This window comes from Diplotaxodon limnothrissa, linkage group LG19, assembly GCF_057381915.1.
Source record: "Diplotaxodon limnothrissa isolate DT_005_m linkage group LG19, D_limnothrissa_male_GT1.1, whole genome shotgun sequence".
NCBI classification, from domain to species: domain Eukaryota; kingdom Metazoa; phylum Chordata; class Actinopteri; order Cichliformes; family Cichlidae; genus Diplotaxodon; species Diplotaxodon limnothrissa.
In genome coordinates this window covers 22275438-22405346 of record NC_140614.1, presented here as the reverse complement: position 1 = coordinate 22405346, position 129909 = coordinate 22275438, and the positions used below count along the sequence as shown (strand labels likewise).

The following is a 129909-nucleotide window of genomic DNA, read 5'->3' as shown; positions in this document are numbered from 1 at the left end:
GCACGGCGGACTTGGTTCCGCGCTGGGTGGGAATCTCATGGGTTGTGGGGCGTCGTCTGAAGCAGGTTGTAGACTAGTCAGGGTACGTGTGTGTGTGTGTTAGAGAGAGAGTCAGAGTGGTATGTGAAGGGGAGTGCAGAGGGGGAAAGGATACGCCTCCCAGCCCCGCGAAGATAAAGGGGCCCTGGCTGCGCACGCTGACTAAGATAAGGGTCCTTCTCTCCAAAAACGAGGCCCTGCTGGCTCTGCTCCAGCCTCACCATATGACGTGCAAGGAACCGGGCTGTCTGCTTCAGCGGTGCTTCAAAAGTACGTGCAGCCTGAGGCTGGGACCACATCCAGGATTTCTACTAGAGGAGAACGCGCCATTCTTTCCAGTTTTACTGTTTCTCCGTCCACTCCATCTAGTGGTGAAAAGGCTCAGTGTCAAGACTCCTTGAATTTTTTTTGCACGAGGAATCGCAGGCTGAAGGGTGAATGCTTTCACTGCCTCAAGGAGCGGGTTTGAAATAGGATTTCGTCGCCATCTATCTGCTGTTTCTTTATCAAATCAGGAACACTCGGAGGAATCAGTGTAAACTTAAGCTGTGTGCTCAGTTTCGCTCATTTACATTTTATTTATCCAATTATTTGACATCTGCATCCTTAAATCATCCAAAACATGTTGCACCTGCACACAGTATACAGTAGGTGGTGCTAGACTTCCAGACATGTTCTCTTGTCCTTTCAAGCTTGCTTTCTCATAGGTTTATGGTCTGCAAATTCATTTGAGGTGGTTAGGCCATAAATGTTTGTGTGAAAATAGTAAACGAGATATGGGTGTCTACATTATTCTGTATTTTCTTCTGTTTTAGGATATATCTCTTTTCAGGGAGTTTGATCAATTCTTTTATACAGGCGAGAAGAACAGACACAAAATCACCTGTGCCTCTGTTAGCTTATTGATACCGCATTGAGACTTTAACAATGTATTATATTAATAATACGCTGTTATAATGTATTATAATAATACATTGTTAATTTTGGCTACAGACAGTTTGCTACTGCCCACCACATTTCATCAAATAACCAAAAGTGTAGAGTGTTTAAGAAAAAACAAGGGCTGAAAAATCTGCTTGTCAAAAGACATCTGTTTGTCTAAATGGGAACTGGGTTACATTTAATTGGAAAGCACAAAGGTGAAAGGTTAGAGTACACAGTGGGCTATTTTAACTTAATGCAGCTGATGTGGGGGACAGAGCAAAAGTTCCTGCCTACTCTTAAATGTCTGTACAGCAAAGGAAAAAACAAAACAAAAATAAAGATGCTTCCTTAAAAACATGATGTAATATTTTTAATACTAAGTATAAATGTGGCTGGTTATTTTAGGCAAATCCACCACTGTGATCAAATTGGTGGTGCTGCGATGTCAGGCTGATGCATTTCTGAGTTCACTCCTTAGAATTTTTCAAGGAGCAAAAACTGTAGAAGAGCGACTCGGAAGGAGATCAGATTGTCTAGCTTTTGTCTAGGGACTCAGATTAATGTCTAGAAATAGGAAAGTGGCTAAGCAGTTTTTTTCTTCTCTTTTTTTGAGCCTGTGAGAGGGAATAAAAAGGAAGCACTAAAACCGGTTTCGGAGAAACAAACACCTCCGTTTCTCTGTCTCTTGCTCATTTCATGCACTTCACGTCTCCCGTCTTTCACACCCTCTAGCAGTTTTACATGATAAACACTGCTGACAGATAAGGGTCAGGCCTGTTTCGGTACTGACATCTCTAAAAAAAAAATCTCTCCCTGACAAACAGAAACAACAAAGGGAGGGAGCCGGCTCAATCGCAGTTTGATAGCGTTTTGGGAGTTTCACTCACAAAATATCTCAGTTTGATCGTGATACAAAACCATACTGGCAAATGTGTGTTTTTGTGTTCTCATGGGCCTGCACCCTGAGAGCTTTCTCATGTATTTACATGTGTGCGTGTGACTTGTGTCGTTGTGCATGCAGCATGACTTGGAGCCCTCACAGCCCTCGAGGCCAGCTCAGCACTTGGCTTCTTATCTCTCTTTCAGAACCTTGGTCATGAATAAACATAACTGGAAAAAGAAATGATCCAACATGAAAATAACTGAGTGGAATTTGGAAAAGCCAGGTTCAATCCACAGCAGGGGAGGAGTGCTGAAAAAGTGAATGGATAAGCGAATGAGTGCTGAGAGAGGGAGACACTGAAGTGTTTCCTCCATCCTGGAATACCCTCGGTGTACTGGCTCCAGAAAAGTAGCAAAATCTTTCACTTCTTCCTCCTCTCTTCTCTTTTTTGCTTCGCCTGCTCTGGACTCCATCTCTGTCTTTCACTGTATGCTTTAAAATACCAATCGTGCCTCTGTGGGCTACTCTAGATTGTTTTGTATTCTCCTATGCTGTTGTGCCAGTGTGTGTGGGTGTGTGTAGGAGCCGAAGAATTTTTGTCTTTTTTGTTGTTGCTCTGGGTTATAATGAGCTGTTTCACTGAAATACACAAAACGATAATGTTTCTTTTGAACCCCACCCCCTGTTCACACACACACACACACACACACACACACACACACACACACACACACACACACACACACACACACACACACACCTTTCATTTTTACCTCACCTCTGTCTTATTTCCTCTTTTTCTTATCTTCCATTTTTGCCATTCCTTTTCACGTCCTTTCTTCTCTCTTGTCTCACTTTCTTTCTTTGTACTCCTCTCCAGAATACTGCTGTTAGATCAGACATGAATAATAGAAGACCAGCTTTTTGGTGTCCAAATCAGTAAATCTGTTTTTAATATCATCCTTAACACTTTGGCTGTGTCTTTGAATATGCCCACACAATGCACCCTGTTGCCATAAATGTAGGGAATAATGAGGGTCATGCAGTGGAAATGTGTGAGTGTAAAGCAATGTGTTGGCCCCATTATAAGGTGGCGTCATTAGCTACACAGCTACTGTCACTGTCCCATCACGGCATCTGCCCACACACACACACACACACACACACACACACACACACACTGCTTTCATTTTCTGCTCTTTCTCAATCTCTGTCTGTCTCTCTGTTTTAGTCTTATACACACCAACCCTATTACCTCCTTTTCTCCCTTTGGTGCAGATCAGGCTGGCATCAGATGCGACAATGTGTTAATCGGTGGCTGTTACACGGGTCAACGAGTTTTGTGACAAAGCCAGTGATCCATTCTTAGGCTCAACTGGGAGCCGCGGTGGAGTGACAGCTCTTTTATTTTCACTCATGAGGTCATTTGAAACTTTTAAAAGAACCTTTTCTCCCCAGTAATCTTTTAGCCATTTCTTTTTTTCTGCTTCCCCTCTCTTACCCACCCGCCTCTTTACATCAGTTCAATTTCCATGTCTGCCTTTTCTTTTCCCATTTCTCGCTTTTGCCTTAAACTTTTCTATTCTGTCTTTCATTTGTATTCTTTTAAGTGCTCCATCTTTACTGCTATCAGTTTATTCTTTTAATATTCCATTTGTTCCTTATGTTTAACGTGTTCAGTCATTCCCACATTCCTTCTCTTGTTTTTGATGTTTTTTCCATCTTCATTCCCTACACATACTTCTCATTTTCTTCCCTTCTGTTCATCTTTCTTTTGCTTTTGTTCATTCTGTTTCCTTTTCACGTCACCCTCACTTCTTCCCTTTTAATCATTCTCTTTAATTTATAATTTCATCCTTCTGTGCATCCCAATTTTGATTAGCTGTTCATCCCTGTATAGGTTTCTTCTTTGTGTTGTGCCCATTTATCTATCATTTATTCCTTCTTTTGAATCCCTCTTTCCATCCTCTTCCCTTACTTGTTCTTGTACTCCCTCTCGTGTCATTGTTTTTGTTGTTCCCCTTTTCTTTCTTTTCTGAGGTCTGTAGCTCATCAATTTCCATTATTTTGTAAAAACTGTAATTCAGATCTTTCACCTCTGATCACAGCCCACAAGTCCTGTCATTGCAAATAGATGGAGGATGGGAGCCAGGTTGGAAAATACCAGGAAACACGCATTTAAATCAAGTCACATACATTAACATGCAGTCATTGTCTCCGCTCCCCTGCTTGTAGCTGATATAAAATAGGATGGATCACAGCCTTGAGTACAGATGAGTGCAGTGCCACAGCGCTCTAATTTACTCATTAAATTGATGCTCCCAGACCGACTGATTTAGACGGGATTAACGATGGAACTTCTTCTTCTTCTTCTTTTTTCAAATTTAAGCCACATCAATGTGCATGCGTGCATGCTGCAGATTTGGTGAAGCATATTATCATGGCATAGCAACTGTGGTGCATTGTGCAGTGAGCAAGCCTTAGCTAAATGTTTGTGTTTTTTGTGTATTATGCATTATTTCCCCCAGCATCTTAACCGTAGGGATGTCAGACCTAAAACTGGGTCAGACAGTTGTAAGAGTGCATGATCCTCTGCCAAGAGCTTCCATAGAAACTCTGACACATCTAAGAGATTTTCCTGGCTGGAAAAATATTTATGAATATGAGAAGACATAGAAGAGTAGAGGTGATACAGAAGGGACATTTGAGACAGTATATCTAGTCATTATAGATGTGTAAAGGGATGCAAACACAAAGCGCAGATGGGCAATGACATGCATATCCTCACAGTCTGATTTCTTGCCCACATTTGAGAAGAAGTGAAAGAGTGGTGAAGGAGAACAGGCATGCAGTGATGTGCACAAGGTTTCCAATGCACGAAAGGATCACACTAACATTTTAAGACATATACAAAGGTTCCCCTGCATACATGTAAATACCCATAGTCCCTGACCCAATTAGTCTGGTCTGATAACTGGGTCAGTGTGTTACTACCACTGGGTATTGAAGTCATGTACTGTAAAGTCTTACTCATGCATGTAAGGCCACAGCAACATCAGTGCTCAATGCTCATGTACTCCATCCCCCCAATTTTCTCTGTATACATGCAGAAAAAACCACAGTGTATTTGTATATGTATATGTATGTTTATATCGTTAGCTTCATAGCATAATTGCCTAAGTCATTTGACTAAGTCAATGACTTAGGCACTTATGCTATGTGAATCCGTGAACCGTATACCTGCAGTGCACACACACAGATACTAGGTGAATGGCCAAAAGAAAGAGACAAATAAATCACTAGAATTTCAGTCACCAAAAATGGAGTGTTTAACAATGCTCAAAAACACCCAATTCCAGTGAAGTGAATTAGCAAAAGTTTAACTAACAGCTAGCAGCTAAGTTTCCTGCATAAAGACATCTGGTAAAATGAATGCCATGTACAGGTCTTCTGTTTCTGTTCGATTGTTGAAACTTTAATTAAGTTGAAACTTCATCCCCAAAAGATGCTATATTATATGTAGTGTACAAGTGCTTATGTGTATGTTCTGTATGTACCCATGTGGGCTACAGGAAAACACTGTTTCCATCTCCATCATTATCTCCACAAGTCTCCTAGGAGACTTGTGGAGATGAGGCATGAGCAGACAGCCAAGCACACACATCAACAATGATTAGAGAAGCAGAGAGAGGCAGAGCGAACGACTTGCATACATTCTCTGCTTAGCAGAGTGTTTCTTTAAACTGTCACATGAAAGCCTTGCAACTTTGCAGAGTCAACTTTCAAGGAATTTTTAGAATACTGCTTTATTTTCACATTTTTCTGCATATATATTTTTTTAATTCTAGGTGGATGAATTTCACGAGTTTTTAGCTATGCTTGTGCTGCATCTCAGGCCAGTCTGCTCCTTTGATCCAGAGTGAAATTTCTCAACAGCTGTTACCAATCATCCAAGGACTCCAGGGCAGTGAAGGACCAGGAGTAGGTCATCAATGGTCATTTTGAGGGAAAAAGCTACTAGACTGACATTTCATACAAACACTCACGTCTCCCTCAGAAGGACTTGTAGTAACGTATATGATGATTATCAGGCTTTTCATCAAATGTCAAGATGAAATTTTAATTTCAGTTCCCACTGAATAATCCCCAAATACCTGATAAAATAATGGAATTCCAGTATACCATTTCCTTACACATTGTGCACTAATGTGTGCGTGTGTGATATCTAGACGGTGGTCCACTGGAAATTATTTGGTATGGTGACCAAGTCCAGTCAGTCTGTGAGGACCTGTGGTTACTGGGATTCTCTTATTTGTTCCTTGACAGCTGTCTATGTTTCACTTTATCAAGTCTACATGTAAATCTGTTTTGGGTTTATGGTAGCCTAGCCTTTTCCAGCCGCTGACTGGGGTTGTTGTCTGTGGTTCTGGAATGATACTATTGACATTTCTGGTTACTGCTAAGATGTTATTTTTGGACTTACACACTGCAAAAATGTATGTGCGTGTGTGTGTGTGTGTGTGTGTTTATGAGATAGAATGTGTAAGGACCCATGTGTAAGGAGCAGTAAGGACCCCAAAAAATCTCTCCCTGAGCCTATCACAGAGTTGTTATTCCTGTGCCTTGGAACACCTTGAAAACAGAGGACCCTCTGAGAAAACCCACGCAACTCAGGATCCTTTTTCATATCTGTATTAAATGCTATATAAATCTCAAGATCACAAATCCTGGGAGCAGATTAATGACCTGCTTTTAGCAAAAGTAAATGTCAACACCCTAAAATCATAGTCATTGTAAAGACTGCACCTGCTTCATGTTTGCATGGCCATTGTGAACCTTTTAGCACATAGCTTTAACCACTATGATCTCCAGCAGAGTCTCACAGAGCTGCTAGCATGATTGTTGACCTTTAGTTAAAAAAGAAAAGGAAAATAAAAAATGATCCTTTCTAAGAATATATAAATAATCAGTGAGGTTGAAACCCAAGCAGCAGCAGCTTCCTTGTGAGGTGAAGCCAGTCTTAAAAAATGTCAGCCTCCAGCTGGACTGTAACAGCATAGTGGATATACTGCTAAGACATTTATCACCTTCCATACCCTGTGGGTTAAACAGTAAGACAAGTAGCAAATATCCTCAATTATATATCCATATGAAGTTTAATGATCCTGCAAGCAAAACCTTGGGAAATTCCTCTGGTTGTTTATGCTACTCGCATAACTGTTATGGCAGGTTATTAGTCACACAAAACCTGAAATATTACAGATTTTGCTTTCTTGTTCTGGATTCCAAGGTAGAAACAAGCTTTGGAAGTAAAGCTGCTCAGTGAATCCAACCAAGTAGAAATGTCAGTCTTAGCCCCCAGCTGTGGTGGTAGACAGCTGACTGGCACATTAAGGCCCGTTATAGTTGGAGCTCCAAAAGAGCTCGCTACAAGGTCTGTGTCTGGTGGGTCGACAAATAAAAGGATTTAAACGTCCCTAGTGAGACTAAATTTAATTTTCTGAGGATCCCAGGCTGAAAATTTTAACAAGCATCACACCATGGGAATATAAAAGCATCACTTTCATTTCTTTTTCATAATTGATGAAGCCTTTCAAGTACATTAAACACAGGTTCTTCGAGTATTTCAGCAACGGGCCAAGTTATTTCATGTGGATGTGAATCAGAAGGCAATATTTTGTATGTGACAACCTTGCTATGCTACACAGGAATCAATACTTTATTTCTCAGAAAAATAACCCTCTTTATTGATTGGACTCAAAGTAAAATGATCTTTACGATCCTTTTGAACCGTACTCCCTCACTCAAGCCACTGAGAGCTGAGGAATTTCATAGCAGAACTGTGGGAGCTTCAAAGCCTTAAATCCATTTTCTCCGTGTGTAAAGGTTCATAAGGAGCTGGGCGAGATGGCAGCAGGTAGAATGAGAGTGACAAAGAGAGCACGATAAAATTAAAGCCACGGACAAAAGGCTTTTGTGCGTTTCTGCAGTGGTAAACCAGTGCTGAAAAGGATGTCACCAGTATCTCCTGGACAGCCACTTTCACACCCACACACACACACACAAAAGTATAAGCATACACAAGCACAGGGACACAAAAATAGACACATGCATACAGACAGCTCAGTCTGCATTTTCTGTTGCCTCCTGCAGTCACACATACTTACTTACACACGCACACACACACTTGTTGTCTCGTGCTTTCTGGGCCACTGAGGAGAGAGAGAGGGGAGAAGAGCTGCTGGCTTGCTGAGTGTGAGTCATGGACAGGCTGACTGTCCTCAGGCCTCGATACACCATCTGCACCCCCCACTACCTCTACACCCTCATCACACAGCTCAATGCTCCACAGCACCGGACACACACAAATATGAATACATGCAGAGACAGACAGACATGGATTCAAATGAAAGAAACAAATGCCCACATCTGACACATATCTGGAAGGACTCACAACCTTGCTAAATCTGGGCCATGCACTACTAAAACACCAAAACTCTCATTTATATATTAATAATCATCCAATCTGATGCATGTGGATCTAGAAATAAAAAGAAAATCATCTCAGCTTTATACTGGAAAAATATCAAATATTTTAAAAATGACATTTTTATGTAAAAGTATACATTTGGACAATTCTTTCCATACTAACACACACAGGAAAAAAAGACCACTGAGCACTGAATCCCTGCAGGTTAACTGGGATCTACCATGATTCTTTGCAGAATTCATTATGGAAACCTGACACTAGCCCACAGGAAAGGCGCAAATGTGGCTCTGCTGCATCCATCTGGCCATGCGTATTTGTGTTAGTGTGTGAGCGCGAGCGCATGAATGAGCACGTTCTCGAGGAATCAATGAAAAAGATCTTTTTCATTAGAGTAACAGTAAGCTGCTTCGGCATTGACCCCCTCTGTATTTTCAGCCGCACCATAATACATCCCCCCGACTCTGCTTTCAAGTACCACAAGCTAAAAACTGTATTTAAGAAGTCTTATTTTTTATTCAATGAGGTTATTAATGTTACACATCACAACAGATAGAAAACATTAGTCCAAAAAAGAGGACTGTGGAATAATAAGTATTAATAATATTAAGTAATGGCAAATATTTTTACAGTCAAAATGGCATGATCACCGGCATGTCTGTCTGTCAAAATGTAACATCGCAGACTCGAAGCACAAAAGGTCAGGTTATAAAAAAAGGACACACTCGTACACACATGCAGCACAAACTGACGAGCAACTTTATCTAACAGCTCCTCGCCTGAGGAGCGCCACTACAAAATACAACTTGTTCCATTTAGCATAGCTTCTTCCTACTTTACAAAGTATCAGTCCATGTATCCTTCAGGTGTTGTGATGCATGGGTGCAAACCAACTTCATCTGTGTGTCTGAGTCTGTATTTGATTAAGGTATGATCAAATAATGGCATCATATAAAGCACTTGTCATTGGACAGAATATCTGCTGACAAAAAATGAACTGGATAACAACTTTATACAACAAAGTATAATTACAAAGAAAGGGCAGGAGTGCACTGAAGGAACACCAAACTAGTTGTGTTCACTTTTCCTGCTCACAGATCTTGCTCCGAAGTGTATAATTAGGGCTGAAATGATTATTTTTTAAAGAAATGTTTAACTGACTGATAACACCACCGCCTCTTCTGACTAATCAAGAAAAACGTCACTCACGGTTTTCCAGAGCCCTAAGTGGCGTATTGAGAGTGCCTTTTTTGAGAAACCAATTAAAAACCCACCACATATTCCTAATCCTCATGTTTATGCAAGTGAAATCCTCAAACAACATTTTTTTTCTTTAACTGACTGGAGTTAATCAGTTATCAATATGGTTTGAATATCATTTCTGTAAACTAATTATTGAAGGCCTAAACTCACTGAACTGTATTTGACCAGAGACAGTATAAAAATGAAAACTAAAAAATCTTAGGTTGCCCATCAGTTGATGAATGACTGATGTTTATGGGCTCAGTCACTCATTTTGGGACATAATGAATTAAAAATTAAGGCTGTTTTGTAGATTTTGCTTGTTCTGTGTTTTAAAATAGACAATTATCTCTGCTATGAAACCGCACGCTCATTTCTTAATGAGGGTCAATTTAAAGTCTTTAGCCAATGATTCAGTTCAATTCAATTTAATTCCATTTTTTTTGTATATATTGCCAAACTATAACAATATTCACTTCAATGAGCATGCATTTTCACAGTATGATCTGCTTTTCCTTATCACATCCATTTTTAAATTTTTTTGCAACCACAATGGCGATGGTGAGTCTTCAGAAACCAGTGGGTGACATTACTGTAGATGCATCCATCTTTACAACTGTCTATGATTTGGAGTCATTTTCCAGTGCAGTGGGCAAATCTCACTTCAAGGCCCTCTTGCTCAGTTGTACTGGGCCTTTCCAACGTATTACATGGTTATCTTCAGCAAATGCATGTTGGCCATAGTTTATCTGAAGATTATAGCTCTACAGTAGAAAATTACATTTGCTGATGAAAAGTCTAGAGGAAGTGAATTTTTGAGTTAAGATTGTTTTACCAACATTTATTTCAAAGAAATCCTAGCTTATCATAGTGCTGGTTGGCTGTTTTTTTAAACTGGGAAGTTTTTAAATATAAAATAGAATAATTTAGCCTCATATTGTAAAAAGGTATAGTTGATAATCTCTTAAAACTGCAACGAAAAAAATGGTATAGATAATGGATAGGTGAAGTCTGACCTTGCAGGTATTAGTAATTTATGAATAGAATGATTTGGGTCTTTCTGTTTGGCTTTTCCTGATAAATTAGAAGCAAAGTGAAAGCCAAAATGCTAGTGAAAAGACTTTCAAGACCTGAAAACTTAAAATCTACTCATAAGGATGTTTTTTTACTGAGCTATAAAGCCAGCTCGCCCATCCAACTGGTACCTACTGAAGCCACTTTGTTCCAAGGTTACGGTGGGCAACACTACTGGCTGGGCAGCTTTCCATTAACATTCCCTTTACTATTACGATTTGCAAGAGGGCCAAATACAAAGAGTGTACTAGCATGGTTTGATAAACACGTTAATCTCCTTAGCGCGGCTTCAAGCTCCGTTCCGTGGAAGGTTTCGTGCACAGAAAAGACAGACCGTCTGTCTGGCTTGCTGTGCTGTGTCCAGCCACATTCTTCATGTTAGGAATAATTCTCTTTCCACTTGACTGCCTCTCATGTTTGCTACAGTAATCCATTCAGTGACGTCTGTATAGGGGTGCCCAACTGTGCACGATCCTCCCCACATCCAATCATCCTTTCTCCTCCTTCTTGCTTACCTTCCAGAAGCAATGTTTCCTAAATCTGCTTCTTCTGGTAAATGCAAGCGCATCTGCCTGATCTCAAATGTAAGAATTTGTTATGTGGTTTGTTTATTTGGAGGTATAAGAATTTGTGGTTTTGTCAGTTGTTGCTATTGGCAAGTACTCTTAAACCTGTGTTTGAACTTGACTTTACGGCATCCTTATAGCTTTTGAATGCTTTGAAGGATGATTTTTATAGCTAGTAACAAGAGCAAATTCTCTGTGTGTAATGGCTGGCAACCTCAAACAGTTATTCAACTTCAAGAAAAGCTAGTATTGCTTGTAGTTGTTTTGTTTTCTGAGTCTCATCCCCATCTCAAGGGAAACTTGATTTAGCAAATCCCAATCCATTCATTCAGCTCTTTCAGCTGCAGCCTCTTCGACTCCTTTGAAACACAGAGGATGTGCGTGCTGAAACCAGAGGTAACCTGGGGTTTTTAATTTCTCTCCCTGCTCTATTTAACATCCGTTTCTTTTCTTGTCTGTTCTTTTCTCAGTGAGGGCTGCTGAGCTAACACTGTGGGTAGTTTGTGTATGCAGGAAGTGGAAAAAAAAAGATTCCCCCTGCTGAGTTTGTATTCTGCCAGACTTTCACCTAGTCCTCAATTCCATATCCAGGATCTCTAAACCACTTTATCATTTCTCAAAAGTCATAAAACTCTGTTCACCTATCGCTGCCTACTTTTCTTCAGTGTCTCTTTGAGAAGAGTCCTCCCTTCTCTAGTACAATCTGTGATTTTACAATGGTGTCTCTTGTCTTCACGCTTCACTATAACATCCTCTCGTTCTGCATGGCCTTGTAGTAGTGCTCCTGCTCAGCATGGCTTCGGGCGGACACAGACGGCCGACGGGGCAGGGTGGAAGTGCGGGACAATAACTGGTTGTGGCCATCTATCAGTAAGTCAGGGTGGGGAGGTGGAGGAAGCATGCTGGAGCAAGACTGGTGAGGAGGTAGAGGCATGGAAGAGGGATGCGGTGGTGGAGGCAAGGGCGAAGAGGATGGGTGTGGGTGTGGAGGCATTTGGGAAGAAGAGGGGTGAGGAGGGGGAGGCATTTGAGAGGAAGATGGGAGGGGTGGTGGAGACATCTGAGAGGATGGGTGAGGAGGTGGAGGCATATGAGAGGAGGTGGGGTGAATGGGAGGTGGAGGCATTGGGGAGGAGCTTGGTGGTGGAGGGGGAGGCAAGGGAGAGGAAGATGGTTGAGGAAGCGGTGGTGGGATAGGGGATGACGACAGCTGAGGTGGGGGCGGAAGAGGGGATGAGGAGGTGGGAAAAGGTGGGGGAGGCAGATCAGCTCCTCCTTCGGCACTGCAGCTGACCGAGGAGGAGCACAGGGAGTCTGATTTCACTGGGAGTGTCCTGTAGTCCCGGTAATGACTGACATTGTCTTGTCGCTGCAGCGCAGCACGGTGTTTGTCACCCGTCGGGTCAGCGGCCATCATGTTGCCACTGATGGTGTTTCTCCATTCCCACGGCTTGCCATTAGTGGCCGACACACGCACCACCGGATGGTGAGGGGCATGAGCGTCGATTGTGACGATGCTCCCGCTGCCAGCGATGCTCCCTGGGTTGCTCCCAGTGCAGCTGTCTCGATCAGATGGTATCCGGTAGTATGGTGACTCTGAGCAGTTGGAGCCAGGACCAGAGGAGGAGCCGCCTTCTGATGTCTTAGTGGAAGGAGTAGTAGGTCCTTGACCCTGCTGCTTTGACATGGCTACGACCTGCAAGAAAGAGACAAAAATCTCATGATAATCCATATATAAGAGCAGCTGCAAATAAATTACTCAACAACTATCCAGGAAGAGGGACATTTTTTGGCGTGGACATGGCAGAGCATGATAATAACCTATTATATACCTCTAAAATATTTTCAGAAGATTTAACTCTAGTTATAATTAGCATTTGAAGTCTTATGAGACTGATTTATGTTGGAAACTAATCAGTGAAATTGCTCCCACCAGTGTTGTTTTGATTATACCAGCAAAAATAAATCATAGATGTGTAGTTTACACAGCATATGGCAGCTGTTAAATCTCCGTTCCTGTCTAAACTGAATTGGCTACATGCCACGTGACAATAAAGTATGAAAAATTATGGCTAAAGATAATATCGTTGTGATCGTTTTTAGGCTTTCATTTTCTAATTTCTACCTCACCTGTGTGACTCTTTGCTGGCTGGGAGGCTGGTTGGGCTGCGTGTTGGGCACACGGGGAGTCGACACGGCAATGGGCCCTGTTCCAGGCTCTTTTAGTCCTCCTCCCTCTGTGAGTGACAACCACTTTGCCCGTGTCTTGGCACTCTTAGGGGAAACAGGAGGTGGCCGAGAGGCCTCCTCAGGGATGTGAACAAGTGGGGGTGCCACCACCATCCTGGCTCCAGTCGGTGTGGTGGTATTGGCTTGCACTGTGGGATAAAGAGAAGACGGCATTTGTTGGTCGCCCCCTTCCCCTGCAGCTGTGCCTCCTTCACCTCCTCCATCTCCTCCCTCTTCCTCATCTCGTGAGCTCTGGCTACGGAGCTCCATCGAGCGCTGCTTCCACTCTGACACCAGCTGCCGAGACCTTTGTGGGTCGAAGGGCACGTGGAACGTCATGTGACGCTGGGTGGTGACTGGCTCCTCTGAGGGTGAGATGGGGCTGTTGCCGTTTGCAACTCGAGGCAAGGTGTTGCTGAAGGTTACCATGGTTTCCTTGCCCATGGGACGACTGGTCGCCAGAAGCTCCACATCAGCGCTTGCTCGTTTGAGGGAGGCCAGGGATGCCTTCTCCCTCCTCACCTTACTCCGTGCTCCAGATCCCAACCCCAGCTCCTCCCTGCTTTCAGACACCCTGGGAGTCTTCCTGTACAAGGAGTCATGGCTCCTCTGACTCAACACCCTCAGGCCATCCTTCTGCTGTGCTGAAGCTAGTCTTTGTAAAGACGGAGCATCTTCTTCCGAGGCTTTGAAGTTTCCCACTGCGTACACAGCCTAACAAGGGACAGAGGGACAAAGGAGAAATAAATGAGGAAATAGAACCACTCAGGGTGTTAAATAAAGACTAGAGCATGAAATTGTGTTTTCTTTAATCATTAGGAGGGAAAATTTAGATTTTCATATTAGTGGAGAGAGTTTGCGTGAATAGACATCTCTCTTTTCTGCTATTCTCCTGAGGTCAGCGTGAATCCCTCTCTAACCCCTCTCTTCATCCTTTAATGACAAGGAGAAAAACTCCCCCTCTTGAAAAGTGAAAGACGAGAGAGACAGAGAAGGCGAGGAGGAGGGGAGTGTGGAAAATGGCAACGACAAGTTTTCTTAAAACGAAGTGTGAAATTGTTCCAGAAAATTCTTATCGGATTATTCATTCCCTCTCCCTTCCCTCCGTAATAGAAAAGGCTATATATAGGCTGCCAGTAAAAAAAAAAAATGCTCGGAGAGAAATATATGGAAGCCACACAGGGAGGAGAGGTGATGAAAGAAAGAAGCGTTTGTTAGCACATGCTGTGATACTGTTAGAATAATACAATGGGACAGTTCAGTCGCAGCAAAACAACTAAACCACGTTAATAAGAAAATCTATTTATGTGCATTTTGTCATTCCCACCCTGCTGCATATTGATGGTTAACTACTCCTCACAGACAAACAAATCCCTGAATGGATCCAAACACATGCTGATGCTTAATTCACAAACATAGGCCTAAAATAGAAGATTTGTAGACATCTTCATTAATTCAGATTTCTTTTTAGAAAGTTCTATTATTAGATATAAAGCAATTGGGGAAAAAAGCAGGAGCAAACATTTTTGTGCACTTTGTTGAACTAACCAAGTAGACTCCAATGCCGGCTCCTATCACGTATCCCACGTACACGTCTATAGGGTGACTGCGGTGTTGAGTTATCTGCGTCAGGCCAGCGAGGCCTGCTGCCATGCAGAAAGCAAAGACGAGCATCGGCTTCAGCAGCTTAGTAGTGCTGTTGATGCTGGCGTTGAAATACATCTGCAGAGAGAAACAAACACACACAGCATATCAGCAAAGAGCAGACGTTTGAGACATATGAAGCCCGGGATTAAGATTAAAAGGCATTACGATAATTTTACCTCAGGTGCACATAGACAATTACTTTACAGTGTGTAGTGCAAATGTAGATTGCATTACCCGGTTAATAATAAAACAATATGCTAGTTAGAAGAGATATCAACACCAAACTCATATCTGTTTATTAGATATTAAGCCAAAGTCTGGAGCTTAGCCTAACATAAATGGAGAAACAGCTCTCCAGGCTGCATTCTTAAAGACGAATAATTTGCCCATTACCTCCAAGAGTTAACTCCAGGACTGAAAAATGAAGCCAACCAGGATGTGCCAGTTAAAGCTGGATGCAACAGCCAGTTAAATAGCCACAAGCTGTCTGTTTGGCACCACTTAAGCTGAACTGAGCATGTGTGCATTGTTGCTACCTTTTGAATTCAATTACCTGACAATTAATACGGCTGGCTATGCTGTAAATTGTATTAACAGGCTAATTAAATACTAGGTGCTCCTTGGACCATTCTGTTCAAATACGGTCACTTTTGCAAATACAGTCTATAATCAACACTTAAAAAGTTTTTCAGTCTTATCTGTACAGTTAAGATACTGAAATGTTAAAAAAGTATTTTTAAAGATACAGGCTTTTCCTCCTTTAATCCCCCTTTGTACTAAGAAAAGCTAAAGTAAAGCGGATATAGATTCATATTTAATAACAATTATTCCAAAGACATCCATTATACAATAGCACTTGTTTCCTGTGCAGCTCGAAGCATTCTCTTTAATATAACTCATATTGTCTTGAAAAAGGGAAATGAACTTATTTTGATCTTATTTGTATATTTCTTTTTTAGCTCATGTGGTAAAGTAGTTTCGAATTCAAATGTCTTGGCAGTAAAGCAAAGTCGATGAGTGAGAAAGTCAGGCTGTGAAAGGGGGAAAATATATTTACAGTTACTGGCCGTTCGCATTCTCTGCATGCACACCATATTTCGATTATATAAAACGGAGGACAGCTGAGTGACAGAATGCAGGCTTTGCAAAAAATTTCCTTTCTAACAAGCTTGTCTATCTAGTGCTGTGCATAAAAATCCTGCTTTTCTTGATGCAAGAGGGAAAATCTGTCAGCCTGGAGAGATGCGAGTTATTTTCGATGCAGATTTTCTCGGCACTTCTTGAACCAACTATCTGCCTTTTGTGGAGAAATTTTCTTAGGTATTTTCTTTATTTGATTTCATTTAAATTTAGCAGAAAAGTTTTTTTATACTGAACACAATAAATACATGAATGTCTAAATTTGCTGGACAGGTATGACCAGAACTGAAAAAAAATGACCTGGCATCAGCGCGAAGATCCGACAACATGTTGTAGTGCTAACAAACCCAACAGCTGCTTTTCTCCAGCTCCCCTGCCTTATCTTGTCAGAAATCTGTCCAGTGAGCTTTAATGAGCTCATACAGGGCTCACTGAGGCAGCAGTGATATGGCCAGTAGCTTGCAATAGCCATTGGTGGAGGAGTGTGTGTGTGGGAGGGTGTTACCTCGTGGAAAAATGACAGTGCTACTTTGCCGTACAGTTCACATACTGCTGCAGTCAGTGCTAGATTGCAGAACGGCAAAAAAATCCACTAGAACGTAACAATGAACCCCCAAACCTGACCTCAAGCTGACAGTTACAGTTATTTTTTATTTGAGTCAGATGTGAGCCCAGCCTGAGGATAATATGCAATCTGAAAATCTATGAACTATGTATCAAATGGCAGTTAATTCCAGTTGAAAGTTGCTGATATGGTTGTAGATCATACAAGTTGTATGATGCCAGCAGCAATGTTTGTTATGAATTAGTGGAAGTTCTGGATAGTTATCATGAAACAAATTTAATTGTTGTTCTAGGACAAAGATACAAAATGTTAATGTATCATTCAGGCTTTAGAAAAAGTATCAAACTAAACATGGTTACCTTGCATATAGTTTTTCTCCTGTTTTAAAGTTCTAATGAATCAGCTATTCATAAAAAAAAGCATCAAATGAACCACACGCATATTCACAAGCAAACAAACATCATGCAGATACACAACACTTAAGCAAACACATGCGGCAATTAAGGCGAAGGGAGTGCTTACAGAGATATATACGGCAGCGAAGCCAGAGAGCGTTGCATGCTGGGATGGGAATGTTTTCCTAAAGGGAGAAAAAGGGAGAGTTAGAAGTGGAAGAGTAAAGACAAAAAAAGAATTCGATTCCTGTTTTCATAAAGGACTTTGTGTATTCTGAGAGCGTTTATTGCCTCTTGAATAAACCTGAATAAAACTGTCGCGGCTGCTCTTGTTATGCCCGGATTGCATTTGACATTAAAATCTGTGTGTCTGCCCGACTGAGAGTTGTCAGACTGAGTGTGTGTCCTTGGATGTGAACATTAATAAACACAAAGAGAATACCACTGGGCATTAGTGGGAACATTAAAGGGAGAGTGATTGAATTGAGGTCAGAAATGTTATTTAATTTAATTTTTTTTAAAATGAAAGAAATCTTGTGTTTGCTCTTAACTTCTGCTGTTGTGTTAGCGTTTCCCATTTTTTTCAGGCTAAATTCAAGGATTATTCTTTAAAGGCCATGTTTTCTTTTAGACCTGGAGTCTGAATACACTTTGGCTGGCCTAAAGGTCTATTTTATGAATAGATTTCAGTCATATTGCCCTCCAGGCACAGAGCCCTGGACACCATTCAAACATGCAGGTCAACACTGGACACTCCATAGAACTCCAGCACAGGCCTGTCAAATTTCCTTCTGTTTCTGTCTGTGAATATTGCGATCACTTCTCAAAGTAAGAGAAAAAAATGTAGACACACTGCCCATTTTGGATACATCAATCCACATGCAAGAGTCTCTGTGGTATTTCCAGCACAAAGAAACCACCCAGCCAAGTTTCTGCCAGAGCAATTTACTGATCTATAGATTCCTCTCTGAACAACCCTTTCACTTTCACGGCCAACAGGATGAAACTGCTCACTGTCAAAGCAAATGTCGGTTGTAATGTTAGCAAGCTATATAACAGCGATCCACTGGTAGTTAGTTTCAGTTGGAGTCGGCGTTACAGGGCAGTAGTGGCAAGCCAGTAATACTGTTAGATTATTAAAAATGTTATGACTAATCTAATCAGGCCTTATTTCTGTGTCAGTGTAAATGACTGAGCATTGGTAATCTGTGCTGGTGAGATTTTTCCACTGTTCTTGTGAGCAGGTTTAGTATTTTCACACACAAATAATTGAGAAGCAGTGGAAAAAAAACACACATCTTGCCCTCCGGGTGGGCATGCCTATAATGACGTGATGTTAGGTGAAAAGGATGAATTTGAGGATCAAGGCTGGAACTATATTTAGGTTAAGATGATGTTAGTTTTGGCAAAAACTGCAAGCGTTTTATAGAACATGTCTTGCTAATCCTTTAGACACTGAGGTGAGTAGCAAGTAGAATGCATTGTGTCAATAAGAGTCACGGCAAGTAAAGCAGTGCTAACATATGCACTTGTACTACAAGGATTATCCCTGTATCAACTCTATTTAGCTATAATCTTTCCTGTGTGTGTGTGTGCTTAGTGCCTCTCATACCCATAGATCGGAGCTTATTTGTCTAGCCTATGTCTGCTTGTTAGAAAATGCACTGCAAAAGAGCATTTACAAAACCCAAACTTAGTCAGAGCACCTGCGAGGAAGATTCTGCAGCTGAGTGGCAGGTCTTCTTATACAAATAAACATTTGGCTTTACTATCAAGTATGCCATTAAAAAGAAAATCCTTATTATTTTAAGCAACCATTTCTATCTATTTTTATCTTTTTATCCCCTCAATAAGTTGTCATTAGTCCTTGTCTGCTATACTCCTGCAAGACAGTGATGTTTCACCCTATTCAGTAAAATCTGCAACATTATTGTCATAATACATTGGGTTACATTTTCTGATTAAGGATGTATAGTTATGAGTAGAGATGGACCGATCCGATATTACGTATCGGTATCGGTCCGATACTGACCTAAATTACTGGATCGGATATCGGAGAAAAATAAAAAATGTAATCCGATCCATTAAATATCACGAAAGCACCTCACAAAACTTGCAACACGCCGTAACTCACCTCAGAACGTTAGCACGTCGGAGCAGTATGCATCACGTGATAGAGCGGCTGTGGCATGCGGGACCTGTCGGTGGTCTGGATAGCATTTGGAGCTTCGCTAGCAACCTGGCATTTCATCTCCGACAAAGTTATCCCCGAGAGAAGTAAAGCAAGTGTGTAAGTCCATCTCTGAATGTTTGTAAAGCATTCCCACGTTAAGCTTAACGAGCGACTGCCTCTCGCTCTCCGGCTGCTACTTCAATCATGAAACTGCTTAAATGATCAGCTGATCGGCTTTTCTGTAGCGAGTCTGTCTTTCTTGTTTGTTTTTGGCCCACTTTGCACCAGAAAGAGGAAACCAGCGGCTGAACAACAGCAGCACGTTTAAGCTTGATAAGCTGTTGTTAGAATTTATTTAATATTACTTTCTACACCAGGATCGTTTTCTACGTAGCTGACGCTGGTAACTGTGCAGGGGCGGATCTAGCAAAGTTTAGCCAGGGGGGCCGATAGGGCATTAACTGGGAAAAGGGGGCACAAAGACATACTTTTCTTTCTTATTCTCATTTAAAATGTCTAGCTTTTAATAAATAATTATCTGACACCCAAAGTTTTAATTTGATGTAAAACGAATAGAAGTCAATTACTGTATATAGTGACTATTAAGTCTAATATATATACCCTAGTAAGCTATAGTACTTTTTCCTTTGGGAAGGTACCATCTGTGCAGTCTGCAATTTTGTTGAAGAAAGATGTTGAATCTATTTAATATTTCTGTGCATTTTTTTTCACACTGCATCAAATTAAGGTTGATTACGTCGATTAAGCATCATGAGGTGGCGCGTGAGGGGTGGTTCCCTATTTTTTATTTATTTATTTTTGTTGTTGCTGGGAGTTGGAACCCTATTAGTTAGGTTGCTTAATATTTACGCTAAGTACTCTTTAAAATACCAGAATAGGGAGAATGGTGTAGGTCTAAGTTTATTAGATTGATCAGTATTGCTGAACTATGAAATATTTTTTTTGTATACAGGTATAACAGAATAGCTTTAGTGTAGTTGTTGTTTTAAACTTGAGTATGAACTTGCAGACTTGCAAAATGCAGCAAGATATTTTAAAAAACAGTTTTGTTGATTAAAAAACACTATATCGGATTCATATCGGTATCGGCAGATATCCAAATTTATGATATCGGTATCGGTATCGGACATAAAAAAGTGGTATCGTGCCATGTTGACAATAAACTAGGTAGCACAACGTTGTCTTATTCTTATTACAAGGCAACAGACCATGGAGCCAGAGCGCTGACAAGACAGGTAAGACTCTGTACAAGTGCACTGATGATTTACTTTAACGACTTCATTAAATCTGTTTGTCTTATTAGCGTTTATGTTGTTTTTATATGTGCAATGATGCAAATTTTGATTTTAAGCAGATGGAGACATTCGGTGTTTATTCTCCTTTAGTTATAAATGAATGCCTTACCGAGCTGACATAATAGCATACTGGTCTTTGCCCATGCAGATGTCCTGTGTGATGTAGGCATTGTTGTCACATGACACTCCCGGGGCCGTGTAATTAGGCTGGCAGACAGTAAGGAAGAAAGGGGCGTGGTAGCCAGTAGCTAACTGGATGACATCTGTCACCAGGGCTGTTGCCAGGAGACCGAATACATGAACACCTGAGGGAGAGAGGTAAAGGGAAGAGATAGTAAGGCAACCTTAGTAAATGAACTAAAAGCCTCTGGTGGTTTCCGGACATTGAGATGTTCATTTATGAATGTGTACAGTTGCGCAAACTACGCTTAATTTGCTCCGACCTTAAGTGACACCAAAAGCCTTCAGTTTGTCACATTTTGAAGCTTTCCCGCAGACAGAGAAATTTGGCAAGGTGAATTAATTACTGTTTTCACTTCAAAGCTCAAAGTCAGCCTCAAGATATTTCCTGTAGAGTATGATATCATGCCTTTTTCATTTTAAGCCACCCTTCATTTAATGCATGTAATTAGCTTATTTCTCTACTCTAAAACAGGGATAAAGTTGCAGGCTGAGAAGGATGAATAATTTGTCAGAGCCAAAACTGATATTCATCTTAAGAACAACAGAATTTTGCTCTAACTTTGTGGTTTGCATAAAGGACAGAATTTAACCTACGCATCTTCCATTGGCCTCAGTTTGATAAACTGTTCATTGTATTAATATGACTATTTTATTTTATTTTGCTTGTTTGGGTAGTGACAATACAAAAAAACTAGAAAAACAGAGTTCTCACGTGTCCTCAGAGATGCCCATCAATAATTTGTCCTGAACTATTACACCATGTAACTAAGTGTGCTCTGAATAACAGTGTGGCCTTAACTCCTGCAAGCAGCCCAAACGCTCTGAAGGACTGGCAGTTATACACACCGACGAATCGCACGGTCCTGCGTAGGAAGGAGTTGAAGCTGCAGCCTCCAGCATTTATGCTGCCTTCTGACTTTGGACAAGTCTTCAGTTTGGACTGCATGCAGTACATCAAGCCTTCCCCCATCATAATCTGCAGACAGAGGGAGAGAAAAAAAAAGGAGAATAAAAGATATGGAGTCTTTCTTCGTTACACTTCAAACGACTACGAGAGTAAATGAAAAAGAAAAAGATTTGAAAAGTTTGAATCTATCATTGTCAGATACAAGATATTGTGATCGATGAGAAACAATGCATTGTAGAGCGAATGGAGCAAAGGTGCTATTGAACAGTGATCACTTTCAGTCGGAATGATAGATGAGTTTTGGAGAGGTCTGCTGAAGGATTAGGAATGTGTGCGTCTGGGTGCGAGTGTGCATATTGATTGGAGGGCCTGTGGCGTGTTCGATGATGTGCATGGGAATGTCAGGTATATATTTAGTGTCTACATTTATCTTGCTTTGTGAGTGTTTGACAAGCTGTACATTTGTGTGATCTATGCATTTGTCTATATGCACAAGTGTATCTGCGGGATGTTTATGTGGAGCACTCACAAACCCTCAAAGCTTCAGACATATAATAGGTCACTGAATCTGTGACAGGATTATGTTCTGGTAGAGCTAATCAACACTTTCATATAAGGAGTTCATTAAATGTTAATTAAATGCTCAGTGGAAAACCTAAATATAATTATTACTCAAACTTTTAGGTTCATTTAACATGTTGTTTTAGTTCAGCCTGTGTAAATCATGCTCTAATAAGTTTTCAATCAATTTTCAAATTAAAACAATCCCAAAATACCAATAGAAACTGGATGTCTGGAAACAGGGCAGCAGAGTATTACTATAACAAGTCAAATTATATTACATAATATCTAAATATGGATAAACTTGTGGCAGAAAAATATTTTTAATTACAAAAAGGTTTTACAGAACTGCTCGTTAACACAAACATCTAATCAAACCACCACATGGCAAATAAAAGCATTGAGCAATGCATTTACATGTGTACACGTGGTCTAGACCAGCGGTCCCCAACCCCCGGGCCTCGGACCAGTACCGGTCCGTGAGTCGTTTGGTACTGGGCCGTGAAAGTTGAGGCTCAGGTGTGAAATGTATAGTTTTCAGGGTTTTTATTGGTTTTCAGCGTTATTTTGTTATCGTTTTTATCGTTTACTCGGTTTTCCTTGGTCTTTTCACGTGTGTTATGAATAAATTTTCTTTTTTTCGGTACCGGTACTAGTTTTATTTCGTTGTATTCATCCGCGACACCTTAAAGGCCGGTCCGTGAAAATATTGTCGGGCATAAACCGGTCCGTGGCGCAAAAAAGGTTGGGGAACGCTGGTCTAGACAACCTGCTTGACTTCAAACTGAGAACTCAGAATGAGGAAGAAAGGTTATTAAAATGTCTCGTGGCGTGGTTTCTGATGCCAGATGAGTATTTGATCAACTGAAGGGATTTTCCTGCACAAACATCTTTAGGGTTTACAGATAATGATCCAAAAAAGAGAAAATTTCCAGTGAAGGGAAGTTCTTTGAACAATAATCCCTTGTTGATGTCAGAAGACAGAGGAGAATGGACAGACTGTTTTGAGCTAATTGGAAGACAACAGTAGCTCAAATAATGTGAATATGTCAAACCTTGAAGGAGACGAGCTACAGCAACAGAAGACCAGTTACCACTCGCATCAACTAAAAACAAAAAACTGAGGCTACTATTCACCCAGGCTCGCTAAAATCGGACATTGCCTGGTCTGATGAGTCTCAGTTTCTGCTGTGTTACACATTTGGTTGTAATTTGATGTAAATAATGTGAAAGCATGGATCTTTCCTTTCTCAGCAGTTCAGACAGTGTATCCATTATTTTTAATTAAAACAGGACCATGTATAACATTAAGATAAATGTTGCCATTTGCACCTGAAAAGCTAATTAATATCTGCAGTCTCTTGGCAGAAGATCACAAAAATGTCACATAAAAAGAAAACATAAAACACACAAAACATTCACACACCCATAACCACCAAGCAAGAAGCAAAATCAATCAAAATGCCTCCACAGTCACCAGATACACACACAGTCTCCAGTAGAGCACTTTTGTGATGCGGTGGAGTTTATCATAGATGTGCAGCTGCTACGTGATACTATCATTTCAGCATGGACCAATTTCTCTGAAGAATGTTTCCAGCATCTTATTGAATCTATGTTATTAAGAACTACGGTCAGTTCTAAAGGCAGAAGGGGCTCAACCCGGTACTAGAGAGGTGTACCTAACGAAGTGTCTGGTGGGTGTAAGCAGGAAGTACTGCACAGATTGTAGATAGTCATTGCACTGAATGCCATAGACATATATGCTTAATAGAAGTCAATTTTAACCTATTTATTAGGTATGACTAATATAGAATAATTTATTAAAGTATAGCACGTAACATTGTGGTGTGATGGATGGATGGATGGATGGATGGATGGATGGATGGATATTTTTATACACAATCCAATGGAGTAACTCTGGGACTCGGTAACACAGGAAACTAGCACCCCAAATGATCCTCACATGTGTGTCATATAGACTTACAGAAGCTGCAGGTCCAGCAAAGGCCAAACTCAGCAGCATCAACAGAGGGATGAGCTCATCGCCTGTCTCCACATAGGGCATGGAGAGGTCGCGGTCATGGCAACGGAAGCCCACCATCGCCGGGGACAAAACATCTGTCAGCTCCAGGAAGTAAAGGGACACCAAGGAGGATAGGACGATGGGGAGCTGGATATGCATGCACGCACACAAACACACACACAAATGCGACCAAGGACATAGCAAAGAGTGACTCGCAGATAATATTTGCTTGGAAAAAAGTGATTCATCCAATGTTTCATCTTCAGTACAAACAAATACACACTTTCAAACACATACAAAAGGGCAAGTTATACCCGTCTTGCTTGCTTTACAACAGATGTCAGATGCCTCCAAATGCAATCAACACAAGGCACTCACTACTGGTATCATTGTACAGAAAAAGGAATGATTCAGTAGGGACTAATTCAATAAATGCAGTGAGAAATGTCAAACAAGCATCTGTATTTTAAAAAGGTGAATCATTCATGCATCTGATCTAGCGACACATACCTCTACAAAATAAAAGCATGGCAACAGTGTCATGCTGTCTTTTGGTGGTTTCTTCTTGGCTTTGTTTTTGGGAGATGTCATCTTGGGATGGGACCAGTCACAGCCTGTTGGGATAACAGATTGCAAAGAGATGTCAGAGTGGAGTTTCAGAGCAGGTTCATGGATTTCCACCATCAATCATCAATCTAAAGCTTCAAAAAGATGTTTCAAAAGTCTGCCAGGCCCTGACTTATGAATGAAACAGCAGGTCAAAAAGTTGTCAAAGGCTGGTTGGTGCTGCAAAGTTTTCTGTATGAACTAGAAAGCATTAGAGTGTTAGAGTAATAATAAAACTAATAAAAAACACAGACATTAAAGATATTCTAAGCAATTATGGTATAACGTTGCTTTAGCAATTCAGTAGTACTACAGAAACATTTAATAATTCAGTCTAATTTTTTGCACACTTAATATCCAAAGTTGTTATTTTGACTTTGTCTGAATACACGTTGTAAATGGGCTGGTTCTTACATAGTGCTTTTAAAATCAAAACAACAGTCGCCTCAAGGCACTTTATATTGTAAGGTAAAGATCTTACAGTAATAGAGAGAAAACCCCAACAATCTGACCACTCCATATGAGCAAGCACTTGTTGACAGTGGGAAGGAAAAACTCCCTTCCCAGTGTCAGGAAGAAACCTCAGACAGAACCAGGCTCAGGGAGGGGTGGCCATCTGGCTCGACCAGTTGCAGGAGGAAGGCAAGACAAAACAGACACTGTGCAAGAGAGCCAGAGCTTAATAATACCTAATGATTAAATGCAAGGTGGTGTATGTTCACATACACACAAGCACTTTTTTTCTATGCTGAAGTACTTTCTGTCTAACACTTGCACACCAATGGATACATCAGGAATAACTTGGGGTTCAGCATCTTGCCTAAAGGTACTTTGGCAGACAGGAGCAGCCAGGGTTTGAACCACTGATCTTCTGATTAGCATGACTGCTATCCCTCCTTAGCTGCAGCCACCCAAAAATGCAGGGAGACAACAAAACACACAAGACTGTCATATTTTGAAAAGTGTTTTTTATGTCACTAGGAAAATAAACAAATGGGGGAAAAGAATTAGAAAGAATTAGAATGAACTGATTAAAAGCCTCTCCTAAAAGAAGCCCAGTTACCATTTACTCAGGTGCTTAGTATTTAGAATAATTCTACATACCTGTTACATTTCAAATTAATCTTCCCCACAAAATTATAGACGTGCATATATAGAGATATCTCCTTCCATCAGTAACCTGCAGGCAGTCAAAAGGCGTCAGAGACAAGCCAACGCCAAAGGCAGGAATGGAAAACTAAACAGAGTTAAATATTCACAGCTCTCTCTACAGAACCCCATTCCCCTCCGATAAGAGCCTGTCCCCTCTTTCTCTGTCCTCTACCCAATTCTCCATTTCCCTCCCTCTCAATCTTCCCTCTCTCCTGGCTCTGCTTGTCCCATTTTGCTTATCTCTCCTTTTCAATCGGTTTCATTTCCCTACCACATTACTAACACTTTCCTCTTGACCTCTTTTCTTTGTGAGTAGTTCTTTTTATACCAACATTCCTGTTCCTATATGTTACTTTGCCTTTGTTTTATCCATATTTATCTTCATTACAATCCATGCACTGACTAATATGATGAATGTGGAGATTTGGCCTGTGGCCACTTGCTCAGTGGCCCCATATGCAAATCTACTGCACCTTGTGTCAAAGGCCTGCTGACCCAACTGAATGGATTTATGCTTTCCCAAATGAGTTTCAGTGGAGCGCTTTGGTCTTTAATGAAGGTATGAACATTTTGTACTTGTAATATCCTTCTTCGTCACAGAAATAGTCCACTTTAAAAGAGAAGGCCCAAAGGTTTTTGTGAAGCTTGAATCCAAAAATACCATCCACATCACCCTTCAACAAACTCACGTTTTCTGAAAGCTGTCATGGCCTCTGTAAGTCTTTCTACCTCTGTCACCTTCTACATCTCAGTACTTCTGCTGAGCTCTTGTTTGTTTCTGTCTTGCTGGTCTCTCTTGTATCATTTCTCAGCATATCCCCATCTCTGCCTTTTCACCCTTCATTTCACGTTTCACCACCTGTCCCTCTTTCTGCACACCTCTCTCGTTCCCATTTTTAATCTCCTCCCTCTTTTATTTTTTTCTGTTTCTCTCGAAACAGAGGAGGGGGGGGGGGGCTGACCCTGAGGCAATGTAAGGCGCAAAGAATCAAAGACTTCCACAGTCTAATTTCCATGACCGCTAGAAATGTATTGGAAACGAGAGAAGAGGACAAGATAAGCACAGATCAAAGAAAAAAAATATTTCAAAAAAAGCCAAATGTGTGTGTGTGTCTCTGTGTGTGAGTGTGTGTATCTGTATGTCTGGTGGTGAGGGTAGGAAGGGGGTGAAGATCATAGAAGGGGGGATATTGGGATGGATGGATTTCAGTGTCGCTAAAAGCAGCTTAGGAAGACGCTGGGGTCTGGGTCTCACTCGCCCAGCAGCTTGGTCTCAGTGACCTACTCCAGTCAGCACTTAAACCGCACCCCAACTCACATTACACACACAAACATGCACTGAATGAGCTTCTTGACTGAAGAAATGGGGGTCGTTTATCTATTACACCAGCATTCGTCCTCTGAGGCGCATCTTTTATGTGTGTGTGCGTGTGTGTGTGTGTGTGTGTGCTGCACTGTTTGTAGTTTGAGCTGCTATGCTTGTGCTTGCAAAGTGTCTGAGTGTGTTTATAGTTTAAGCGATTTGTGTACATCTTGTCTGTGTGTATGCCTGTGAATGAAGTGGGTTGTATAGCCCATGGCATGCAGAAACAGTCTGTCAGGCACTGAGGAAAATATATGACTCAGGGAGCATCAGCACAGGGGTGGGGTTAAAGATAGTGAGCTAATGTATGGATGGGTGACTAATTAAAGGATAAACCTACAGTACTGACAAGGTCTTGGGTGACTATAAAATCCTCCAGGGCAGCTACTATGGTATATTTGTAAAAGCTCTTGGAGAACTGAGCTTAATTCTTCTAAAAAAAAGACATCCTGTCGTTGTTTGTTTGATAGAAAAGAGTGCTGGCTGACAATTTGAATTAGCTGAGAATGAACTTATTGTTTTGTCTTTGTGTCTTTTGTCTAGATTGGCCATTACAGTCTCCCAGAGCCCAGGTTGGCATCTTCACATCTCATTTTGATGAACATTTAGCCAACTGGCTATGCAATGAGATTTGCTAAAAACATATCTAAAACAATTAACTGGTTAGTGATCAGATCAAATTTATTTTCTATCTACTGACTGATAAATAATCACTCACGCACTGTAATATAACCTACTTCTATACTACAAAATAGAACAGTATAGAGCAGTCATCCTGTAGCATTCATGAGATGAGGGATTTTTTGGTGGGGATTAAATTGAATCAAATGGGAACAAAAACAAAAAATCAAAGCCAGCAATTTATTTCTCAAAAGGGAATTTTTTTTCACATACTTCACAGCATCAGCCACAACATGAGACCACCTGCCTATTACTGTACACACCACCTTTGTGCTGCCAGAAAATGTCAGACCCATCAGGGCATGTACTCTTGACCGCTGAGAGTTTCTTGTGATGTCTGGTATCAGAACATTGGCGGTGGATTTCTGTGGGTTGCGGGAATTGGAATGTGATCTGGGGAGTTTGCAGGCTGGGTTGGTGCTTTGGGCTCTTAGTACTGTTCCTTGGGCTGTTTTTGAGCAGCTTTTGCAGTTGCCGAAGGGTACTGCTCTGCTAAGGGAGGCTGCTGCCATTGGGGAGTGCCTTTGCAGGTAAGGGGGTTTGAGGTTAATTGAAGGGGCTGGCACATGCCAAAGAAAGACAAATCAGAAGCAGGATCCAGTTCTAAGCAAAGCAAAATGATTTTAAACCACTTCATCATCAGTGGTCTTAGAGTAATGGCTGATCCGTGTATGTCTGCTGTCCCTAAGTCCCTATAGTTACTACACTATTATTCAGAGTAGAAGAGTACAGGACAGTACAGAATAATAAAGTGAAATAGATTTGTGGTGTCTCCCTACTCGTTATTCATGCATAGTTTTCAAAAAAATGAACTTGGAAATTAATTAATGAGATGAATATGAAGTGGAGAACCACAGCTCACCAGTTTTCTATTCACTGTATTCATGGATTCAGCAATAAAGTTGCTGTGTTGGCTAATGTAAAGCCATGTGCACTGCAGGGCCCTTAAACAGACATATGCAAAGCGCTATTTGCGCTTTGCATATGGTCAGTTTAAGGGTCAGTTTAACTCACCTGCTTTTACAGCGAAAGAAACAGCCGTCCTTTAAATGTAGCTTTATCTTAATAATATAAATTGAGATGGGTGTAAACGGTGATACTGATTTCATTTTTCATGGATAGGAATCATGTGTTTTTTGATTAAAAAAAAAAGGGGAAAAAAAGCTTTCATTTGTTTTAGATCATCTATTGAAGGCTCTAGTAACCAGAATCTGATTAAACACTATATTAAAATGACCACTGGGCAGTTACTCCTCCACAAGCAGAAATCAGCAGATTGCGTATGATATCATCAACGATGGAAACGTGAAAACCATGTGCTAATTTTTCTTCTGTCGCCTCTCAGCTCCTGCCAACAGGAGAAGCATATAGGTTCCTGAGCTTTCTTTGGGTTGCGTACGGGAGAAGAGAACCTCTATACTACCGGACAGCACTCACCTCTGTCCCGGGGGCTCCGCGAATTCACCGAATCCCGTCGCCCCCTTCCCCCTCGGCGTGGTCGTGCGTGCTGCTCCAGTTTTGCGGTGCACCGTCCCTTTAATCCATCTCCAGAGTCACCCCGAAATCCAAAACCTTCACTAATATTTAGAGAGAGCTCCGCCGTGAGGCTATTCTGGGATCATAGGAGGTTGGAGGAATGATGGAAGTAAGTGAGGAGACCTACAGAGAAGGAGCAGGGATGGCGAAAGAGAAGAGAGAGAGAGAGAGAGGAGGGTTGCTGATGGTGGAAAGTCCAATTTGCCGCACTTGCTGGTAACGCGTTCCTTTCCTTTAAATTTCCTGGCTTTGAATAAAGTGAGAGATTCACGTGCGTCCACCCGGTTCCTCCCCTTTATTTGCCCATACAGGTTCCCCCTTTCCTACAAAATACAAAACAGTAACAAGTAAGAAATTCCCCCCAAAAATTAAAAAAATTAAATCTGATTTTAAATGCACAGCATCCGTCACACGGTTTTCGGGTTACGCAGTCAGCCTCACAGAGCGCACATACACACACAAAGGCGTGGGGGGAGAGCAGGGGTGTGGAGGAGGGGAGGTGGGGGTACAGGGGGAGGAGAATCATGGTGTGTGCGCTTACCATGGGGGGAGGAGACAGTCTGGTCCACACACTTGCTTCTATCTCCGCTGAATTCCTGTTACGGGGCTACCGCCGTGAGGCGACCGAGACAAAGGGGTATATTTTGGTATGTGTACGTGTGCAGTGTGTGAGAGGAGCACACGAAACTTGCGCATGTGTGCGTAAAAGTGAGGGGGCGGTTTGGGAGATAACCTCTAATCTATTAGAACGAGAACGTTTCACAAACAAATATGATTAAGGCTCAGCATCAGCTACGCCCCGCGCTTCTGTAAATGCCATCAGAGTCATTTGTTGGCCCTGAGATTTTTCGGTCATCGCCCAAGGATTGTGGCTCAGTTGTGTCCGCCTTTGTTTACTCTAAAGGGTGTGGCAGGCGGATGACCACCGTGGTGCATTTAAATTCCCCTGAAGGAACCGGTGCGGTGAGGACCGTGAACACGCGCTCACGCACTTTGTGATAGCTCTACCGACACCTCTGGTTTACTGTCTCATCATGAATGACATTGCGGCAATTAACATCAAAGACTCGGCTGTGCGTACACACGTGCGTGCATGTGTTGTGTCGGTGGCACACGTGCTTGCACGGTTATCAGTTCTCAGTGGAAGTGAAAACTGAACTTAACCATCCACACCCACAGCACCCACACACCTTTCCTAATTTAAAGAAAAAAAAAAAACCATTTTATTCCACGTCTGGCAGGTCAATAATTAAGTGTGATACATTCAGGGACACTGGCATCCCATATGTTAATATCGTGGCAGACTAATTTGAGTAGGTGCAGTTCAGGAAGTCTCCTGCTGACCAGCCTCCAGTGGCTTTACACTCATTCAGATATTTGCACCCCCTCCACTCACCCCTTCTCTCTCAATCTCTGTCATTTGGCTGTGTGACACTGCTTGGTGCTAGATGAATGGGGGCGCCCCATTTAGTGTTTATCCTGTCTCCAGTTGCCAGGGAGTTTCTCTGGTTCTCATGGGGTACTCCCCCGTCTCCGCCTCCATCCCCTGCGCCCCTCCTGTTCCCCCCTGCCCTGCCTGAAGCCCCCACCTAAACAGCATCGCACACAAACCATGCAACCAACCCACCAATAATACCCAAGGGCTGGTCACAGCTGGCAGGAGCTAATAAACTCATCACTCACACTCTCTGGCTCCTATTTACCCACTACACAAAGCACTAAAAGAAGGGGGGTGGAGGTGCTTGAACGCTCTTTTCTGCTTCCCACAGACACTTACACTTTTCTCAAGGTGGTGAATTTTGATAATTATGAACACAGTTATAGAAGTTGTGAAAGCCACACATCACCACAATTGCATTTTCTCTAGTGGAGTTAGTGCGCTATCAGCACTCTTTACCATTTACCCCAGTTGGATGGTAATTGATTGCTGGAGGGGATGTACAATGGGGATTCTTAAGTTTGATTAAAATTTTCCTCGACTGGTGTTCACACATGTGACCCAATTATTTCGTCTGAGCGAAAGGGCAACCATCTCTGTTCAGATACAAACATGTATGTGCACATTCAGACCCAGACTTGCAGCGCATGTTTACATGGCTAATGCATGCACAGAGCTTCTTGCAGTGCGCACATAGCATACACATGTTACAGTAAATGCAGACTTTCATGTTGATCAAGTGCACATGAAAGATATTAATTCTATCATTGCATGCCAGCACATTTACCCATCCATCCATGCAAACCCCAACTTTACAACTCGATTCTGATTGCTTTTTTTAAACAACCTATTCAGCTTACCCTGCGTGCTTTGAAGACACCTGACACAGAGGCCATGCTTATTTTATTATAAGGGAGAATCCAACCATGTGAGTGCAGAAAATGAAAGATTGATCTTCACTTTATCCAGCGTGGTTGACGTAGTGGAACTAAATCAGCGCCTGCCCCCATCCATCTATCTATCATCTCCTTCAACCAACACACAAGTTGTTATTGCTCTTCTGTGTTACACAGTTGTGGTATCAATATCAGCTTTGGCTTCACTAAGTGTCAGGTTTCATATAAGCACTCAATTTTCAGTCTCAAATAGCAAATGGGATTTTAAAAGAATATTAATATAGCTCTGATTGTGTTCCCTTGTAATTTGAAAGACAATCAATAGAGAAATCTGAAACAGTGATTTGTTTTGGCATGTTATGTAGGCCGGCACTTCATGGGGTGGTTGATGTTTGGCTGACTAGCAAATGAACATGGGAATGCAGAGATAATCACATAATATAGGATGCACTCTCACTGAAGGTGGCTTTTCTTTTCCCAAAAGTAAATAAGTGCATGTCTCTGTCACACTGTCAACATAATGTCCTCAGTGGTAAGTCATTCTGTGCAGGTAATGCCACTCCACAGTCTATGCTCTTGTGCTTAGGGACAGCTTCAAGTGCCACTGTGTGGCTAAGAGCTGTCATTACATGACAAGTTAAACAAAGCCATTATACCCTGAGGTGAAGTAGTGCTTAAACCTTTACTTGAGTAGCCTCAGGAACCCTGGCATTTGTTTGACAAGTCTATTAGGTTGTGATACCATTGATTCTGTGCTCCTTTTGTGTTTCCAGACTGCACTTTACTTTGATAGGGCTCGTGGCAGATAAGAGGAGGATTTCACTGTGTTATTGGCTCCAGCATGTTAAAATGTGATAAGGATATTGATTGAGGGCTTACAAAGTGTTCACATTTTATCAACATTTCGACAAGCCAAAAATCATAATCACCCACAATTCTCACACAAATCAAATGCTTAAGTGCTCCATGGTAATAATTTGCTATAGCAGAGGCACAGTGGTTAGGATTTGTTCAGTTAGTTTGATAGAACAGATATATTCTGCAGCTTGACTTTGACTCTGCAGTTCTATGCTGTCAGTGTTCGTTCTTCTTAATGCATTTGTTGTTGTGACTAAAATGGCCTTCTGCTACTAACATTTTAACAGTTCTGTCAAGAGACCAGATACACCTCAAAACGTCATTGTTTAATGGAGGACTGGGAACACTGTGGCACATTAAAAGGAAAGAGTGCAGGTTTATTGCTTTGTTTACCACAGTGGCAGACAGCCCAGACTATCAGTACAGAAAGAAAGATGGATCTCCTGACCATTAAACTAAAGGGTATAAAAAGTCCTCTGAGATAAAAATTTTGGTCAGTAAAAACTGTCCAAAAAGTAACAATATATATAGGATTCTACTTATTTTTTGTCCATAAATGATGCCAAACAGACCAACAATCCTTTAAGAACCTGCTAATCATTTACTGGGTCATGCTTACTCACACTGGATAGTTGTTCTAAAATAAAACGAATTGGTAGGAAACACATGTTGAGTCTGATGTGCTGCTATGCTCTTACACCTTTAGAGAAAATGCTGTTTCCTGATTACAAAGTTTTTTTTTATTAACATTTTTGGTTCTGAACTTTTTAATCGCTTTGACACTTGTGACAGGACGAAGCAGCTTTATCTGTAAAAAGCATTAAATAATAAAAACAGTTAAATACGGCTGACTAAGTTCAAATCCATTAAAGCAACTTGCTTACAGTGTTTACTGCTGTTTCCTGTCCTTAAATAATAAGAAAAGCTCGACATTTTTTGCTATCCTTTGTTTCCATTCAAAATATGAAATAATGCCAGAAAAATAAGTATATAAATGTTTATTTCAAAACATGAGGATGACCATTTATGGTAAAATTCAATAATATGCCCTATATAATTTTTATGACGGGTAACTTTAAAAGTATTTCTTTAAATATCCAGTACAACAAGTTCTTTCTCAATAAAGATTTAAAATGTTTTTTTTCCCTCATAGACACCATGGGATGTGAACACAACCACTTCACACCACACCAGATTTTGAAAAATTTAAATGTACATCAGTACCATCATCAGCCATGTTAACTTTCACTGCTATCAATTTTTTCTTAAACTTGCTGTCACATCCCCAGTGCTTGCTTAAAGAACTGAGAGACACACAAGACTGACTATCCCAATACAGTTAGGTGTCGTTACATTGTATAGTGCTGGAGCGAGTTCGTAAAACCTTATTTCCCAGATCCTCTGCTCTCCATGAGAACTGCATGGCAATATTCAGTTTCTGTCTGCCATTGTTTCTTCAGAAGTTAATTGCTTAAATTCATCTGTTTGTCATTTTGCTGGAATAAAACCTGAATCCACACACTCGCCAGTGTCCATAGCCGCAGGAAGCAGGGATTCAGTGCCATCCAGTGGTGGACTGAGTAACTGAAAGCAAGTCCCACATGCAGCCAGTTTCTGAAGAACCTCAGATCTTCGTAGCTCCCAATGGCTGATTTAAAGCATGGAACTTAATTTACGTTATAGAAAAAAAGTGGAGAAGAAAATGTGTAAAAGCATACATCTATTTCAAAGATATGTTAAAAAGATGAAATCTCACCTATCAGATCTGCAGGTACTGAGTAAATTGCAATCCACACTCAGTGTTTTTTACATGATTGTTTTAGTAATGAAAAATAGTGGATACATTTATTCCAAACCCATACCCCAGACACACTATTCAGAAAATTAAAGGGGTTTTTGATTTAGTATTGCACTTTTATAAAGGTGGTGTAGTCACGTGAGGCAGCTTATAAAAAAAGATGCTAAAAACTCAGCAGAGGCTGAGATGAACAGCTCTAGCATTGGCCAAACTAGAAAAACACAACACTAGAACCCGCATTGTCCTGACTGCATCTTTTTAATAGACCTTCCGTGGCCTTAAGAGCTAATATTTGTGGTACAAGCTTTGCTGAAGCTGAAATCCCTTATGTCTTTTAATCACTGGGTCAGGGGAAAGTCACCTTTTTATAACTAAACTTTTCAGGATAGTTGGGTTTAATGGCTTTAAACTATTTCACTCTGCAGACTTTCAAATTATTGCAAATTCAAAAACAGTTTGTTTTTTTAAAGTTACTAGCAGAGGAGAATTACCATCTCACAAAGTGACGTATTGTAACAGGAGAGAAGCATATAAAAATATCCAAAAAGAGTATTTGACTCGTTGGGTATATCTACTGCAGAACAACATAAGCAAAGATGCAAAGCATCAATGCACGTAAGGCTTGCTTCAGTTTCATGGGATCTGGATTGTTGCCCCAAAAGAGAATTGTTTTGGGATTGTGCAACACTTTTATTTTCATCATTCATAATTTTAGGAAATTATTATATTGGTTAATTGAAATATGCTAATTTGTTTCTTTTTCTTATCCTATGTATTGGATGTGTATGTGGATTCATTCAATTTAGTTAACGTTAATTGTGATTTTTCTGTGCTTTTGCAATTATCCATATGTGCTTGTAGGCCTTTTCAGCCAGCACAACACACCACATTTTTGATTTATTATAGTTCCTACAGCGATTCCTCATGTGACCTACTGTTTTCCACAGTAAGCACCGTGGTTTCTGGATTCCCATTTCAGTTTGTCGGATCTGGTATGTCGGGATATTAATGGGGTTATGTTCTGCTTTTTATTTAAATATTACATTGCTTAATTAATATTTCATGGATGACATCAGCTCTTCACTTGCAGAAAAATATTTTTAGTTGCATTTTTAAGTAAGTGTGGAAATAATTCTCAGCATGAAAATTATTAGGTTGCAGTAAGTAACATTGTGAGTAAACACGTACTGTTATAGTTCAGCAAACGCCACATAAATGTAACCCATACCAATAAAGCCATCTTCCCGCGGCTATGCAAGCAATACCTCACTAACCCTGTTGCAGTCCTACAGGTCAGGAGTTAATCAAGTCTCACTGCTTACAGTCGACTGGTTAGCATTTGTCCTCTCCAAAGTGTTCAGTGCACGTGATAGGTTAGCCTTCTGTCTGTCCAGGCTAGAAGTATTCCGTGTTTGGATAGTTGTATTTCCAGCACCTTGTTGGTTGGCTCGACTTCGCTCCAAACTAGTGGACGTGCGCGACTGGACAGTCCTTTCTCCTGTCAAAGTATTAACAGGGCGCACTTGGTTGGCTCTGCCTCTGTCCAAACTGTTAACTGTGTTTAACTGGCTGCTTCTCCCATGCTCCACAGTCCCAGGCCCACCTGACTGGTTAGCCCGCCCAGTCTGCTGATTATTCAGGGTTTGCAGCTGGCTGGTCCTGTCTCTCTCAGGGAGCCTGGGCTGAGTGGAGCTACTTCTGTCTGTATTAATAGTTTGTATCCTCTGTCTGTCCCTGTCCCTATCAAGACTAGTATCCCTGCGTACCAGTCCACTCCTCTCTCTCTCCAGACTGCTCTGGATCTCAGCTCTCCTAGCCAGAGCCTCTCTCAGCTGGGTGCGGAATATCTCGATCTTTGCTTGCAACTCCTGGAGCTCCCCTTCCCATAAGCTCGTCTGAGCACCTCTGGTTCCCATGGGAGACAGCACCAAACCTGTGGAAGCCAGAGTCGAGACAGGGCCCCCGTTGACATGGAGGCTAATCTGTGGAGGAGAAGTAAAACTCCCCAGGTTGCCAAGCCCCAACCCTCCGAGGCCAAGTCCAGGACGGCCAACCATCCCAGGCCTGCCGCGCACTGAGGCGGTGTGTGTGCGCAGGCGGTAGCTGTGAAGCGTTTCAAGGTCAAAGTGCACACGTTTCTCCTTGGGTTCATTGGATGGTGAGGAGTTGCCCGTGTCCCCAGCTGACGTGGGAGGGGATGGTGGAGGAGGCTGATGCTGTTTCCTGTGTAGGGTGCAGTTCTCCGAGATACAAGAGGGGCTGGTGAAAGAGAGAAAGATCACAGCAAAGGGAATACACAGAATCAGATATGCTGTACTGCAATGCAAGGACTTTTATATATAATGTAGGATAATTATACCCAGTAAACCAAATGTAGAGTGTAGTGATATTAACTGACTAAACACTACATCTTTTGTCTCAATTATAATTTATCTGTTAGGGCTTCTTTTTTAAATTAAATAAAAGATTTAAACCCATTACAGGACTTTCACAAAAAAATATCTCCTTCACAATTAATTTTGTTATCAAGTCATAGAAATGTAATAATCTGCCACAGTAGCACGAAGGGTCTAACCTGCTTCTAATATGATTATTTAAGAAAAAAAATAGTTTGACGTTTGGGCAAAATATGCTTATTCATTTTCTAGCAGAGGGTTAGATGATGAGATTGATAAGACTCTAGACTGTACATATGAAATTGTCAGCAGCTGCCAAGCTCAGATTAAACAAGATATAACGGCTTTAATTACTGAGCTTTGCTGAGAGGTGCTGGTAAGTAGATTTTAGTGATGGGTCGTTCGCGAACGAAATGGCTCTTAGAGCCGGCTCTTTGACGTGAACGACGCGAGCCGGCTCCTTATCGCGAGCCGTCACGTGGTTTTTCTTTTCTTTTCTTTCTCTCAGCCTCTCTCTCGCACTTTTTTTCCGCTTCACTCTGCACGCGAGCCTTGTGCTTTACGCTGGGCAGAGGGGGGAGGGGCGGTAGTTACACTCAGTAGCACAGGAACAGAGCCAGAGAGAGAGAAAGAGAGGCAGGGACAACAACATTAGAAAGGTATAGTAATCATCCACAACTATTTTCGGTTGCAGATGATAAAGGATTGAGAAAGTTTATTCATGCAGGTCCATATGACAGAGAATATGCATCTTCTTTTAGTTTTCATATTATAATTTATATTTAATTGTGTTGTGGTTTGCAGTGTTTTGTGTTCTTTTCACTTTAAATTTGTGAAAGGAAAAAGCTGAAAATTTAAATAGTTAAAACTTGAAATGTGAATAGTTGATTTTTGTATTATATGATTTATTTATTACATTTTATGTGGAGTGAATAAATAAAAGTATATTTACGGTGGCCCCTAGAGACAAAGCACATACAAACTTCAAATCACGTACGAACTCTGAAGCATGTACAAACTCCAAAACACATAAAAACACGTACAAACTCCAAAACACGTAAAAACTCCAAAACACGTAAAAACACGTACAAACTCCGAAACACGTAAAAACTCAGAAGCATATAAAAACTCAAAACACGTACAAAAGACAACAGAAGTGCTCCAGGATGCTGGGCGCAGTGTTGAGCCTTTGTTATCTTGTGGCTACACAAGCCAGCAAGTACCAACGACCGGATTTGGTGTGTGGTAATAACAGGTAAATGAACTTTTTTTTTAAATTATTTGAATATATATATGAGTGCCTGTGTATAAATACACAAACAATACACACATGCTTTCAATTGTGTAATTTAAGTGATCTAGTAGCTCTGCTTTGGAAGTTCAGTTCATGCTAGAAATGTGTTTTGGAGTTTGTACGTGTTTTGTCTCTAGGGGCCACTGCATATATTTATATATAAACATATATAAATAAAACCACTTGTTTTTACGTTAGTAATTCCTTTTGTGCATAATTTTACATTATTGTTAATAATAAATTAATTAAAGCAACAAAACAACCTGAAGAGCCGGTTCGGAGCCGAAAGAGCCGGCTCTTTTTAGTGAGCCGAACCGAAAGAGCCGGATCTCTAAACAGAGCCGGAAATCCCATCACTAGTAGATTTTATTGTCCATTTCCAGTCTTTATGGCTTTATTTTTAGCTTGCTGCTTCATATTATTGTTATTAACCAACTTAAAGCAAGAAAACAAATAAACATTTGCCTCCCAAAAACAAAAAGTCACGCTCTCTTTTTTTATTTTTATGAAGTAAAATAATCAGTTTTTGCGCTTCCAACAACAAAGTGACATCTGTTAAACACACAAACAGAAGAAAATAGACAACATAGTGGTGCATTAATCACTTAGTGAATTCATTACTTTTGATCAAGGCCGGCCATTTCCTTTCCAACATCCTCATATGTGGTGTGCAGGGCTCTGTGAATTTTCTGCAAGCAGAGAAGATGATTAGTAACATGGAATCTGTTAAGACACCATCAGATTTGAAATAAATCAGGAGAGATGAATTTGCAAGGGTTATTATTCTATCCAGCTGCAGAGAACATCTGTGACAGCCGTTCCTGCTATAGTGCACTTTTGAATAATTTACTCTAATAATTGCAATTCAGTGAGAGACGGTTCCTTTCTGCTTAAAGTTAACGCGTCAGTTGCTTGAGGCCTTTTTCATTTAAGTATCAAAATGCTTAGGTTAGCATGATCAAAAAAACAACTTTAAAGTGTGACTATGCTTTAATATTTCCTGCGGGAAATGAGGCTTATTCTAAAGATAAGAATAATATTGAGGGTCTGACACAGATGCCAACGCCTCATAGCGGAGCTTCTTTTGTGATGAATGCTAGAGGCTGCCCACGAGTGGTTGCCCTTTTAGAGAGATGTAGCAAACGAATATGAGCAATATGAGCAGTCTTGATATTTACACTGCTAGTTCCATTATTCACTCAAAAAATGTTGCCACTGGCACCTCATTTGGTAATGGCCAGAGCCTCATAAAAAAAACAAAATATGACCTTTAAATATTCAATTTGTTGTTTCTTTGGTGGATGTTGTCATAAACACACATTTGCTGTCAGAAACTTCCTGCAATTCACATTTATACACTGACTTTGTGAAGAAAATATAACATATTTGAATTTTATGTAAAATAACGAATATTTAAAATTATTTTGCAGATGAAATCTGTATAAATAGCTTCATATAACGATCTGTCTCTTCATCTGTCTGAGAAAAGGCTAAACAAACAAAGGCACGAATGCATAATGTGTCTTTATAAATCAATTAATAAAACACTGCCAGTGGTAAGATTTATTAACTTTTTACTTACAAATTGACTATTCAAGAACCTAATTTGTATTAATTAATGTAATTAACTTAATGGAAAGACATGTTTAATTGAATATATCTGCTATCACAGACAATTCAGCTTTAGGAACATTTAGTCTAATTGTTGACTTTTTAATTTGTAACCAGTAGAGGGCGTTGGTTATCTGCAAGAAAAGTGTGAGCTCCAGGGGGTAAGGATGTCTCACCAACAGCAATATACATATGAGCACACATGCATATAGCCTTTGACTGTGCTCCTATGCGTGTCTTTGGTGTGCACGAGAGATCATGTGAGTTTTAAATGTCTGAGCATAACTCTTTGTGCTCAAGTGCATGGCATGTCTTGCTAGCATGAAAGATGGTGTGGCCTTATGTTTACTCACCTGGCTGGTGTGCAGCCAGTACTGAAGTGTGTGGCTACGCCGGAGGCGAGGGATGACCAGGTGATAGAAAGTGTGTTCACCTGCCAAGGTCAGCAAGGCTCCACCTACCCCCATGCATAACAACACGAACAGGCCTGAGAAATGCTGGATTCCCATCTGTAGAGTCTGAGGGGGCGGTGACAGAAAGAGAGCATGAAAGAGAGAGAGTGAGGGAGAAGTTGGGGGAGTGACACAGATTACTGAAGACTTAAGCCGACAGAGAGGAAAATACAGAGATTGATGATTTATATTTACATAATTACCATTTAGGCCACTTTTTGTAAACGAGCACTTGATATTCTGCTGTTGTGTATCTAGTTTGGCCGTGTAAGCCCATAAGAATATTAGTCAAGAGAAGAGGTCAACAGCGTAAAAGACATTTTTGGAAAGAAAAGGGTGCAGAGCAGCGCGGCAGCAGAGAAAACGGGGGAGGCATAAAAGAGAGTAATAGGAAGAAACAGCAGTTAGTACAGAGATGGTAAAAAGAGACGATGGTTAATTGAAGAGCAGCTTTTCCCTATTTGATTTGCCTAAACCCACCCTGACATAATGTCTATCTCGTATGAGGCATTCATCGGCCTGGAGGAAGTGGAAGAGGCAGGGACAAGAGCAATGCTCTCTAATCATGTTTCCTCCACCCGACTCATTTCTGCACTGTCTCCGATGGCAATTAGCCCCATGCTGACACCACAAATTCATCAGTGACAACACTGACCTCCTTTTGCTCCTAATCCAGAGGGCAGGTTCACACCAACGCCTACATTGTTAGAAAGTAGCCAGCTCTCTGCGCTTCAAATGGGATGAACAGTAATAGCTTTCCGATGCAGGGTGAAGTTAAGGTTTTCGTTTCACTGGAGAAACCTATGACTGCATAATTGCATTTGTTGCTATATTATGGTTTAACTTTGAAGTGGGATTTAAAAGAGATGGCCAAAGGGAGTTGAATAGCTTCTCGATTCGCAAACAAGAGATGTAGATACGGACATTTTGCTCTGTCTAGAGATTTCCAGTCCTTTAAAAGGAGTGCAAGTAAAAGGGAGGGCAAGAACTCAGAGTACTGTAGCACCCACACGATACAAATAAGAATCGACACTCAGACAGTGCGTGCCTGTAACTCTGGTTAAGGTCAGTAAATAGGCCCGAGTTTATGTGATTGTATGTCTTTGTTTGTGTGTGTGTGTGTGTGTGTGTGTGAAATTGTCTGTCAGTGTATGTGTGCCTAGCTGGCAGGCAATCCAGTCTGTGTCCCAAAGGGAGACTCATTTATAGAAGTACAGCAGCAGAAGGCTTTGCTTAACACACAACACACGTACACAATTCATGAACACACACTCCCACGGATGACTTACCTCAGTGACTGCAAAGACTCTCTTTCCGCAGGGTACAACCTTATACCATTTGTCGTGTAGCATGTCCATGAAACCGTCAGACTTGTAGCGACTGACGAACTCTGACACATTACGGGTTAGAGGAGAACCCTGGGGAAGGCCAATACCATAGCCTGAAAGAGGACACAGACACAGATGTAAATACGTGTGCTAAAGGTAACCAACCTGAGAGCTACAGTCATGCCTCAGGAAGATAGTGTCTAACTCGGTGTTTTTTTTTTTGCAGTAAAACCAAAGTCAGACAGTTGCACTTTGCCAAAGGGCAAATGGCCTCTGGAAAAAGAAGATTTACGGTTTACAGTCTTCAGATTGAATCATAAATAAACTATGTTTTCTGGCAAAGTATTTCCACCTATAGAGTGCAAATACAGTGTCCCAAGATTCACCTGGACAACAGCTCTGTATAAAAGTGGAAACCCCCCCCAGCTAAAGCTGTTGGAGGTTGTATTACAGAACACACAGTGGATCAACTTTAAGTATTGCGTTGTTTGAAGCTTCTTTCGATATTACCCAAGAAGTTTATAACTACAAACTCTAATCAGATCTAAAGCATAGAAAAGATTAGATGTTATTCCCAGAGGTATAGCAATAGGTGATCAAGACACACAACCAAGTGGTCTTTCATGACCCGTGTGACCTTCAGGAAAATGTAGCAGTCGTTCTTCATTAGTCTTTCCTTTTTAAAGTTCCCATTCAATTAATTTTCCCTACTAGTGCTTGTTTTAGATGCAGAAAGAGCTGCCAACCATCAGGGTTTCAAATAATTATTCTTAAATGTTCTAATTTAATATCATCCCCGCTGAGACACGATTTAGTCTTTTCTACTCTTTTATGTTTGTTTGGTTTCAGACTTCAGGGTCAGAGTGTAACAAGCTGGCAGCTCTGTCTGATATCAGTCTGCTTCTGTGTCTTGAGTTTGGGGAAGAAAATTGCTTAAATGCGCATAGATGATTAATGATTTTATCTCAGTAACTTAGATGTGTTTCAGAAAGATTTCCGCATATGTTCAAAACTTCCTGTGATTTCGAAACATGTCAAACGCATCAGTGATGAGCTTATGGAGCGAGAATCGAGGCTGATTTAAGATAAAATTATTTTCTTCTTATTCTGAGAGTAGTTAGTAAACTGGGAACAACCTTTCTAAACTCTCAGCAGTGCCTTAGAACTTGGTTTTCAGACATTTTGAGAAAGAAAAAACATCCTCGTGTTGGAACTCTTCCTCCTTTTCCCATCTGGCGGAGCTGTATTAACTCATAATTCATAATCATATTTTGGTGGATTTAACAAATACCCAGCCTTATTAGAGGCTTCTTCAATGAGTAATGTTGTGGTGTTTCTTTCTTTTCATGTTTTTATCAGGAGGATGAATGCACGTGTTCTGTCCCCTTCTTTGCTGCTGAAATAAATATACCTGTGTGACATGGTATGAGATTTTTCTATGTAACAAAGTGGTTCTGGTGACAAACCCTAACAACATGAGAGTGGAAAGGAAAGAAATTTAAGATTATATCTCCACAGTCTACTTTACTTGCTTACACAGTCTTCATCAGTCTTGTAAGTCGAAAGCTACGTTGCTGGAGAGAAAATGTGCTTCTCGCCAACATAACTCAGAATGGAGTTTGCAGCTGTTTGGAAAGTCAGTTTTAGAAACATGTATGATTCTTGAATTTTTAATTCTATTTATGATAATGAAAATAGTTAGGTCTGCCTCTTGAGACCTTATAAGGCATTCTAGACAAATTGTATATGTCACATCTGATACTCATTTCCATTCCAAATGCTCCAACTCCACCCCATTCTCTGTGAGTCAGGCCATTTTAAGGCTGATATCAAATAGTCTGATCCCAGCTTAAGGAATGGAGTGGGATCAAATCTGACTCCACCCTTTAGAGTTCCTTCAGTGGCAAGTATGCAAATATACATATTTTACCTGACTGCTTCTTATGTTGGTTAGATTCCCTTTGGTTACAGTCACATGGCAGTGCTCAGACCGTGGTGATGAATTATTGTCTTGTAAATTACTTTTATGTAAATGAAATTCTCTTTATGAGGTCTTGGTCCAACACAACATCTTGGACTTCTGGTTCTGCTGTGAGGAGTAAATGTAGTAGATGTGAAAATGTCAAAATTAACTTCTTGTGTTATTATTCTTCACTTATGCATCAAACTCCCTTCTCTTGCCCCTCTAAATGAATGTTAATGGTGTCTTTTTTCCATTTCATTTCTGCTTTAGCCTTTTCTCCCTTAAATTTCACTACATTGTGCTCCACTGTAGAAATAAGATTTATAACACTATAGCATATTACTTTAGAGGTTTTTATAGGTTTTACGCCATTTGCATATCCTGTTTGAAATATATTTTAAAGTGAGCACAATCTTTCTAAATCTGGAACTAGACTTACAGATTCTGTAAAAAATAAAACACCTTCCTCTCACCAAGCCTCACCAGAGCTACTAGCTGCAAAACACTTTTCAAAGCCTGATGCTGATCATCCACTCTGGGCTCACTTCACATTCACACCCTCCAGTTACAGATACAAGACCTTATTTTGTTGAAAGGCCAAACAAAGGTTGGTTCCACTCCATGTGCACAGGAAATTGATACCATACTGATATTATAGCCCTTTTATGAATCCCGTTCTTCTGGTGACACTAAAAAAGAAAGAAAGCTACCTTAGCTGCTCCCTTATTCACGAGGGGTCGCCACAGCGGGTAGCTCTGATGATAGTGTTCCTTTCTAATTATGTAAGTGTAGCTTTCTGTCGGAGGTAGTTATCGCATCACTTTCTTGACAGTATTAATAAGTACTTTTCACTTTCACATCATGGATGGTGAAGAAAAAACATCTTGAAGTGAAAAAAATACAGAATAAATAAAAGTATGTCTTTTTTTTATCTGATTAAATATACAAAATGTCAAAATCAGGTATAGTTTTAGACTGTTTTTTCATACACTTCTGTGGAAGACTCTTAAGTCATCCTTCATGTCTTTATATTTTGCTAACAAGGAGCCAGAATATATATTTTTAAACTGGTGTAGAACATATTTCTTCAGGTTTTCTTTGACTCATTTTCACTCCAACCCTTGTATCTGGACATTTTCAGATGAATTTTGTTTGATTGTTAAGCCACTTAACACTGACTTACAAATCATTCAAGCATAAAAGGAAATTGGACAAATGGAGGACAAAAAAGGGGGTAACTACAACACATGAATACTATCTGAAAGTCATTTCCTCAAGAAATAGGAAAAATTCCAGTAAAGAACTGACTGATGCATCAGTTGATCCATGTACTGTCTGTAAAAGCCTCTCCAGAAATGGTCTCAGTGGAAGGGAGGCTGTGAAGAAGACATTCTTAAGAAATGGAAACAGGGAAAAAAGAAATTTGAAATCTCTGGTTTAGATCATTGTCAATATGATTGCAGGAGGTCAGGAAAGAGGTAAAACATGGAGCAGCTTCCGTTATGATTTGGGGTAAAATTTCAGCCAGTGGCAAGGCTGTGGGAAGTAGGGGTGCTGGGGATGCATCATGCCAAATGCAAAAAATAGATACATAAAGGTTTTGACTGCTGTGTCTTAAGATACCTTATAGTTGGAAGATACTATGAGGTTTCTAGTACACTTCACCCCCAGCTGTGCTCATGCACACACACGCATGAGTGTGCATAACACCCTCAATTCCAAGGACTTTTCCACAGCTCTGGCCAGTGGAGATCTTGTCAAAACTGATGGAATTATGAACAAAAAAAAGTTCAGTCAGATTTTGATCCATCATGCACTAGTATCTGAAAAGAACTTGACTGGCAACGGCTTAATTTTTTCAGCATGTCAATGATCTCACTGTCATTGCAGTAAAAGCATACCTGGCTAGAAAAACACATAATGGAACACTATCAGTCATAGACTGGCCTCCTTAGAGCCCAGCCCTCAACAGTATTAAAGCAGCGTGGGATCATCTTGACAGAGAATAAAAAAAAAAAGGCAGCTGACATCCAAAGAAGAGCGTGAATGTCCTTCAAGAAGCCTGGGGAACTATTCCTGAGGACTACCTAAAGATATGACAAGCTGGCCTGAGAGAGTTCACGCTGTGTTGAAGAAGAAAGGTGGTCATACCAAATACTGACATCCAAGCTCATAAGAATTGCGCCAACTCTGTTTCTGCCTTATATACTGATATACTATGTTTCCACGTATTTTTGCACACTTCATCACCATTTCTTTTTCCCTAGCAAAATCATAAGAATTGAGGGGTAGTCTGAGACCTTTGTATAGTACAAATCTTTTGCCCATTACATGCTATATACTGATGCAGTCATTGTTATGTTCCAGAATGCTGCCAAAACAAAGTTGAAATGTTCTGTAGAATATGAAAACAATAGATGCAATCATTTGCAAATAATTTGCACCTTATCTTTAGTTAATTTAGTTTCAAATATTGTTTCAAATATTGAAACAAAAGAAATTCATTTTGTTCATTTTATTTAATAAAAAAAAAAGAAGCTAATTTTAAATTTGACAGTACCAACATTCATGTACGCTGATGCTGGTGGAGTCCAAAGGTGATCCTCAGCCACACCATGTTTTCATGTCTATGAATTGTAAATTGTTTGGGGTGAATGACTCACCGAATGGTTGGTCTGCACCATAGTCTGCCTCTGCCATTTGAATCCATCTGCTCAGTGGTCATTCATCACCCAGTGATTTCCACTTCAGAATGGTGCCTGTTTTAAATGCAGTGCTGCCTCAGAGTTCGAAGATCACGGCCATTCATTACTAGTTTCAGCCTTATCCCTTTCAGCCTTATTTCTGGATTCTCTGAATTTTTAAATACTACCACAGATGCCAAAATCCTATTTTGTCAAGTATTTTCCCATGCACCGTTTCAATAGTCATGTCCTAGATAGAATAGAAAGTAATATCCTCTGTTTTTCTTTTTATGCCAAATCATCTTAATTATCTAATTAAAGTTACTGTGTGTAAAAATGTCACCACTAGATGTCAATAGATTGCAGATTGGTGTTAACTGAGTTCTGTTTTCTTACCTTGCCCAATTTGAGTGCATTATCCCAGCTATGGTGGCTCCTATTAGGACAAACTTAGACTGTGCACAGACTGTACGGCATAAGAGCTGGGCTGAGACTAGCCAGTGTATTTGTACTGCTGTCTGGACCGAATCTGGATCAACCCTAGATTTGTTCCTTGACTGTGCAGGCTGTCTATCCTCTGTTTACGTCAGCTGCCAATGCCGGATGAGAAGCATCCACCTTTATTTACTCTGTTGGAAACTGTAAAACCTTGTGACAGGAGTCCAGTACGAGTCCAATATGAGTCAGAGACGCTCATTCTGACCGATGACAAGGATACTGAGGTGAACTGAGGATATGCTGAACTTTTCTGTCAGTAAGACTGCTGTTCTTGCTGCTCGTAGCTACTGTTAGTGGACTTTTTGGACACTCAAACCTAATATTAGCTGGCATAATGCTAGCTTAAAACCAGCTGTTGTTGTATAGCCAGCTCTTGTCATCTGTCCAGAAATGGTTGCATGTCTAATCTGCTCTTCTTTGACAAACCAAGGGGTGTACAGTACAGTTCAACTAGAGTTAAATGTCACAGATGTGAAACTGATAGCTTAAAAGGTCTATCTAATTATGCAGCCAGTAATGCAAATCATTATTGTAGTGCATTAAATATTAATCTGTTTTTTATTTATAGAAATTGTTTCTTCTTCATCATCATCAATTGTTTGGTAATGCCTTAGAAGTTTCCCCTTTTGCTTAAAACACCAGCAGCAGCAGTTGGAATAATGAGAGCAGACAAAGCAATAAAATACAGAGTAGTTACGGCAATAAAATTATATAACTCTAATATTTTTAATTAAGTCACACATTTAAGTACAATCTTCCACCAGTGTTTATTGCTTTAATTTCTATAGCAGCACATTCAAGTGTTGTTTAATAGCTGGAGAGGATTGCCTCTCTGCCCTTCACAACTTACTCAAAAGGGATCTGTTTTGCATTACGACCACTATTTCTACAGGTGAAAAGTGAAAGAAATGTGTTCCTCAGCTTTGACTCAAAAGAGAAGACCCTCTTTAAAATTTATTGCTATACCAAACCTCCAGGGATTGTTTGTTTCATTTCATCTGTACTGCAGTCACAGACACAGTCATACCAACAGGGGTTTTGTGTGTGTCTCTCTGTGTGTGTGTGGCTGGCTCAGACTTGGCAGCTGTTTGTCAGTGTGTTTATGTGTGTGTATGTGTGTTATGGGGCTGTCAAGGTGTATGAGCCCGATGGGGGTTGTGGACAGAAACAGAGAATAGCGAAGGTTCACGTAGCTGTCACACTCTGCTTCCTACATGACAAAGACTGCCAAAGCCTCCATCCCTTTGCTCTTTCCTTCCTTTACCGACCCTTCCTTTCTCATTCTTCTTCCTTTCGTCTTCTCTTCCCCCCTCATCCTTTCTCTTTCCCCATCCAATGTCTTTTCTCTCCCACCATTGCCGCTGGTCTCTTCCTCTGTTAGTCCACTCTTTATCTCTGTCATCCCTTCGCTTTCGTTCAATTTCTGCTTCAGTTCATTCTTCTCTTTATCTCTCGGCTCCTCTCCCGAGTCCACTGCTTTGTCTCTGTATGTCTCGCTCATGCTTATTTTTTTCTTTCAAGCAGACAGAGAGAATTTTTCTGTCATCAGCATATCTCCATCCACAATTCTTTAGAGCACTCAGTCAAATACTGAAATGCAAGTGGGCAGTCACTTGTCATTTGTTTTGATTCTTTCCCCCAGACGTTCGCATTTTCACTGTCACTCAAATCCCCCCACACACTCAAAGACACACCGGTGCCCGTCGAGTTTTACTTAAAAGCACTGGGTTTGTAAAAAGCTCAGCTTATTTCAAAAACACAGATGATCTGTTCAAACTTTACAGTTACATTTTTTGTAAAAAGTGCATTTAATATTGGGTTCATGTTCCCCTAAGCACACCAGCTTATTAGTGAGTATGGGTTGTATTAAGTCACTTTCATGGCTCATTGCCTACATTCATTGCTGTTATTGAGGTTTGACTATTTGCAGGTGTTTTACTCTTACATTGGTTACTGTTTGAAAAGTAAAGCACATATTTTTTTGTGCACAGGTGGGTTTTCTTGCTACTTTGTAGGTGTAGTTTTTCCAATTGTGTGAAAGCTACTAAGAAGGAAATTTAAAGTACAGTTGGAGGAATATTATAAATAAGGATGGGTATCGTTTAGGTTTTATCCGATACCGGTGCCAAATCGGTACTTTTGAAACGGTGCCGGTGCTCAAACGGTGCTCAAACCGGTGCTTAAAGAATGGAGAACACAAAATTGGTCCAAAACCCTCTCATATTCAGCTGGTTTTGTAAAAAGATAACAATGTTAGCCTTTTCTGCAGCTATGGGGCATATATGGTATCACTCTTAGCTGGAAGCAGTGCTTAAACAATGGAAAAAATACAAACTTTGTCCAAAAACCTCTCATGTTTAGCTGTTTCCCTCTTTTTCTTTGGTCATTTTAGCCTTTTTGGCCAGGGTGAAGGGAGTATCTGCTATCAAACAAGAAGACAGCCGCATGTAGCTATGATGGTGTTTGCTAGTTCACCTTACATGCATTAATGTAATAACGTGGTTAGCCTACTCAACATAAATTACACACGAACAACATTAAGCTACTCACGCAGAGAAGAACGGCTGCTGCTGCCATCAAATACGGCGTATTTCTCGGCTTTTAAAAAAAAAAACGCTATGCGTCGCCAGGTGTTTCATCGGATTCTTGGTGTTACTTCCTTTGACAGTATCAGCTTGTAAGGAAGAGGACTCCCTTACTGCATTTATTTATATTGTATTGTCTGTATAGCACTTTAGAGCACACCTTTCACTTTATTAAAAGCACCTTATCAAGCACTTTATGTAGCATTGCACTTTAAGCATGGATTTGCACACAAGAAGTTTAAATATTTATTGACTATTTATTGGGAATTTTAAAATCAGTTGGTAGCCTTGTTTCAGATCCTGCACAGCTGCTCCTCATCAAGGAATGTGGTGGTTGTCTGTCAGGAGAGAAGAATGGTGATTGAGATTGTGATTAAGGTTTACCAATAAGGAAAACTAAGGCAAATGTGTGTGTGAAATCTAGGGATAAAAGTGGTGCAAATAAGTGTTTGTAAGTTAATGATTACTCACCTTTCTTGCCTGTGTCCTCTTCAAGGTGTTTGGGCAAATGTTTCCCCGGGGGTCCAGACACCATTTAAAGGTTCCGGGAGAGTCCATTGGTAAAGAGAGTGTGGTGAATCTTTTTGTGCTTGGGTTTCTGGGTTTTTATAATATTGGGTTTGGTGTAACATTAAAGTGTGAAATATTTATTAATATGTAAATGTGAAGATGTATATGTATTTATTTATTCTTATTGATATATTGTATACTGTGGTGGAAGGTTGGGATTTAAGAATTTACCTGAGAGTGGAATAATGGTTAAGTCTGTGACAGCTGAACATATTTAAGGCTGCCAGTTGTCATTAGAGGTGGATTTTTTGTGCTGTGAAGAAGCTCGACAAGTTAATTGTTGTAAGGAGAGCCATATAGCAAATAAATACTTTGTTCCACTACACTTGCCTTGGTCTGTCTCACTGTGTTTCCAGCCGCGAAGGGCTGCCCTGTTACACAGCTTAAAGCACTTGTTGCAGGCTGCTGATTTTGCATATTTTGCTGTGAAGTACAGCCAGACTTTTGACCGCTTCGCCTTGGGCATTTTTAATCTGTAGCTCTGCATAAAAGAATGTACGTACCTGGCCCCGCCTACTGTCCTCGGAAACGTAAAATGATTGGCTAGAAGTGTATCACAGCTCAGGAAAAAAAAGCACCGAAATAAAGCACCGAAATAAAGCACCGAAATGTGCGCTGCTTTTCGGTCTGGTTACTACCGTTTATGTCAGAACCGGTGCCATCATGGCACCGGACACCGGTACCCATCCCTAATTATAAAATATATATCAAGGTGAAGTAATAGATGATCCAAATGAGTAAAATAGAGAAAAACTGTGACCAAGGTGCTAAAGTTGAAGCTTCCAAACAATAGCCAATGTCATGGTGCCTACAGCCATCATTTATATAAAGTCTAAGAACGCAACCTAAAATTTCACTGAAGAAAAACAAATGGATTTGCTGTAAATTTGACTTGTGTTACATTAAACATCAAAGAGCATGCTCCCTATTTCATGTTTTTTTTAATGTACTTTTACTTCAGTCTTTTGGAGATACAGTAATTTAATAAAAAAGTTTTAAATACGCCCTACTCTCCAAGCAAAACGTGAAATGTGCACTCTCTAAATAAACGTATAACCTTGTGTAACCCTGCATGAGTTAGGCAGTTACAAACTCAGGTGCTTCTGTGAGAGTGGTTGCATCAATTTAGTTTCAGCAGCATCTCCTAGGCAACATAAATAGCATGTGTTATCCCACCAACCTCTTAAAATATGAGAAAAATCCTGTTTGGTGCATGGATATGTGACCTTCAAGTGACACTTTCACTTTCAGCTTTAATCTGTAATTTTGTTTCTTCAAATTGGTAAGAGATGTGCAGGTAAAAGCAGCAGGGGCAATTTTTAAAAGAAACAACCAGCACATTTCGAACTTCAGCTATTTCTGTATTTAACTCGATTTTAAATAGCTAACTGAGAAAACAGGTTTTCAGACACTTTAAATATTGCTGGTTTTCAAAGTCTGAGGTCATGTTTCTCTGCTGGAAAATGGGTTCTGGTGAGAGAAGCAGAAAGGGGAGTTCAACTATCCTGGGATCTTATGAGTGATGGGAAGGTGGAATGTGAGGTGGACCAGCGGATTAATCCAGCATCTTTGTGGTTGTTTTGGGACTGTTGTAGTAAAGAGAAGGCTGAGCTAAGAGGTGAAGCTTTCAATTTACCAGTCCATCTAGATTTCAGACCTCACTGATGGTCATGAGATCTGGGTAATGAGTTTCCTCTGAAGGGTGTATGAGTTCAAAGATAGGCTGGGGAGCTTGAAGTAGAACTGCTGCTCCTCTGTGTTAAAAGGAGCCAGTTGAAGCCGTTTAGGCATCTGGTTAGGATGTCTCCTGGGTGCCTCCCTCTGCAGTGTTTCTGCACATATCCAAGTGGGATGAGATCCCAGGGTAGACCCACAACCCACAGGATAGATTATATATCTCATCTGGATTGGGAGGAATGCTCCAGGAGGAAATGGAAAGTGTTGCTGGGGAGAAGGACATTAGGAATATCCTGCTTAGCCTGCTCCAACCACAACTCAACTTTTGATAAGTAGAAGATGATGAATGGATGTTTGCTGAAGCTTCTGCTTATTTATACCTGTTGATCTCATGGTGTGTGCGAGTTTTTATTTCACTGAATTCCAACGTAAAAAATATTTTTTGTTATTGACTGGGGCTAGGAGGCATGAATTTCTAGCTTTTGAAAGAGGGCAAAACTGGATTCAATCAAATATTAATCTTTTCAGGTTGGATAAAAGATTCTTAAGGTTTGTGTCTATGTGTGAACAAGATCCACAGTTATAGGGTTGGATCAAATATATATTCATGATTATTTTTCTTGATTAATCTCTTCTTCAATAACACCCCCCCCCCCCCCCCCCCCAAAAAAAAAACAAACAAAAAAAAAACCCTGTTAAGCTAGTCCTCTAAATATTTCAGAAGATGACATCTTTAATCTAAAAACTGCTGTCACATAAAATAAGACATCAAGCTGAATTATTATTAATTAATCACAACAGTTGCCCATTTCTACTAATCACGTAATCAAGTCAGTAATGCTTAATTTTGTTTCAGACTCTGCCACATTTCTGCACGCACGCGCACACGTCACACACAACTACACACACAAAAACGTGTCTGTACGTCACTCTCGTCAGACGTGAGCTGCCCGACCAACAATACTTTCACCCCGCCAACAGGATCCTTTGCCATCCTCGTTTTGATCTTCAGACGTGCTTTGTTCTGCTTGACTGAGCTTGTGCAGACCACTTATGCACGCAGGGACACATGCTCCGCATGCACACCAACCCCATACACACACATGCGTGCGGGCAGCTAGTGGCTGCGTGTTCAGTGGCAATATTATTAATGGGGTGTGTCTAGGCTGTCGTAAACATCTCCCAACAGCACTCAGCGAAAACAGACGCACGGCGACACCCCCGCATCTCCCTCCACTTAAGCAGCCTGAAGATTTCAGCAGAGCACCTTGCCTGGAGCGACTCCACAGTCCCAGTTCCAGCATCTCTCTGTATCTCCTGACCACAAACTGCTCTATAAATCCCGCTTGCATCCACATACAGACAAAATAACACTTCCTCTCTTTCTTTGCTCCATTCTTCCACTCTGTGTCCTTTCTTCCCCTCCCTTATTCCATCTGCTTGGGGTGAAGGTTTGTCTTGATTAGGAGACTCTGTTGGCTGCCTCTTTTATCACTAGCTGTGCAGAAAGGAGCAAACTGGCAGTGGGCAAATGAAAGCCCTCTATCTCCTTCTTATGCTCAACTCCCACCTCACTCACTGGCCCCCGATTTCTTTACTTTTGTTGTTCTTACTTACTTTTTAAAATCTTTTATTCCGTCTCGTGTTTTTTTTCTGTTCTCCCTCTTATTTGTTTTACTTGTCTCATGTTTCCTGTCTGTGTAATTTCCTGTTCTTTCTTTATTTAGCCCCATCCTACTCTCCCTCACTCCTGCAAAATAGCTACTCGAACAAGTGTAGATTCTTTGCATGACTTATTTGTGTAGACGGTGAATCAAGTAGTCATCAAACTGACACGCTCTACATATCAATGAGACCTGCTTTCCCTTCTTCACATTCATGAGTAATGGCTCAGCGCTGTCCCTGGGCTCATTTTGTACAATGCAATGAAGAAAGCACTAGATAATCTCCAGTGAACAAGGACTGTAGAGGAAGTAGGGAACGTGGGAGTGGGGTCTTTCTGAGGTGACACTTTGATTGACAGAGAAATAGTATCAAAGATAGTGTCTGGTCCCAGGTGGCACCCGTACTAGCTTCTATTTATCGTCTGTGTTTCTGTTTGTGCCTGTATCAGTGATATGAGGAGAAAAGAAGTCTGATATGAATCAAATACACAAATGCATGCACCAGCACACAAACGCACACCTACAGTAATATGCGTGGACATAAATAAACATATGTGGTTATGCGTGAGCTCCCAGCGCCAATTCTATCCTAGTAAAGAAAAACCTCCTGGTGACTAAGCTACAATGGGTTAGAGGTTAAATGTTTGATATATCCAATAAATGTGTTGCGCTAGCAGAAATTTCACTTCAAAGTCACCTTCAGAATGTGTATATGTGCAGACGGCATGTGACTAGAATACTGTAAAACTTGCTATAATAGCTAGAATGCTTTATTTATCTCGGCGAACGGCAGAACCTGAGATTTATTGGCGCTGGGACATAATTTCTTTCGGCAGGTCGTCAGCAGCGTTTATTTCTAAAAGTGTTATAATTTACTCCTGTGTGTGCGTATGTGTGTGTGTGTGTGCACATCACTGCAACTCCTACTACTGCTACAGTACTGCAACTTCTTATGTTGCAACTTTTTCCAGTATATGGGGCCATAATAATCACGTAAAGTAATCAGTTACTTGGCCAAAAAACATGAGTTATTGTTGATATAAATGATCAATGGCTACAGCACACAGTGTAATTTGTCTTGTATTAAAGCCTCCAGAAAAGAGTGATATAAGCCCTTTAGACTTTTTTGCAAATAGGGGCAATGCTGTTTACCTTGTAAACAGATATATTATATATTTCTTTGCATACATAAATCTTATTTACAATATTTAAAAGCTTCTATTATTGTTATATTTCTTCTTTTCCAACAGTACCTCAGTGACACGTGCAGAAGGAAAATGCCGGAAAGAAGGAAAAAAATTCAAATTTAGCTGCACATGTTTTCCGTGCACGTCTCTGAAAATATTATGGTTTTTGGGGCAGAAAAATAAAGTGTACCAAGAAAAGAATCACGCACACACATCAGTGCCAGACTCTCAGATATAAGCATGCGTAAGCCCACATATTCATGGAGCAGTGTGCAAGAACTTGAATCTGATATCCCCCTGTGGGGGTCATTAGCTATTTTCTGATTGGCAGTGGATTTTTTTTACATGTTTTTTAAATGTTCTTGGAATGTCTGAGCATCAAAGTCCAAAGTGTTCTGACTGGGCAGTCTTGTTAATAATAGATGGTTGAATACTTTTACCCTGGAGCGTTATAAGTTCACACAGTGAATCACTGTGTTATTCTGTCAGTCATGTTGTTTCCTTAGCTACTACATGACTGACTACAGCATTTGAAATGAATCTGTATATATCTATATCTATATGGGTCTCCCATTGCCTTAAATTCACTTTGACCTGCCTTGAACAGTCAACTTGACCAGTGATAGCATAGCAAGGAGGAATGAGCCTTTAAAAATGCATGCATTAGCTAGGACTCTATCCTCACAGCACTGACTCTGGAGAGCAGGATCATGTGGCCCACACCTCATGTGTGGCCTTCCACACATATCCTGTGGATATATACTATAAGCAGTCAAAGAGCTAGACTAGCAAAGGTCAGTAGAAATTTTTAATATATCCCCCAACCCTGAGTTAAAGTCCTGACCTGAATTATTGTTTCAGTGGACCTCTAAGTGTGTGACTACATGAATAAATGTTACTGTTTTATAGAGTTTTGGGGTGTGCATGTGTATGCATGAGTGCTTTTCAACGCCTTTCAAGTTGTTTTTTAAAAAACTGGCTTCAAACAACAACCACGGGCCCTCACAAGTGATAAAAACAAGTGTGTGTGTGTGTGTGCTAGTGTCTGTACCTTCAATAGCAAATGGCTTTCCCACAGTAAGCAGTTTGCAGTCTGCATCGATAGAGACCTCATAGTCCAACAGGGCTTTATCCATGATGAATGCATCCAGGGCAGGAGGATCTGTCCTTCACCACCAACAACACACACACGCACACACACACATCACAAGAAGTGAGAGAGTAACATTAATTGAAGACGATTAATCTTCGGTTTTACAAATCAGATTCTGTTTCCACACAATTCCTAAATCTCCAGACCTGCTCAGGAACCTTGGATTTAGGGCTGTTATGCCACTGTGTCATTTATACAGGGGATAAGATTAACTGCATTCTAATACACTATGTAAACACATACATCATTACCTAAACCAACATCCTCTGTCGCGGACTGATAAGGCATTATACACACTGCTGAAGACTTTCCTACTCTGGCAATATCGATCCAATTGACCCTGATTGACCCTTAATTATAGATTGTTCCTCTGTGTGCAGCCTGTGCTGCTGACCATGGTTGGCAGAGGATTAGTTCCAGGAAATAAGGCTCAACAGACAGGGTCTGAATGATAGACCTACACACAGATATGTACAGTGGGGCAAAAAAGTATTTAGTCAGCCACCGATTGTGCAAGTTCCCCCACTTAAAATGATGACAGAGGTCAGTAATTTGCACCAGAGGTACACTTCAACTGTGAGAGACAGAATGTGAAAAAAAAATCCATGAATTCACATGGTAGGATTTGTAAAGAATTTATTCGTAAATTAGGGTGGAAAATAAGTATTTGGTCACCTCAAACATGGAAAATCTCTGGCTCTCACAGACCTGTAACGTCTTCTGTAAGAAGCTTTTCTGTCCCCCACTCGTTACCTGTATGAATGGCACCTGTTTGAACTCATCATCTGTATAAAAGACACCTGTCCACAGCCTCAAACAGTCAGACTCCAAACTCCGCCATGGCCAAGACCAAAGAGCTTTCGAAGGACACCAGGAAAAGTATTGTAGACCTGCACCAGACTGGGAAGAGTGAATCTACAATAGGCAAGCAGCTTGGTGTGAAAAAATCAACTGTGGGAGCAATCATCAGAAAATGGAAGACATACAAGACCACTGATAATCTCCCTCGATCTGGGGCTCCACGCAAGATCTCATCCCGTGGGGTCAAAATGATCATGAGAACGGTGAGCAAAGATCCCAGAACCACACGGGGGGACCTGGTGAATGACCTGCAGAGAGCTGGGACCAAAGTAACAAAGGTCACCATCAGTAACACACTACAACGGCAGGGAATCAAATCCCGCAGTGCCAGACGTGTTCCGCTGCTGAAGCCAGTGCATGTCCAGGCCCGTCTGAAGTTTGCCAGAGAGCACATGGATGATACAGCAGAGGATTGGGAGAATGTCATGTGGTCAGATGAAACCAAAGTAGAACTTTTTGGTATAAACTCAACTCGTCGTGTTTGGAGGAAGAAGAATACTGAGTTGCATCCCAAGAACACCATACCTACTGTGAAGCATGGGGGTGGAAACATCATGCTATGGGGCTGTTTTTCTGCCAAGGGGACAGGACGACTGATCCGTGTTAAGGACAGAATGAATGGGGCCATGTATCGTGAGATTTTGAGCCAAAACCTCCTTCCATCAGTGAGAACTTTGAAGATGAAACGAGGCTGGGTCTTCCAACATGACAATGATCCAAAACACACCGCCCGGGCAACAAAGGAGTGGCTCCGTAAGAAGCATTTGAAAGTCCTGGAGTGGCCTAGCCAGTCTCCAGACCTCAACCCCATAGAAAATCTGTGGCGGGAGTTGAAAGTCCGTGTTGCTCGGCGACAGCCCCAAAACATCACTGCTCCCGAGAAGATCTGCATGGAGGAATGGGCCAAAATACCAGCTACTGTGTGTGCAAACCTGGTAAAGACCTATAGTAAACGTTTGACCTCTGTTATTGCCAACAAAGGTTATGTTACAAAGTATTGAGTTGTATTTTTGTTATTGACCAAATACTTATTTTCCACCCTGATTTACGAATAAATTCTTTACAAATCCTACCATGTGGATTCATGGATTTTTTCTTCACATTCTGTCTCTCACAGTTGAAGTGTACCTCTGGTGCAAATTACTGACCTCTGTCATCATTTTAGGTGGGGGAACTTGCACAATCGGTGGCTGACTAAATACTTTTTTGCCCCACTGTATATACGTTCGATGCAGAGACTTTCAAAGTGATAATAATGAACAAATAAACTCAGATTTGAAAGGCATAAAGAAGATGTGTACAAATATAGTCAGTCCAATGGAAAAATAGACAAGACTGATCAAATTACCTGAAACTTGTTGTTATTCAGGACATTTACCACTAAACACAGGCTGACTTTACAAAGTCTTTGCAGTGCTGGGAAGAAGGAAAGTCTGTTTTTCTCTGTCTAGACCTGTCAAATACTATGCACAGGGAGAAAAGTGAGGATAGAGAGTTCTTTTGGGACTAAAGAGAGTTGGAAGCTACCCGATGCACGGCCTTGGAATAAGAGTTGTGTGTGTGTGTGTATTTGAGCATGCCTATAAATATAGGCATGAGAGTGAGCAGGTACAACTGTAAGCTCTAAGCTTGTGTATGTGCACACGTGTGCACAATTTCCTCTGAGCTTATATGTTTGTGTGCACCTGCATGTGTATCGTGCCTCTCCAGGAGAAGGCTTGGGATTTTTCTTCTTTAAGATTTGACTGCAGTATTGGGGTCAGTAGTTCTGCCAACACAGTATTTTACAGCCTTACTCCAGTTCTCTGCACTGCTGTGACTTCGACTTCTGCTTTGCCTCACACGCAAACAAATGCCGCCTTCATCTTTTCTGTTCTCATCCTCTTTCTCTGAACAAGCGCTTTCTATCTTCCCACTTGAATCACAAAGTCAGCACATGCACCATCTCAGTAGCTCTGCTGGTGCTCTCTGGAGTAGGCATTGTGTCTGAGAAGTGTGTGCGTCGTTGTGGTTGTGCTTGGTACAGTACATGGGCAGGATAAAATTATTATTATTATTATTTTTTTACTATTTTTGTACCCTGTGAATCCAGTCTAGTGTTTTTGATGTGAAGTTTAAGGGGTCTAACGTGGTAAAACGATCTGATTTTACATAAAATAAAATGATAAAGTAAAATGTAAAAACCTGCCTCAAAACAGAATCTTGTGCCCAAACATTTAATCTTTCTGTCATAAGCCCTTTTCTTTATTCAACAGCAAAACTATGAGCGATGAGATGCCACAAAAACTAAATGCGAATACTAAAAGTATTGCCACTCTCATCCTCGATTGCTGGTAATCTGATGGAGAAGCTAAATCCAGAAGACCGCTGAAGGCAAAACAGTTTAGGCTGCCAGAAACCAAAGTGGGTTCATCCTCAACTGCTTAAGGAAAGCCAGCTGGTACGGAAATAACAGATTTGCTAGATGTGGAGGAGTGAAGGACATGTAAAATAAATAAAAAAGTAAATATACAAAAGCAACATAATTTGTGAATAACTAATATAATGAATGACGAGTGTGAACATAGTCTAATTAACTGGTTATTCAGAATGATTATTTCTTGGATTCCTCTGTATGACCTTTTTTCAGCCTTCAGATCATCTTTATAACTTCTGTAATGAGGTTCATTTATTTCATCCACATCCTTTGCATGAACCTTATGAACAGAACTACTTTCTGTCACACTGACTTTTTTTTTACGGTTTTCCATTCATTTTTATTTTCCCCATCACTTAAATTTGTTTTTTAAGTGCAATTTGTTGTAGCTCTTTCTTTTCATTTTCAATGATTTATGTAAAGCATTTTCAATTTCCTTTGTAAATTAAATGCGATACAAAAATAAACTTGTCTTCTGTGCTTGCTTTCATCTGCTTTCTGTCCCCATTCGACATCAGAGTGAATAATTTTTTCTCAGCACTCCCTACATCAGCCTGCCCCTGACCCTTATTCATCCCTCATTAAAAAAAAGTCGAATTATTTCTTTCTTTATAAACTACAAGGACTAATGAAATATAATTTATGTGTTTTTACCTCGGTTACACCTTATGCTGAATTGTGTCTAGATAAGGAAAAGCTCATGATTATGCATGGTTTAAATACATGCGGCTAGAGCACTGAGCACTTCTTCATATTTCTGTCGCATGCACTTGCAAAACAGTGTGTTCTCTTAATAAGAAAACGCTGATAAATGGGTTGCACACAACAGCACTGCAGGTGTAAAGAAAGCAGAAATCATCCCCAAAGCAAAACTTACATTAAGCTTGTAGCTTGTTCTTCATAATAATTCAAAATAAATATTTAAGAGAGAGAACGAGTAACATGCAAATTGTTGGTGCAATTAGTAGAACTGTTTTGCACAATGTGCATAGAAAATAAGTCCACTGAATATAGAAAGCCACAAATACGAGATGTGAACGTGACTAGATTTTTTTTTTTAGGTTAGCAGGAAAGGAAAAGGGTAAAAATGGTTATTTTCAATATTTCAGACAGTGTCCATGGATTTGATTGTTTCTTACTTTAACATGTGTACACCTTCTGGAGTGGTGGGTTGGTTGAAGCGTCTCATGTAGTCGTGCATCTCCGGGAAACTTTTCTTCATGTAATCCTCAGCACTGCTCTCCCTCACTGTACCAAAACGGAAGCCCAGGGACGGATGGTGCAGCTGTGGAGATGGAATAGGAAGGCATGAGTATAAGAGAGGGTGGATATGTAATTTAAGTGATGAATTCAGGTGATATCATCCTATTTAGGAGTTTAGATAAGGTGCTCCCTTATTCCTAAGGCGTTGCTACAGGAGATGGATCTCCGCATTTGATTTGATATCAATTTTTATACCGGATGTCCGTGCTGATGCAACTCTGCAACCCTCACATTTATCCAGGCTTGAGACCAGAAATAGCGTTGGACATCCTGAGCCTGGGTTTTTGTCTCCTTTAGGTCTTGAACCCAGGATCTTTCAGATGCTAAAATAAGTAAAAAATGTACTTGAGCTGATTTTCTTGACTACAGTTTTGATTTAAGTATTTATTTACTTTGATTCCTCTCTTGAATAAGCCCCTTGCTCCACCAGGCGCCACATTTTGCTCTGATTTCAGGGCTGAACAACAAGTTTCCTTGAAGGATGGGAAACAGTGTATATACCAGGCTTTAAGGTATGTTTTCTCATATTGGTGAGTATGTGAGAAGTGCTACCCAGTCAGCAGTGACATCTATATTAAAGCCCAGCAATTTTAAAGGAGGCAGTGCACACAATGGATCAACTGCCATGGGTGTGTTTCTTGCACAAAACACAACAAACAACACACCACTGCATCCATTTAAATAATGGGTTTACTGCATTTTGCTGGGGCGGAACACAGCCCTATTGTCGGCAGTGGGTCTCCAGTGGGAGTGGAAGAAAGTATTTTTCCCTTATTAAAATTAAGTCTTGGTTGGATAGTTTGTTATATAGATATTGTGCATATTCAAGGCCTGAATACAATAAATTCTGCATAACTTTAATTGTCTGTTTTAATTTACCCTTGCCATTAGCGGTATAGTTTGGGCGGGAAGCTTTTAAAGTTATTGTTTGATTTATGTACCGTTTTAACTGTGGGCTGGGAACCTGCCTCAGTGAATTTCCTTTGATAGGCTTTCTTCGATGCATATTGATGTTTGGAAACAACAACAATTTTGGTTCTCCAAAACTCCCAGCTCCCATTTTGATCATCTTTAGCCCAAGAGAGGGCAGCTATCACGATGGGGCACATATTAAATTCACAGTACTCCTGAACTCCCTACAGAGTTTAGGGAAATGGAAAGCAATAAGCCTTCACAAATATTTCACTGTCTTCTCATTAGTTCATCCTTGTGTAAGATTATTATGCGTGTGAATATATGTGTAGCACGCTAACATTTCTGGAGTGGCATGTTTGTGACCTCGAAAGTGGTCTAACCTTGTCATCGTGAATTCCGGAAACCTGCTCGAACGTCTTCTCCCCCACCATTACTGCAGCAAGGTTGGCCGTATAGCTGGACAGCACCAGTAAACAGAAGATAGCCCAAAGGTTCATCAAGAAGCGTCCTGTCCAGCATTTAGGGGTCTGTAGAGTGGAGACGTATGACAGGTGAAACTTGAGTTTGGCTTACCTTTGACAGAAACTAGGTTTGAAAACATATATGTGAGAAAGGACAAAAGCAAAAAAAAGAAAAAGTGTTTAAAAAGGTCCTTTCAAATGTGTCCCAGCTTCAGATATGTACCCTCTTCATCCAGTTCTGCTCCCCAAGGAAAGGCAAACAGAGCAAAAGAACATCTAATGCAAAACACAAAATCTAACAAAATGTGACTGTTAGTGTGACACGTCAAAAATATCTCTCCGTGAAATTGGCTGCTTCGGGGAATGAATCCACCTGAACACTGTGATCATTTATTTATTCCACCAATTAAAATCCACTTAAAAGAAGAAAAGAGATGAATTTCCAGTGTTGTAAGGGCTCGGGATTAATTAGATATTAATTATACAAACAAGGTTGTAACCCATTATAAAGGTTTTTGAAGTGTTTCAGAACTCTTTGCACAATTAATTGGGGAATTCAAAAGGGAGAAACAGAGAATGGCGTGCACAATACAAGCATAAATTGTTGTCGTTCTATTTGTTGTGAGCTTTTTGTTCTATAAGCCTGTCACACTAATAATAGCGGCAGAGTTACAAGTGGAAATTTTGACTGAGGAGCATCTTAAATAATTTTTTTAAACATTATCATTACCCTTATGCCCTCGAATTGCAGTGTAGCAGTGACAATCTTAAAACATGGATTCAGAGAGTCACAGTTTCATGTTTAACAAACCTAAGGAACCACTGCCATTAACCTGCAGTATGGAGCCAACGGTCAGGACAAAGTTTTATCAGTCCTTAGCCACACGTAATTAGCTGCTTAATAACTTGGTCAAAACTCATGTTGTCTAGATACTCTCAATTCACTTCACAGCTCAGGATGAAAGTCTCAACAGCATGGTGGTACGCTCCTTTCTTTCTTCTTGTTGTTTCCACTGCTGCACATGTGCATGGAGCAGCACAGAATAAATGCATTGCTCAGTAAATTATGGTACTCAAACTAACACTACTAGTAGCTACTGTTAGTGCAGTAAGAGGTTCACAACTAGTTTTAACTCATCTACTGTATATGCTTCTTTTGTGTTCTTTGCTAAGTTTAGCTCTGACTGAGCTAAAGTAAACAGAGCTGTCACAAGAGCTTCAGGGATTATATTTTTTTTAAGTTCTGTTATTCTTTTCTTCCCCTGACACAACAGAGCTGGATTTTCATTCTTTGCACTTTTCATGGTAGTCAAACAACATGACACCAGAGAGATACTGCACATGTACAGGTGCAAATTGATTGTCATAGTCCACAAATGTGCGTGACTGGTCTCTTTGATAAAGAGTGACTGTTGTGATCGAGACAATTACAAAGTACCATCCTGAAATAAATCTCATTTGTCAAGCATATGATGGAGCGAGACATTTGAAACGCCAGTATGCATTGTTTATTCACTGTCATGTGCACAAGTTTAACGTAGCCCTGCCTCAGGGAACAAACAGTTTTAAGAAATTAAAATCTCTTTTTGCCTGTCGTTACAGCTTTCACAACTTTTTCAGCTATTCAGATAAAAAGACAGTGCTATTCACTGAGGCGGACAATAATACCCGAGAAGATGGTGGAACATAAGAAACCTGGCTGTGCAAGCCGTACATGAGGTTTGAGATAATAAAGAATATTGCTTTTAACACCATGTGTTATCATTAGGCCTGGATGGGATCTTGCCTTGAAATAAAAGTGGAATGACTTTGATTTCATTTTCATGCCTGAGGTTTTTTAAACCAGGTCATTCGTGTGTATGCCCACTTTTACAAGCTGCCGGATGAGCTGCTGGAGACGTTCATAAGAAATGAACTGACCGCTGCTTTAACTGAAGTGTGCAAGCTGCTGAGGCTGATGCTCACCATTCCTATTACAAGCACATCTGCAGAGAGGTCTTCTCCCTGCCTGAAAAGGATTAAAGTCTACCTAGAAACACCTGTGGACAGGAGAGACTTGGCAACTTGGCAACAAGTTCAATGAAACCTTTTGATTTCATTGACAGAGTTGCTGAGAAAAGTGAAAGATAGGAGAATGCCCTTCATCAAAAAGTAGAGGTGAGGAACTACACATACTTACATGGCCTGTCAGATCTCTGTTCCAATATTGTGAGTTTGCTTGCTAGCAATCCACTTTGGTTGTGAATGGTGAGCTTTTTAAAATGCAACTGCATTTGTAAACTGAACACCTTTTAAGATTTTCTGTTGCCCCCATGAGGCTAAGCTAGCAGCCTTTTGCAGCCATTGCTGACAGATTGGGAATGTAACACAGGGTGTAAAAAAATAACTAAGAAATAACATATATTGTGTGAACTTGGACAAAAGCATTCTTCTAACTGCTAAAAATGCAGCTTTCACTGACATTTTAGCAGTACTGGCTAGAAAGCTAATTACGCTAACATTGGCCCCGTGGGATGGCTGACTTCTGTGATGTTTCAAGCTGACTGGTTTTAAAACATGAATCATTTAAAGGAGCTGTAACTGAAAGTGAACTTGATGGATACAAAAATGATACTATGGACAACTTGTGATTTTATTATTAGCCTAAATAATAAGGCTAAAGCTGTATTTCCTTGGCAAAACTTTACAATCCTGCAAGTTAATAATGCACAGATAAAATAAACCCCTGTTCAATTTAAAGGTCTAGTATCACTTAAAAGCGACTGCTAATTCATTCTAAAAGCAACAGTTCATCATCTAACACACTTGTTTCCAATCTCAAATGGCTTTTAAGGTTAGATATGTTGACAAGAACATTGCTATCTCGGTTATTTTTACCTGGGGTTGCCTGAGTGTAAATTCAAAGGAAATGAAGAGCAAAACAGAGGACCTAATGTTACTCTAAACCCTGATAACAATGGCAGCTTCATATAGTACAATACAGTGATATCCTTGTTGTGAAACACAACCACACAGATTAATGGTTCTTGTGCTTGGCCTGCGGAAGTGATGCTCAGTTATTGCTATCTGTAGTAGTCAGGTATGTTGAGGATAACAGCTTATGTTAGAAGAGGAAAACCTAAATATATTCCTTAAGCATTTGTATTGCAGAAAGACAAAAAATCAGAAAAAATTTTTCAGTTGGTTTCCTTGTCTTGACATTCGCCTGATCATTAAAGTCAAGTTGTAAAACTCAACCCAGCAGTAAAGGTTTAGCAATCAATTTATTTCCCCCTTTCTTTCCCATAGCCTGAGTAAACCTGACGACTTGGCTGTGACCCAGCACACAGAGGTTCAGAGAGTTGCTCAAGGACATTTTAACAGGTCACAGGGCTGCTAATGAACACAACCTGTTAACTGACACATCGCCAATGCGATGATCAAACCTGTGACCTTTCAATAATGGGAAGGTCTTACTAATCACTCGACCGTTCTTCCACTTAAGTTGTTTTCTCAGTTTGCTTTAAGGGTAAAATGTGGTTTTGTATTTATTTAAATATTATGAGCGGCAATCTCACTATAAGGACAGGAATAATTTAAGGAAAAGATGTTACTGCACGGAAACTTGAAAAGCAAGCAAGTTATCTTAATGATTGATTCTGGAACAATGTGAGGCTATATAAAACAAAGACTGCAGAAGACAGAGTCGTTATTCACTGGCAAATACATTGAGATTGTGTTTGTGCACCAGTGTGACTGTGGGTGTCACACGATCTGTTAAATCTGACAAGGTTTTGAAAAATGCTGTTACTCCAAAGGTACATTTAATATTTGTAATTTACATTTTCATACCAAACAAATGTCATGAAAATAAGTTGTCTTTTTTTTTTTAAATCTCTGAAGTAACAGACATTGTTTTTCAAGTTGCTTTCAAGTTATTAGATAAATTTGCCTCAGTCTGAGGATTTGACTTCCATTTATCTTTCGCAATTCTGTTTCTCCCTGATATTAACCTATGTCGCCATGTTTCAACTTTGCCTGCTCGCATGCCCCCCCTCCTTTACATCATCCCCTTTCTGCCCACCTCCACGTCACTGTCAATCTGTTGCTTTTCTCATCCCTGCTTACCCACTTACCCTTTCAACCCCATCTCACCATCCCTCTGTCAGCCTTCCTAATACCGTCTTTTTGAAACCTATTTCCTGATTCGCCTTCTCACCTTCCTATCCCCCTCACTGGCCCTCTTCTCCGTGCCTTCTTGTTTTTAACTTTGGGTCTGACTGCGTTGGGGAGCTAACCTCAACTTGCTCCCATTTTCACCACCTTCATCGAACCCCATCATCCTCACCATAACTCCTTCACTCTCTGTCACTCACTTACCCTTTCACCTTTCTGTCCCTGTATGCGCATTATCCTCCCTGTACCTTTCTACTTCATCACTGCCTACCTTCTTAACCTATCCACTATCAATCTTTTCTTCTCCCTAGCCATCTCCATCATTTTTCTCTCTAGCACCCTCTTTCAACTTTCCTTTGCCATTGACAATAAGCATCCCATAAAGCATCCCCTCCCCCTCTTCTTTGCAATGACTTTTCCTCGCCCTGCCCCACATGATGCCAATTAATCACAGAGAGAAGAGCTTTGTTACCTTGGTGGCGACAGTGCGTCCAAACAGTATGGCGTAGCAGAGATTAAGAGCAGAGGAGTAGGAGAATACACGTAGTCTGTTCCGGCCATGGGGTGTCATGCCAAAGGGGCTGTTCCACTCATACAAGGTGAGGAAGAGCGCTGTGAGATGCAGCGTGACAAAAATACCCACCCACATGGACCAGTGGAGGGGCCACATGAAGGCTCCAATGGGAGCTGCAGTGTCCTGGCTACGGACCTGTTGGATCAAATGCAAACACAAGAAGCTGACTTGAGACCGTTGATTGCCATGCATTGTTTGTATAAACTTCTGTTAATGACTCCTCGGCAAATTAGCTTAAAAAAATGCACACATTGTTTTTATTCCGTGCTATTTATTATTCAGCCAGGAGAAGAAATCACTTTTTAAAATGATGAATATCTCATTTTCAAATGGAGCCGTATTGTCAGATCATATCATGCGTTGCAGATTGTCAGCTATAGAGGGAAATGCTAACCAATCAAAGAATAGCTACAGCATGTTTGAGGACTCTGTCTCTCAAATGCCTCTTAGACTCATTACACACTCTTAAACTGCATTCAATTTTGAAGTTCAGTAATTAACATACACTCTCAACTAATGATCTCCCGCTCCTTACTACAATACCAAGGTGAGGGGGCTTAGGGTGAACAATAAGTAGCTGCAGGCCAAATGATTAAATCATACCGGCAGAGGCATAAAAAGTCAAAGTAACACTGAGGACTGCAGTGCTTTAACTTAAAACAGAGCACATTTTTAGGACATGCCATGAATTCTACAGTCGTAAAAAATCAAGTTTAAACCTCCAACAATTAATGATGACTTCAAGCAGTTGTACCAGAATGCCCAGGCTGGTGGAGTAGAAGGGTGAGGTGAAATCTATAACTCTGCTCCTGGCAGAGTTAATAGAGAAAGAGGTGACGGCCATATCGGCGGTTCCGCTCAGCAGATCTCCTACCAGTCCCGTCCAGCGTCCTGTCCCACTGAGTGCCCCATACTTTCCATCTCCCACAATATATAAGTCGAATGTGAAGCCCATATCTTCTGCCAGCTTTTCCAACAAGTCAATGCAGTACCCATAGCAGCACTTTCTCAGGTCCTCTGGTAGTTCTGAGAGGAAAGAAATGATGATGGTGTGATATCCATCCGGACATTCATATGCATGATTTGGATGTGGTTGCACATATGGGAATTGCCTACAAACAACCATAGCTGAAGGAAAATGTTGATAGATTCTTACATTACACTTCAGCTTTGGCATTTTTTATGACCTGGCATGGACTACATTTATTCACATTAAGTACTTGGATAAAAAAAAAATTAACAACCCTCAAACTCATTAAAGAAAAGTAGAGCTGGCAAGATGTAATGGAGCTGCTCAATATGAATTTTTAAGTTCTTGCCATGTTTGCCATTTTAACTGCTCTGGCAAACATTTTCCTTGCAATATCGCTTAATCAACATCAGCAGCGTCCCCGTTGCTCTTGCTTGGCTTCTGGACCTCTTTTACAAATGAACCATCATGAATTTTATTTTCAATATTTTGTAAGTTATGTTATGTAAAGGTGTAAATACCCCTCTGCATTGAAACGATTAATCCTATCAATGGCAACCGAATAAATTCACAGTACACGTCAACATTTAGTACCTGCATCATCGTGAAAAAAATTTACATTTTCCTATAGCTTCCATATGCAATCGGCTGATTAAAGTTAAAGAAAGTCAGGTTGACTGTTATTACTATGCTGTGGACTGGATGTATAGCTGCAGATAATCTCATGTGTGAAAGAAAGATCGTAGTAGTACATCTTTGACAAGATACTCTTGATCTCTTATTGATTGAATTCCTATATGCTCTTCATTCATGAAAGATGTAGCTGGTGAGTGTAGCCCTTGACCCTGACCCTGTTATATTTTCAACTAAACTGACCTGGTGCAATCCCTTATTGATTCTACCTCAAATTTCCATATGTGCTCTAGAGACATGGCCAGCCAAATACAGCAACACTGAAACTGAAAGGAAAAGATCTGAGGGTTTATGTAAGCAAAGCTTGGAGAGGCCATAAATTAGAAGTCATAGATGCTCACAGTACAAGTTAAAATGTTTCTGACAAGTATTACACTTCTACAGTATAATGGTTCTATAATGACAGTATTCTATGGACAAATGGCAAAATAACACTCACCTGTGCCATCCCAGTCTACTGTTGTAGTATTTGAGTTGTGAAGCTGGTTAAAAAGGCCATGTATTATACTAGACTGGTTAGTTTTGGGGTCCAGACAAAGCTGTCCAGCTGGACACAATCCATCCTCGTCCACCTCCCGTGTGAAGACAAATGGGTGTTCCACCAGGGTCACAACCCTGAGGCGGTGCCCTTCAACCGAAAGTCCCGGCCTCCAGCGACCTCCAAAGTTGCCGTCACCCTGGCCATCCCCTCCCCTCACCCCGGCTCCAAGACCTTGTCCCTGGCTGGTCATGAACCCTCCCACCAGTCCCAGAATGCCACCCTCCAACTCCAGTCGACCTCGGGTCCACTGGCCTACAGTAACCCAAGCAGGCTGCCCCAGAGCACCTCTCTTCAGACTCCATACATGAAACAGTTGGGAGGACAGAATCCGAGAAACACCAGCATCGACCTGGATCAGGCCTGTGGCCCCGGTGAAGGAAGTGTTGGAGAGAAACCTCGAGGGACAGAGGACAAAGAACAAATAATAAGTGGAAGCCAACAAAATATAGAAAATAAACTTGACATCCACCTTAAAAAAGTACAGCCTGCAATATTATACAGATGACACTAAACATAGTCTATGAAAAAAGGCTTATGAAAAAAGGAAAATGGGGCTAATGCAAGAAAAAAGTTACAGTGTGGTTGCAGAGCTTAAGCAAGTCTGGTCTCTAATGGGTAATTGCATCTTCCAGAGAGTCATAATTAAAAGTTAATGCAGTGCAGTGAGGGTCTTCTCCTCCTATCTGCCAGTCCATACAGACAGTCATTGCTATTCGGCTCACTCGTCTCCACACATTAGGAGGAGCAATCCCCATTCGCACATAAATCTCTCCTGGCCTCTTGAACCACGCAGGGATTTTTTTGCACATGTCTTAGCAGTCGATCACGTGGACATCATCAAGCCATACGAGCTCTGTTTGATCATAAGGGATTGTCATGAGGTCATTGTAAATCATAGGGGTGGTTGTTTAAATGTTAAAGTATGCAGGGACCACTTCAGTATGGGTGTTGAACCGTGCCGGGACTGTTGATGATGTCTGGGTCAAGGCTAGAAATGGCAAGTTTTCCTTCCATATAATAGAAACGGGTGGTTGAGCCGGAGTCCTTTCTTAGAACAGAAAACAGGTTTATCCTCTTGCGCTTAGTTCCCTCCCCCATCTTTTCTTCTTTTCTCACTCTCATCACTAGGTTATATGCATGCATTAGCTTAGATTGTGGCAGCTGAGAATATTCTTCATTAAATATGGAATATCCAAAGGATAATGAAAAGGCTAAATTTATCTTGTGGGTCATTAACCTGTCCTCCAAGTTTAGCCTTTACTAAAGCCTGTCTGCCCCACACAGCGACTGATATAAAAATGTGAATATATGTAAGGTTTTATGTATTCCGCTTTAGTTCCTTGCCCTATATCCTCTCATTGTGATTTACTATAACATCAACATAATTGTAAAGAACTTGATTAAAAATGCTTCTGATTGGAAGCCATCCCCGTTCCCTTTCACATTAACTTATGTTTCCTCATCGGCAGCTCCCTTCTGTCTCTGTGGCCATAAAGCGAAAGTGCTAGCCTTGCCTTGAGCTGAAATCACTCATGGTAATAGCACGGCTGAATCATCATATCCAATAGACAGCAGATTCATCAAGCCAACCAACTCCAGACTCTTAGTCTAAGCTGGCCAAAGAAAGAAAAAAAAATAGCCACACTGTAAGCTTTACATCTTTTATCCAAGGAGAAAAGTGCAAGGTCTCAAAGGGTCCTCTCCCACTGTTTGTGACACGTTTGGATTCATGCCCAGAGATAAGAGGTGAGATAGGAGTGTGACATAATATAGGGATAAGAGCAGTGGTGTAAAAAAATGTACTGCACACTTTAAAGCTGCACCACCTTTTAGTTATGGGTCCTGCGGATTGTTTTTGTAGCATCAGGCCAGAGGCTGTATTTAAAGGATGACTCTGGATTTCACAGCAGGTTGATAAGTCACCCAGCTATGTCAGAGAGGGATGGCTTCCTTCCCTAACACCTGGCCCAGGTTTACGCACTCAGAGTAAATGTCAGTGGTGTGGTCGGTAAATGATGACTCTATAAGACTGTCCCAAGCATGCGTCTCAATCTCTTGTCAGTCCACCTCCTTCAGTTTGGAGGAAAGTTTACTCCCTTCGTCTTTTTCTGCCTGTCTGTCGGGAATGATACAAGGCCTGCTTGTTTCATTGGTTTTAATCTCTTCGGGGGAGATGGAATCAGCGTGGCAGCTTGTGTCGAGTGAGATGGCACTGACTGGCAGATTTCACTCTGATAACAACAACCCGCTATCTTTTTTCCTCCTTTTTCTCCTCCCTCACATCCTATTCCACACAAGTGTGTCCTTCTTTTCCTTTGTTTTTACTTCTATTTTTCTTTAGCTGTATCCTACTTCCTCTCTTTTATCTATCTGTTTGTCTTTGACCACATTCTCCCTTCTCTCTAATGTACTTTTGGGAATAAGCACCTAGGGATTCTGTGATTCTGGACATTCTGAAGAGCAACATCAAAAGTGGCTAGTTTCTCATATTTTTATCTTCATTGCTTTGAAAGAGTAATTTTGTAACTTTTATTTTTGTAACCTCTCATCCTCTCATACCTTCTTTACTTGCTAATATCTCAAGACATCCTCCCTCCCTCCCTGCTTTCCTCACTCTGTCCCCAGGGCATTGAGCTGTTAATTGCCTTTTCCATGTGGAAGTCTCTCACTTCCTCCAGCTTTGTTAAGGCTCTCCGGAGAACTGCCGTGTCTGGCTGTTGGAGGCGAGGGATAAGAATCAGGGAGTACACTGGAGAACAAGTGCATGAGTTTGAATAGTGCAATAGAACAACCCCTTTTATCAGTCTTTCACTGGCCATGAACAAAGGTCACTGAGACTATTTTGTGGAGAACTCTATTGTAAATAGTTTAATCTGATAGGCTAGACCATGTGCCAATTGGTTGCCCACGAAAAGATTGCATTTTTCCCTAGAGTCCTGATGAAGTTTGAGTCATTTAAAAATGTCTTATTTTCTTTTCTTCTTTAAATAAAAAAACAAAGCAAAACTTATATCTTCATAGAAATAGGCTTAAGTTGAACTGATAAAATATATACCTTGGATGCAGTCTTAGTTTAGCATGCACAATACTTCATTAATTGTCTCTAAAATATAGTGTAATAAAGAGTTGCTTGAAACGATATTCATTTGGCACATGGGGAAAAACTAAAGTGTTACGCAAAGTAAAATTTTGACTTGATACAAATTTAAGATTAACAACCATGGTGTTAAAATTCATACAGTCGTAAAAGAGGAGAAAAACAATACAACATAATTCAGCCAATAAACCAATAACATATAAAACACAACTTATAGAAAATCAAAGATTTACTAAATAGCCGTTACTAGTCATGATGTGATTGTTTGGTGTGATATTAAGATGAAAATAATGTTGTAGTCCCCTGGGAGGCCTGTCTGTCCCTTACAGCATTCTGCTGTGTGTTTTTATATGCTGGTATCCTTTTACTACATTGGCAGTGTGTTTGGGATTATAGCCATCCCGAAAGATGAAGCGGTTACCAATCAGATTCTTTCCAGATGGTATTACATAGATGACTGCACTTTTTTGCATTCATCAATTTCATTTCATCAACGCCACCCACCCAAAAAAAACCTGTACCACTGGCTAAAACACTGGCCCAAATCATGACAGAGTGTTATACAGATGGCCGTAGACACTCTTCTTACGTATATGTTGATGATTATTTGAACCAAAGTTTCACATTTATATTCATCACTCCTTAAAGAACTGTTTCAGTCCAGTTCTTGTATAATTTGTCATACCTCAGCCTTTTCTTCCCGTTTTCATTCCTTACAAATTGCTGCTTGAAAGCCAGTCAGACAATTTCTAATGAGGTTTCTGATAAACAGTAGATGGATCATGTGAAGGACTAGATGCATCTCTTTGGTCCCGTGCCAGGTCTTTGCTGTATGTCTTCCTATTTTAAGGATATTTTTAGTCCTGCCACTTCTTCTTTTATCCTCCATTTGTCCATTTTATTCTAATTTTTTTAAGGGCCCACTATGCAGGGATATGCCAAGTTTCCAGCTAATAGCTCTTTGGAAATCACCTTGATGGTGAAAATGTAATTTTACACCTGTCAATCCGTACTATTTTTGCCAGTTTTTTGTAACTTCAACTGAATGAATAATTGATAGGCCAGCGATAAGTGATTCAAGAGTGAAAATGAGTGAAAAACCTTGAAGACATTCAGCAGCCATTCAGAACTTTTGCACTTAACAAAAACTGATGAGTTAAAGTCTGGCTCCTTGGAAACAAAATATCAAGAAATGAGAGGCGGCTAAGGAATTTTGCATAATACTTTACAACATATTAAAAATATAGATATGATAATATCATAAACGGTCCATCAAAAGCCGGTTAGGGTTATAAACTCTCTTTCCAGTTTACCTCTTCAGTCTCTTCTATTTCAGTAACAGCCTTGCACTAAGTAGGACTACACTACAGCCTCAGCTTATCAGCGCATTTCATGCCTGACTAAAGTAAAGTGACTACCACTGTTGCATGTTTTCTGTCTCTGCAGCTTCTCTGTCACACATCGCCTGAGTCATTTAAAGCTAGTCTGTTAAACTGCACTAACATCTGCATGGTTGCTGGCTTGATCGAGTCGCTACAGTTTGGTGCTCTTAAATTCAAACTTTGTATACATACTGGCCCCTGCTTTCATCAGCGGCATTTGTTTGTAGTGATTTAGGCAAGTAATTTATCAAAATGTTTGCCCTATTATCATTATTGTGAGTTGTTTTGGCCACAATAACCATGAAGTGAAAAATCTATCGTGGCGGCGCTACTCTGAACCTAATTAACTTGTTTCAAACTCTAATAATGGATGTTCAATAACACAACTTCCACAAAAGCCTGTGGCCCTCCATGCCCCATGGTTCTGAGATCCCAGTGCTCAACTAAACTGCTTTGCGGACAGAGTGCTGTGAGAATCCAGCTTGTGATTATGTGGCTGTTGTCTGTGATCACTCTCAGCTGGCAGGCACCACGTGGGCTCAATATTTGCTGTGGACCCAGCTCCTACCACAAATCCTTCCCTCACCAGTATCACATGACTTGGATGCATGCTGTTTTATCCATTGTACCCTTTGAAGTATATCCATGTCAACTGTTAGAGAAAAATATTTAACTTTGCAGTGAGTTTATTGCAGCAGGCTTCAGTGCATCATGCACTATCAGCCACATATTGCTCAAGAGGATTTCTAGAGTATGCGAGTGTGATAGGTTTTTGCACTCCATGTCCAAATGCGAGGATTTACGTTTTTCTGCTTCAAATGAAAATGTTTAAGGTTTAATGTGTATTTCAATCAGTTTTTTTCCCCCATGTGTCAGTGGTTATCATCGTAGACCACACCTTGTCAGACCCGTGAAAGCTGTCAGAAGCCTTTTTTTGAAAGCTGCAGGAGTTGGAGCAACAGCAAACAGAAACACACAAAACCCCTCTGGTGTCAGTCTGCCAATCTGTATGCCATAAAGACCTCCTCCCCACCTCCAGTATGACAGTGCTATTCAGAAATTACCACCCCCATGGTGCAAAGGACAGACAAGGGCAGCAACCAGAGCATACAGTACCACAAGTGGAGCCAGTAACTCCTCACAAAAATGTCAAAATGTCACTCAGAAAGCTAACGACCTAGCATGTATTTAGTGATGTGACCAGCGAATTTTAAATGCAGTTTTTCACTGTCTTCTATGAATCATTCGGTTATTTAAATAGTAAAACTATGTGCAAAAATTCAGAAACTCAGGAGTCATTTAAGATGAACCTGTAGCTGCAGGGAAGTATAGAGTGTAGACTGTAGAGAGTATAAAGCTAGTCTTATGCCATTTGAAACAATACATTTTATTTTTAGAGGAGGTATTACTATCATCTCTAAACTAAACCATAAAACTCTGGAGTTGATCTCAGTGCATCAACATTGACAGAGAGTGGGGTTTAATGATGATCAAGTAACACTAGGCACTAATTCTAGACTTTGCTAAACAACCAAATTGAGATTAAAGTAAAAGTGAAAGCTTATAGCCAGCATCAGCATCATCAAATCAACCCATACCCCCGACTGTTATCTGTAAGGGTGCCTATAGCAACAAACTACACTGCATAGGACTAATAAGAATTACCAGTTCCTGCACTGTCAGTCTGTATACCAAAAAAATATATACTTGCTGTCTCTGTCGTGTGTACTCACTAGTCAGATCAAAGCTGCCAAATAGAGTAATTTGTTACAAAAAACCCTATATAGCTAAATATTATTAGAGGTGAACAAAGACATTATTTTAGCCATTTTTATGTGAAGTAACCCTTTAATTAGTTGGTGTATCCTGTACATTCTTACCTGGCTAGATATTGTCCAGAAGAGGGCTGTTCATGTCGGTTTGGTTTGTCATAGCAATTTACCATGTTCTGAGTGAGTGCCAAATCTGGCCTCACCATGGTTGCTGCAGTGACCGCCCGGCCAATCAGCTGCAAAGCATCCCGTATATAGAAGCTTATTGGCTTGCGGCCGACCTCCCCATAGGCTAACAGTCCAAGAGGACCTCCTAAAGTGTGCAGCGAATCTGGAGACAAGGGATATCCCATGATCCACTGCAGTGCTGGTAGTGATGGTGCGAGACGCTGAGCAGCCCGAAGGACGGAGGATAGACACTCGGGGTCGGATCCCAGGAGGAGAACAGACGAAACAGGTGAGGGGGAGCGCAGGAAACGGGTGGAGATGAGCTTCAAAGCCTCTTCTTCCATCTGCTCCTCCCTTCTCTCCTCACTGCTCCCCCCTCTTCTATCTCTGCTCCCTGTGATGCGAGTCAGGTTGATTATGTCCCACAAATGCCAGGTTGAACCACTGTACTTCTGAAGGTGGGTCAGTAAGCCATCACCGCCTTCGTCCCAGCCTGGGCAGATTACAGCTGCTCCTCCCCAGCTGTCCCCCCGACTTCCTCTATCCCTATCCCCACCATCTCCCCCCTGCAAAACTGCAAGGAGCAAACTTCCCAGGGTTGATGGAGGCACACGGGCTGACATCTGCAGGTGAAATCGGTTCTGTGACAGAGGATAGGAGTAAATAAGAAGAGTTGAAAGAACCAAAAGAACAAAGTAGATCAGTGAAAGAGTTAGGAGAAAAAATACAAAAATATAAAAACAGAACAAATAACAAAAAGAGAAAGAAGATAAGAGAGCAAGATCAGACCAGAGATTAATAGATATCACCAAAACTAAACACCTCTGGGCTGAATAACATAAAATCACATTAAACGTAGCTTTTGTATGCACCAGAGCTCTGCAAAACAATTCCTGATGCGGCAGTAATTTACAGCAACACAGATCAGAAACAATCAGTCACATTTGTTCATTATCTCTCACTCTGAATGAGAAGAGTCGCACTGATACAAACAAGGAGTCAATGATTCGCATCTAATCTGCAACATCACAGTTGGCTTGGCAAGACAACAGTAGCATCCACAGTTCATCCAGAAGCCCACATTTCCAAACCCCACTGAAAACACTAGCTTGTTTCATACTGTTGAATGCAGCTCACAGATGGACCTTCCCCTTCCTTCCTTTGGGGTTTCTATCCATTTTTCATCCTATCAGTGCTCCAGGCAAGGTTGAGGGGGGAGACTGCTTTTATATAAAGAGCTCAAAGTTTAGCTTAACATGACCTGAAGTTTGCTTTGAATGGCTCCACCCAAATGAATAGAAGAACATCCTCTGGCACAAATGCATACACATTTTCAGGATCTTTGTAACATATATCCAGAAAGACGTCTGTGCACTATAAAATAAAACACACACAGAAGTTACCTAATTGAATCTGTATACTATTAATCTACGAGCTTATGTCCAGAAACACTTGTGGAAAGCACACACATGCCTGTATATCTGAAGATAAGCTATCTGAACACAGATGTAACCCACACTGAGACACATTTATTCAAGTGGAAATATCCCACCCAGGAGTACAGAGTAAACAGCGCAACCCTCTGCTGAAAGTCCTTGAGTCTCTTAAGAGAGTCAGAGAAAAAATATTTGAAGTCTGGAGAGACATGGATGAATTAATGCCGTATGTTTGTCTTCCCGGAAAGGCCCAGGTGTGTGCAAGGGGACAACTGAAGATAGGTCTTCTCGTTTGAACTCCGCAGGGGAGCTAGAAATGTGGGGGTATCTGGTAAGTGGGGGTTGTTGGCGAGATGGTAATGGATGACAGAGACTAATAGAGATGGGAAGGTAGTGCCTACAGGTGCAAGTTTTATTCAGTGTATTTCTGATAGGAATAAAACTAATATTATGCATATACAGAAAATGTGACGATAGAAGATCAACAGAGCGCCTCAAGGCAGCTGGAGGAATTAGTATGTAAATCTATATCTGCTCTCATCCTAAATTCCTCTGAGTACGATCTATCTAAGCTAGCGCTTAAATATTAATATTCGACTAAATGTATGGTTATGTTATGATTCCTGTCCTGAAAAAATTATCAGAGGCTACAAAAATCGGAACAGACTGAGTCTGCATAATGGAGAAAAAGCTGTAAATTATGTTCCTTGTCTACATAGCTTGTTAGAAAACGAGAGACGAATTGTTGCTGCATTTATCACTGTCAGATTAATTGTGATAATGTTCATCTGCGGGATATCTCACTGCTGCGTCAGCTGTTTTGTACCAGCATTATTTTTTTTCCTAGCACAATCATAGATAGCTTGTTTGACTTTTAAAGAGATTCTTTTACAATTTCAATTACATTTAAGGCATTTAGCCTGCGCTCACGATCAATTTACAGGGAGCACGACAGCAGAACTACTTCAAGGGTGAGGACGTGAGAATAATAGCAAAAGCTCAGCAAGGCGTTAAAGAAGTTGTGTTTGTAGTTGCTGGTGTTAGAAGAGAAAGCAAATTAGAGAACTCGGAAGAGGCAGACATGGGGGCCGTGATGTGATTCTGGAGAGATAAGGCGATATGAGCCATTTCGAGAGGACGTGAGTTCCAGCCCATAAGATAAGGAAGCACTCTGCTGTTTTGGCTTGAGAGGGAAGACTTCTGAAAATGTTTTGTAGGAAGTCGAATGTGTGATCCACACAAGTGGACCCAGTGAGAAAGTTCTTAAAAAAAAGAAAAGAAAAAGCACATCAGTAAGGCTTATTCTGGTTATTAATATAATCCTTTCTTGTCTGCATTTGAATGTTTCATCACAATTGTGGTATTAGAGTAAAAGACACATGTTTTTGATGTGCGTATTGGTGCAAAGGTGATGTAATGTAACATGAAACAACATCAGAAAAGAAGGATCACCAACAAACAGACACCTTCAGCTTTGTATGCTGAAAATACTCTAGCCTGATATAACACCATTTTATCTCACCAACTCCTTTTCTACTTTTGCAATAAGATCAAGAAATTCTTCTGTAATGCAGTTTTGCTATAGCCAATCCCGAGGAGAGATCTCTCCCTGAGCCTGTGTTCAAGGGTCAGGGGTAGCAATGACTCGCTGGAGAACACACACAGACACACTGCTCTTAGTGATAATTGTGGAGAGAACTAAAATTTTAAAAGTGTGGTTACACTTCACTGGAGTAGATAACAATGCTCATTTCCACGGGCTTTTGCAAATTGGCAAAAAATGAGATAAAAATAAACATGGGCAGCATTAAACACATCTAAACAGAGCGTGGTAGCTACTAAACTTTGGCTTTTAGGTAAGGAAAAAATCCAGTGTTGTAAATGAAACAGTTGCACTGGATTTCCAATGCAGGAATGAGAGCATCATTGTGAAGCAGAATGTAGCACATTTTTCTAACCTCAATTATCTTGTTTTCAGAAATTTTGGAAGCCAAAACCTTAGTTAAAAATAAAATGTAATTGCGATTGCCAGCCTTAAGGACTCAAGCAAACAAAATTCTTCGAAAACAACTCTTAGTAAGGTAAGTTGGCAAGGCACTGCACTGGCCAAGCAAATACATCAAACACACCTTGCTGCGTAATTCAAACTTTTGAATCTCATATCTTCCTGCTTATGTCACAGTGTTGCAGTGTAAGATAAAATGATTCAATGACCTAGCTGCTGATGCCAACTCATAGTAAGCTTCTAACAGCTTACTGCCAGTCAGCCTTTTATTCGTCATTATGCTTTTCTATTAAACACACATGCACACTGTGTTCTTTTTTGGATTATAAAAAGGAGGCATTTGCCACTCATTCTCAAAAAAAAAAAAGCTGAAAAGCTCTTCAAAACCCTATATATAGCATTTTTAAGTATTGCAATGTATCCAGAACAATGAAAGCTCTGCCAGTCAGCCATCGCTCCAGCTTAATCCAGCGTGTCTTCAAAATAAGCTGGAAACATCAGTGTTTATCCCAGTGGCACACCAGATTTAATGTATGCATATGTATATGGTTGCATTCTGGCTTGTGAATACTTACAACAGTCTTCACTTCGAGCTGTCTGCATGAATCTGTGTTGTTTTTGACATCCCGGTGTTCTTGCCTCGGGTTGAGTCTGATTTTATTATTTTACGTACCAGACTTTGAATTTAGCGGACCTGAGGACACCTGAGTCATTATCTAGAGGAATACATGTGGCATATTTGCTACGATGTCAAGATTAAAAGTGGCTGTGCTGTCTGGAACTAGGAAGTTTAACGTGTGTTGGCAGGCTTCTTCTGAAACACAGATTCACTTCTGTGCTATTTTGTGGAATTTGCTTTGGAGTGCAGGGACCAGCTACAGACAAACAGTCCTGATCTTGCTAGCTGTAGTTCTGAGCCCCTCTGTGCGACTCAGGTCCAGACCCAGGTTTATCTATTTGTAAAGTACACAGGACTTTTTCAGGCTGAGTTAGAACTGTAATGGATTCGCTAAGCAGCGCTAGATTTTCACCTGTAAGGACCTCCAGTGTGTGTATGTGTGTGTGCTTTTGTGCGTATGCTCTTATCTTTTTCTATTCTCAGGTAAAAGCTCTATCCACAAGCATGAGGTTAGAAAGACTCAGAACTAAGGATGCAAGATAAGCAAAGCTAAAAGAGTGTCAGCATTATTCCAATGAAATATAAAATCCATAGCCCCTTTCACACATCTGCAAATTAGGATCCTTGAACTAAACCTTTGCTTCTACTTAACAGTTCCAGTGTGCTGTTAGCCAATGATTTTCAGGTCTTCAAACAAACTGCAAACCTAACACTCCCAGGCAGCAGAGAGGCGCACACGCAGTAGGCAAAAACAAGCAGACACAGATACAGTGCAAACACACCAAGGTGTGAGCATAAACCCAAAAGGATCTTTGGGCAATGTGGAGTAAGCAAACCGACAGGAGTGCGTTGAATCAGAACAGGAGGTAGCAGCTCTCAGTTAGTTAGCTCATTCCTTATTTAGGTCTCCATAAGAAAAGCTGGGAGACTCAAAGGCGTGCACTCAGTTGTAGACTTTCGAGAGCCAAAAATGGGGGAGGAAAAAAGATTTCCCTGAACAAAAAAAGAAATAAAAAAATAAGCACAGAAAAAACAGCAGCACCTGCAGTTTCAAAGCTTATTAAAAGTAAGTTGGAAGGAAAAGCAAAGGGGTGGGACATGGGAGCAAGTGCATTTTCTGTGTTTGTATTTGAGAATTTGGTTTGTTGAAGGAGGCAAAAAGGCCCAAGCTGAAGCACTTAAAAACCAGATGTCTCTGCTTGGCCTTCCGTCACTGCTTCAGGCAACGGATCACTTTACCTTGCTGCAGCTTGATTTATTGCAAAAGCACACTCTAGCTCTAGTTGGGTTTAACATTGCGGTCATTACTCATTTGCATTGAGCTAAGCAGTGGTGGATAGAGTGAGGCCCTGCTTGGAGTTGTCCTCGCTGCTACATCCAGCTGCATGGACCTCTGCCTGAGCCTCTGAATGGCTGCTTAGCTTTTTCCTCTGTCCAGGAACAAAGCTCATGGTCAGGGCAGCACTCCAGACAACAACACTTCACTGAACACATTAATATTTTACCCCGACTGTCACCAGGCGAGTTGCCTGTACGTAGGGAGGATGGAATGAGAGATAGGAAGAGAGACAGAGGAAGAGAAATTCGGATGTAGATGGGAATATATGTTTGAGATGAAAGCGGGAAGAGAAATTGATATGTGGTTTAATATCCGTGTTTGTGAAAGGAGGTAAAAGGCGATAGTTTGCATCTGAATGTGTCTGCAACACAAAGGAACACGAGAGATAGTGATGGTAGAGTGCATGCGTGTCTTGAGGAAGACAGAGAAATATTTTCTCTGCAGGATGCCAGCCTTACATTTCAAACACCTGAGATGAAAACTGAGGATTGAAAGCTGAATGTCAGACTAAAATGTCAGCAAATGCAGGTTTACACGCACACATAAAATAATCTAAATCCAACTTAAGCGGAGCGATTTAACCCTCAGTGCACAACTGGCGAATGAAAACATGGGCACTGAACATCATACACTTGCATTAACGCATACACAATGAATAAAAAAGCTGTTGAATTTGTGCAATTTTTTACCCTCACAGTCCAAATAACACCCATGACTGAATAAGGCTAGTCAAAGCTGTTTGCATAAAGCAACACTGACAGCCGCACTTTTTAGTTGACCAGACAGTGGCTAACTGGGCTGTTTGCTTTGCTGTTGAGTAATTGTATGCAAATGGCATTGTTTAATTTTCTTCTAATTTCCTTACGTCTCCTGGCGGTAAGTGTAATATGGGTGACTTTAATCTTACTCAGCCATGCTGCCGGGGACTGGAGCTAAGCTTGGTGTTGGAAAGAAGCTGGCACTGCTACACAAACATATGCAGCTGAGGCAAAAGTGGCAATGTGCGCACACCTAACTGCAATACACACGCAGGCGAGCAAATTACATTTACGTGCTCACACATGCATGAAAGCATGGCACACACTCACACATGCACGCAAAACACGACTGTGAAGCAATCAGCCACTTAACACAGCAAATGACTATGGTTATCTAAGCATAACAGCCTGTTGGCTCAGAGAAACAGTGATAAGCAGTAAGATACACACTATTAGGCTCCACCACGGGACTGGCCACAGACTAAAGGATGGCTAAATCTTGTTTCACAGTTAACTGTTGATGGAGACAGTGCCATGTCTTTCTGATTGTCACCACTGAATTATATATGCAAAACCCTGACTCCATCTGTTACGGCCCTAGCTGGGCCTCCTGATACTGCCCTTGTGTGGGTGTGGTGTTTTTCTCCGCCTCCTCCTCTTTTGCTCCACCCCTCTGTCTCTCTCTTGCTCTTCTCTCTCCCCAGGACACAGCTGCTTCTGATTAGCCTCGTTTGCCACCTGGGCCCAGTCAGCTATCACCTCTCTGAGGTCATATAAGCTGGGGATGAGCTGTGAACAGGGTGGGGTGTTCTCTGGTGTCTCTGCGTTGTGTGTGATTAGCCTGCTCAAAGTGTGGAGTTGTGGAAACAGCATAGCTGCTTTGCGTGAGTAGTGTGGGCTTGTGGGCCTTGGCAGCAGTAAAGCCAGCTGCTGTTAGTGACAGGGTGAGCTTGTGGGCCCCTGGAAGTACCTCCTCGTGGTGTGGAGTTTTTGTTTGGTTGTTGTGTTCTTTGTTGTTGCAACCCTTTTTCTCTTTTTCCAAGTGTTATTGGTAAAACGGCGTTGCCGGCTCTTTATGTTAAGATGATCTATAATAAAGACTATTTTATTTACTGAAAACACTGGTCTGTTTTCCTTTCATTCTGTTCTGGGCTCGAGGCAACTTGAAAGGCAGAACTTCAGCGACCGGAGCCCTGAATTGCCTACCCCCAACAGGGAACTAATCCCCGCCCAGGATTACTCCGAAAATAAAAAAGGCAAAATAACAAAAGAGTGCCCGAAGGAAGAACTTAAAACGAAGCTCAGCTGGACACTCACCTAACTAAACTGGGAAGTTGAACCTCTAAAGGCGAAAAAAAACCCCAAGATAATCAAAAACCAATTCCAACTCAAAACTCCCTTTTCAACGATCCCGGACGAGCCCCCACTTGTTACGTTCCCCTGAGGGGTCTAGGCGGTGAGGGGGAAGTAACAAAAGGTGTCCAGGTCAGAAAAAGGAGTCAAGGAGGCAAAAGGGTTAAATTAAAGAGTTTTATTAAAGTAGCTCAACTAAGAGAGACGGACAAGCCGCTATCACCATTTAAGAAAAACAAACAAAACTCAGGCGTTGGTCAATAAAGCAAAGTCAAAAGGAAAGCGCAGCTCACTAGCTGCAATCACCACAAAACACAGACAGCTCACTAGCTGCAATCACCACAAAACACAGACAGCTCACTAGCTGCAATCACCACAAAACACAGACAGCTCACTAGCTGCAAACACCACACAAAATGGCACTCTGGCCCAGAGCTCACCTTTCCCTGGGCTTAAATACTTTTAATTACTGATGTGAGTCAGCTGTGTTACAGGGAAAGGTGGCACCTCAGGCAGAAGAGGTGGTGGGACACGCCCACACAGGCACCTTCAGGAGGAGGCCCTGCTAGGGCCGTAACACCATCCAATTCCACCCACCATCTTCAATACGGTGATCGAGCGGAAAAGTATACAAGAGACTGTGGCCCTTGGGGGAGCAGGATGAAACAGCAGGCATAAAGTGTAAAGCACACTTTGAATTAGGTTTGATTAGAGGGAAATGGTTGCTCATTGCTTGGGCAGCTCGTAGCTATGACGATTTGAAGACCGCTGGAGGTATGAGCGTGTTGAGCCCATTAAACATAAGGGCCTTGTTAGTTTCCTTGGTGGTGTGGCGTGTTAGGAGAATTGGGGGCTGTACTGCAACATCATAAAAATACCACTGTAATCCTGAGCGATTGTAGGAAAAGCCATAAAAGCCTTGACAGGCCATGTCTTCTCTTTATCTCCAGGCTCTCGGTTTATGGGAATCGTTCTGCGTGGGGGAGAGAGAGAACTGAAATAAAAGGGGTTTCGTTCATTGTGCATGTTGGTGGCAAACCAACTGTAGCAGCGTGGAAGTGTTTGTGTGAGTTAAAACGTGTATACGTGTACAGGTATGCTAACTATTTGTCTGGGTGTGAGGGTGTCTGCAAGAGTATTTGCATGATGAATGTGAATGTCTATAATTTACAAACCATTTGATGGAATATTGTTCTCAGCGTGGTTTCAATTTAATTTGAATGATCAAGACACAGAGCACATCAGCGTTTTGTTTTTTCTCCATTCCCTGAAGCCTTGCGAGCTACTGTAGAACAGAAAGGACCAGGAGGATACAACGCACACACAAGCACATTATGACACACAAATCCAGACAGACTGATCACATACTCAAACCAGCCAAGTGCTTTGGGCTTTACTCATGAAGAAGTTTTTGCTACATGATTCCACAGTTTAATCAAATGGCGATCCAGGGGGAATAGCTAAAAAGCAAGCACATATCAAAGCATGCAAATTCTTCTGTGATAGTCGTGTTGAGTAAATTAAGTAATCCAGTGCAGAGTGTTCACTTTCATTATCAGTTGACTTCTGTTTTAATGAGCCTCCACGGGTTTGCGAATGTCCTGATGTCATCAATAATAATCAGATAGAGGAAACAGCAGGGGGGGACTAAATGTGCTGTTCTGGACTGGTTAGTCAGGTCTCTAGTCAGCCAATGTTAGTGCTGAGTGCACTTCTAGCATTGGTGAAGGCTGTCATCTCAGCACGCTGCATCTGCGCCTCTTTTGTCAGGAGATCCTTTGATCCCCTCAGTTGCAGAGTTACAAGCCCACAGCAGAAATATGCTGAATGGATTCATGTATCATCCTCCCCCCTACAAACAGCCTCTGGCCCCCTCACTATTTATGATCATAATAGCTGCCGTTATTTATTAAAGAGAGCGATTGTTGTCCTTGCTCTATAGACAATGTTGTTTTCTCTACCAGAGAGAATAATATTTGTCCTTTTGGTGCGGCCCTGTGTGTGATATGAGGCAGCGTAGTGAATGTGATGGTGATTGATTCCCGTGTTGAACAGTGGAGAGAGGTACAGAGGAAGGCTAATCTGAGTTATGATTGCTACTGTAATCGCATTTTTCCCCCTGCCTCATCCATCTGCCCTACAGTAGCGGATACATGCTGTATTCTGATTACGCCGCACATCTGTCAATAACCAAAAGGAAGGAGCGGCAGCGTGCGCCTGCTCTTTCATGAACACCTTTCACTGGCTTCCCATCACCATGATTTCCAAGATCATGACTCTCTCACTTCTTGCTGTCCAGTTTTATCTTCCTCGCTCACTGATTTGCTAACCTGCCGGAGGTGGCGTCAAGCATTTGGAGTAATCATGCCATCACGTTGGGGGTAAACTAAGCTGTTTTAGATGCAGTGGCGCAGGGCAGAAAATAGCCTCTCGCTTGGCTGTAATTTGACCAGCAGGCAGCTGGACTTGTGAGATGGGAACATTATTTAGTTACCAGGAGTATCATACTAACAGTTTCCCAAGTACAGATGCAGAATGGCGCGATGTCATTAACAGTCAGCCCACGGGGAACAGAGCTGCAAACAGCAAAAACTTCAGGAGGGACGCATTCATTCACAATACCCCAGCGATGAAAGCACACCATGCCAGTAATGAGATGTCTAGAGCTTTGAGCACGGGGTGCATGCCTGACTATGTGTGATATTTCTTAGTCTTAGACCATGTGTGCATTTTCGTTTGGGTGAATGTGCATGCTCAAGAATGTGTGAAAGAACAAATTCCTGATGGAAAAGATCCCTTTGCTCCAGTCAGCTTGAATATTTAAACTCTGGCCAGGCTTCCTAGGAGTGAAATAATACACCTAGAGAGATGGAAGTCATTTAGACGCAATGTGTTTGTGGGAAAGTATGAGGTGAGTAAAGGTATGTGTGCGTGTTTTTAAGTGGGTATGTGTGGGTTTCAGGATGGATGGGCTTGTGGTGAGTAAATGACCTGCCTTGATTCAGCCTATCAGCTGAGCTCTCCACCCAGGCTCCCTGATATCCCCTTTCATCCATCTCTATAAGAGAGAGATGACGGAGAGATGGAGAGGCAGTGGCAGACAGAGTGTGGGGGTGAATATGCACAGAAGAGAGTGAAAGATTTCAAGTGCAAGAGCAAGCATAAAGGGGCTAATTAGAGAAGAGGGAAAAATTTGGGAGCAAGTGTGACAAAGGCAGAAGTGAACAAAAAGACTATTAGCCTCAAGTATAAATCTTGAGCAATATGTATGACAAATGACACCCTGCTCGCACCAGAAGTGCCTCTCTAATATGACTCTGAGTTCCAGTCGATTAAGGGATCATTTGGGGTGAGTTGATTTGGGGCGCATACGGGTACTGTGCAAAAGTCTTGAGCCACATTTCTTTATATTTTGCCAGGAAAATGGCAAATAGCTGCAGTGATTCAGTGAATGATTCGCAAACATAAATGGAGATATACTAAGGCAAAAACAGAGTTTGCACAATTCTAGCAAGCTTGAAAGTCAGTATTTGGCATGACCTCCTGCTTTCTTTGGCAAAGCCTGAACTCTCTTAGGCAGGCTTTCTAATAATTTCTTTAAGTAGTCTTTAGGAATATTTCCCCAGGATTCTTGAGGGACATTATAAAAGTCTTAGTTGGATCCCTCATTGCTTCATTAACGTTGAGGTCCAGGCCCTGGGGAGGCCAATCCATGACTAATAGTGTTCCATTGTGTGTTTTTCTATCCAGGTATGTTTTTTCTTTTCACAAACACACAGTGTTTGTGATCATTGTCATACTCATAATTGAAACCACTAGGAGTCAGATGCCTTCCAGATGGTCTTGCATTTTCAATTCAAATATGATGGTACATTTCTGCATTTATAATTCCATCAACTTTGACAAGATCCCAAACACCAATGGGTGAAATGCAACCCCAAACCATGACAGAGCCTGTGTTTTACAGATGGCTGTAGACACTCACGCTCTCTTCTAGCCAAAAATTTCAAATTTGGATGTATCACTCCATTAGACCTGTTGACACTCATTTCGCTTTCCTTAAGAATTACTTCTTGAGAGCCACCCTTCCATTCAGACCATTTCTGATCAGAAATGGTCTGAATAGCTTCCTACAGTAGATGGATCAACTGACAGGCCAGATGCATCTCTCATGTCCTGTGTTAGGTCTCTTCTGGATTTTTTCCTGATTCTTGATGACATGACTTTCAGATGCTGTACATACTTCTTTTGTCCTCCACTTGCCAAGTTTACTCAAATGTTTTTAAGGACACACTGCCCAGAATCACCTTGTTGGTACAGAAAAAGACTTCATGCCGGTCAGATGTGTTATCATCAGTGTTGGGTAAGTTACTTTAAATTAGTAACTTAGTTACATTACTAGTTACTTCTATCAAAAGTAACTCAGTTACTTCAAGTTACTCGTTACTTTCAAAGTAACTAGTTACTAGGGAAAGTAACTTTGGTTTTACCCAGAATTCTCTTGTTAATGTGTTGCTTCCCTAACTGGATACCCAGCAAGATTGCCAGTCTTCTAGCTTGCTTACATGTTAGCACTATCCTGCCACAAGTGCACTGTGCTACCTACCAACAGAAAGGAAAAAAATAATGTGCATATTTCCACGAGAGAAATCCCACGCCTGGACCGTCGTCGACTGCTGCCATGATTCTAGCCTACGTCACAGCGTCACGTGCACTTTTTACATCCAACACAAAAACTGCAGTCGTGGTGCTTTCGATTGTACTCAGAACTCGGAAATTCTGCCTTCCGAGTAGGGAGATGTAGGTAACTCCAGACTGCAGATGAGCCACATACAGGGCTGGACTGGGACAAAAAATTAGCCCAGGCATTTTGACTAGAGACCGGCCCACCATTATAGGAAAAACCATAAAGCCTTTGAATGAAAGCAAATGCTGTTGTGACAGTGATGTACACTGTCTTGATGGTATATATGTATCAATCTATCAACCGTTTGTTGTAAGATTCAGATAATTATTTGTTGAAAGTAGATATTTTAAATGAGAATAAGAAAGAAAAGTATTTCTTTGTGCCCCCCTTTCCCTGTTAACCCTTTAAGACCTACCATAGAACCAAGGCCGCCAGAGCTTACTGTATATTTTTACATGCTGTAGTGCCATTTTTGGGAGCATTTCAAGTTGCTATACATCAATACAACTGTTACAGCCCATGTTTTAATAATATGTATGCATTAAGTCCATAGTAACTACATTAATTGCAAAAAAATGTGCAATAAACTACAAAAAAATTTAAAATCGTTTTTGTTTTTTTACATATATTTCTACTTGGAGAAATTTAAGAGGCTTATCCCTCAAAACTTTAAATACAAAAAAGTTGCAAAAAATAGTTTACAACAACAGCAAATTTATTTTGAGTGTCTTCATAGTTTTATTTTTGAGATACACCAATTTTTATATACTGCAGGAAAAACGAAAAACAATCCTATGATGCAAATCTGCAAAGAAAACAGCATGTGCATCAAAATAAACTATTTTAAGCAGTGCAATTCGAGTTCTAAGCATCCCAGCAACTATTCAGAAAAGCATAAAGTCAACCATGACTTATAAAAACACCAGTATAGGCTTTTAAGGTAAAAAACTACATTTTCCGCGAAAATGACGTCACTTCCGGTTTCGGGCAGGAAATGGCGGACATGCGATCGTTCGCGCTGACATCGGTTTCAATGTGGGAAGTGTTACAAACAGCTGATCAGATTGGCGAAGCATGTTTCTGGAATATTATGTTTTTGTTCCTGCAAGCACTTTTTATGCAAGTTTTGCAAAGCTATATGTGGAAGGAAACTGTGACCTAGGACAAGCTGATGGCATAAGATGTAAGTACAACTCCCCCGGTTTCATATGCAAAAAAAATTATTGCGCTAGCTTCCACGGTTCTGGTTCTACAGGGATTTAAAAATAGTTACGCAAAACGGAGCGTGCCCACTCCGACCGGCTTTAAAGGGTTAATGCCCTACCTGGCCCCCTGGCAAAACTTTGCTAGACCCGCCCCTGCACAGTTACCAGTAGTCAGCTACATAAAAAAAGGATCCTGGTGTTATTTGTCTCTCAGAAATAGTTCCTAACTTCCTTTCAAGTCATTTATGTCACCTAAAAGCTAAAAACCTGTTTCTCCATCACCTCTTCAGCAGTGATGATTCAGTAAGGACATCTCCTAGTATCATCTTCATGCTTCCCTCTCACCACATATTCAAACTGATATCATGACCAGCAGCTTTTACAGTTCTGGCTCCAGCAAACATCAGCTGATACTAAAAGGTAATATTAACAAAATTTTAACAACAGCTGATCAAGCTTAAATGTGGTGCTGTTGTTTAGCGCGACATCCGCTGGTTTCCTCTTTTTGGCGCAAAGTGGGAGATAAACAAACAAGAGAGAAAAGCCGATCAGCTGATCATTGATCAGTTTCATGATTGAAGTAGCAGCAGGAGAGGGAGGGGAGAGAATGAGAGAAGAAGAAACAGCTGTGCAGCGTAAAGACACAGAAGGACTCCAGCTTTGTGTCTTTTTCCATTCTAGCTGAAGTACGGGACAAACTGTGTTCCTTTTGGCCTCAATACGAAACGCGTAATATTTTCTCTTTTTACGGGACGGTTGGCAACTCTACTAACTAACCTTATGAATAAAATAAAGTTCACTATCAGTAACATCATAGCACCCACCCAGTCATGCTAGTTAGTGCGCAGTACGAGTTATTCTAACTGACTGTAAAAGTCAGCACAACGAAAATAAACTCCACCTAAACTTGGTTTATATCTGACCCAGATAGACTGCAGGTCATAACTTCTTACCTGAAGATCAGTTCCCCTGACACTCGGACCGAAGGCCGCCTCGGGTCTAATTCAGAGGCTTAGTAAATATCACTATGAATATAAGTTAGATGAGCCTGATAAAATCTATGAATATCCTTTTAGTAATTATTAGAGTAATTGACTACCATGAGCCTTTTTCATAGTTTTGTTCATTTTTTAAAAAAAAATACTCTGAGCTTTTGTGTTTGCTCTCCTGGTTTGCCATTTATCCTTCAAGTATGTAAGGCTCTGAGCTAAAAGGGAAAAGGCTCTTGTCTTTTAATGCTTGTTTATTTCGAGTTATTGCCATGTTTATGAAAATTTAATTTTTGTTTGGAAAAATGTTTAACATGTGGTCATTTTTCATACATGTATTATGAAACACATAACTACATATTAGTTTGTTTGTTTTTTCAGACTTTTCAGACCAGTGAAATATAATAACATTCCTATTTGAATGTTAGGGGGTGATCGTGGCTCAAGAGTTGGCAGTTCGTCTTGTAATCGGAAGGTTGCCAGTTCGAGCCCCGGCGCCGACAGTCTCGGTTGCCTACTGCCTACTGGTGGTGGTCAGAGGGCCCGGTGGCACCAGTGTCCGGCAGCCTCGCCTCTGTCAGTGCTCCCCAGGACAGCTGTGGCTGCAATGTAGCTTGTCATCACCAACGTGTGTGTGAATGACTGAATGATGCACACTACTGAATGTAGTGCAAAGTGCTTTAGGGTCCATAGGGACTAAGTAAAGCGCTATACAGATACAGACCATTTACCATATTTTATATTAAGTACAATTTTGATTACATTCAGTTTACAATATTAAGAAAATGGAACAAATTTTTGGATTAACTGACCATCTATATTTCAGTTACATTGACCAAGCATGTCAGTGTTATTTACTCAATTTTTCATGTTTGTGTAACAACTACAATTATTAATTTCAATTTAATATTTTTAAGCTTTAGTTATTCAATTGATCAAGTATATTGAACAGATTTGACTGGTTTCCAATCTACTCAATATTTTTAAGTGTAAAAGTGTTGCCTCAAAAATTTTAAGTAAATGTCAGTTTTAGTTTTTAGAGTGTACTGAATCTGTGGAAGCTCCGCGATAGCCACCACCAAACAATTGAGTTATTTTTACACATCTGCCAACATCTGGCCAATCCACTACCTTTCACTGTTTATACCGTTACGGAAAAAAAGAAGAAAAAAAAACATTGGCCCATCAAAACAACAAATCACCATTGGCCCACCGAGTCCAGCTATGGCTGCATATGTGTTTAGTAGTAATTTCTTTTTGTAGAGGGCTAGCAAAACAACCGTTTTCGAAGGCATTGCCATATTGGAATCCCGACTTCTCTGACGAGGCTAACCAGAACGCCGTTTACTCGAGTGTGACATCATTCCCAGGTCCGTGTTCCGATTTCCGAGGTAAGTCGAACGCAACACACGAAGTAACGAATAACGACCCTATCTAAATCCCAGTAACGATTAACACGTTCCTGATTTTGGCATAATAACTAGTTACTGTGCTCGTTAGCACAATAATAACGTAGTTACTGTAACGCGTTACTTAGTAACGCGTTAGTCCCTACACTGGTTATCATTGATGTCTTGATGCATGGTCAATCATCCAGGTAAGTAAATCCCAAAAGGTTGATTCTGTTCACCTGGATGTAGCGTTTTCAGTGGGAGAAACATTTCATCACTCATCCAAGAGACTTCTTCAGTCTCATTCAGTCCATTCAGTGGGCTGGTTTCAGTGCACAATAACTAAAACCAGCCCACTGAATGGGTTTCAGTTTTTGTGCAAATGCACTGTTTATAAGGTTGGGGAAACCTGCAGTCTGCTGAGACTGAAGAAGTTACTTGGATGAGTGACTTCCAAATGCTAATGTGACCACTGAAAATGCTACATTGAGATGAACTGAATCAACCGTTTAGGAGACACAACATTAGTTCAACCCTTGAGTTATTGCGTTTTTAATTCTTGATTGATTCATACATTAGTTTTAATGAGTCTAACAAACAAGCCAACAAACAAAACCACTCTTCTGGTTGGATACAATGACCAGACTGAAAGTAAGTGGGGTCAATGTCCAAAGTAAAACTTTCAGAAATCTGAAGGACTATTGCTCAAGACTACTTTAAAAATAACAAGGGGTATGGCTCAAGACATTTGCACAACACTAAATGAGTATGCTGTTTGACCTCACACCACCACTTGTGCTACATGTTCAGACGCAGTATTAATTTCAGAGGTAGCGAGAGCAGAATGAGCAAAGGAAAATAGGCTATTTGGAAAAAGAAAACAAAGAGGACACCTCTATACTATAATAATTTTACCATAAACATGAGTCACCTGAATGCCTTTGCTTAGAAAATTGTTTTGTTTACTAAATGAATACAAAGTAATTTAGAAAGAAATGCATCCGGTGCTGAAATGTCCTTGCTTATCCAAACCAATCTTCTGGTCCTTGTACCTGACCCACCAACCTACCCGCGGAGGTACGACTTCGAGAGTTGTGATTTGTTCTGAGTGTCAACTTTATTTTTAAGTTGAAGACAATGACTCAGAGAAAGTAATTTTAAAACACATAAGCTCTATATTAGAAAACTGTGGACAAGGACGGCGATGCGTATAAAAATTCAAAGAGTATGGTTGCCCTGATAACACAGAGAAGGAAGCTCAAAAGCAAAATTGCAGATTATTACAGGTTTTTCCTATCGGTTCTGTCAGTTATACAATGCTCTCCTAAGTGAGGTCTGAGATTGGGGAGCACAGAAACCCATTTACAAAGTCTGATGAAGGAAAGACAATCAGACAGACACAGAGGTGACAAACTGACAGTTTAACTAAACGTATCTAAGACCCTGTTGTCTGGTAAAACTTAAATTAAGCAGGCTTAAAATGACATTAATGATCTTTCATTGTATAATAAGCCCACAACTAAATATCACATTGAAAAGTTTAATTCAGTAAGTTAGTCTAAAAAATGGGAAGTATGGGTAACAATTTGTGTAAAAATGTGTTTTTTCTTAGACATAAATTTGGCCAGTCCAACAGCTGAACATTTGAACAAGTGGGATCAACCCAGCTTGTATTAAACTGGCATTTCCTTTGAAATCAGAGCTCTCCTTTACCGGCTTTCCTATCCTGCCACATGGGCAGACATAAGGCACATAGCCACATAAATGTTGTGCATCTGTGCCTGTCATTAGCTCAGCCTGCCAATAAACTGTGAGTAAACTGTGCTAATGTTGTTCTAATGAATAACTTTCGAGAGGGGATTACTTGCAGTGCCTGCTATAGCGCTAATTCAAGATAGATGTTGACATTTTTCTACAGCTACAATTGCGATATCTATATTTAAGCCCTTATTTATCCAGGGATGATTTGCAGAGCATGCTGAGACTGCAGGTTCCTTTACAGCAAAGCACAGCTGACACACATTCATACACAGAGAGCTAATCAGCCCAACCGCATCACAAGGGTCAAGAAGTGTGCATTCACTTTCCAGTCTAAAATACTGTGGGATTCCAACCAGTGACCTTGGCCACCAGCTGCTTGTGGCACTAACAGCTGTGTTATAATTATATATCCTTTACACTATGGTTTTCATCAGAGAGCAAACCAGAAAAGATAAACTACAGCACTGCAGCTGTCAAATGCAGATTTCAAACTACAGCATTTGTCTCTACAGTATTTTTGTCATGTTAGTCTTTCCTTTATGGAAGAAATATAGTATCATCAGAATTCAAGTATTTTTAGACATTGAATTTATGACACTGAATTTTTATCCTCCAAATTTCCCTGCAAAAATATTCACCTGCAAAAATTCACCTGCAAAAATTCACCTGCAAAAAATTCACCTGCAAAAATTCACCTGAAAAAAATTCACCTGCAAAAAATTCACCTGTTCACAAATGAAAAGAATGAAAGTGTGACGGACTATATTATCCGAGCAGAAGCAATTATCACAGCGTTAAAAAATGCGGGTGAGTCATTAACTGATGGACTTCTGATCGCAATGATAATGAGAGGTCTACCAGAGAGGTTTAAACCCCTGATTGTGCACGTTACACAGAGCGAAGCAAAAATCACATTTTCAGAGTTTAAAGTAAAACTCAGAAGTTATGAAGAAACCGAGAGAATGCATGCGGCTGTAACTGATGACAACGTAATGAGGACAAAAGTGCAATTAGACCAGGATTCTACTTCATGGCGAGCAGATGACCGAAGATCAAAGAATAATGAGATTGTGTGTTTTAAATGTGGACTAAAGGGACACACTGCAAGAACGTGCCGATCCAGAGTATGGTGCAGTTTTTGCCGGAGTAGTACACACAAAGATGCGACCTGTAGAAGGAAGCTAAGACGGGATGAAGCGAGAGGGGTTGTGGAGAAGGACTACGCGTTCAAGACGAGCTCCGAACCCCAGAGGGTCCCGGACGGCGGCCAAGAGATGCTGAATAACCAGCTACTGGTGGATACGGGAGCGACGTCACATATCTTTACGAAGATCGAGAGTTTTAAGACTTTTGATGACACATTTCGACCCGAGGCTCATTGTGTAGAGTTGGCTGACGGAAGGCGGAGCAGAGGAGCTGCAAAGCGGCGAGGAGATGCTGAGATAAGTATGATTGACAGTAAAGGACGCAGTCACAAGGTAACATTGAAACAAGCACTCTACATTCCATCGTTTCCACAGGACATTTTGTCAGTAAAAGCAGCTACTAGTAACGGAGCCACTGTGGTTTTCAAACACGGGGACAGTTTTCTTAAACATGTTGATGGAACAAAATTCCCTATATATGAACACGAGAGACTGTTCTTTATAAACACTGTGCAAGAGTTTCAAGAGAAATGTAATGGATGTTTTGATATGCAAACGTGGCATGAAATTCTAGGACACTGTAATTATGAGGATGTTCAAAATCTGCAAAATGTCGTTGATGGAATGGAAATTAAGGGTAAAATCAACAAAAACATGCAATGTGAAGCCTGTATACAAGGGAAGTTTACTCAAACTAGGAACCGAGAACCAGATGAAAAGGCCAGGGCAGCATTAGAGTTGGTACATACGGATTTAGCTGGTCCGATTACGCCGAACTCGAAAGAAGGGTTTAAGTATGTTTTGTCGTTTGTTGATGATTATTCAGGTGCAACATTTGTATATAATCTGAAACACAAAAGTGATACAACTCAAGCAACTGAAAGATTTATTGCAGAGGTGGCGTCATATGGGAAAATCAAGTGCATTCGTTCTGATAATGGAACTGAATTTACAAGCAGACAGTTCAGAGATTTATTAAGTAGACACGGCATTAGGCAGGAAACTTCGGCGCCATATTCGCCTCATCAAAACGGAACAGCAGAGAGGAACTGGCGTACACTTTTTGACATGGCGAGATGCATGTTAGTTGAGAGCGAATTGCCAAAGTCTTTATGGCCATATGCAGTACAAACCGCGGGAGTGATTCGGAACCGATGTTTTAACAAACGCACAGGTCAGACAGCGTATAAGATGTTAACTGGAAAAAGACCTGATCTTTCTAGAATGAAAAAATTCGGATCATTGTGCTATGCTTATAAACAAAATAGGGGAAAGCTGGATCCAAGATGCGACAAAGGTGTTTTCTTGGGATATGACAAAAATAGTCTAGCATATTTGATCTATTTCCCAAAAACCGGGAAAGTTGAAAAGCACAGATTGATAAAAATACTAAATCCCGCGACAATGGATCAACAAACACAGAGTGATCAGATGTATGAAGATGAGGTTTATGAATCCAGAAAAGATGGTGAACCCAAACAGACGAAGGATGAGGATATTCCAGATGGTAGTGAAAGCAGTCAAACTGAGTCCGAGGTTAAAACTGATGATAAAGTAGATGCTGGAGCCACACGTTATCCATCCAGAATCAGAAAGAGACCTGATTATTTGAGTGATTATATCACGGATGTGAAAGAGTGTGAAAATGAACAGATGCAAACCAGTGTTGATTATTGCTACAGATTGTTGTGTGAAATACCCACATCATTTAGCGAAGCTATTGTGTCAAGTGAATCAAAAGAATGGGAAAAAACGATGAATGAAGAAATTCAATCCCTTAAGGAGAATGACACATTTACTTTAACCACTTTACCAGAGGGTAAGAAAGCAGTGGGGGGTAAATGGGTTTATGCCGTTAAAAAGAACTCAGACGGATCAGACAGATATAAAGCTCGATTTGTGGCTAAAGGTTTTAGTCAAACAAAAGGAGTTGATTATGAGGAGACTTTTTCACCGACTGCTAACTTATCGAGTGTGAGAGTTTTGATGCAGAAAGTGGTTCAGGATGATATGTTGGTTCACCAGATGGATGTAAAAACCGCCTATCTACACGCACCAATAAATGAAGAAATATATATACAACAACCAGAAGGTTTTGAGACAGAATCAAGTGAGACTAATAAACTGGTGTACAGATTAAAGAAATCACTTTATGGGCTGAAGCAATCGGGTCGTAACTGGAACCAAACCTTACATGACTATTTAAGCAGTTGTGGATTTAGACAAAATATTGCTGATCATTGTGTGTATTCAAAAGAAACTGAAAGTGAAAAAGTAATCATCATAGTGTGGGTGGATGATTTACTCATTGCAGCTAACAATGAAAATGTGCTTTCAGGCGTGAAAGAAATGCTCTCTTCTAAATTCCAAATGAAAGATCTGGGGAAACTTAACCATTTTCTAGGAATAGATTTTCTTCAAGAAAAAGAATGTGTCAAAATGTCACAGAAAATATATATTGAGAACATTTTAAAGAGATTTAACATGCAAAACTGTAAGCCAAGGTTAACACCCTGTGAACAGAAATGGACTCATTCTGATAAATCCGAGACATTACCAGATGTGAGGAGATATCGTGAAGCGGTAGGATGTCTTATTTATCTGAGCTATTGTACGCGACCTGATTTAAGCTATGTTGTCAGCAAACTGTCACATTTCAATGCGCCAACTGTTGATGATTGGACAGCAGTGAAACATGTTCTGAGGTATCTAAAAGGTAGTCGAGGAAAAGAACTGTGTTTTAGGAAATGTTCAAGTGGAAAACTAGGTCTACAAGCATACAGTGATGCAGATTGGGCATCCGATGTTTCTGATAGACGCAGTATGACAGGTTATTGTGTAAGCCTAAATGAAAATGGTCCTTTGATATCATGGAAAACCAAAAAGCAGACAACTACAGCACTATCAACTTGTGAAGCCGAATACATGGCATTAGCAGCAACAATTCAGGAATGTATGTATTTGACTTATTTGATTCAAGATCTTGATGAGTTTGAGTATGAAATACCTATGATATTGGAGGACAATCAGGGAACAATCGCTTTGTCAAAAAATCCAGTGAACAGACAAAGATGTAAACACATTGATGTGAAATATCATTTTATAAGGTCAGCTGTACATGAAAGGAAAGTGCTCATTGATTACTGTCCAACTGAGTCAATGGTAGCAGATATGATGACGAAACCAGTTTCAAAGTCTAAGTTAGAAAAATTCTCTGTATTTGTGTTTGGAATGTAAGATGTTTTTTCCGGAGGATTGTTTTTCCCCAACCTGTGTACAAGTGGGGGTGTTGGATTGTGTGTCCACAGGTGTTTGTACTTTGCGCCGTAATAAAATGACGGTAAAAGGCTCCGCCCACTTCCTATCCAGGTCTTACCATGCAACGACTCTGTGAATGCACTGGAGAAGTGTAGTGGTAGAGTCCTCCGTCAGGAATGAGATATGTGTGTCGACTTTTTATTCTCCCTTAAGATTATCGTGCCATAACGCTGCCCAGAGCAGCTCTGCTAACATTATTATTATTTTTTTTATCATCTACTCGAACTAAGGAAAACGTTTGACTAACTCAAAGACAATTTCCACGCCTCCCCTGCCTGACTGCAGACTCTGGAAATGATGACTGACATTTTTATTTAACTTCTTCAATCACAACAGTATATTTGAACATACACAATAGTTTATTTTTAGCTTACAAACATCTGAGCATAAAGTGCTGACAAGGAACCCTGGTGTAAACATTAAAATGAAAGTCAGTACAATGTGCAGATTGCAGAAATATACATAAACAAAATCAGTGGCTTTACCACACTCAGTTTTTCGACATATGTGAACTACTAGACAGTCATTCAATTAAAAAATAATATTAAATAAATAAAACTAATAAATAAAAAATACACACATCTTACTGATCTCTGCAGTCAGTAACATTACACATAAAGTGCAAACATAATAGCAATTGTATAAACACACACACAAACACGCCTTTAAAATTTAAAGGCGTGAAATTGGACGGTCTAGCCTTCTGATTAGCTAATCAGAAGGCTAGTTCTGATTAGCGTCACCGCTGTCTCGGTGGAGTTTAATAAACTCGGCCGTCTGCTTCTTGCTATCTAAAATATAACCAGACACTGGCGTAAATTCTCGACTGTCTCATACTTCTGTTTAATAAGTTTTCTGTTTGACGTTTAGTCAGCTGTGTGAAAACCAAGGAGGAACCCACCCGGGGGATTAATAAAGTTTTATTTTATCTAATCTAATAACTTTAATCTCAGCCAAACCGATTTACTCACGAACAAACAAAACACTGAAAAAAGCCCAACAATAACATTTTTAGGTTGTCTAAGTGACTTATATATTACGTTTAACCCGAGCAGCGAAACTCCGCGGTGATCTGAAAATGATGTGCCGGGAGTTGTGCCGTTCTCGGCCGCATCAGTAACCCTCGAGCTCCCGGCTAGCTGTCGAGCTGGTGGGTAGCAGACGCCTCTGAAAACGTCGAAGCACTTTTGCAAATATGGGATATCTTGATAAACCGAGCAGATATTTGATGTTTACACAACTACTTTCTCGCCTGAAAATATTTTAAAAGTTTATTTTGTGACCCAGAAAGATTAGTATGAGTAATTTTAAAACTTAGTAGCGGCCGCCATTGTTGGAAACTGGAGTTTGGCTGGGCCGCGCTATGAATTCTGGGATATGGTAGTAATTTGGACAGCCTTCGGCGCGTCGCTGTGACGTAATCGGTCTACAAATGCGGCCTCAGGAGGATGCAGCCCATGAATTTGGACATGTCCAGAGTATAATCGCAGCCTTTGCGGTTAGAAAATTGCACTTGATCATGTCGCAAATGCGATATATCGTTCAGCCCTATTCCAAGAGCAGCTTCCCTCGCAGCTATTTATTGACAAACTTTACAACACAAGCACCTCCCTCTGTAACACCCCCCCCCCCAATGGTTCAAAGACAAGGCACCATGTGTGTGTATGTGTAAGCACGTATGTGCATGTGCAAGAACGTGTGTGTGTGTCATGTGAGAATGTGTGTGTGTGTGTGTGTGTGTGTGTGTGTGTGTGTGTGTGTGTGTGTGTGTGTGTGACCTCCTGCTGACCAAAAGGGTCATAAAAGCAGGAAGCTTACAACAGAAGAAACAGATCTGTCAGATAGGATATATCTACATTAAAACCTCTCCAACACAGAGTGGCTGGAGAGGTGGTCAGGATCAAAGGAATGTCTTGATCCTATAGCTTGAATTCAGAGTTTACAAATGTAAGAAACCCAATGACAACATTCAACAATTAGACTTAACACCTACTACAAATAATGTCATTATCAGAGGAAAGAAATTCTGGTGCAGCCAAATCCTAAACGGTAGATGTAAATGGTGGAAGTTCAGCAGTATTAGAAGCTGTCGCTGTGCTCACTGTGGGAAGCTATTAAATAAACAAGGACTTTTTCAGGGCTAAAGTGGTGTAGTTAGCATACTCTGGAGAGATGAATGAGGTTAAAAAAAGTAATATCATAAGAACTATGCACTTAACATAGCCCCTGAGCCCCTTTCTCCTTGTGAATGTGCCATTAGTCATTTTGATGATTCATCCTGCATACAATGGTCTAATTGTCTGTAGCAACCGTTCCCTTTAGATGTGACCTTTACGCAACCTTAAAGAGGCAAGCGCATGGATTTATTTATAAGACACAAATGTGCCATTGTTTCATTCCTGCCCATAACACCTGCAGCAAACACCATAGACGAAATATACCCCAAGGAGAATGCCTAAAAGGACATTTCAGTGCTGTCTCTTTAGTTATGACGTATCATTACAACTAACCTTGTTTGATTCATCCATGGTGGTTAATGCACACACTAGGGGCGGAGCTAAATGACCTACTATAGGGGCTTTAGGCTCATTTGGATTCACAGATATGGAGGACACGGTACAGTGACTATCTGAGGTTAACAAAAATCAGACTTCAGCACAGGGGGATGTTGGTCGACTGTTTCCTCCTGACAAACACAACTGATTTCTGTTAACCTCTGACATGATTATCTCTAACAAAATGGGTGGGTAAAGTGAGAAATGATAAAGCAACACCTCTATGTGTAATTATGCAGGGCGATGACAAACGATGTCTTTTGTCATTTAATATGGGAGACTTGACGTGGCTGTCAGCCTATAAAAGCCAGCTTCATTATATTTTGAGTTATCTCATCTCTGCCCTTGGTTTCTTATTTTCCAGTTAGTTGTGGAACTTGATTAAGCTGTTTATCCAGGTATCCCTGTGGGGGGTATTGTGCTGAGTCTGACGGAAGTTGGATTGGCTTTTCTTTTCTTTTCTTTTTTTTTACACTATACCAGTCTTTAATGTGGCTTGACTGTTCCCACAATATGAGTTAAAATGAACCATTACCAAATTTTCAGCACTGCTTATAAAATATTTTCCTCTCTTCTTTCTGTCTTTCTTTTTTTTAATCCTGCATTGAAATTTTATTATGCTTTAAGATTGATATCTGCAGGGAAGGTAAGTGAGTAAAGGAGTCTGTGTCAGGCTTCTGCTAGTTTCCTTCAGGCACGATCTCATGCACCAATTTTTCTCATGCTAATCTGTTACTGGCCAAAATACATAAAAACTGAGGAAGTTCTACTCAATCAGTCAATGGTGAGGAGAATATGTAGACATGCCATTGCTCCAATGATAAATTGCAAATTTTAACTGAAATCTGTCATAAGCTAGCAGTAAAGATAGACACAGACGTTATAAAAAGTCTATAAAAAACACAATAAAATGAAAAAAAAACTTAAATGCCAGATGTTATTCAAGTATTACAAGTATTAGTCCAAATTTCTTTATTTCAAATTTTGGTTTTCCTTTCTCTTATTCGCACATTGTATAGCATGTACGTTTGCTAATACAACAATTAAGCCATAGAAGACCTGAAGGATTACCATAATGGATTGGGACTTGGGAAGCCAGCAGTGGCAGGATGTGACTGGGGAACAGATGGAAAGCTTCTCTCTGCTACTGCTGACTTTGGCATCCCGTGCTGCTGCACTTGGCTCATTGGAAACTGGGTCCCAGTATGGTTGACTACCTGCTGCACACACTGCACAGAATGCATAAAGTTTTGGTTTTGCAATGACTTTTCTCTTTTTCTAGGAAGATTAGACGCAACATCTGGGCTCATAATAGCTGTGAATCCATACCCTCAACGTACAGAGTCAGAACAAACCAACTCCCATGCAGAAAAACTCATAACATACTTAATTTTGGCAAGATATTTAATTTTTTCCTAATACCGTATGAAATTCTTCAACCTTCATTCTGCTCTGCTGCTGTTGTGTTCTGTGATGTTAAATCAGTAAACTTTCTACTTTAAAACCTCAATTTGGGAAACTGTGTAAAATACTTATGACACATGCTGCTCTAAAACCTGTGTATACCTTTTAGCATTGATGGTGCCTTTCCAGATGTGCAGGCTGCCAATGGGCACTAATGCACCCCCATACCATCTGGCATGCGCTCCTTTGAACTGGATGATGACAACAAGTCGGATGGTTTCTCACAAGAGGTCCTCCAGACTAGAGACTAAATATCAGTCTTCAATGTGAATTTTTTCACAGGACCAAACCCCCAAAATTGACATTTCAACAGTTTTCCCATGGTGCATCAGTCCATTTTAAATGAGCTTGGACCCAGAGAAGACAGCAGCATTTTTAGATCATGTACACATATAGCTTCTTCTTTGCATGTCAGACCTTTAACTAGCTTTTTCAGGTCCTGAAGATCTAGTATTGATTTTTAACCTTTCCTACAGAGATTTCTCCAGATTCTCTCAATTTTATTTGTCAATATTCAAATTTGATAATATGCGTGTGTTATTCTGTAATTGTTCCACAATTTGTTAATGCTGTTTCTTTCAGAACCTGTAACCAGCTTTGCTAAATAACCAATTTACCAGTTAACCTAACTGAGTTGTTTTAATACCACTTACTTTTCCAGCCTTATGTTGCCCACATCCTAACTTTAGAATAGAATGACAGCAGTGACAAGAAAATTGGATTGGATTATTGGATGACTGCAAAAAAAGTTAAAAATGTTAAATTTTATGATTAATTTGACCAAAATGATTGGTTATAAAACGTAATAAACACTATGTTTTAACAGTTGTAATTTATGTAACAGTTGTTACATTAATCAACTAAAAAGAAAAGAACAGTTAGATTAAGTTGGAAAACTAGTCATTAGGTGGTGCTCTAGGCTATGTTATATGTGTCGAGAGAAGGTCATATTTAACCTTCTCTCTGAGCTGTGCTATTCGTTGTCAGCTAATTTGAGTTGTAATGCTAGCGTCTTGATGACCCCAAGCAGTCAGTGTAGTTTTAAGCTTGGATGAGCAGTAAGTCAATAATATTGACAAAACTGCTATCAGCAATACTGGAGGGTAAAAGGCCTGTTTTAAACAGGCACAGACCTGGTCTGTTGTAATATTCGGAAAAAATCACTACGGTAACATAGTTAGAACAGTAACACTTGCGCTGATTAAGTCGCTAAAACTAGATTTTCACAAACCTTCTCAGCATTCTTTTCACAATAGTCCCAAATTGCCACAAAGCCTATATATCAAACTGTTACGTGGGACAAAATCCCGGAAGGCTGGGGAGGAGGGGAGTGGAATTAGCCTGCCTTTCTTTTTCCAGTCTTGATCACGGACTAAATATCAGTCTTAATTCATATATGATTTGTAATGGAATTTCTATTGATCAAGCATCTTTTCTGTATTTTGTACAGGCCAAATTCACTTGCCTTTAGTGTTTCCACTTAGTGTCTTTGAATGCAGAAATGGGAACAAACAGAAAAGAAAGTTCTGGCACAATCAGCAAGATTCTGAGCCAACAGGACCCCCCCTCCATTTGTAGGGTACAAATGTAATCACTGTGCCATTTTTGTCCATTTCGCCTCCTCCATTTGGGCCACAGGAAAATTAAGTAACTAATCTGTCTCTCTCTTACCTCAGTTTTCATCTTAATTGCTGCATCAAATAAATAGGACAAATCTCTGCACCAGGTCCTAATCACTTATCTGCCATTAGTACGTCTAGCCAAGGGGTGTAATTGTAGCAGAGGAAAATAACTTATCATCAACACAGATACAAGGGTGGCCGGCTATGTGCAAAGCAACTATTGTCAGTTCAGAGAAAAATAAAGGGATTATGCTGTAAATTCTGCGGTGGTGTAAGCTAAATGTGCTCTCATGTAGGAATGTTTGTGAGCTCTGCGTTAACTTGAGTGAGCGGATGTCCACACGTGTGCGACTTATCTTTAATATTTGTGTGACTATATCACAGGATCTCAGCGCACTGCGTGGATGCTGTGTGTGCCGTCATTTTTCGTGTATACTGAAAGCCAGTAGATACATCCAGAAACAAAGTCAGCTAGAGATAAGACGCCTTGGGGATAGAAATTTCGCCTGTCTCCTGACAAAACCCATTGATAACTATAGCTCAGCTCCTTCAGGCTGAAGAGCAGAAAAGAAAAGGAAGAAAAAAAGAGAGAAGGCAATAATCTTTCTGTAAATGCCAACTCAGAGTTTAACACTCTACAAAGTCACCTCTAATTTAGATTCATAAAAAAGATTGCATGCGTCAGATCTTTCTAAGTAGATAGACATTTAGGAGCCAAACTTAATTTCCTTAGTTGGCAAACACCTCTGCAATGTGTGATCGTTCAATTAAAGGGAGCAGCTGTGAGTCTCAATGATTTGTGTCTGCGTGTGGTGTGTGCAGGTCAGCAAAGTTACTTTGGTCTACAACATTTAACCCTATTATGTTGCAAGTGAATGGAAAGCAATATTCACTGATGTGTGAATATTCCCTCCCTCCCCCTCAGCAGTTGTATTTTTCATTCTCAATTAATATGACGAGCCGCATTCCAAGTGTTGATTGATGTTGATTGAAACATGTAAAGGGCATCAAAGAGCAATGAGAGCTGAATTGTCGGCCCACATACGCACACACACACTGGGCAAAGTGAATTTCTCTCCACTGTGTGTATATGTCTGTCAGCTTGCGTGCATGCCCCAGTGTGCACACCCTTGACTCAGTGTGCCTGGGAAGGAGCACATAATTTACAAAATATCACAGATAATCGTGTCGAGATTAACGATCTCATTTTGATTAATGCCTAATGTTTAATTAACTCAACTTTAGGTCTTCGGCTTGTCGGAGGTTCCCCTGCATAGCAAATAGGCTTCTTGCTCAGTGTCAGGTACACCACGGGAATGAGTACATGCCGGTGAGGAAGTGGGACGGATAAATTTCATATTAATCTTCTGGGATGATATTTGTGGGTGCCAGTAGCAATGAATAATTAATATTACCTAAACAAAATGAAGAATAACAAAATAATAAATAGTACACGGCGGAATGTGTAAATGTACAGTAGGTGAGAGATTGTGTGCATACTTCTATAAAATATGTCCCACATCTCTGAAACCATATTTTACATTTGAACCCTTCAAGCACTGAAATTCTATGTCTAATGTGAAACATACATAAAAGTTTGCACACTTGAGTGTGCAGCCATATGCCAGAGCAGGGGAGATTATGCCAATACTGGGTATAGTATGCACGAGCATGTGTGAGCGCATAGTGTGCTGGTGATTATACGCACCGCCTTTTATCTAAGACTTTTCTTTGAAGCTTACGTTGGCATACAAAACAAAGTAACCATGAAATTGACATGCCATCCTTTGGTCCGACCATGTGCACATCCAAATTATCCATTTGGTTGTCTGGAAGTCCTTCTAGTAATAATTCATCAATGTAAAAATCTCTACCTTTCAATATGTGTTATGTTCTGTAGCCAGGATATGAAAGCCTACAGTTGTCTCAGACATTTCCCCCCCTCCTGTCTCTCAGCTCCTCCTCCTGCTGCTTTCTTCTCCCAGCTGGCATACCCTGCACCAGTCTGATAACGTGATTTCACGCAAAAGTGAAATCCTCCTCATGTCTGATGTGTGCATCTCTCACTCAATTCCCTTCTTTCCCCAGCATCAACCTTTCCTCTTCCTTCACCTCCTGTTATACCCCACCTGACATATTTAGGGAGTCTGCTCAAAGGGAAAAGATGCTTTGTGGCACTGGCAGGTCAAAGTGTGTGTGTGTGTGTGTGCGTGCATGCACATGAGAAAGGAGGTGGTGGAGAAATCAGTGCCTTTGGCAGGTGTGTCCCCATATGTATAAAATACTCAGCAAGAGAGCAGTTGCAGGGAAGAGAGAAGAGGGAGTGTAATTGGCAGGTATGCATGTGTCGTAGTGGTAAATGGGAGCTCTGAAGGGTAGCTTCGCATTTGGGAGTATCTTTAATATCAGATTAAGCATCTGACGGATAAAGGAAAGGGAGGGAGACAGAGGAGAGATTGAATGCGTGCAAGTGTGTCTGTGAAAGGCTACACCCTTAAGAGAGACAGAAAATGAATTTTTGAAAGATAGCCAAGAGATAAAATGACATTTACGGATCAGAAATTCACAAGTCTTCCATTCTTGAACATCAGGCAGTCTGTCCTTTCCTTGGGAGCGATCTGTCACCTCAGTTGGGCCCCTGAGCTTGGTAAAAATCATGCAGATGGAAATGGTGTGCAAAAGCAGCTCTACTTTGTGCCAGCTCTTCTGATTTACAGAAAAGAGTGGTTGTGGTGAGTAGAGCCTTTTCAGAAAAGTTTTTCTTCTTTTTAACTGCATTTTAATCCAGGAATCACATTCAAGCTTTGTCACGTTCGCCCTATTTCTCAATTTGCCTCTTTCACGCCACTTCCACTTTGCTTAAGAAGATCCTTACACTTTACTCCCAACACATTTTTTCCAAGCAGTAACAGTCCAATTCAAACTTGTATCCATGACCACAAGAGTTGTACACCTACTGCTTTACTGAAGCATGAGCAAATCGATCCACGGGGGTGTTTATGGTTCTAGGACTGGCATGGGATCCTTTCAGAGTGTGTGAAATGTTTGGAAGTGAGTATAAAAGCAATAGAATCAGGACCTCTGATTCCTTTTCTGTTTGGTTATCGAACACTGAGTTTGGGGGCACCACAGGGAGCATAATCTACTTTTTGTTTTTATGAGTTGGGGTGACCAACTTGTCTGTTACCAAACAAACCTGCACAACACTAGAGAACGGAGATTTGGCAAAAGCATGAGCATCACAGACAAAATTTCTTTGGATGCAACTTCAAAAGCCCTTCTTCTGGTTTATTTACTTTACTTTACTTCTGTGACTCTGTTTTTTTCTAGTATCATTGGTTTGCAGCATAGCATAGCTACAAACTGAGAAGCTGTCCTTTTTTATCCTTGATCAAATACACAAAGGTTTTAAGAAAAATGACCAAAACCACCACCCGAGGAAATTCCACCCCATGAAACATTAATCTAATAATGCTGAATTATTTTACAAACTGGCAGTAAAACACACAGACAATCAGTCAATCAAAATTAGGACTGAGTGGCCATAAAAGAAGAAAAAATCTATTTAAATTAAAACCAAATTATTCCTTTATTTTAATATGTTTCTTAAAAATTAATCTACAATCACAATATTAGATAGTTAAAAACAACAGCTCCACTAAATCAACAAATCAATATGGCCAACTTGGGGCACTGAAGAGTGCCCGGGGCTGCTACCCACTACTCACTAAACGGATCTCACTGCAAATCTTACTGGTGCACTTTATTTTTGTGTCCTGGAGTTCTTACTGACATGCATAAGTGTAAAGAGGGGACCTTATCAAAAGTGCCTAGCCTAGTAACAAGCTGATGTTGCACCATACAAAAAGGAAAAACTAAAAAACATCAGATTGCTAACTCTAAAGCATACAAATTAACAAGACAGGGCAACTCAGTTAAAATGCAGAACATAAAAAGGTGGACATGTGATTAACGCATTAAACACAGTCCGGCTAAAATTATCATTAGGAAATATAAGAGACAACCCATGAAACGCAGAAAAATCCTTGTTATCCAGGGTTTGCACTACTTTAGCACCCTAAGAGAGCCTATCCCAGCTCTCTTAGGGTGAGAGGCAGGGTAACACATACAGACAGACAACCATTCGCACTCACATTCACACCTATGGGCAACTTAGAATGAACCTATTCCCACTAACAGCATGTCATTGGACTGTGGGAGCAAGCCGGAGTACCTGGAGAGAACCCACAAAGACACGGGGAGAACATGCTCCACACAGAAAGACTCTGGCCTGATGGTGGAACTGAACTCAGGACCTTCTTGCTGTGAGGCAAGAAGGTCCTGAGTGCTGCCTCGAGGCAAAACAGTGTGAATCTATTCACTGTCAGGTAATAGACAGCATTTCTTTCTGTACAATGCTGATGGGCCAGCTGAAACCAAGCCTATCCTAAAACCAAACGACAGTGGTATATGAGTCCCTAAATCCAAACCTGTAAATAAATTAATACGTTTATCATCATTCATTTGTCAGCCAAAAGCAGAGTCGGAGTTGACTTAATATAATATGTGATACACAACAGTTTTAAAATATTTATAATATATATGTCAGGCAATGCTGGAGCGATGAGAGAGAGAGAGGGGAAGGTGTTTTTTAAAATTCATTCCAAAACACCACTGCAGATAACATTCATCAATCCCGCAATCACAATAGAGAATTTCTGCCTAAGTGAACGTCTGGTGGACGGCTTTTACAAGCCAGTGAGAAGGTGGCAGCTGACTAAAAATAGCCCTGCAGCAGGGTCTCATAAATGGGAAGGAGAAACAGTAAAGGGGAACAAAACGAAAAACACACACACACACACACCCAAGTGGTGATTTCATTTCCCTACCTGTCATATCACGGCTAAATAACTCTGGTCAGGGTATTACAAGCGCTCGGCTCGATGGCTCTGAACAGCAGTCCCATACAGGTGGGAAATGAGTAGGAGGAAAATAGGGGAAAGGAAAGCGATAAGCAGGAGGGAAGGGTGAGTGAGGCAAAAACAAAAAGGGAGAGTAGAGAAGATGGATAGACCGAGAAGTAGAGGTGGAGAGGGGAGAAGAAGTGAGAAAAACGATGCTGCGAAAGGAATGAGGAAATGGAGAGGAAACTGAGAGAGACGGAGAAACAGAGAGGTGAGAAGACAAGTCTTAATAAGAAAGAGAAGGATGAAAATGGGACGAGGAATCGGAATGCCCGAAGGAACAGGAGAGAGTCCTGCTGTGCGTGCTCGTGCGCGGACACACACGTAAAACACGCACACACACAGACTGAGGTAGACTCTGACAGATGGAATTACACACTCCTATAACTCTGTAACTGTAGTGGAACACACACAAAGGTGACAGTTGACTTTCTGCAGCCAGAGTTCTCTGGGCAAGGTTACATCCTCAGCAAGTTTACACATGTCTCTCTATCTCTCACCCTCACACAGACTCTGTCACACACCCACGCACAGATAGAGAGAAACAAAGGTACTCTCACTGCTTCCAGTACCATATTGTGACAAACTGCAGTGGTGTCCTGCCAAGAGAAAGACGTGTGCATGTGAGTGGTAGAAATGAGAGGTGGATGTGGAGAGCAAAAAGTGTGGGAAGGAGTAGAAGAGAGTGAGGCTCACTTAGAGGCAATGACAAAGAGAAAAAAATGAAAGTAAATGGGGTACATTTTGTATTTGTGCCCAAGCACAGCAGGGACAGGACACTATTTGCTATTAAATGACAGGGCTAGACTGACAGTCATTAAAATCTGTGCACACAGTGGGCAGTGCAGGTATTATTATACTTAAAGGTATCCCAGTCTTCGAGCCAGGATAAGAGTGCATGATCTGGGTGTATTTAGGCTTCAAGGACACTTGATTGAAGTCATAAAAATGAAAGATGACTTGTTGGAACGGAGTCACTGCGGAATCTCTCCCTTAACTTCTCTTTTCCTCCCACCCCTCCTGCCTCCACCCTTCTCTTTCCCCTCCCCTCTCCCCTCTCTCTCCTCTGCGGGCTCTTTATCCTGCCAAAACAGTGCCTTCGTCCCTCACCCTCAGAGGTAGAGGCAGGGATAATTGAAAAAGTTCTCACACTGGGAGTTTAGTAAAGGAGATAAGAGGAGAAGTTGGAGGGTGTGAAAAGTGTTAACTGCACAACAAATATACAGGATGAATGTGTTTGTTTGGTGAGAGGGAGGGAGACAAAGTAAGAAGAGCAGGAAGAAATTTTTTCTGCCTTGAGTAAAAAAAGAGGGGGAAAAAAAGTCAGTAAGCAATAAATGGAGAGTTTGTGTGTGGCAACCGGGCAAGGGAGGGAGCGAAAGAGAGAATGAAAGCATTATCTTATCTACTTTAGCCATCGCTACTGTCCACTGGCTCAGAGTATAATACCCACTTATGCAAATACATCCACATCTCTGTTCCCATGATACAGTGGAAGCCCTAACACCAGTTTAACAAAGTGTGTTTTTGTGTCAGCATGTGTGCAAATGCACCTCTTGGGTCTGTCTCTAGTTGTGTGGATTCTGTGTGTGCAGGAAACTGCCGTGCCAGAAAAGACGCCAACATCCCCTCCTCTTTCTCTCTACTCATCCCTCCAGCCATCTATCCATGCCTTGCTTCCCTTCATCCCTCATTCTCTCTTCCTGGCTCCATACAGTACTTCCCTCCCTGCTGATATCCCTCTCTCCGCTTTCCTTCCATCTTTTTTCTTTCCAGCCCCCTCTCTCTCTGCTTTCTTCTTCTCCTCCTCTCCCATTCCCTCCTTCTGTAACTGTCTTTTTTCTTTTCATGGCCACCTCAAATAGCTTTAGATCAATCAAAGGCATTCACCAGAGTTTGTTAGTGAGCCTCTTTTGTGAGAGAAAGAAGCCATGGACCCAAGGGTCTGTTGCCCTCATAATTAAATAGCTAGAGGACTGAATGTTTTCCCTCTGGAGGACCTCCTGCACTCACCGCTGACAATCTACTTCAGAGCGATTTGTGCTGTTGTAAAACTAATCACTTAGGCTTGTACAATCCCAGGCATGCTATAGAGAGAAACCAGCAATATTATTAGGTTTTGGAAATGTCCACTGTTAATAAAAGCTCTTGGAGAAGCAACTGATGCTAGTTTGAAAGCAGGGTTAAACCTCTGGTAGGCTGGAAAGTGGATATAGGTATCAACAGTCAGTGGGATGGACAGCTCCGGGTCCAGAAACTGTCAATCACAAACTGATTTACGTAAAGCTGGAAAATAAGTTGTGTGTGTTGCAATCAATATCTCATTCTTTAAGTGCCACCAAGGAACAAGAATTGACCAGCATTTCTTTTAGTGTATGGCCTGCTGTACGTATATATCCACAAATATGTGCACTGACTTTGTTGTTGAAGCAGAAAGGAGCCAGGTGAAATCACATTTGTTCAAAACTCTGAGCTGAAATTAATTGTTAAATGTGAATACTTCTGAATCGTTCATGGAATACATTTAGCTTTCAACAATTGTAACCGAGTTAGAAATAACGTTATCAGCAGTGGATCAAATTAGTATGTGAAAGCTGTCACTTGTAGTGACAAACCGAAAGAGAATTGTCACTCAAATCTATTCTCGTTTGATGCTCATTCTCACGGAGCATCAAATACTGGTGTTTTTTAAAAACTGCTGTGTCACAGATATGTGCATGCAACACACTGGGTTATTGCAATATTAGATCTCTGCTCCTCTTGGCGGTCACTCATGAAAAAGAGATTTTTAATCTCAATGAGAGTTTTACCTGGACATAGTGATAAGATAACTGACCAACCAGGAACCATAATCTGTGATTTCTAGCGAAATGTCTATTTCATTCATGCGCAACATGCACACAGCAACTCAGGTGTACACTCACAACCACATGAGAACACGTCATTAATGTGGAAGCTCTTTGTTGTTAATGAAGACTCGAACACTGTGAAAATGTTTGTAATAGCAAATGTAATTAGACACTTAACTCACCCTCACCAGGTTTAACATGTAGATTTTAATAAAAGCTAACAAAAGAAAAGTGGCTAAAGCTAAAGCTGTGGAGACAAGTGATAAAGAGAAAAGGATTGATGTCCTTTATCTGGTGAAAATTTAATTTATAAAAATTAAAATTATGCAAGTACATGACATTTATTTAGTTATATCATTTTGTAATATAATTTGTTGCACCTTTTCTTGTTTGGTAAGGTAAAACGTGTCAGGTAAATGTGGGTGTACAAGAACTCATATTCAGGGAATTATTTGTACTTCTTTCCTGTAGCAGAGCTCTTTATTATCCAGTGAAAGGACATCTGGTACCTGAGATTTTGGCTAAAATTGTAAGGTTTAATTATTTTTGTAATTTGTATTATGAAAAAAATATTTTACATTGAAGAAACAATGTTTTTCTCCGTATATGCTGCACGTTAGAGTTTTTAAAAAGAAAATCAGAATCAGGAAAAAATAAATATCAGCAGGGTACACTTCAGCCATGAATATTGCAATCGGTGATAAATAAAGGATAGATGGATCTCTCATTTCCACTTAATAATAATGGATTGGATTTATATAGCGCTTTTCAAGGCACTTTACAATACCACTATTCATTCACTCTCACACACTGGTGGAGGTAGCTACAGTTGTAGCCACAGCTGCCCTGGGGCAGACTGACAGAAGCGAGGCTGCCATATCGCGCCATCGGCCCCTCTGGCCAACACCAGTAGGCAAGTAGGGTAAAGTGTCTTGCCCAAGGACACAACGACCAGGACAGAGAGCCCAGGGATCGAACCGGCGACCTTCCGGTTACAGATGCGAGTCCCAACCCCCTGAGCCACGGTCGCCCACTTGCTATGAATATACAGTGGCTTGCAAAAGTATTCGGCCCCCTTGAATTTTTCCACATTTTGTCACATTACAGCCACAAACATGAATCTATTTTATTGGAATTCCATGTGAAAGACCAACACAAAGTGGTGTACACACGAGAAGTGGAATGAAAATCATACATGATTCCAAACATTTTTTACAGAAAAATAACTGAAAAGTGGGGTGTGCAAAATTATTCAGCCCCTTTTGGTCTGAGTGCAGTCAGTTGCCCATAGACATTGCCTGATGAGTGCTAATGACTAAATAGAGTGCACTAAATTTGCACTAAACTCATAGTGCAAATGATGGATGGCTGTTCCCTCCACGGTGCTGTGTGTTATCTAATGTCAGTACAAATACAGCTGCTCTGTGACGGCCTCAGAGGTTGTCTAAGAGAATATTGAGAGCAACAACACCATGAAGTCCAAAGAACACAGCAGACAGGTCAGGGATAAAGTTATTGAGACATTTAAAACTGTCGTGGTCTGGGTGGTTTTCCACAGCATCAGCTCCTCCCCACTGGGTGGAGTCTTTGTTGTTCCTCACCTGATGGCAATCGGACCAGCAGTATTTATGACCGGCGCACTCAACTGGTCTTCGCCAGATTATCTGCCAACTTTACCTCTGAAAACCACCTACCAAGCTCTCCTGGATACCAGTTTGCTGCCACCGGTAACCCCTCTCCGTTTTGGAGCTGCCATTCTCTCCTGCCTGCCTCCCTGCATTGCATGCAGCACCCACCTGGACCTCTCCTGCCTCCCCCCTCCACGCAACCCCCACCTGCAAGCTTTGCCCGGGCCCGCCACAGTTTTCCCTGCCCAGTACCTGCACCCAGTTATCCCTGCCATCTAGTTTTCACCACAGTATTTTTCTCTCGCCTCAGACATCTAGTTTATGTTCATTGATTCTAGTCTGCACTTTCTGTTAGCCTCTGAGCATTGTAAAAATAAAGTCTCTTTTCGTTACACCTCACCCCTGGCCTCCGGTTTTGAATCTGCGCTTGAGTCCATCCCATGTCCACGGGCCACTGCGCCTGACAAAAACAGGCTTAGGCTACAAAAAGATTTCACTGCACAAAGTTGGCCTTTATGGAAGAGTGGCAAGAAGAAAGCCATTGTTAGCAGAAAACCATAAGAAGTCCCGTTTGCAGTTTGCCACAAGCCATGTGGGGGACACAGCAAACATGTGGAAGAAGGTGTTCTGGTCAGATGAGACCAAAATGGAACTTTTTGGCCAAAATGCAAAACGCTATGTGTGGTGGAAAACTAACACTGCACATCACTCTGAACACACCATCCCCACTGTCAAATATGGTGGTGGCAGCATCATGCTCTGGGGGTGCTTCTCTTCAGCAGGGACAGGGAAGCTGGTCAGAGTTGATGGGAAGATGGATGGAGCCAAATACAGGGCAGTCTTGGAAGAAAACCTCTTGGAGTCTGCAAAAGACTTGAGACTGGGGCGGAGGTTCACCTTCCAGCAGGACAACGATCCTAAACATAAAGCCAGGGCAACAATGGAACGGTTTAAAACAAAACATATCCATGTGTTAGAATGGCCCAGTCAAAGTCCAGATCTAAATCCAATCGAGAGTCTGTGTCAAGACATGAAAACTGCTGTTCACAAACGCTGTCCATCTAATCTGACTGAGCTGGAGCTGTTTTGCACATTAGAATGGGCAAGAATTTCAGTCTCTAGATGTGCAAAGCTGGTAGAGACAGACCCTAAAAGACTGGCAGCTGTAATTGCAGCAAACGGTGGTTCTACAAAGTATTGAATCAGGGGGCTGAATAATTATACACACCCCACTTTTCAGTTATTTATTTGTAAAAAATGTTTGGAATCATGTATGATTTTCGTTCCACTTCTCACGTGTACACCACTTTGTATTAATCTTTCACGTGGAATTCCAATAAAATTGATTCATGTTTGTGGCTGTAATGTGACAAAATGTGGGGAAGTTCAAGGGGGCCGAATACTTTTGCAAGCCACTGTAGATGCTTGCAAAGAACTACATCAAGAGACACCAGTAGAGCACGACCAGTTCAGTAAGGAGAGGTCATATGGAAGAACTGAACATGATTTATTGAGACAGAGAAATGTATGAATGTATTTGGTGATTAGAATCGGATGACCCATCATGGCAGATCCATATCCCAGGGGTGACAGGACAGGACACCCCCTAGATGCAGAGGTGTGGTGAAGATGAAGACTGAGGCTTGGATGGAGCTCTGGGTGACTTGGTTGAGGTGGAGATGGGAGGAGGTGGGTTGCACAATTCTGAAAGGGAGAGTGACGGAGAGCACAAATTTAAACCATGCAGAGTGGAGGCTGATTGGTTCAATGAAGGCAGGCAAGAAGATGACTGGACTAGGGTAATGGTGTTAGCACTGAGACTGACAGCATGGGAACGTGGTAGTGATGTAGAGAACAGACTAGCAGCCAAAAACTTAGGAAATATCTTCCTTCCTTATTGAACTTGTGCATACACGTCATTACAATAATATGCAGGATTTATGTTTTAACACAATATATTTTAACCCACATCTTGATCTTTTCCTTAACCTAACCAAGCACAGTGTTCCCTTCATCCAATGCAGCCAGCCTAGGGGAAACACTGAAGTAGTGTTTGGTGCCCAAGCAGTGAGTGGAAGCAAGTAAAAAAGCAAGCAACAGTCACAATGAATCAGCATATGAAAACAAAATGCAAAACACTTAGGTCCTTAATAGGCTGTGAATTGCGATACCCTGGCGGGCAAACAAGTAACTTGGCATCACTCTTTAAAAGAGGACCGTTATCTCTCTGTGTCTAAGACACAGACATCACAGAGCATATCTCGCTGTATTTCCGGAACACCAGCACAAGTGACAGAACATCGGTGACATTTTAACATCCTGGAATAAGAACGCTTTGAATTTTTAGTCCCATTTAACACCAACTCTTTATTTGATAAATCTTCCTTTCCAGACGCTGAAAACAGACTCTGATTAACCCACTGTACTCCACCTGTCCATCACCAAATGCCAAGCAAATTAAATTTGGAACTACTTGTTCCAAACAAGATCAAACTACATGTATGCAAAGAGTGACTGTTAAGCTTGCATTAGTTAAAAAGCCATTAATCCAGATAAATGCTAAGTGTGATCTTTAGTGTCTGCTGGGCAACTCGGTGTTTATTTTCAGCTTGTTCCTATCTCTCTGGGTGGCTAAAAAAATCAATCTTTTCAGAAACAAAAGTAAAAGTCAGCCTTAAATCCAAAATGAACACGACATCAATAAAGGACTCACAGAAATGAACAAGTAAACATTATTATTTCAAAAGATCCAGGCAATAAAATCTGCCGAGGAAGCTCGTGTGAAACTAAAATAAAACCTGAGCTCAAACTCAACTGTTTATACGGTAAAGTGAGGACAGCGCATTCATGCCAAAGCTGACACAACAAACATTTTCACACCCAATATAACAACAAAAGACACAGGCGCACAAACAGTGCTATTGGCAGAGCTTCTGCCTTGGCAGTCAACTTGTAACCCTCTCTGTTGATGCAGCGGCGATGGTTGGATTGAGAGTGACAGAGTGGACAAGGAAGTGGAATGTACAGATCAAGCACGTACTGGTCTATCAGGCATCCTTTAACTACAGCTGAAAAGCGTGCCAATGAACTCTGCATCTGTACTATGGTGCCATTTGGAAAATTAACACTGTTAAACAAAGTCTGAGAGTGACTGCTGCGGGAATGTCCAATGCCACAATTGCTTTGCTGACTCATAAGCTATGCTTTGTTTCTTTGCGCCATAAAAGAAAAGCAAAAAACACAGATGGCAGGAAAGTCCCATTTCTCCTTCTTGACTTGCATGTAAATCCAACTATTTATTAAGCATGAGTAAAAATAAAACTCAAAACTGTAATTTCAACACTTAATCTCTCTTGCAAAATGAACCCCATTTGTCCAGCAGGAGAATTGTGGGACTTGTATTTTAAGTTTGCGAGTTTCAGAGGATTACATTTATAATGCCTTATGTAACCTTTGCCCAACTTTGCTGTTTCATAATCATTTAATTAATTTGGAAGCTGTAAGCCTGCAATTGATTATTTCGATGTATAATTTTAGATTGCTATTGATATTCAAGCACAATGAGCCTTTTGGACAAGGACAAAGTGTGACTTCTATGCCTTTCCCATTTTTTCTGTTGAAGGAGTCATTTGATGAAAGCTAATTTTCTTCTTCTGTGCACTGCACTAAAAAAGGAATTCATATTTTCAGATACTGCACTGCCTTCCTTTGCTTTTCATACCCAGCTAGGTGACAAAAGGCGACATAAAATGCTTCTACTCTGGTGAAACAGTTCAGTCGTTTCAAATGTGTTTCATTATCACACGTCGCATGCCAATCGTCCTAAATGAGACTTTACATTTTTAAAGGACAGATTTCGATCCACTCGTTCTGCGGGCATCTCAGCTAAAATTGAGATATCGCTCCTCCAGTCCAATTTAATACCTGACAAGTCCCAGTCAGCAGTAGTCAACGGCGGGCTGCCTGAAAAAGATATATCCACCCAACCATTTTGCCCAGCTGTCCTGCCTGAAAAGGATCTTTCTACCAAACCATTCCACCTGCATGCCTCAGTGCCAGTTCACTCTGGTGTCATGAGTTGGGAAAATATAAACAGTTGGTTTCCAGCAAAACCTCACGGCCACTCTACTGCTGAAACACACAGAAAAAAACAATGCCACAAGCTTCTTCTTTTTTTAAACAAAAGAAAGAAAACAAAGAACAACACAATTCAATATTTGTTCATTCCCTTTTGCTCAATTAAAAAATCTTGACTCCGTTTCCTTGCCTGAGGTACTTCACAACTTATTGATTCTGCTCAGTCTTGTACTGTTTGCCGGTGCAACAACCTTGTTACATCTCAGGGAATCTGTTTTTTATACAGCATAAAAATGTTATGACATGACAACCCAAGTGAAGTTAGTTGACTGTTCACACCTACACGCCTACACTGTTGTACCGGGAAAATATGGCAGTCAGGCATAAAGTTATCAAACAAAAGTGATTTGTTTTCTTGTCATGCTATTTGTCATTTTATCTCAATAAGTGTCCAAACAGTCCACATTTTGGTCATACAATTTATCTTGAAAGGTTTTACAAATAGTAATTTTATGGTGTTCTTCAGTTGTCCCTCAACCACAACAAAGAAAATGAGCAGCTAGATGCAAGATATATGCATGCTACTACCTGAATTAGAGTGAAATATTGCACCGCTCTCTTGCGTGACTTGGCAGGAGATAAGTGTGACAGGGAAGCTGCTTTAGCGCTATCTGGAGGACGGACTGTCCTCTATAGTGAAGGACAATGAAGAAGGAAAATTGATCACATCCTATTTCTCTTCTCTCTATCGCACTTTTTTAGCTCTTTATTTCTCCATCTCTTTATTTCTTGTGGGTCATCCCATTTAAACTCACTTTGAAATTCACACATCACTTGCCTTCAATACTCGCCCTTTTAAATTTTTCCCTGCTACCTTGTATATTGTAGTGACTTGCTCTGTTGTGTCATGTCTGCATGTCTCTTCTCATCCAATAAATAGTATTTATGTGTTAGATGTTGTGCAAATGAATATCAGATCATCTTGACGTTTCCCCTGCACCTGCAGTCAGACGAGGATTTATCTGTCGTTCCGCTCTGCTCTGCTTTATGGAGCCAGCTCAAACGCAGAGGTCAATACAGAAAGCGAGAAGGTGAGAGAAACATGACATGAGAGAAGCATCAGTAGGTCCCTGCAATCACGGGATAGGACATGCGTTTTACGGGGAGATCGTGTCAATATTAATGTAAATGTGGAATTGTGTGAGAGTTTTAGAAAAGTCCGAAGCATGTGCCGTAATTTTGCATTTGCCGCTGAAACAAGAGCCAAGTTTACATAGCTTTAATTTGAGGGTGTTTTCACTCACGTCAGACATGCAGTTCCGATTTATTTATTTTTGGTTGCACTTTCTAGTGCAGCTTCCAGTGATAATGTGGTAATAGGGGAACAACAAAGTGGAAACAAAAAGGCAAGAATGTGGAAATAGTAGTTTATTACCACTTAATTGCCCAAATAGATGGTGATCCCAAGTGACTACTGTGCACAAACAGTGGTTCTACCTGAGTAATATTACATTGAACTCTATGTACATGGTTAATCAGAATCAGAAAGACTTTATTTATCCCCAAGGGGCAATTAAGATACAACAGAACAGCATGACATTGAAGATAAGGACAGGGCATAAACAGACAATAAGAGTGAGATAATGAATACACAGAATATACAGTATATACACAGTTTTAAAATTAAAGTGACTGAATAATAACAGGTTAATTAATAACATTAATAACAGGTCAGAAACTGAGGGAAATGATAATTTTTCTACACTGATGCTTTGACACCATGACACATTAGAATGCTATTAAATGTTTATATATATATATATATTTTATCATTTTATTGTAATTACATGGTAATAACATTCTATGACCTTAGTCTTGTTCCAACCGTATTACTCCACCTTTACCATATTATTTCTAGGCTTTAATAAAGAAAAGTCCTACCACAGTTATTTACATTTTTACTACAGTCAAGCTAAAAGCAATAATCAGCAAACTTGAAATATTTGACTTTATGTCACATGAATGTAAAATATGAAAAGGTCTGCCTTTTTAATTAATTTAACAAAAAAACAATTTTCATAATATTTTAATTTCTTGAGACATACTAGTACAATTTAACCTGTATTAGTTTTTTGTTGTTTCTGCAGTCTGACCACAAACACCACAAACTGATTTGAAGAAAGCGAGCTAATGGTAGTTTGACACCGTGAACATACAGAGCACTAAACGTAGCATCCAAGTCTATTCAGGATTTGTAGTAAAACCGTTGTTTGCCCATTGGCCCAAACCAGTTTGATGGACAATCCATTATTCAAAACAATGCACTGGAATATTAGCTGTGCTGAACTGTGAACTGTGTTCACAAATATCGTTAACAAAATTTTCCACTTAAAAAATTAAAAACTAAAACCTGCAAGCTAGTTACAGGAGCCCCACTTGAGTTAGATGCTGCATTTAAAAAAGCAACACACAACCAAATGGAAAGGGCCCTTTCAAGCTCATGTTCAACCAAGGCCAATTCCCTGATTTTTGTAATTTTTAAACAAGATAATCCAGATTTATGCCTAATTTTAAAAGTTCAGTTTTGGCCGTGCTCCATATACTTCTTCAGGTTTCATAAAATCCAGTTCTGTAGTTTTTCCTGTTGACAAACAGACTGACAAGCAAAAGGCAGCGATCACATACCTCAAGAAACCCTTTCAATCACAGCGGTGTACTTAAGCTGTCAGTGCTCTGCTCTGCTTTTGCTGCATGCCTGCACACACCAACACAAATCCCTTCTCCCTGCTGAGATGAGTAGAGTGTTTCCTTGTGGGGAGTGGCGAGGTCAGAGTGTAGTGAACAAAAACGCTGCACAAATTCCAGATTTCCATAATCATCATTCTATTCTGTGATCTGGCTAAAGCGGTAGTAGGCTTATAGTTTTTATGGTCATGCCTCATTACATAAAGATTTTTATTCCTTTAAACAAGGCGATCAAGTTTTCCATCCACAAACATAACTGGTTTCTCTTTTTTCAGTGCTGTGACCTGCTATGCAACCATTTTCATTTTGCCCTTACTCTTATCTTTAGCATCCAAAACATACACTAAATTGGACCAAAATATAACTTTATGATATCGTTTATGTTTAGGATCCTGTGCATTGCCCTAAATCCCAGCATTTAGACTCAAATTTAAAATGCCAAAACTGGAGGAGAGCCAAATCGAGGGAAATGGTTCCATTTCTACACATGTAACTGATGTAACGAAGCATGTTTGAGTGTGTACACGAGTGCCACTGGTGCACTGTTGTATGTCTCCTTACAGACAGCTTTTCCTCTGTGGGCAGGTGGTGTTGAAACCTAACCAGATGGGCTCTAAATCATGCCTGTTTTCTTGCCAACTCCCAACATAAATATCCCAGAAGGAACACAGAAGTTACCTTGGGGTCTACCATCCTTCAATCTTCTGTCTGTGCCTCACCCGCCTCTCAAATAACTTCATCCCTGACAGCTCTTGGCTCTGTCACACTTTCTCTGACACCGCCTGGTCCCCCCTTTCCTTTTCTATCTCTAACTTACTTGCTCACTTCACTTTGCTATTTCTTTCTCAGTTTTTAATCTTTCTTTGTTTCCCACCCCACCCTGTCGGAATTGCTATCTGTCTAATTCTGTTTGGTTCTCTATCTGTTTCTCTTTCCTACTCTTTTGCTTTTATTACTTGAATTTTGTCTTACCCCTTTCTGGACATTTACCCCATTTTCTCATCTTGTGTTTGGCTAACCTGTCTCTCTGGCAGTGGCTCAGCTATGCCCCAACGCCATCTGTCAGCATCTGTTTAATCTCACATCAGCGCATGTCTTTCTCACCTTCTCTCCCCTGTCTCGCCACTGGTCTGCCTCTCCCGTCTGCTTGTCTTTCACCCCTGACCTATGCCTATGGGATCTCCTATAGGAGGTCCTAAAATGTGTGTGTGTTGTCTCCCGATGTGCCCTTATCACTGAAGCCCACCTGGCCTAGATTTGTGGTGTTCTGCCTCAGTTGCCACATAATGAAAAACTATAACACACATTCTCATGTGTGTATGCAGGCAAACAACTGCTGCACAATCGCAGGTTCTGCAGAACGGGAAAGATGGCACTAACTTTAGGTGAATGGAATAAGTTTGGGAAGTAGGGCTGAACGATATATCGCATTTGCGATAATATCGCGACATGATCAAGTGCAATTTTCTAACCGCAAAGGCTGCGATTATACTGCGATTATAAGGCTGTCCAAATTACTACCATATCCCAGAATTCATAGCGCGGCCCAGCCAAACTCCAGTTTCCAGCAATGGCGGCCGCTACTAAGTTTTAAAATTACTCATACTAATCTTTCTGGGTCACAAAATAAACTTTTAACATATTTTCAGGCGAGAAAGTAGTTGTGTAAACATCAAATATCTGCTCGGTTTATCAAGATATCCCATATTTGCAAAAGTGCTTCGACGTTTTCAGAGGCGTCTGCTACCCACCAGCTCGACAGCTAGCCGGGAGCTCGAGGATTACTGATGCGGCCGAGAACGGCACAACTCCCGGCACATCATTTTCAGATCACCGCGGAGTTTCGCTGCTCGGGTTAAACGTAATATATAAGTCACTTAGACAACCTAAAAATGTTATTGTTGGGCTTTTTTCAGTGTTTTGTTTGTTCGTGAGTAAATCGGTTTGGCTGAGATTAAAGTTATTAGATTAGATAAAATAAAACTTTATTAATCCCCCGGGTGGGTTCCTCCTTGGTTTTCACACAGCTGACTAAACGTCAAACAGAAAACTTATTAAACAGAAGTATGAGACAGTCGAGAATTTACACCAGTGTCTGGTTATATTTTAGATAGCAAGAAGCAGACGGCCGAGTTTATTAAACTCCACCGAGACAGCGGTGACGCTAATCAGAACTAGCCTTCTGATTAGCTAATCAGAAGGCTAGACCGTCCAATTTCACGCCTTTAAACTTTAAAGGCGTGTTTGTGTGTGTGTTTATACAATTGCTATTATGTTTGCACTTTATGTGTAATGTTACTGACTGCAGAGATCAGTAAGATGTGTGTATTTTTTATTTATTAGTTTTATTTATTTAATATTATTTTTTAATTGAATGACTGTCTAGTAGTTCACAGATGTCGAAAAACTGAGTGTGGTAAAGCCACTGATTTTTTTTTATGTATATTTCTGCAATCTGCACATTGTACTGACTTTCATTTTAATGTTTACACCAGGGTTCCTTGTCAGCACTTTATACTCAGATGTTTGTAAGCTAAAAATAAACTATTGTGTATGTTCAAATATACTGTTGTGATTGAAGAAGTTAAATAAAAATGTCAGTCATCAATTCATGCATCACCTCATGTCATCATAACAGAGGTCTGTCTTCCAGGAAAGAACAGTTTAAAATTAATGTAATATAGTATTGGCCATACTATATGATGTATTGCTTGTCTTTGTTTAATAATACAGAAGACAAAGACCTTAAAAAATAATCGCATATCGCATCGCAATCGCAATATTGGGGCAAAAAATCGCAATTAGATTATTTTCCATAATCGTTCAGCCCTATTGGGAAGTTGAATAAGTTTGCATGAGTACAATCTATATGTGCACAGTGTGTGTTCGTGTGTAAACAGAATGTGTGTGTACATGTGTGCATGTCCACGTGTGTGCACGTGTTGGAGTGAAGGTGTTTTCAATCACAGATAACTTTTAGTTATCACTCACTAATCCTCTAATGAACCAGCACTTCCCCAGCATTACCACTTTCCCTCCCAGCACCTCCACCCTCTCTTCTTCATTTCTTGCAACCTTTGAACTCTCCTTCCTCTGCTGATCCCTCTTCTTTTTTTCCACCCTTCACTAGTTTTTCTATTTATTCCTCTATCCCACTTCCCTCCTTTTGCTTTCCCTCCCTTTTTTCTAAATAACTACTTTCTCCCCATGCCTCATTCTTTCATTCCTGATTCTTTCCTGTTTATTTACACTAAGTTTATTCCCTTATCTCTTTACTTTCCTTGTTTTCTACCTGGTGCCTCCCTTTTTCCATAGTCACGTTCTTATTCTCTGAAATATACTTCCCTTTTTCCAAGATTCATCCTGCAAATGTTCCTTAATTTTTGCTTGATGCGTAGTTTTTTCATGCGATTTCTAATTCCGCATATTCTGTCCATTCTCATATTTCCTAGCACCTGATTACCACTTTCCCCTACTTCCATATTCTCCCATTCAACGTTTTCCCTTCTTTCTGAGTATAGAATGGACCAATTCCTGCTTTCTTTATCCCTATATACCTCCATCAGTTCCTTTATTAACTCATTATAATGAAAACCACATCTCCTTTGCTTGCTGATATATACAGCCATTCTGGTGCTTTTTGCTTCCATCCATCACTGGTCTACTTCATTTACTTTTTAGCTCCACTGAGTAACATAAAATTGTTGTGGAACTACTGGAGACATTTGTTTTACCAGAGGCAAAAACACAAGACAAACATTAGAACACTAACTTGAATGCCATAGTGAGCAGCTCAAACAAGCCCAGAGTCCTTTTGGTAATACATACTCCGCTGTTTCTGCTCTGCTCAATTAATCTGGCTCAGTCAAGACCGCGCTGAACTGTCATCATAGTACTAATAAAGAAAAAGCTTTGAGCTGTTTGCATTAAGTGGCCTGCTTGTCCCAAGCTGTCAGTTTCCCTGCAGCGCTGGCTAGGCGCAAGTTTTTGTCCCTCTCTTTCCACTCGTTTATTCCACTGTGGTTTTACGGCACAAATCCCCTCATCATCTCAAAGAAAACACTAAAGGCAGCATGGCCTTGTAAAGCCTCATTAGGCTTAATAACCTTTAGTGAGCACAGGGCAGACTCTCTGTGCGTGCATGAATCTCATAAATGCAAGATACATTTTTTTTTGCGTGAGGCCAGTACTTGCATTTCTCTGCAGATGTGCATGCGGGAGTGCAGATGTGTGTGCGAACGCGTTTGCAGCATGTGTGTCCTCTGAGAGCAGGGCTAGCTCCGAGCCACAATGCGTCTTATTCAGCAGGGTCCCAGGATTAAAATGTAATTTCATTCAAAGTCGCAAATTGGGTTTTTTACTGTACTAATCTTCATTTTACTAAGCAGAATGAGGTATGTCATTAAAAAAAGAAGAGACTTAATGAAAGAATGTGGGATGGATGGATTGCAGAAGGGAAAGTAGTTCACCAACAGAACGATAAAGGTTGTTTCAAATCATAAACAGTAAAGACCTCATGAATAATACACTGCATTACTTTGTGGTGTGTATTGTGGTAATTACAGTTTAGGGATAGTCAGCATTTGCAGTTATGGCGTTCTGTTAATGCTGCGATTCTGTGGGACTTGAGGTTCAGCAGCTCAGTTCAGATTGAGATTTAATTATCAGCATCACTAAACACACCGGCAATGTAACAGGTGCAAGCTGGGTCAAGCAAAATATGCCTTTGTACTCATAATGCATGTATACAAGGCTAGTACAAAATAGGCTTTATGAAATAGGAATAAAACACCGTTCTTTATTGAAAGGAATATAATAATATGAGGAATGCCTTGTGGAAATAATTGAGGTAAAGGAACTACAAAGGGGAAAAATATGAATGTTAGTCAGGATTAAAGTCTGTGAAATAGACTTCTGTACATTCCACCTTATGGGGGAAAAAAATCCAAGGTTTATTTCAATGGCAACTGGGAGTAAAGTGAGCTGCAGGAACTCAGTTCCAATTGTGGAGAATGACAAATAATGGATTCACTTCATACCACCCCTCTCACCTAATCACACTCAGAAATCAGCAAAACCATTTCCTTCGGCTCTCTCCGCTAATACACTTTCAAAAAAAGAAATCATGATCTCACTAAATAATTCCTGTGATATCATCAGCAAATCCAGAATTGTTTGGTAGTACTGTGCATGAAAAAAGGCTGGCCACATTAAAAATGCATAGATGTTCTTTTCAATTATGTCTGTTGGCAAATTGCACCAACTTTTAACAAAAAAAAAAAACAGAATTAAATTGTTACTATTACCAACACACCCCAACATATCCATAGAATGCCGATTTCAAACCCCATCCCATTTTATAATGGTTTAATCAAAGCTATTTTTGGACTTTTTTGCTTAAATATCAAATATGCTCAATTTCATTACTTACTTTGAATCAATGAAAAGTAACTGATGAAAAAATCAGCTTCCAAAATGCCCATAATGGCCCTAATGGGAATTAGAAGTCCATTTCCTTTTCGTTCCCCACCCCTCTCTGTCCCTTCTTCCTTGCTCCTCTCCTCCCATTCTGCATGCCATAGATGGATGAGAGAGATTTACAGTTAGGGGTCATACAGTGGTTCTAATTAGCTTAAGTAGGTTGGAAGAATAAGCACTTCCTTACTGAGACACATCACATAGTCCCAGAGCTCTTTCTGACTAAGAAGGGAGAGGAGAACGCAGACGGACAGACGACCCCTGTCTCTGGCTGTCTTTCTGTCCCCGTGTCTGTCTGTGCCCTTTCATGTCTCTGTTTCATCAGTGGTGCCAAATATTTTTCAGTCTTGTGACATGGGAATAATTGACAATAGAGAATTTCATGTGACAATTTGTGCGACAAATTTGCATAATGATGACAACCCTTCAACCCCTCAGCATCTGGTTGGTTTGAGTTTTTTGGGCGCACTTAAAGGTAGTCAGGAAAATCTATCATCACAACCTCCAAGAAATGTCACGCATGCTACATGACGCCCCCGACGTGGAAGAGTATTTCTTTTGTTGTTGTCGTCAGATGAAACATGAAATATGGCAAATTAGCTGTCACGAAAGAAAAATAAAACTGTGCCACACACTAATTAATTTGTGAAAGACTGTATTTTCTTTCCCCTCATTGACATTTTCTTTGACCTTGAGGAAGTCTGTTTAGCCTGTGAGGAAAACAAGTCAACAAGTCGCCTTTTAGCTTTCTGTGGTGTTTTAAGATTGATGTAGTATTCTTTTGGCAGGTAAAGGGAAGAATTAGTTTTGGGTTTTTTTCTAAATGTGCATGAACCTTTCTTTCTTTCTTTCTTTCTTTCTTTCTTTCTTTGTGTCTTTCTATCCCTCTCTGATGTCCAGGAAAGGTATCTGTTCACCAGAAAAACATGGGCTCAATTCCCAGTAGCCTGCAGAATTTCCACAATTTAAAAACCCCAGGAGGAAAGACTCTTTTGAAAAAACAAAAACCCTCCCCTTCTCATTTGGATCAATCTGTGACAGATTTTTTATTATTTTTTTGGCCAAGCCGTTTGTTTTGTCTCTGCTGTTCTCCAGCCCACCTCCCCCATCTCTGGAGCTCTCCGCCCTCCTGATGCTAGAATGTAAATAGCATCTTTAATTAGAATCATATCTTCTGATTTGGGTGTTTTCCCCCTATCAGCAGTGAAACCTGTGCACTGTTCCCTGTTTGTACAGGCTAACAATTTGCCTCCCTGTTGACCTAACCCACTCGTCATTGCCCTCTCTGTGTGTGTTTAAGATCCTGTCCCACCTCCTGCCAGCGTCCTTTAGTTTCCCACATTGCTCCCTTTCTATAGAGTTGCACCCTAGGGTGTGAGAGAAAGAAAACACACTACGCTCCTTCACAGGCCATTCTCCTGAAATTCAAACTGTTTTTGGGCTGTGACTAAAGGCTATTTTATCGTCACCAAACCAACTGTATTTTTTAATGGTGAAATTATCCTGATTTTAGTCTCATAATTCAGGAAATTTGAAAATCTGACCTTTAAGATTTCTTACAGTCTCCTAAAATTGCTTGATTTGTCCACCCACAGTCCAAAATCTATGACAGTAATGAGAACACATATATAAAAACATGAAATCACAAAAGAAAAGAAGAATCACAAGAAACCAGCTATTAACTAACGAGCTAATGTTTTCAGCAGTCTACCCAATTGACATGAAAGTTCGAAAAAACAAGATCATAAAGGAGGTAGAAATGTTTTACATGAAGTAGATGCAGGGTTTTTTTTTAAATAAGTGTTTCAAAATGGCTGTATTTGTCTTTTTTTGTTTTGGAGAGCACTTATTGGTCACACGCTGTACTCAGAACTATTCTCTGGGGAGTAATTTCCACTTTCTGGTCCTTTTTTTGTCTGTTAGCCATCATAAGATTGGACATTATCTTCAATAAAAAAGAAAGATTAGTCTGACACCAAGGAGAAAAAAGAGAAGCTTTTGTGTAGCATTAAACACAAAAATTAACCAAAAAAGGCTTTCATTTCACAAATGCCGCTTGAAATTATGGCTAAAAATACTGGAGCGCTACAACACAGAGAGACAAAGAAAGAGAGTGATGATTGTTGTTTGCCCTCTGACTGCTTGGCACAGTTCTATAGAAAAAAAGAACCCTGTTCTCTCTTCCAGCTCACCCCTTCTATTCCCCCCTTCATATCTCCTAAATTTCTCTCCTTTTACTCTCCTCTGCTTATCTCCCTGCTCTGCTGACACATTCATCAAGTGGTTTGACTTCTCATTCATGCAACCTTTATTGAAATAAGCAATCCATTGTTGGCAAAGAGAGGTGGCAGGACAAAGATTTTAGACTTACCCCCACCCCACATGATGGTGATAGTTAAATATGTGTGTGCAAAGTGCATGCATTCATATGTTTGTGGTGACTTAGAGATGCAGTTGGCTGCTCAGTGGGATAGAGACATTTTTATGTAGGCAAATGTGACAGAAGCTGCACTGACTGACTGGCAGTTCTGCTGGGAATACTAACATTGCACACACACATAGATCTGTGTTGTCTACCTAATTTGCACGTACACACATAAACATAGCATATATGTGATCATACTAATAGAGTGAGCCACACTTCTCCGTGACATCTGTCTATCAGTATTTCAACTGCTGGAATGGGCTCAGAAAGGTGCCAGAAGCAATCTCTAAGTACACACATCCTTTCTGGCACAAACACACACATACGCACATAGATTCACAGAGAAAAGAGCTTAGAAAGAGAGAAATTTTCACCTCGCTCGGGGGTTCAGTCCAATACCAAGTCAGAGTGACCAGATATTAAACATGCATGTTAAGGGCCTGCAGGTTCACCAGAGCTCAGTTAAAATCAGTCTGAACAGCAGACATTGCTGGAAGAAGGCAACAGTGCTAGAAGTTAAAGTCTGATACACTAAAATGTCTCTTTATTTAAAATTAATTATCCATGTAACATTATCACCATTTCTGTCTGTATTATTTTAATCATTCTTTAGTGTAACTGCTCTGATGATCACAGTTCTTTACACTGTCCATTTGCCTTTAGCCTGCCTTAAAATCTGGCTAGTAGGAAGCATTTTGCACCAACTCAGATAACAAAATCCATGCCACAGGCTAATGGGTCAGTCAATGACTTACTGGTGAATGTCAGCTCTTGGAATCAGATGAAATTATGTTAGGTCATGGCATGCTGCTAATTGAAGTGCAAGATGCTGGAAAGATGAAAGCCATGATATATACACACATAACCATTTTTCACTGTCATCTTTCAAAGATGATTGCTACAGGTGCACAGTGACGGCCAGGAAAGACACACAGCGTCAATTCCTACCTTAGTCACAAGGGGTTCTGTGTCCTCCAGGATAGATACGAAGGGGATCTCCAGGAAAGAGGAGAGAAACTCCACCTGGATCAGCTCCTCCCTGGAGCGGGGAAAGGCGAGCACGGCTGACACACCCCTGACCACCAGGTCCTGGCAGGCACTACGGGACAATGACTCAGGGTCCCCTCCCGCGGGCGATCGAGCCACCATTTCCAAGCTCAGGTTGTAGGGCAGCAGAGGAGGTGGCTGAGAGGTTGTTGTGGAGGAGTCTGCCCCTCCGCCTTGATGCCGGAGGCTGGCCAGGGCGCGGTTGAGCGCGTTTTGTATCCGTGCCGGCTGTCGGGTAGGCAAGAGCGCACCGAGACGCACGGTGTGTCCTATCCGGGCGAGAATGTGGCAAGGTTGTGGGTGAGGGAAGCAGGCGTCCGGGGAGGAAGAGACGGTTAATAAGAGAAGCAGCAGGAGCGTTCTGGCAGAGAAGGAAAGGAGATGAGTTCTCCCCGGGGCGAGGCAGTAGGTCCAGAGTCCAGAAAGAGACACCATGCTGCAGCTCCGACACACAACACTGGAGGACTGGGCTCTGCTCGGCGGGAGATGGCATAGCTCCCTCTTTCTCCCGGCTCCACCGCTTTTCTCAGACTTGATGGTTCTTTTCTTTCCCCCTTTCTTCTTTGTTGATGCGCGCTGTCGACGGTGATTTGTCGGCGTTTTGACGTTTCGACTCTCACCTCTTCAAAGTTTTTATGTCAACAGTAAAAGACGCGCTTGGTGGAGGAGAGGAGAAAAGAGCGCTCACAGCTTAGTGCGGTCGCCCCGCTTCTGTCAGTCTCTGCTGGAGGAAGGCACACCAGCTGTGAAGTGTGTGTGTGAGCGTCTCTCCAAGTGTGTGTGTGTGTGTGTGTGCGCGCGCGCAGAGAGCCTGCCCGCCAATAATCTAACCTCTCACGGAGCTTGCCTCTTGTTGAATTTTAATGAAAATTCGTCGGGTAACATTTTCTTCCGCTTCTTCGGGTCCCGGGGAAAATTTGCCGTTAATGTTTTCATTCAGTTTTGAATATATATATATATATATATATATATATATATATATATATATATATATATATATATATATATATATATATTTAAATAGAGAGAGAGAGAGAGAGAGAGAGAGAGAGAGAGAGAGAGAGAGAGAGTATTACAATAGTATTAAGCCAGCCAGACAATCAAATACAGAAATAAGTTTGCTGCTTCTAGATGACTTAGATTTGTACAGAGAGCTATTGATGGCAAAGATCTTTCGGAAATGCACAAATTCCGAGCACAAAAAGTATTAGACTGCTGTGAGTGTCATAAAGATTGATTCGAAGCAAAAAGAGGACTGAAAGTTGTTGTTTTTTTTTTTCAAATTGAATCCTTTTTGAAAAGGTGGCCATTCATTTTCTGATGTAATATGCCACTTTTAAGCACCTCTGCAGGCCGGATCGCGATGTTCCTGCCAGGTTGGGCAACACAAAGCTAATAGCTCGCTGAAATCTCAATTTTCCTCCGGGATTTATACCCACTTCTTTCCTACCGTCCAAGTAGAACATTACCCGTTGTGTAACCACGTCTTTTCAGCACCACGGACAGCGCCAATGCCATAAAAGAGATCTACTGTGCATGCTAATATGGCTTCATGCAAGGGACAGTGCTCAGTACTCCTTTCATTCATTCTGCACTCACTTCTCTGTCCCCCGGATCTAATTTGCCATCGTTAGAGCGGAACATTCAGCAAATCTTTGTGTCCACCGGGTGAAATCTGGGCTGGTGGTGCTGTGGTTCTCATAGTCCCCGCACACCCTTTTTCTGATAATTCCCTGTTTGTCAAACACCAGTGATGCCTTTAATGTCCCGTCTCTGCTTTTCTTTCTTTCTCACTCTCTGTGGCTTTGGCATGGGGTGAAGTTGCAGGGCCGTTTCACTGTGAGGTCTGGCTTGAAAAGGTTTCCTTGGCGAACCTGCAGATAAAAGTATCACTGCCTCTCGCTGACTGTCTATCACTAACGCACACACACATATTCCCGGGATCAACAAGTCATTTCACAGCCTACTGGGTGACCTGATGTGATACCAGTGCGATTTACTGACAAATATGAGACAGTTGGGGAAAAGAGTGTT

General features: G+C 40.8%; 2 protein-coding genes across 2 annotated transcripts; both read right to left on the bottom strand.

Moving 5' to 3' along the window:
• Nucleotides 1-11957: 11957 nt before the first annotated feature.
• LOC146612187 (phospholipid phosphatase-related protein type 3-like) lies at nucleotides 11958-29620 on the bottom strand. The gene is made up of 9 exons (XM_085342998.1): nucleotides 29597-29620; nucleotides 24868-24971; nucleotides 24319-24504; nucleotides 21710-21839; nucleotides 20790-20985; nucleotides 17319-17376; nucleotides 14993-15166; nucleotides 13346-14158; nucleotides 11958-12911 (listed from the first exon to the last, which is right to left on the bottom strand). Exons 2-9 carry the CDS (start codon nucleotides 24946-24948, stop codon nucleotides 11958-11960), a joined length of 2592 nt encoding a protein of 863 aa, XP_085199124.1. The 5' UTR covers nucleotides 24949-24971; nucleotides 29597-29620.
• Nucleotides 29621-35989: 6369 nt separating this feature from the next.
• On the bottom strand, nucleotides 35990-128310 carry LOC146612186 (glutamate receptor ionotropic, NMDA 3B-like). Its single transcript, XM_085342666.1, has 12 exons — nucleotides 127777-128310; nucleotides 74956-75656; nucleotides 68495-68991; nucleotides 67147-67418; nucleotides 66291-66527; nucleotides 61583-61729; nucleotides 60164-60309; nucleotides 55646-55761; nucleotides 41728-41879; nucleotides 40340-40504; nucleotides 38997-39064; nucleotides 35990-36944 (listed from the first exon to the last, which is right to left on the bottom strand). Exons 1-12 carry the CDS (start codon nucleotides 128308-128310, stop codon nucleotides 35990-35992), a joined length of 3990 nt encoding a protein of 1329 aa, XP_085198792.1.
• Nucleotides 128311-129909: the final 1599 nt, after the last annotated feature.

Excerpts from the sequence above, each read along its gene's own strand:
- LOC146612186 (XM_085342666.1), bottom strand. The coding sequence starts at position 128,310 with ATGGTGTCTCTTTCTGGACTCTGGACCTACTGCCTCGCCCCGGGGAGA. Across the intron at positions 67,419-68,494 it reads AGTAGACTGGGATGGCACAG|AACTACCAGAGGACCTGAGA; the intron begins GTGAGTGTTATT and ends CTTTCCTCTCAG. Across the intron at positions 39,065-40,339 it reads ACTGGCTGCACACCAGCCAG|AAAATTCACAGAGCCCTGCA; the intron begins GTGAGTAAACAT and ends CTCTGCTTGCAG.
- LOC146612187 (XM_085342998.1), bottom strand. The coding sequence starts at position 24,948 with ATGACATCTCCCAAAAACAAAGCCAAGAAGAAACCACCAAAAGACAGC. Across the intron at positions 21,840-24,318 it reads TTGCTGGACCTGCAGCTTCT|ATTATGATGGGGGAAGGCTT; the intron begins GTAAGTCTATAT and ends CTCTGTCTGCAG. Across the intron at positions 14,159-14,992 it reads CCGGCATTGGAGTCTACTTG|GCTGTGTACGCAGTGGGAAA; the intron begins GTTAGTTCAACA and ends GTCCCTTGTTAG.